Here is a 144179-nt window from a genome sequence, read left to right on the forward strand (position 1 = left end):
CACGGGGAGCGGCAGGCGCCTTCCCAGCACTTGCCCAGGTGCGACCACTCCTGGGGTCACTGGGGAGTACACACAGCCCAAGAAGCTATTACACGGCCCCCCAACCCCGATGAGCTCAGCAAGGGAGAAGTGCCCCAAAGCCAAAAGATCCCCTGGAAACAGACGGAGGCCAGGACAGACTGGGGAGATGTCTGTGGGGTGGGGGGATGGGGTAGCTTGAGAATGTAAACACCTTCTGGGGGGCCCCAATCAATATAACTTCCTATTTGCAGCAAAATAAAAGGGTATTGTTAAAACACGGAATTTACTGAGTTGCTTTTGCATCTTCTTAAGACTCATCAGGGCAATAACCACATCAGCGACAAGGCACACCACACTTCATGCCACAGGTTGGCTGGCCTTGGCCATGGGGGCATGTGGGAGCAGATGGGACAGGAGGGGCACCTCGAGGCTTCACCCCCACGCTGTAATCACCGGTGGCTTGGTGTTGCCCCCCTGGAAGCAAGTGTGAAGTGTGGGCCCTGCCCGCAAGAGGCGGGGGAAGAACAAGATGCAGCGGCCAGCACGCTGGCCACAGGCAGCCCACGGCCACAGCGGCGAGCAGCAGAAGAACCCTCTGGACACCAGGGGGCAGAGCGGAGCACGGGGCGGCGCGGGCCACAGCGACCAGTGCGACAGAGTGCAAGCCAAAAGACCCCAGGTCACCTCAGGGCTCAGGTGGCAAAAGCCGGGCTGGAGGAGCGCCAGGAATTGGCCTCAAGTCCCGTCCCGCTTCAGTTTTCCTTTTCTCTTCGCGGAGGGAAGAGAGCTGGCCGGGCAGGACCTCGGAGGCGGCTCTCAAGACCCCAGGCCCCCAAATGCCGGTCCCTGGGCCACAGTGCAGGGTGTCTGGGGGCCTCTCCACACACAGGGAAGGCACCCTGCCCCGATACCAGGGGGGCTGCAGGCGTGCTGGGGTCGTTTCCCCACCCTGGCGGGCTTCAGGGCAGAGACCTCCGGCAATCCGGCAACATGCTTCAAACCCATCAGCCCTCCCAGTCCCTTAGTTACATTAAGTACGTCCCCTCTCTCCACCATGAACCTGAGACAGTGAGGGCATGGGGGCCCAGCATCTGGTATCTAGATTGCTTCCAAAGCCATCATTCTGGAAGGTTCTGGCTTATCTCAACAGGTAACTCCTGCTACCACAGATCACAAATACTCTGTGCCTCATGCAGGGTCTCAGACAAGGCCATGCCCCTAATGGGCACTCCAAGGCACGGGAGTGGGGTTTGGTAGAACCGAGTGACTGTTCCGGAGCACTGTAAACAAAATGCATCAAAACGGAAAACAGGCAAACTGTGGCTCAGCAATTCTACCATCAGGAGCCCCTTTAAGAGGAGTCAAGAATGGCTGTGGCAACGTGACTTGTATCTACACGCTGGGCATGATCTAAATGTCTGCCAACATGGGTTTGGCTAACTCTCTGGTCAGTTAAGTCCGGTGGGATACTCACAGGATTCTTCCAGCTGATGTTCGCTAACAGACTGAGGGGCTAAGGGTGGACACCAGGAAGCAGTTCAGAGCGCGGCCAGCTGGCAGCCGACAGACCGGAAGCCCTCGGCGTGTGCTAGCATGGACTCCCGAGGCGTGGGGGCAAAGAGGGCCCCGAGGTTTGGGGCCCAGAGTTCTTAGGAAAGGAGCTGCCATTGGCTGTGACAGGGAGGGGACGCGGCAGAGCAGGTTTGGAGGGAAAGGTGGGGAGTTCAGTTGTATCAAGTCTGAGATGCCTTCAAGACACAGAATCTGAGGGCGATTTGAGTCTGGAGTTCAGGGAAGGCCGGGCAGGCAGGATGCAGCTGGGGTGCAGCCAGGATAGCAGTTGGTCCGTGGTTACGCGGTATCTGGTTCTTCCACGGACCTGGGGTCTCAGGCAAGTAGCCCCAAGGCAAAGGGAGCCCACCTTAGCGGATCCCCGAGGCGCCGAGCTGGAGGGAGAATCCGGCCATCACCTCCAGGCCTGCCACCCTCGGGGCGCGCTGAAGGCGAAGGGCTGTGGGCAGGGGGAGTGGATTAAGGGGCCTGTCTCTTCTGAGAGCCCAGAGCCTGGGGCACCAGCGATGGGGCTTTGGGGTGCACTGGGCCCCCAGGGCTGGGCTGGGTTCTTGTGGAAGGTAGGTGGGCATGCTGGGTGCATCTCCGAGCACCACAAGGCCCCAGAGAGCCTGTGGCCAGGGTCTCCAGCCTATTCCTTCCCGGCAGCAGGTGGCTGTGGGCCGGGTGCTCATGAGGTTGGGGTGCGTGAAGCTGCAGGACTGCTCCGACCACTATCGTCTGTGGCGCCCCCTGCTGACCCCAGGCCATCAGCCGCAGGCCCAAGGACAGCCCAGCAGGCACCAGCGTTAGGGCCCCTGGGGGACATGGGGGGCCCAAGGCTGCTTTCCACCCCGTGCCCCTTCCACTCCTGCCAAGGGCTCCCCGCCAACACATCTCAGTCTGAGGCCCTGTTCCCGCCCCTGCGTGCAGCCCCAACCTTTCAGGCCAGAGTCGCGAGGCTGAGCATGGGGCTTCTGTGCCCCCAAAACGCCGAGGGGCTCCCCTCCTGTTTATAGCCTCCACTGCCCTCCACACCTGCACTCCCCAACCTAATTGTGGGAGGTCTGGGAAGGTCATGACTTGCCCTCTTTCCCTTTATCCCCCAGGCACAAGTTTGGACCCAAGTAGAGACTTGGTCGATATCTTGTTGCCAACTTGGCCTGTCTGGGATTTGAGTCCCCTTCCTCCAGCAAGTCCACCAGCAGGGCTCACGGCCGGACAGTAGCATGGCTGCACCTTGCTCGTGGGCTCTGTGCCCAGGCCCGAGGGTCCCCCGCTTCCTGGGCCGTGCAGCTGATGGGACTCGCGTCTTTGTGTGGATGCCACTGAGGCAGCAGGACAGAGTTCTGCGTCTGGGGCTGTGCACAGGCACGTGCTATGAACAGGCAAAATGCTCCGAGAATGGACCTCCGTGGGCCCTGACAGGTGGCCCAGGATGGAGAGTGACAGTCACCTTCAAGAAGCAACCTTATGACTCCTAAGGGGGTAACACAGTTGGTTTTCTTTTGTCCCATAAAGCGCACAGAGACATCAAGAGAGCCTCACAGGGGCTAGTACAACTCAAGGGACAAAGATAACGCCCTTACTGAGCCAGCACGGTGGTCGTATATTTCAATACCATTTCTTAATCTTCACAAGATAAGCTCCCTTTCTACAGATAAGAAAGGTGGGTTGTAGAAGGTGAAGAGTGTAGTGGAACCAGTGAGAGTCACCCACCTGGGTCCCAGCGCAGACACCACAGGGGCCCCAGCCACGGGAGCTGGTGCTCAGGTCTGGGCGAAGGCTCCTGCCTTCAGTTCCTTCAACAATGTTTGCCGGGAAGGCGTGGGGCTACTTTAAAAACATTATCTTCAAAATAGACCATGAATTACGCACAATCTGTAGTGACACAAGAACGCCGAGGCCCGTTCATCGGGAGGTAGAGAGGGCGCTGTGCTTCCGCCTTCTCACACATGCCGCGCGCGCGGGACAAAACCCATGTCCGGAGACAGGCGGGGAAAGGTGTTATCTGCAGCTGTCTGCACGGTCAGTGTTAGGATTATAGTGCAACTGCCCAAATGTCTTTTCAAAAACTGGAAAAATTATTTGTAATGCTTTAAAAATCTTCTTAAAGAGTATTACTCCCTTCCCAAAAGAAACAAAATGCGCTGATGTATCTACAGTCATCCAGACTATGGAACAAGGCTAAAGACTAGCGGTCAATTTGACCTTCATATGTGTGACTAGACACCCACCAGAAGGCTGTCAGCTGCCCCAGAAGGGGCAAATCTGGGGGGCCTGGGGACGGCTCCCCACATGCTTTGGGGAAAAAATATTCCTGGCCCTTTAAGAGATGGCCGCGGTGCTGTCTCTGTCCACGTGGGTAAGAGTGGGAGGGACCCAATCTGAGTGGCAAGATAAAATAAAGCTACAGAACAAGAGCGGAAGCCACATGGTATTTTATTCACACATCTTTCCAATTACAATACAGTTAAGATACATCCGTCAGCATGAAATCACACAAATGATACACAACAATACATTCTTTTCCAACTAAGTCATTACTGTTCTTCACATACATTCCTGACAAAGCTGTCACAGCGATTATTGCAAAGGGAAAAACGGGGTAAAAATCAAGGCAACATCATTTTCCAACAAATTTCAGTGCAGTGTGTTTGGCAGAAAGCACGAAGCAGGTCAACCCAGAGGAAAGCAACTGAGCATCTCTCAAGTTCTGGACTCTGAACGCACTGCCAATACACACAGCTTCAGACTCCACATCGAGGCTGGCCTGGACCAGCGTGTACAGCGCATTCGCATAAGGTTAGGAAGGATCACCGTCAGCGAGAGCAGTGACAAAGGGTCAACAGGCCGTCACTTCCGAGCGGAACAACAGCGCTACTACTAACACTGAACTCATGCAAAAGAGGTCCTGCAAGAGTAGAGAAGGGTGATTAATCAATCACGCTGCGACCCTCAGGCTGCAGGGTGCTGGTAGCATCTCTGGAGCGCCACACACTCCTGTCAAACTGCAAAATAACACAAGTCAAATGTTATGCTCTCCAACCAAGACCTGGAGGAATAAACCAAGAGTAAAAACCTGTTGAAGCAAAGGTTTAGATGTGATGGGTTGTAACACATGGCAAAAGTACTCCCAGCACTTAGAACCCCCAGGGGGGCTCTGAATGTTAAAATGGGTGGAGGGGCAAGAATTCGGTGCCGACTGTCACTAAGAGCGGGTGGTGGGAGGGGCAGACATCCAGAGACAGGCAAGCAGAAGAAGAGAGGGCGGCAGCCTGGAAAGGGCTCTCACGGCGGACGGCGGATGGGTTTTGGCGAGGCAAGCAAGAGAGAATGGGAAGGACAGTGGAGCAGAGGAGGTCTGGCCACCAGGCGGCAGGGGCCAGACGAGAATGGACACCCAACCAAGAGAACCAGCTCAGAAATGGAAGAAAAAAAAATTAGATCTCAGGCTTTGATATCGCTGAACCTGAAAGTTAAACGATGGAATTAAAGACTGGAGTTAAAATCCTCCCACGGGAAAACCACTCTGGATCCCATGCCTGTGAAAAGCAAAGCTGAAGTATGAAGACAAGTCATCATCTCTTCTGTCGAGTGTGAAGTGGGTGCTGTGTGTGTGGTTTTGAAAACCCAAATTACATATTCTAAGACAATACTACCGTGCACACAAATGGGAACAGTCCTTCCTCTCTGTGTGGGCCCTAAAAATGAAAAGCGGTTTAAAAGAAAATCATTCTAAAACGATGTCTTGACATCTACTTTCTAGAGTATATTAAATTACTAAGAAACACAGGCTGCATTAAAATAGTACCTGTCTGTCCACTCTGTGCAGCAGAGTAAAATGTTAAATGCTTTTGTTTTAAAGGGCCTATATTTTTCTACATACCTTTCAAAATGAGTTAAATATACCAAACACCAACATCCAGACCTTTTTACATTTTCATTGGTTAAAAGGAAAAGGAAAAAGTAATTTCTCATGAAAAATACCTGTTCTACCTGCTCTTCTTAATTAAAACTAAGATTTTCTATCAAAACATGGCACAGAAAAGATTTTTTTAAACATTCTCTAGAAGAGGCAGGTTACAGTCTGTAAACCAATGATCCTTCCCAACCATAGCTACCAGCAGGAGGTATACATGGGATCCAATATGAATCAGTGGGCTCTGCTCTGGTTCTAGGGCACAAAACCACGGGTACTTTAAAATGATGAAAATTAAATAGGTTGCAAAAAAACCTTACACAAAATCCTTAGGATTTAATAGTAAATCAAGGCTTAAATGCCTTGGAAGACTTCATATTTACCAATGTCCAAAATTACACTTATTCACAAGCTTTAAAAATAGTTGAAAAGGATAACTGAAATGCTCACCGAACACAATAAAATATCTAAACTTGCCGCCAACTAATGTACTCTGGTGGCTTTCCTCACTGGCGGGGGGTGGGGGCCCCTCCCGGTCCCATCTCTTATCATCCACCCCCCTACCCCCCATCAGGGGATTCTCTTTAAGAAAACTGTCACTTAATCTGTAAAGACTCAACAAAAACTTTCTGGTTTTTCTCCCCTAACAACTCCCACTCCAAACTACCCCCCAGGGGGTGGGTGGGGTGGGGTGGGGGGCTCTCCCTGACTAAAGAAAAGTGAAGTAGGTCTATCAGTGAGTCTGTGAGGCCAGAAAGGAGACCTACAAGCAGGAAGGAAGGGAGAATTAAAAATGACCCCAACAAGGGTACAGTGACAGGGACTGAGCTGGAAGCCATGTGCCCGGGGGCAGCGGGCACTCACTGGGGATGCGCTTCCCAACAGCCGGCAGGGGATCTCTGCAGGACACTGAGGGGGCAACTCTAGGCATGCTGCACGCAGCACCTGCCGAATCCCCACTGTCCTCAAACAGGGTCCCTGTCAGCCCAAAGGCTACCAGCAGTGGCGCTTACCTTCAATTAAATAACAAAAAAAATAAAACACAAAATAAACGGAACAAAACAAAAACCACAAGTCAAAAATAAAAACAAAAAAGGAAAAAGAAAGGAAGTGATAGGTTCTCAAAATCAACCCTTGAAGCAGGGCTGGACCTCAGGTCTTACCAGCCCCAAGCTTGACCCGCCAGGCCTCCGCTTGCCGGCCCCTGGGGCCGAGGTAGAGGCACCCTTCCCTGCAGGGAGAGCCATCGTCCACCGAGGCCGCCGTGGGGCTCCGGCTGGCACTGACTCCCCTTAGAGTCAGGGTGTAAGAACAAAACCCCTTATTAACACAGGCCTCTACCCCCACCCCCGCCCCCACCTCTCCTCCTTCCCCTTCACCCCGGACACCTCTCCAGCCTCCTTCTAGCAACAAAGCTTGGAGAAAAGATCTACGCTCTGTCACAGCCCAGAAATGCTAGAGAACCAAGGGTAGACAGTTGTTTTTCCGGGACCTTGACAAACCATGAGAAAGACCAAATCAAAAAACCCAAATCAAAGAGTTATGAGGCCCCTTCTCTTCCACTCCCCTGGGGTGCCTACAAAGGTGTCTTGTCCAGAAGGGCAGAACCTTCCGTTTCTTTTAGGAAAAAAGAGATGAGATTTTTCCTTTAGAGGACTACCAGTATGAGGATTCAACAAACGTGGCCAGACCAATGGTAATGCAAAGGTTACGCTCAGACAGCAGCTGGGCGGACTTAATACATCACATGATCAAAACAAGGTAATGCCAGAAGAAAAGTGCCTTGGTGCCAGTCACCCCATATATTCACCTTATGAGATATATTGGTATTTACTGGCTTTAAGCTTCTTGACTTTGTGAACAAATGATACACAGGTCAGGGTGAATGTATTGACTTACTACCATCTTTATAAAAGTCGAACATAGACACAAAACATCAACACTTACGGAACTATATCCATTAAACTCTGGTAAGACAACACGAAAAGAACTAACATAGAGCTACTCAGATGTTGCTGAATTGAAAATATTTCCAATAAGGTTTTAATTTTAAAAGATCCATATTTACACAGTATGTTAAATGCTTTTGCATCTCATTTTAAATGCATGGTAAGTAAAGAACAAAGATAATGGTTGCAACAGATCTTCCAAGAGGGCTCGCTTATGGTGTCTGATTTCACTGTGAGAAGTGCCCCAAAAATGCAAACAACACTGCCTTCTAGTTCTGCTTCCCTGCTTTTCCACAGTATCCAGGAGACTAATAGCCTTTGCTACTGGACTGGGCTGGCGCTACTGAAGTCCACACCCACTGGCTGTGCGCGCTGACAGAGGCCAGTTGCACTGAGCCATTCTAACCAGTGCTTTTAGTGAAGACCCAGTTCAGCTTTGCTACTGGTCTTTCAAAAACATCGTATCAAAGGAAGTTTCCTTAGGTGTGTGTGCAGACAATTACAGACACACATGTCCCATCCCGGGGCACCCATGTCACGCTCAGACCATGCCAAAAATAGACCTTAAGTAGCCATGAGGTCCGCCTTGAACAATGGTGCCCAAACAGGGTTAGTTCATCATCACTAACTAGAAAAAAGTACACTTAAAAGCCTACTTTCCAGAGACAACATGCAGATTCTTAGTTTCAAAGCCACAGCACACTCAGACTATTTCAGAGAGTGGTAAAAATTTGTTAAATTCACTTATTGTGTCAGTAAGTTCTTGGTAATAAGATCAGTCCATCAGTTGTTAGCCTTCCCTCTAACCAGCGCAGAAGTGGTCTGGGTCTCTTACAGCCTATGGACTACGAAACTCATCATTTCAATGCAGCTCTCTGTGGAGAGGCCCGAAGAAATGACTCTGCATACACCCCCATCTGCACCTACATATGCCAAGGGGGCAGAGACACCTGTGTCCCGCAGCTGACGGCACACAGCACTGACCCCAGGACGACCCAGGGAGCGTCTCAGGGCACGGCTGGCACACAGAAGCCTCCTGCAGGGCTAGGAAGGCACTTTCTGGAACAAGGGTGGCCGGGCCCCTCAGCTGGGGGGTGTTCTGGTGTATCTACGAGTGCCTGTGGTTTCCTGGGCCTGGAACCGGCTGGCGGACAGCCACCTCTAGGAGCCCCTTGCTCTCCCACACTTGCCCTCAGCGCACAGTGCCACTTCAGAAGCAACACTACAGAAAGTCTCGCAGAGTCTGGAATGGGCTCCTCCCCTTCTGGTGAGTAATATAAAATTTCAACTGCGAGAACAAGATGCTAGGAGCTCCCGCGGCCCATGCCTTGGGCCCCCCAGGAGGCAGAGGAGCACAAGGCCGCTGTGCTGTCGGGCTTTCGTGTCCGCGGCTGCTCCTTGCTGGGCTGACCAGAGGCACAAATAGTTAACAGGCTTCTATTTCCCTTATTTCTATTAACGAACTGATGTAAAATCTTAGGTATAAAATATAGCACAAAAGTCTGAGTATGCCCTAGTATCATTTGCTCAAATAATTCACAACTACATTAGGAGAAATCCAAAATAGTGAAACTCTTTCATGAGCAGAAATACAGTAAGGCACTTTTTTCAGTGTTTGCCCAGAATGAATTTTACTAAAGATTGCTTTGTGGGAAATCAGTCTCTCACCTACAGGAGCCTGCCCAAGATCACTCTAGTAGGTTCAGGGTGACACAGACACAGTTCACTGTGGGCCCTGCTGCTCTGTAAGACAGCCGTCCCTCACACTACATACCCCAAGGAGGGACATGCCCACGTAAATGTCACCTTGATATTAGGTCCACTCAAGGACAGTACAGCCCCTGCTCAAAAGGCCTTAAAAAAATTAATCAAAGCAATGATAACCAGGTTCCCAAAGAATATTATACATCGCAGAGCCCGTAACATAAATGTGCCACTTTGGGTTACTTTAAAAAGAGGAAAAACCAAACAGATCCACTCAAGCTCCAGGCTGTTCCTCTGCCTTGTGCGGCTGTGCGACCCGCAGAAGCAGGGGCGCCATGAGGGCGAACACACTGACACCTTCTCCAAGCCCAGGGAAGCTCAGGAGGACCTACCAGCGTTTTCTCTTATTTGGCAAGAGCGTAACGAGGGGTGGCTACTTCCCTGTGGAACTAGGAATACATGGGTTGGTGCGTTAGGAATATTTGTAAGAAGCAGAATCACCTGCCACACACCTGGCACCACTCCCAACCACCCTGACACCCTGCTTTCCAGGATATGCACCTGTCAAATCAGAATCACCCAATTTTCATCTACGTTTTTACAAGAGCCTTTGAGGGCTTTCTGAGAAGACAATGAAAGTTAAGCTTGGTTGGGAAAACTTGTCTAGCCTGCACTGAAGATAAGTGCAACCATTATCAAATATTCTTTGCTGTGCAAAATACTTAGAATTGTGACGCTAATATTCTTTCCTGAATCTAAGTCACTGTGATCGATCATACGGTAAGATCATGAAGAACAACGTCCACATGCATTGTAAGCACTTTGAAAACAAAAAGGAAACAAAAATGTAGTCCTTCGTGGTGACAACAGAATTTGAAGCAATCTAACACCAAACTGCAGTCTGCCATGTCCCGTAAGTTCAGCTCTTCTGGAATCAAGGCCGGGTCATGTGGCTGTCTGGACAATAGTTACACAAGACTGTGGATGGAGACCCCAGCTCGTGGGGATTCTGTGCCGGCAGCTTCCCTGCAGAACTCCCACAGCATGTGACAGTGAAAGGTCAGCCTCTCCTGTGAGAAATCACTCAACTATCAGGGCCACGTTTATGTGGGACAAATCTATCATGTGCCTGTGGAAATGTAAAGAGACAATCACCATTAAGGGGACTCTGCACAGCAGCAACTTACTGACGTAAAAGTAAGCTAGGGTGCAGTGGTGGGTCCCGTCAAAAAGACAACCATGGACCCAGAAGATGGAGTCTCTTGTGCTGATGGTGCTGCACCAGCAAACCAAGACATAAATATAAATACCCAACCTCCGTGCAGATTCAGCCCCACCACAGGATGTGACTGACCAGGCCCGCCACGGACCTTCCTGGTCAGCTCTAGGAGGGTTACTGAGAGACCCTTCCGTTCCCCTTGGCAGGTGACCTTGCCGGAAGCAACGCGTTCTCTGCTGAGAGTTTCCTTTTCACAGCCCCTCACTACCTTTAAGACCCCTTCCTTCTCTGCAGTTCAACAGAGCATCTCGACTTGATAGAGGGGATGCTGCCAGATTCATGAAGTGCTTAGTAAAGCCGATTAGATCCTCAAACTTACTCACCTGACTTTTGTTTTATAACAGTCCTAATTAACAAAAATCTATTATATAAAAATGCAGACTGACAGAGAAGAACAATATAAACACAAGGAGGAAACGATCCACATTACAGACAGAAGCCTCCCCAGTGTCTTTAGCGGGCACAGGACATGCAAGGAGCAGCTGCTCTGGCACGGAGCAGGGCAGGCCGCAGCGGCACTCCCCCTGACGCCCACAGCAGCACTGCGCACCCCCCACCCCACCGGATACCTGTGGAACTTCTGCTGAAATGCTAAGGCATGGGCTGGCTCCTTGAACTTAGCGATGGCTTTCCGTTGCTGGGGAAGCATCTGTAAACTCTGGAGGAAGAAAACAGAGAAATGTTTTAATATCACGTACATGATAGAAATATGTATGCATTTATTTGTTTATACACTTGGTTTAATACAAAATTTAAGTCCAGGCAGATATTTGGATCCCTAAAACAAACTAAATCCTTACCTATATCCAGATAATCTAGGCAAAAGCAGTGCCTCAGTAAGTCACCCTGCGCCCCCCCGTCCCCTGGCCGCCTCGCCCAGCTCCTCACCTTCCCTCAGAACCTCGGGGGGCCATGGCAGGGACCCCTGGGGAGTCCCTTCTATGCTCACGCCTCCTGCCGGATTTTCCCGAGCCCCGAGTAAACTTCTCTGAAGGGCAATGCTTTCCTCGCGGGAGGAAGCCACAGCGAGCAGGTCTGGAGTTGGTAGCTCTGTCCTGATCGCCACTGGGGCGGACTGAGGGTTTTCACGCATCCAGCTGGTCACATCACGGGCCGCATGCCTATGACCGCCAGTCAGCACAGTCTGGTCGTGTCTGGTACTCAGAGTCTGTGCTACTAAGTGGCATCTTAAGTTCATGTTCAGGAGTTAGAACCACCACTCCAAAGACCACTCTGCAGTGAAAACTGAGTGAGTTCAAGAACATGGACCAAAAAAATGCCGCATCAAGTGAAGAGTTCATTCGCAAAGACAGCAGCAGAGAGGACTTAGACCTGTCCTCAGACTTGCCCCGAGGAGGAAGGATGGCTTTGAGTCGTTGAGGCCCTGGGATTGAGGACACTAGGATTGGGAAGGGCAGGCTGGCAGAGGAGAGCTCTGTCATCTCTCAGCCAATCCCACTCTGATCCTTCTCAAGTATTCTGGTGAGGCAGCCAGCTTGGCAGGTGTGCCTGGGGCACTGTGCAGGCCCTGCCCGGAAGAGAGGAGTAACCCTTGCTGCCAGGTGGGGCCCCAGCCCAAAGGAGCACAGGGCTTGAACACTCAGCAGCCAGGAACAGGGGGCTGTACCTGGGCTTCTCTCTGATGAAGTACAACAGCCAAAAAAAATAACTGATGGTAATGCCTAACCCTTTAGAAGTGTTCACACATGTGCCTGTTTAATTTCAAAGCATTTGTCAAAGACTGACAATGAAAGCGCACAGCTAAACATAACAATTCTCTGGGAAATGTCCGAGAAAGGTAATGAATGCTGTCTGTGAAGTAAGTACTCTCCATTTTACTAAACATACAACTTCTATCAGTAAACACAACTAGGAGAGCTCTAAAAAAAAATATCCACTCTCCAAGAAGTTCCTTCCAGGGTTTTTCTCAGAAATAACCATTCAAGCCTCCAGATTACATGGCACTAAGGTCTGCACATGGAGCACCCCTCTGAGAGGCAGTCAGATGATCTGGGGCTGCCCACTGACCAGCCCAGGCGCACAGGCAGCACGCTATGGAGCAGGGAGCTTCTTCTGCCTGCCTGATTTTCTGAGACTAGCTGAGGAAAATACCACATTTTTCCTCTTCTTTCAGATATAATAACCAGAAGTTTAGGAATTTTCTTGATGCTGGAACCTACCACTGAGTTAACAAAACAGGTAAAGCTCAGTAACTTGGTCATTAATTAATATGACCAACTAATTTTTCTCCCCCTGATACCTTCTCATCAATACAGCTTTTCTGGCCTTCAAAATTCCACTTGGATAGAGACACCTAACCAAGGAAGTGAAAGACCTATACTCTGAAAACTACAAGACACTCATGAGAGAAATTAAAGAAGATACCAGTAAATGGAAACACATCCCGTGCTCATGATTAGGAAAAATTAATATTGTCAAAAGGGCCATCCTGCCTAAAGCAATCTACAGATTCAATGCAATTCCTATCAAAATACCAGCAGCATTCTTCAATGAACTAGAGAAAATGGTTCTAAAATTCATATGGAACCACAAAAGACCCCAAATATCCAAAGCAATTCTGAGAAGGAAGAATAAAGCTGGGGGATTACGCTTCCCAACTTCAAGCTCTACTACAAAGTCACAGTAATCAACACAATTTGGTACTGGCACAAGAACAGACCCATAGACCAATGGAACAGACTAAAGAGCCCTGATATAAACCCAACCATATATGGTCAATTAATATATGATAAAGGAGCCATGGATATACATTGGGGAAATGACAGCCTGTTCAACAGCTGGTGTTGGCAAAACTGCACAGCTACATGCAAGAGAATGAACCTGGATCACTGTCTAACCCCATACACAAAAGTAAACTCGAAATGGATTAAAGACTTGAATGTAAGTCATGAAACCATAAAACTCTTAGAAGACAACACAGGCAAACATTTCCTGAATGTAAGCATGAGCAACTTCTTTCTGAATGCATCTCCTTGAGCAAGGGTAACAAAAGCAAAAATGAACTCATGGGACTACATCAAACTAAAAAGCTTCTCAACGGCAAAGGACACCATCAGCAGAACAAATAGGCATCCTACAGTATGAGAGAATATATTTGTAAACGGCATATCCGACAAGGGGTTAACATCTAAAATATATAAAGAACTTACACAACTCAACACCCAAAAAGCAAATGACCCGATTAACAAACGGGCAGAGGATATGAAGAGACAGTTCTCCAAAGAAGAAATTCAGATGGCCAACAGACACATGAAAAGATGTTCCATATCACTTATCATCAGGGAAATGCAAATTAAAACCACAATGAGATATCACCTCACAATAGTTAGGATGGCCAACATAGAAAAGACCAGGAACAACAAACATTGGCAAGGATGCGGAGAAAGGGGAACCCTCCTACACTGCTGGTGGGAATGTAAGCTAGTTCAACCATTGCAGAAAGCAATATGGAGGTTCCTCAAAAAACTAAAAATAGAAATACCATTTGACCCGGGAATCCCACTCCTTGGAATATACCCAAAGAATACAACTTATCAGACTCAAAAAGACAGATGCACCCCTATGTTTACAGCAGCACTATTTACAACAGCCAAGATATGGAAGCAACCTAAGTGTCCATCAGTAGATGAACGGATAAAGAAGATGTGGTACATATACACAATGGAATACTATTCAGCCATAAGAAAGAAACAAATCCTACCATTTGCAACAACATGGATGGACCTGGAGGACATTATGCTCAGTGAAATAAGCCAGGTGGAGAAAGACAAATGCCAAATGAGTTTCCTCATTTGTGGAGCATAACAACGAAGCAAAACTGAAGGAACAAAATGGAAGCAGACTCAGAGATTCCAAGAAGGGACTAGTCGTTACCAAAGGGAAGGGGTGGGGGAGGGCGGGTGGGGAGGGAGGGAGAAGGGGACTGAGGGGTATTATGTTTAGCACACAAGGTGTGGGGGATCACGGGGAGAACAGTGTAGCACAGAGAAGGGACATAGTGGATCTGTGGCATCTTGCTGCACTGATGGGCAGTGACTGCATTGGGGTGTGGGTGGGGACTTGATAATATGAGTAAATGTAGTAACCACATTGTTTTTTCATGTGAAACCTTCATAAGAGTATATATCAATCATACCTTAATAAAAAATTTTAAATAAATAAATAAAAATAAAATGGGCAAAAGAACAGGGGTCCTTCCTAGTTTAAACATGACTTGCTATTATGCAAAGTGAACACGAGGTGGCGCCACAGCCCAATAAGAGTGCACACACACACATACTACGAAAAAGGGGACGCTTATTAGACAAAGATTTTTTTTACCTCAAATCAGGAAAATCAAAGCGCAGGGTCACTTAGCACCATCCCTTTGAAGTACATTTACATCTTAACCATAGTAAAGTATTGTTTTAAGCATCTTAACAGTTTGTATCAGTTTTTCTTTAAGAAACTTAGCATTTTGTGAATGCACTGTTTGAAAAATCTATAAACTCCCACTGAAAAATCATCCCATAGGACCAAGAGTAACAAGACATGAGAGCTCTCTGCTTGTGCCCAGAGGTGAACAGGCCCTGGCATTAACTAGTAAGCCCATCGCCCCGGGGGAGTTTTTACAGTGGTATACGGGACCTCACCCACTTCATTTCAAGGGTAACTCATGTAGCCTAGAACACCTTATTCTAGGTTTCCTCTCTCCCTAATTAAAACAAGCCATTAAATGATCCAACATTGTCTTTGCTTAGCTTCCAGTGCCTTCAATCAAACTTTGTAACAATGATCTCTGATTCTTTTTACAAGAGTAAAGCAAAAGACAAATGGGAGGGAAAAATGGCCAGTCAAGAGATCTATAACCCCAAAATGCGAAACTCAAGCTTCAATTTTAAGATGGCTAAGACCAAGGCTGGGTGGTACAGCAATAGCTCCAAGCTCCCTGCAACAGCCTCTGCCTCACTCGGTGCTGAGAAGCCAAGAGCAGTGCCATTCAATCGTGGACGCTGAAGACCAGGCCACGTCAAAGGTGCTCCAGAGCCGGCCAGACGACTTACGAGGGAGCAGAGCCATGATGACCAGCAGGTCACGTGTGGAAAGCTGCAGTGCTGTTGCCCCCTTCCGCCCAGAGAGCCTGGGGACACCCGTCCTCAGAGCTCCCAGTCCAGGCTCTGGCTTTTAAGTCTTAACTCACCACTGACCCCAAGTTCTGTGTCTCAGACCAGGATAACTGCACCATATGCATTTGAAATGCTTCCCTGTCAGGGCTGCTCCTGCACATTAATCTGTATGATGACGAACTGTCTGGAAACAAATGCCCCTGAACATAAGCATTAGATGCTTGACAACTGACAAAGTGCCCCTGACCCCACCACTGGGGACACGATGCTACTTTCCACTACGACATACAGATAAAAACTAAAGCTAACCACCTCTCCAGGAATCCAAACATGGAGGTACAAGGGTTGGAGAAGTTGAACCCACAGGCAGTTTTGGGAAGAGCTTTCATCTCCTTCTTGCTTTTGATAACTCTCAATAGTAGATAAAGACTTCGAACATATTAAAAATGAATTACTTTTATCAATTCAGTCTCATGAAGCAAAAGACTACAGTAATCTTAAAGACACCTGACTTCACACTCAAGGTCCTGTGATTTCCATCAGTCACAGCGTCACAGTTCCCCAGTGCTCCGCCCCATGTGGGATGGGGGAGGGGAGCTGACTATGACTGCCCCTGGGGGAAACCTGGCAGGAAAGGCCAGAGATGGGCTACAGACACGCTGCTCAGGAAAACCAGTCCACCTGCTCCTTTGCTGGGTTCCCTACAGGGCTGCAAGGAGCAGAGATCAGGGATATCAATAGAAAATTTTGTTTATAACAGAACTAGAGACCCATTTACAGACAGCTCAGCAGATTTTTTAGTACTTAGAATTAGCCAGTTTTAACATTAAGAGACCAAAACACAGTCCACATTGTTTCATATTTGTAAAATCTAAACCAAGTTTCACTGTTGTTAATGTGTGAGGCTGTTTCTGAAAATTAAGGTCAAGGCTCAGTACTTTAAAATTTTTAAATCATCACAAACTAAAGTGTGTGACAGAACAATTTATATGTATAGGTGCATATGTAAACTTTAGGATAGTCTAAGGATCTCAAATAACAACTTGTTCAGTTGGAATAATTATTTCATATATTTTATAACTGAGCACCTGAAAACTTCCAAATAATCCAATTCTAAGGGAAAAAATGTGATACAAGTATGAACAGTAGGTAAAATATTTGTCTTTCTTCTCAAATGGAGTATTTTAACATGAAGTAACCAACATAAAGGGACTTGAATCATGACACAGCTGTGCTGGGACGGGACAGAGGACACAGGCGGCCCACCTGGATGGGCCCCACGGACACCAGCAGGCTCTTGAGCTGCGCGTCGGTGGTGGACGAAGACAGCCCTTCCACAGACACCACGCAGGGCTGCGGCTTGCACTCCACCACCCGCAGGTTCTGCTTGTTCGGCATCGGGCGCCCGCGGCCCATGGCCCCTGCCATTCCTCGGCCTCTCCCATGCACGACCACCTGGCAACAAGAGGAAGCGTTTGATTTTTAAGCCATGGGTGTTTTCACAGCTACTAAGATACAAAAGTGAGCATGTAATGTAAAGTGATTTTCTGTAGTTTTTATCTACTATCACTAAAGAGTTTAATGTCTAAGTAAGACAACAATACCCAGCAAATCTGGGTGAAGGAAAAGAAAACACCCAAGTCTGAATCTGGCATGGGGCCAACCATGTTCCAGGGCACTTCCTGTGTCACCACCGTTCTGCAGGTAAAGCAGCAGGGCCACTGGGGCTCCCAAACTTACTTGGGTCAGTCCTAACGGCCCCAGAGCCTGAACTTCTCCCACCGGGCGACAGGCCGATTCAGTGGGCATCAGAACTGTGGGCGGTGCCCCCCTCAGTCAGCAAAAACCACATGTCGCACACCCACCTCCTTGTAAATATGTGCACCTGTCATTCTGAGAACCTGAAAGGCAGTTTCCCTCCTGGCTGCTATACATTATAATCACCTACAGAGCTTTGAAAGCAAAACCCAAAAATGCAAACCACAACAATGGCCGAGTTCTACCATGTCCCATGGAAATTATGATGTCACTGGTCTAAGGTGAGACACAGACCTTTTTAAAGCTGTCCAGGGTTCAAAACTGCTGTTCTGAGACCCTTTGAAAAAGAAATGACAGCTGACTGTTCTGGTATTTTCTAATTATGAAATTAGATAAAGCACCAGCAACAAGTGTTTTCTGTAAAACAAAACCCCTCCAATGTACCGACCCAAATTCTGCCTGGAGTTTGGGTGCAAAGGGACACAAAGGACCTCCCATTCCATCAGAAAAAAGGGCAATAAGGCGGATGGAAACCAGAAAGGAAGCTTAGGACACAAATGGGCACCACAAAAGGGGAAACACACGAACCACAACATTTCTTAACATTCTGTAGGTTAACAAAACCACTCCTATGAAGTAAGTTTTTGGTAAGTGGAAAAGGATATTTCAGGAGAATTCACACTGGAAAACACATCAAAAGTTGCAAGTTACACTGGCTGGAAAACAGCAGTAAATAACTATTCTTGTGTTCTAACTATAACAAATTCTAATATTAGTATCTTACCAAATACTTACTTATACACAAGGCACCACACTTATCATACATCTTCTTATAAAATCCTCACAAGAGCCCAAAAAATAGGAAACACCACTGTCCTCATTTTCCAGGAGAATAACATGAGGTTTAAGCTGAAGAAATCTGAGTGCTTATTTATGCACATTGCTGTACAGAGGCAGTTTCTAAGGTCTTTCTTTCTTATCACATTTCCAGGGACACCACCAGACTGAGGACAGTTCAGACTGAACAACCTTTACTACACTTAAAGGTATGACTTAAAGTCTGCACTATCTGTCGTCTACAAAAATGGAGTAATTTTGTTTGCTCCTACATCATAAAGTACTTATGAGATAATATATACAAAGGAATTTAAATACTCCAAAGGCCCAGAATTGTCTTCAGTTAATGCTACCACTTAGTGTCAGCAGTGAAACAAGCAGCTGAGCTGAAGCAGACTGCAGAGCTTTCTAGAAGAAATTCAAAGCAGGTGCCACCCTCTTCCTCCTCTGCATAAGTTCATCAGTGAGGGGGTGTCTGGCCTCTGTGCCCAGGGGGAGATTCACTGCCAGGCAGAGAGCCGATGGCCTTGGGAAAGCCACAGAGACAGCCCTCCGTGGAGCTGTGGGGGTGCTGGTGCTCCACCAGGACACGATGGCAGGATGGCGGGGGGCCACTCCTCACCTAGGGGAGGTTTTGAATTCACAGTGTGAGAGACCAGTCCCTCCCCACCAGGCCCAGGCCCCCTGACAGACTGAGCTCAGAAGGCAAACACGCCTTCCATCCAAGGGGGCAGGAAGCAGGAAAAGCAAGGTCAGAGCCATTTTCTTGGGCAGTGAATTCAAACTCCACCCCCATGACCTCAGTTTCCCACCTGTGGACTGCAGCAATGAGGAGGAAATGGCAGCGCTAACACCTGGTTCTCCATCTGTGTCTCTGGAAAACCAGCAGGCCAGGGAGGAGAGCTCCGGGCTGGGACGTATCCAGGGCACAGGTCAGCGCTGCAGGACACAACCGCACCCTGCTCGTGGGTGACTTCGGAGCTGTTCCATTCCGTAAGTCATGAGAAGAAATGCGCTCTTGTGAACATGCTGGCTTTCAAAGCCAGAACAAAGGAAATCACAGTGCATGTATTCATTATGTGAGAGTGCTGCGTCCCCAGGCAGTCACGAAAGAGGCCTGTCTTGTCGCCTGTCCTAACAAGGCCATCTACACATTAGCTAGGATGCTAACAGGCAGTACCTTCTTGGCCGGATGAATTCCCTGGATGCTCTTGATGCCTGGAGGGCCAGCTGGGTGCATGTGGGTCCCCATGGGAGGGTGCTGGGGCTGCTGAAGGGCCCCCTTGGTCAGCGTCACCTTGCGGGCAGGCTGCTGTCTTACTTCCAGGGGCTGCGGGAGCCGCTGCGGTTGGCCCTCCGAGTGGGAAAAGCCATCACTCTCTCCTCCCTGTTGAAACCAAAAACCAGCACACTGGTCAGTTTCTGAGCAGCCCCACCCCTCCCCAGATCGGGGAGCCAGCCTCAGTTGGGGTGCAGCAGAGGACTAAACCATTTCACACAAGTGGGAAACCAAGCCTGTTATTTCACTAGAGCCATGAAGGAAATTTCTCATTTGATGGTGTTTGGATTTTGATAATAATTTCGAAATTTAATACTAATATCTTTACTTACTCTATTTACTTAAGAGGTCTGTGATTAAAGTTTAGTTGTTTAGTTCAGTGAAATACTGTTTAACTTAAAAAATACACTAACATTTCCCATTTTCATGAACATTCTAGCTAAAATCTAACAGTTTGCATAAGCAGTGACTTGAAACGTTTAACCTATTCAAAGCTAACCCAGGTGGTCACCATTCTGGCTCGCCCCCTGTGGGTTGTGGGTCGTGGCTGTAAACTGTGGGGGCAGCATGGCCCAGCCAGGCCGGCCTCCCCTGCAGGTCCAACCCTCAGCACCCTCGCCCTCTCCTCTCAACACAGTGCTCCCCGCCACCCTCCTCCTGCTGCGTCACAACTGCCGTCACCACCCACAGGGCCATTTACTCCAGAAGAGGAACTCTTGTACCATTAATCAATTGGGGAGCAAGAATACATTCCAGCTGCACTACTGATGTTCATGATACCACCAGGCAGCATAAAAAATATCTCTGGATGGTGACTGTCTTTCATTATTAAGTGCAGCACCTTTTCCAAAAAACTAACTGGTGGCCAGGAAAGAAAGAGTGAATGACAAGATGACCACATCTTGCCCTACTAAATTATATGATCTTAATAGAAATGGATGCCTGAACGTGAAAAGTTAAGATTTACTAGACTTTTTATTAGCATGAGGCTCTACTCCTTACATAAGCAGAAGTTTATGAGTCAGTAGTTAGTAGACTGCTCAGCTCTGCCAGTACTTCCAAGAGGAAATTGGTAAATTAGCTCAGAAGCAGCCCATATATTCTGTCTCTCTCTTTCCCCTTTGAACTTATCTTCTAGAGAGAGTTTAATGGAACGAAAGGAAAGAACAGGGGCTGCAGCAAGAAGACTACAGGTAATATTTTTGTAAAAGCTGCCCGAAGTAATGGGACTTATAGAAAGTGAGATTCAAAGTGTCACACGGGGTGGGATTTCTGGCCAGGCGGCATGAAGAGGACAGCAAACCTTCTCACCCAGAACAAGCGTCTGACTCAGGAGCCTCTGTTCCCGAGGACTGCTGTACCTGGCCTGGCCTCTCCTGTCAGGGCTCCACCAGGCCACACAGCAGTCTCACCAGCATGGGGAGGGACTGGAAAACCCAGAGAGCTGGCTTGGCGTGGAGACCTGAGAACAACCCCCAGCGCACTGTCAGCAGAGGTGGTGACCTCGGTGGGAAGGGAACGCGGCGCCCACAGACCGTCGGCCTCTGGTCTCAGGCCTGTGCGCAATGCCAGCACACCAGCCAGAGCTCCAAGAAGCCTGATGAGGACACGCGGACATCCAGAGATGGAAGCACTCCTGACGGCCTAGGTGAGTCCTCCCCACACGGCGGACAGGAAAGCCACACGTACGTGGGGCACCCCAGGGTGGCTGGCAGAGGTGGGCTCTGAGTGCATGCTCCCACCCAACCACACCCTCCCAGCTGAGGGCTCAAGGCACCTGGACACGATCTCCTGAATGACTGGCTGGCCGCTAAGTGATGCAGCAATGGGGTTGACCCCTAGGAAGCTGGCCTAAGAAATAAAAGTAAGAATAAAAACCTGAACAGAAAGTATTTTCAACTGAATAAAAACAAAAATGTAACATAGAAAATCTAGGGGATGCAACTAGAGCAGTTACATAAGAGAAGAAGAGATCTAAAATCAATAATCTGAGCTTTTATCTCAAGAAGCTGGGTGGGGGAATAAAAAGAAAATGAAACCCAAAACAGAAGGAAACCGTAAGATCCCAGCAAAAGACAATGACATGGTAAAGAAAAACAGTAAAATCAATGAAACCAAAAGTTGGTTTTTTGAGACCAAAAAACCTGATAACCTTTAACCTTAGAAAACAGGAGAGAAGCCACAAATGACCAAAGTCAGGAACAAAAGGGGGATCATCAAAACTGGCCCTACAGAAATGAGTAAGGATGTTATGAACGACTTTATATCAACAAATCAGACTTATCAACTTAGATAACGGACATATTCCATAAAAGATGCAAGATACAAAAACTGATTCAAGAAGAGATAATCTAAAAATCAGAGCACTGAATTGATAATTAAAAACCTCCCTCAGAGAAAACATCCAGACCCAAACAGATTCACTGGTGAATTTTATCAACTATTTAAGGAAGAAAGACTAAGAATTCTACACAATAGAGGAGGAACTTTCCCACTTGTTCTTTGAAGCTGGTAACTACCCTGACACAAAAAGCCAGACAAAGAAACCAAAAGAAAAATAAACCCATGAAAGAGTATTTCTCATAAACATACATGGAAAAAATCCCCAGCAAAATATTAGCAAACTAAATTCACCAACACAGAAAAAGGATTGTATACCATTTATCCCAGGAATGCAAAGTTGGTTTAATACTCAAAAGTCAAAGGAACAGACCACATTAATAGAGCAAAGGATCACACTATCACCTGCAATGACGCAGAAAAAGCATTCGTTAACAAACACACTCACATCACACTTAGTGGTGACAGGCTGAGTGCTTTCTCCTTAAGACCGCTTTTCAAATTACCACAGACTAGTCAAGGATTCTCTACTTACCATCAGTCACTTGGGCTTGAATCCAGAACTACCTGATTAGACACTGCAGAGCGGGGACCCACATATCGGCGTGTTCCTAGTTAGGGCTGTGAACAGCTGAACCAGGTGGGTCTCCCCTAACGTTCTACGATTCTTCCTCTATCATGGGCATTGTAAGTGCCTGAAAGGTACTGATCTTGCCGGGAGTCACTCCTACCTTACGGAGGAGTATGCCCAAACAAAAATGGAAGTACTATGGAAAGGCAGGCCATGATCCACATAAACAGGATGCTGGTTTGTGCTTCTTGAAACTTCTCCACAGGTCTTCTACCCCAAGTGTGAGCAATACCCCAGCCAGGCAGGGATGGCCTATTCTAAGTGAATAATTGTTCAGTCTTTATCTTAAAAAGCTATGTGAACTCTCTAGTTTCATATATGCTTGAAATTTTCTCCTCTAAACACTTGAAAAATTTAATGATATATACACCACATATACCCATCTTTCTTGAAAGCCAGTGATCCATCATTTGTTAATTTTATCAGAAATCCTACTGAGAATACATCAGCATAAGATTAATAAACTGTCTATGCATGTGTTAAGTCATACTGCCCTTAAAAACACTTCCCTTTTTCACATGTGCCGACACTGCACACTAGCCCCCAGGCCCACAGGTGGCACTGGCCCACTAAGATCCCCATGCAGCTTAGCCACCCAACAGTCTACTGATAACCCAACTTTCTGCTCATCACTCATGTGGAGCAATGAACTGGTTCCATCGGCAAGTCTCCCATTCACTGAACTTCAGGGATCTAAATAAACTTCCTAGCCCAACAAGGTCGAAGTCTGAGGACACCTAAAACACGTGTTTATCTTGTAAGTATCTAGAGAAGCCAGTGCTTTAGACCATAGTAAGTCTATTTTGTTCACCAAGCTGGAATTTCTTATGCATGTAGAAGATATTGAGATATTTACAGAATAAATCAATAAATAGTAGATCATACTTTTAAAAACTGAGTAGTTCTGAATGCACCACAAAAGAAGATTACAGTGTCGGGACACTAGGTTACAGCCACTGTCAATCAGGACATATGTATTTCCTCAGTGTCACTACACTAGAAAGGCTGCCATGTGGCTCAGCAGCACCACTGTGTGCATCAGAAGGTGTGACGCCATCCACACAGATGGCTAGGACACGGGGCCTGCAAGAATGACCCACTGATGACGGAAAGGGATGAATACTGCCCCAACTGTTTTCTTTAGCAATCCAAATCTAAAAACAAGATGATCTAGACAGCAAACTTTAACTTAAAATGAGGAGCTTACACCAATACAATATTATTTGCCTATTTTAAGGTATACAATATGTATACACATTTGGTGATAAATATGTAACACTGTCATGATCTGAGGATTTTTAAACTGGGAACTGAGAACATAAACATTTAGTGAATAAAAACCCCAAATAATTCTCTTCTGACAATTTTATTTAGTGAATAAAAACCACAAAAATTCTCTTCATTGTTATTTTGGGTATGAGACTGGTAATTATTATTTATGGCTGGCAATATTAATGTCAGATGAGAACCCTGAAAAACAGAGTTCTAAGCTTGTATTTTCCTTTCAAAGAAAGTTTACTTTTTAAAGTAGGCTTGATCCCCATTTAAAGTTTGGAAATACAGGTTATCACCAAAAGCCTCTCCTTTCCTCACTGGCAATGAGAAGAACTCAACTTTCCCCGTGTTGCATACAGAAAGGGCCTGTCAGGAAGCAAGGCCTTGTGCCAGGCTGAAGCCACCTGGAAAGGCACAGGAATACCGCCCGCGATCAGACAGCTTCTGTGGGTCCGACCTCACCACCTACTGCTGAGTCCAGCACACAATGTCACCGGGCATGCCCGGAGTCCTTCCCCTGCTGCCCCCCCACGTGGCGGGCCCCCAGCAACCTGGCTGGCCCACTGCGGGGAGGCCACCCAACAGCACTCTACGATCCTAACGACCTAAGGCCACATTCCTGCCATGGCCATCACCACAGTATGTCACTTCACTAGAATAGGAGCCCCACGTCCCCACAGCACCCTCAGGACTGAGAGGACAGAACCGGGTACAGGGCAAGCACATGACAAACATGTGTTGAGTTCACAATGAACACGGGAGGCGGGGAGCTCCGTGCAGGGCCCTGAAGAAGCCCCATGCAGACGAGCCATTCCTATCAGCTGCTTACTGAAAAGGGGAGAAGCCCCAGAGCAGCTCTGGAGCAGCTTATATTCAAGACAGTTCTTTATATCTTTTTTGTAGCCACAAATGACAAACTTTGTAACACAAATTTCCAAGGCACTCCTAGGATCTTAAATCACCAAGAGTGTTGGTCTCATTTCACATGGTCTGCTCACGGAACAGGAGAAGTCCCTGTTTGTTGGATATCTGGTATGACAAGAAACATACCAGGGGGGTCTAGATGCTGTTCTCCTCCAATCCTTACTCACAACAATACTGTTATCCTCATTTTGCAAATAAAAACCTGGACCCCTGGTCACACAGTTAACTACCAGGGCTGTGCCTTCATGGCCCCACACCGCCTCTAGGGGAGGGGTTTCTCTAACAACTATCTTTAGCCAGGGTTGACACAAAAGGAACTAACCATCATTCAATTAAGTAATTTTAATTAAATGAAGGGTTACTCTAATGCTGCACTTTTGCATTTTTCTGAAAACAAAGCTGAGGACTAGACTTAAATATAAGTAACAAGTTATTTTGTAAGAAAAACTGAAAGTTTTTTTTTTCAACTGGGAGAACAATTATTCTCTTTCAAATTAGCACAATGAAAAGCCAATCGTGGGAGAAATTTTAAATTCAGTTATTCCAGTTAACATCAGTTACTTACTAGGCTGTGGCCAGTAATACATTTTTATGCTCACACTTAACACACACACACAGACAAAAGGTAAATGAGAACCAAGCCAAATGGAATCCATCCATTTAGAAGTCTTTTATAATGTACACATACAGTAACAGTCCTGAAAGACATCCTAAAATTGTTAGTACATAGTTAGGTAAATTTGGAAATAGGACCAGAAACATGTTATCTTAATGTAAGGAAATAGCCAGTTATTTGGACATTCCATTCAAAAAAAGCACGTTCACTTCCCACGTGAATTTCTCTAGGGTGGCACAGTTCATTTTTAAATTCCTTACACAGCAGTGTTGAGACACAATTTTCAGAGGCTTTCACTTCCTCTAAAATAGTTGAGGAGAAAATAAGTTTAGCCTACCTTACACCAGACTGGAAATATTTTGTTGTTTTTCACAAATGATAATCTTCTAATGAATATTATAAAAATGTCTTTCTAGAGTAGTTTTTCTTAAATGTAAGACGCACTACCTTAAGCTCAGGGAATACTTATATCAGCTTGATCACTATAAAAAAATGGGGTTTACAGCCATCAACATTAGCAGGACAAATTTACTTATAACAAATGGTTTAAATGTAGATAAAAATGCCTAGTGATACTGTCGGGGCTTTTTGCAATTTGACAGATCAAATCTTATTTTCATTCTTAAACCCCAAGAAGAAGTGGTATCACTGACTTGCATTCACTAGTGAGCAAATTGATTAATCCCTCTCTATAGAAATCTCAACTCTTGATTACACCTATCAGACGTTAAGCAGCATTATTCTAGAGTGACAACACTTGACAAATTCCCCAACCATTTTTCTCAGCCTTTGTGGCCCTGCTAGCTTGTATTAACCCTGATGAAAAATTAATTTTCCTTATCTTCTTCTAAACCCCAAAATCCAAATCCGCCAAACTGGCAACTCTTTCTGTAAAGGTATTATGAAAACCTCTAAAAGATTAATTGCATGTCTTCAGGTGACATTAAATTAATTTCTGTACTCATGACAGACATTTGATACTCCGCACTGAGAGGACAGATAACATTGTCAGGACACACAGAAGGACAGTGCTTAGGGTCCCAGGGCAGCCTCTTAGGAATTCTCCTCTCGATAAGGCCCACTTCACCGTCACTGCGGTGCTGCTGATCTTACAGGCCACAGACCTCACGGCACAGGTTTCTATTAACGACAACAATGCTGGGCCTAGCCCTGTGATCCTCAGAAAGCTCACTCAGATGCTGGACAGTAAATGATTTGTATGCTACACGCAGTTTCTAAATATGGACACATTTAAGGCTCTATTTTTCTTTGAAGACTCCTGTTTTAAGGAGAAAAGGTAAATGGAAATAAATAGACTGACATTCCCATCCAGGTTCCTAGGTCAATTCCCTAATTAAACTTCTGCAGTGTGACCTATGGTGAGAACATTTCCCATCAGCAATGTTCATCTATTCTCTGCAATAAATCATCCCTACACATAGCAAGCATTAAAAAACATGTGAACAACTTGGAATGCTTCTTATAAAATTCCAGTGACGGGCCCACACAGGCTGAACGGAAGCCAAATCCATATGGTTCTAGTGCCCAGGCCTCGTAAGTGCATGGGCTTCCTGAAACAAAAGGACCTGACTGGCACCCACACGGATTCTACAGCATGGCTGGACAGGGCAATTACTACTTTCTACTTGAACATTCTGCCTTTCTGAGATTGTTAGATAGTTTGGGGAAATCTTTAAAAAGCAAAAATAATTGGTCTTTAGGGGAACAAACCAAAGCCCTGAGCCTCTGAGGGGACCTGACTCCCCAAGGCTCTCCAATGCTCCAGCACTAATCTCCAGTCTAAAAATGAGAGGCCCGTCCAAAGCGGCCCTGCCAGGGCAGCTGCATGCAGTTCGTCAAGCAGTGGGTCCTGTGAACTTGGCCTCATCCAACAAAAGCCCCCGACTTCGGGGGTGAGGCTCAGGCTCTGGAAAGAAGCTTCCAACCTGCCCTGAATAAGCAGCTCCCAAGGACCTACTCTGTAGCACTGGTGACTCCCCCAAGGAGCTGAGGAGGCCCCTAGTCTTAGAACTGTTCCAAGTTAGGAAGGGAAGTCACCCAACTAGAGAAAGCAGACTCCCTTTCTGCCAGGGAGGGTGGCTTAACAAGCCCCCATTCCTAATTACAGGTGAACTATTTCTGATTTAACCACTTAGTTCACTCCCCAACATCATACCACTGAAAGTCCTATCAATTAATGTACAGAAATTAATTCATTAAAACTGATTTCTGTCTTCCAATGAACAATTGTCTGTTTCGCCCAATTTAGAGGACACAAGATGAAGAACTTTTTTAAAGTCATTTCTCTGGAAGTTGTCAATTATAATCACAAGGCATTTCAAAGCTCTTAAAAACAAGTATTTACACACAATAGTTTCTCCTCCAAAAGGAAGATTCTAGAATATACATCTTATCAAACAAATAATTTATCCATATTCGCCACCCATTTTTCTTCCTCTCCTCTATTTGTCTTTTGGCCATTTTACTGCTCATTAGTACCTTTATGCAACAAACAAGGCCCAAATGCAATGAACCACCTGGGTGTCAGGACTGCAGGGGATCCGAAGGTGGGACCAACACTCCCCACCCCCCCACACCCCATTCCAAGGTGCACATCTCCTGTCTCCTCCACTGGGTCAAAGCAGTTTCTCTTACACTGCGTTTCCTGACCAGCTGGTCCTCCCAAACTCTTCACTCAATCACAGCAATTCTGTCCTTTACTACCTCATTTCCAGCTTACTTCCACCTGACTCATTTCTCCCTGGCCCTCTAGAGAGGGCTGAGCTCTTGGGCACTGCTTGAGAGTAAGGCACAAAGCTGGCTTCTGCCAGAAACCATGCCAGGCGGGACCATAAATTTTAGCATGAAAAGATGGCTGGAAGAATTCATAACAAGGATAATGTTGTCAGCCGAATTTTGCTTACAGGTGTCATCCACATGTCTAAAATAAACAGCTATTATTTTTATAATCAGATGTATTCAGAAAAAAACCCATCTCTTTTGACAGCTCAGTAAAAAAACTATAAACAGTGTATTTTTAAAGAGAAGAGCTATTTATTTCTCAATTATCTCAACAAATGTTTCCTAAATACAATGCACTTGAAATTGTCCTAAATCCTGAAGACATAAAACAACCAGAAGAGCAAACCCAGCCTCAGTCAGCAGCAGTGATGAGGAGACAGAGCTCTGCAAACGGGTGCCCCCTGCAGTGGGGCAGGCAGTGGGCGTGCAGGTGCCGCACACCATGGCAGCGTGGGCAGCTGTGTGTGCAGAAAGTGGTGTAGGCCCCCAGCAGCAAGCGGACCGCAGGCATGAACCAACGGGGCCGTGTGGACACCAGGAGGCAGTGAGGGTGCCTTCCTGCACAGGAGCTGGGACTCCCCTCAGACCCACATCTCCAGAGGGCAGTAGATGACTCCAAGATGGTGAACACTTCTGTCTCTAAATTCAGTGCTCAGGAGTTGTCCCTTATGTCTTTCTGGGTATCAACAGCTAAGTTAGAACCTCAGGAAAAATCTACCAATAATGCCGTTTAAAAAATGTACTCTTAAAAAAGCAAAGTTCAAATTCTATCCCCACATACCTCTGCTGAAACTTCCCAGTGGCTCCCAGGGCTCCGAAGCGACCGATGAACCCCCATACCCAGACTCACCCGCTGTTAGGAAACTGGCCGTGACTCCCCTGCCAAGGGACCTCCGCACGCACTCCCCACCCTGCACTTACCTCTTCCACCCAGTCATCTCCTCCTCTTCATTCAGAGACACTCTTCAAGGCCTCCCTGTCACACGGCTCACAGCGCTTTGTCCCTGACTGCTCTTTACCTGTGATTCTGACAAGCCAGGAGTGCACACAGAGCCTGCTTTTGTTGAGGAGTTGCTACTTTCTTAGCAGCTGAAGCAGTGGCCAATGGACAGAGCCTCTTAGCCCAAAGTCAAGTGCGTGTGACTCTCTCGATCCATGAGACCTGAGGAAGTTACACTGCCTGCCAGCTGTGGCTGTCCACAAGCCTTGCTGGAATGCACAACAAACCAACTCCAGAACGCAAATTCAAATGCCTGAATATGCCAATTCCACCTCCACCCTCGATGCCCCGCTTCGCCACCCCTCCCTACCTGTTAGTAGTTGTGCTCCTCAGTTACTGTGAAGGAATATGCCTTGGCTAGCCACCTGGTCCACAAAGACACTCACTTTAAAAATTTAAACTGATGTTTGATTTTCTTGGAATTCTCAATGATAATTCATAAAATGAACTCAATGCAGCAAAAAGTACTTTTTTTGCATGTCAATAACCTATTTCAGGAAAGGTAATACACAACAGAATTTGGCAGACTCTTTTCTGATTTAGGCAAACTCTTTCTGATTCGTTTTTCTGTCTCTGGAACTCCCTGCAGAAGGGCTGGCGACGTACTCCAAGTGCCTGAAGCAATGACACCAGTGAGCACACCCGGCACCCAGCTCTCCACCACCAGGCAGAGAGGACTGAGGACGGAACTGAGCAGAGGAACTCCAAGATGAGCCTGAACGTCTGGCACCAAAAGGAAAGATGTGCTCACTGAAGGAAGGAGGACGACAGGGCAGCGGGGAGGGCTCACTCTCACCGGTCAGTCTGGGAGAGCCCAAACATCAAAACAAATAATGCTAACAGCTCACTGGCTAGAATAAGAATTCACAGGCCCATACTGCTGCAAATAAATGAACAAACAAATAAGCAAGGGAGAAGAGGAAGCTACATAGTAGCAGCAAACAACTAATAAAGTACAGGCGTGCTGCCATTAGGAAACTATCAGTGCCTGCTAAAAACAGTGACGATCTGAAATGGGGTATTGACATAGTTTCACAGCATCTTCCCATAAATTACTTATCAATTACAAAGGGTACGACCATATAATCTACCACAGAGAGGTTTGGCAAACACATCTTCCTCAAGTGATCAAAACTGCCAATAATTGACAATCCAGCTGTGTGTGTGTGTGAGTCCCCACCAGGAGGCACTGAGGACTGTGTGAGTGTGCACACTGAGAAGTGTGTGTGTGCGTGTGTCCGCCAGGCACTGAGGACAGTTTCCTTGCCAAGTGCCTTGCCATGGTGCTCTGAAACGTATCACGAAAAAAATGCAAGACAAACCCAAATGAACGGACATTTGACAGATAATCAGCCTTTGGTTTTTTTAAAGTGCCAAGGCTGACACAAAGAAAGGCTAAGAAGCTGTTCCAGAGTAAAGGAGACTATGCATGGAACACATGATCCTGGACTGGACCCCAAACTCAGGGGGAAATAGCCATCAAGGACATTATTGGGACAACTGATAAAATCTGACGGCATACTGTGAACTGGAGTAGTACTGTATCAATGTGAAATTTTCTGATCTTTGACAATGTACAATTGTGGTTTTATATAAGAGAGTATAGCTTTCCACGGCTGCACAATGTCTCCAATCTACCTTAAGTGGTTTGGGGAAAAACGTGTTTGCGTGACTATGTGTGTAAAAGGCCAAAAAGAGACCACTGACAATCAACCACTGCAAAATGCCAACACCTAGTGTGTCTGATGGGGGTGTACAGGGGCTCCTCTACCGTTTCTGCCACTTCTCTCAAACTGAGATTCTATCAGCCTAAAATATCCTCCACCCCACAGAAAAGATGAAGTATGTACATATCCCCTCATCTACCACCTCTCTAGAGAAAATCTGATAATAACTTTTGAGTACCTGGGTAGGAAGGGAAGAAATCTACAAATACAGCCCAACTCCCAAAAGCGAGCTCACACAAAAAAATTGGGACCTTTTGCACGCAGCATTTGACAGCCTTTTAAAAATAAAATACAAGACTATCACGGTCCGGACAGCTGGCTTTCCTGCTGAGGCATTCTGTGCCTCTCCCACCTCTCTGTGTGGCCTGCAGAACAAAGGGCTGTTTACTTAATTTGCTGCCAAATTCTTAAAAATGTCATTAGTTTGATTAGAATAAAGCAGCTACATTCAGAATCTGCTTTCATTTTCTTAAAGAACACTACAAACTGCCACTACTACATAAGCCACTTTTTCTTCCTTAAACTAAAAGGAAAAGGCAGTAATATGTACTGAGCTACATCCACATGCTCAGGCACCATGCCCCGCACCTCGCACACACCATGGACAGTCAATCCTCACAACCACCCAGGAGAAAGCTGGCCTCATTTTCCTGAGGAGGAGACAAGAGTTCACTTGGGCCAGGTAACCAAGGTTACACAGACAAGCACTGAAACCGAGATATAAACTTCAAAGATTCCCTGTCTCCCCTAAACCGGAAGAAAGAGCTGCAGGCTTAATTAAATTCCTTAATAAAGGGATTTCCCGTGGCACGAGCTTGTTCTAATTCCTTTCTGTGGTGTTTAACCACAAAGGATGGCAACAGCAAATTTACACTAATAAACATTTTCTATTTTTATATTTGCTCTGTTATTACTTGAATAGTTTTACTGGACTGTGTACTGGTTTTATACAAAATTATGATTTAACAAAGGTGCTCTCCTGGTTTCTGAAAACTAAACACTTAAAAGTATCTTTCTGAGAAATGAGCAAATGGAGAATACTGCCATATTCTAAGTAATAAAAAGAACATTCCACCAAGTGAAATTCTTTAAGTAGATTACTTCTATAAATAAGCAGCGGGGAGACACATGAGATTCTATAAGAAATACTCACCAGTATCTAACTCTTCATAAGCAGCATTAATTTGCTCCTTTTGTAATCTTACCTAACAAATCCAGATAATAAAATGAGTGGGAAAGAACTAAAATCCACATACTGATTAGCCTCATAACAAAGGTCTCTTTAAATTTCAAATTCCCCTATTATTTTCACCTCCATGTTTTAAATATGAAATGTGGCCTCATTTGATTTACACAGAAAGGCTCAAAGACACATTTACAGCACACAGCACGTTACAGCTACACTCAGCCAGGGTGCACCATCCTTTGCTTACTGGACTAGTGGTCATGTGGTTACTGGGATGTTCCAGGCCATTCCACACAGGTTCTAGAATGGGAATGATGGAAATCCAGCCCCCCCCCTGGTCCTGTAAGTCGGTCAGGGCTACTCCCCAATCACTGCACTTTCTCATGCCCTCTAGATCCTCTCAACACCCTCTCTGGCCAGTCACCACCAGCTTGGGCGGGCAAGCAGAATGGAACCTAATCATCCTTATTCTAGAAGCCCACAGGTAGAACTTTTCTCAATCTGCTTGGACTGCTTTATACTCATTGCAAATGGTAAATACTATCCCTAACCAAGAAATAGGTATCACTATGGAAAAAAGCAGCAGCAAAAGTAACTTACTATATATAATGGTAAAGAGCGCAGGATTCAGAAGCCTAGCACTACCAGTTAGCAGCTGGGTGGCTCTGAGCTACCCTGAGATTCAATTCACTCACCTGGAAAATGGCACAGGAGCATCTTCCTCGTAAGAAGGCTGGGAATGCTTGCTCAACACATGACAGCAGCTACTGCTATCATACAGCATAAAATCACAGAAGTTATTTCTAAAAGGGGCCTTAGGAGCATTCTAAAAAGAACACTAGACATTACAAAGACCCTATTGCTCCTCACAGCAACACTGATAACCCCATTTACAGACTGCAGATCGAGGTTCACAGCAATGAAACAACCGTTCAGGGTCCCAAAGACAACACAGAACAGACGGTCACCCAAACACAGGTCTTCCTCCTCCAAAGCCACATTGTTTTGACCATTTCACACCATTGTGCACAAATGTAAACTCTCTGTCCTGGTAAGGGAGAGCTTGAATCTCTATAATCCATAAAAAGGAATTTCAGAATGGCCAACAAAAACATGATGCCAAAAGAAAGCCCTTGAAGAAAGTGAAGCAGCACTCTGTGAGCTTGTGAGACAGACCGCAACCCTGGGCACCACGGCCGTGAGAACCAGCAGAGAGAAAAGATTTTTGTTAAATTCGTTTTGAAAAAGCATCCTATGTCCATAAAGCATTAGCTGTAACAGAGAGGAACAATATAAAAGGATGAAAAATTCTCCCCTGATGATTAGAGGGAACAAGAACTAAGGTCCCTCTGAAGATGACATGATCAGTGAGGATGGACTTACACCTCCAGTGCGCCCAGACTCAGGTTCTTCCGCCTCTCAAACACCCAAGTCAATAAAATCCAGACATAAATTACTTGATCACAAATACTGAAATCTGGAAAATGACACACGAGAACTCTGTACTAATTCACGATCACCTCACAGGTAGACCATGCACCTACAGAAATCCAACCAAGCTGTGAGGTATTTCCAATCTGTATGAAAGAGTAAGGATGCAAGAGCACTGCCCTCGTGGCAAGCCTGTGGACACCTGTCAGAACCGCGGCTGTTGGCAGGCACACTCCGGAGGACAGCCCTGTGTGCCCGTCTGGAGACGGCCAGGAGGAGACCACCAGATACAGAGTACTTCAGGCAAGTCAGTTTAGAAAAAAGTGAAGGGAATAAAACTGACTCTCTCCAGAGTAAACCTCCTTAGGGAACCTTAATACTATAATATATATTGTATGTTTGTACTAAAAGAATGCAAAGATAAGTCCACAGGTTATAGCAAAACATAAGAAGAACATAAAACTGACACTGAAATGCTTTTACTCAACAATTAATTATAAACCTGAAATGCATAATAATATTCTGCATACGTACAATGTACAAGTGTATCTCCTCAAATGTTGAACTCCTGTCAGACCCTTTCCGGGATGCTGGTCCGGCTCACAGCATAGCACAGCCCTGGGCACTGATGCCACAGCGGATGGATGGCGAGAAGGACCAGCAAGCAGGGATAGAAATCAAAGTCAAAAGAAATGTTAGCACTTAACAGAACTGTTTCCTGTGTACACTACCTGAAATAAGCACAATTATGAATGTTCTCTACACACCAAAAAACAAAAAGGCCAATGCCCTTAGGGAAATACCATTTGTTCTAGTTCGGAGAGATGCGAACAAGAAACATTTATACTCTAAGTCAAATGTTGCCAACATGCTATTGAATTCTTGGAATAAATCCTCAAACACAGAACACATAGGTTAGTTAACTTAATACTTAAGAATTAAAAAGACAGAAAAGATGGTGGGGCCTGAGAGGGGAGACATAGGCTTCCTCCTAAAACTGCATATAATACGAAAATAAAATTAATACGACTAATCCTGAAAGAGCAACAGGAAAGAGGGCTGCACCAAACTGCATATACCTGGAGAAAAAAAATAAACCTCACGGAACAGGGTAATGTACCAAAGCCATGGCCCAGCAGCACCCAAGCCCTTCCCCCACCCCAGCTCACCAGCAGAAGGAAGAAAAACAGAGCAGGGAGGGAGTGAAGGCCCAGGACTGCTGAAAATCTAACTCTGGAGATCTGCTCTGGGAGCACAAACCTACATTTCATGGTGCTTCCATGGTACTCTCATGATAAGGGGGTTGGAAAGCTAAGACAGGCAGAATTACTGGAGAGACTGAGATTCCAGCCACTTATGGAAAGCAGGGATCCATATCCGGCTGCTCTGGGACAAAAGAAAGGCAGGCAGTCTGAGAGAATTCCTAACAGCAAGAGGGCTGCTAAAAAGGGGCAAGGATTGCACAGAGCTTTGTGCTCAGGAGAAACGACAGGTAGACAAAATTGTCCAGGTGCACTCTGCCCAGCAGGTTGGGATCTTTCTCGATTTTCAGGCGCTCCAGCTCCCTGGCTGGCTACATAGCTCAAAGGACACCCTCTGTGATACGCAGCCTACTGCAACCTTTCTCATGACCAGCTCCAGCTGGCTCACAAACCAGCAAACCCTACCTTGGCATTAGGCCAGCCAGAGGGAAGCCCCGTCTATAGCAACTAAAACACAAAGCATAGAGGCTTATACCTCTGTGCTCGGCCCACTGGTTCAGGCAGTGGAGACAGGCATAGCAGCCTGGGAGCACGAAACAGCTCTTTCCTCCCCCCAGGCACCAATACCGCTCCCCTGCGACCCCCGGCATTGCTTCAGGGGCTGAGCAGATCCAGAGAGAAGAGCTTCTGGGCACTAGAGGGCGCCATATACAAATATGTAATGCCAAACAAACCTGGTTCAAAGTAAAATTATGAATACAACACCTAAGAAAGATTCCAATTAAATTGACCTCATGAATCTTCCTGAAAGGGATTTCAAAATAAAAATCATTAACATGCTCATGGAGGTACAGAAAAATATTCAAGATCTCAGGAATGAATTCTGGTCAGAGATCCAATCGTTGTAAGGCACAATGGAGGGTATTAAAAGCAAATTAGATACGGTGGAGGAGACGATAAACAAAATAGAAATTAGAGAAAAGGAATACAAAGAAGCTGAGGCACAGAGAGAAAAAAGGATCTCTAATAATGAAAGAATATTGAGAGAATTGTGTGACCAATCCAAATGGAACAATATTCACCTTACAGGGGTACCAGAAGAAGGAGAGAGAGAAAAAGGGTTAGAAAGTGTCTTTGAGGAGGTAATTGCTGAAAACTTCCCCAATCTGGGGAAGGACATAGTCTCTCAGGCCATAAAGGTGCACAGATCTCCCAACACAAGAGACCCAAGGAAGACAACACCAAGACATACAGTAATTAAAGTGGCAAAGATCAAGAATAAGGACAGACTATTAAAAGCAGTCAGAGACAGAAATAAGATCACATACAAAGGAAAGTCCATCAGGCTATCATCAGGTTTCTTGGCAGAAACCTTACAGGCCAGTAGGGAGTGGCATGATGTATTTTATGCAATGAAGCAGAAGGGTCTCGAACCAAGAATACTCTATATGGCAAGATTATCATTTAAATTTGAAGGAGGGATTAAACAATTTCCAGATAAGCAAAAGCTGAGAGAATTTACCTCCCACGAACTGTCTCTACAGTGTATTTTGGAGGGACTCTTACAGATGGAAGTGTTCCTAAGGTTTAATAGCTGTCACCATAGGTAATAAAACCACAGTAAAGAAAGTAGAACAGTTAATTACCAAGCAAATGCAAAATTAAATCAACTATCCCCAAAGTCAATCAAGGGATAGACAAAGAGTACCACGAATCTAAAGCCTGCAATTCCAATAAGTACATATCTATCGATAATCACCCTAAATGTAAATGGACTGAATGCATCAACCAAAAGACACAGAGTCACTGAACGGATAAAAACAAGAACCATCTATATGCGGCCTACAAGAGACTCACTTTAAATCCAAAGACATACACAGACTAAAAGTGAAGGGATGGAAAAAGATGTTTCATGTAACTAATAGGGAGAAAAAAGCAGGAGTTGCAGTACTTGTATCAGACAAAATAGACTTCAAAACACAGAAAGTCACAAGAGACAAAGGACATTACATAATGATTAAAGGGTCAATCCAACAAGAAGATATAACCATTATAAATATCTATGTGCCCAACATGGGAGCACCTACATATACGAAACAAATACTAACAGAATTAAAAGGGAAAATAGAATGTGATGCATTCATCCTAGGAGACTTCAACACTCCACTCACTCTGAAGGACAGATCAACCAGACAGAAGATAAGTAAGGAGACAGAGGCACTGAACAACACAATAGAACAGATGGACCTAACAGACATCTACAGAACTCGACACACCAAACCAACAGAAATCACATTCTTCTCAAGTGCACATGGAACACTTTCAAGAATAGATGACATACTAGGCCACAAAAAGAGCCTCCGTAAATTAAAAAAGATTGAAATTGTACCAACCAGTTTCTCAGACCACAAAGGTATGAAACAAGAAATAAATTACGCAAAGAAAATAAAAACCCCACAAACACATGGAGGCTTCACAACATGCTCCTAAATAACCAATGAATCAATGATCAAATAAAAACAGAGATCAAGCAATACATGGAGACAAATGACAACAATAATTCAACACCGCAAAAATCTGTGGGACACAGTGAAGTGCTAGGAAGAAAGTATACTGCAATACAGACCTACCTCAGGGAAGAAGAACAATCCCATATGAGCAGTCTAAACTCACAATTAATGAAACAAGAAAAAGAAGAAAAAATGAGGCATAAAAAGTCAGTAGAAGGAGGGACATAATAAAGATTAGAGCAGAAATAAATAAAATTGAGAAGAATAAAACAATAGAAAGAATCAATGAGAACAAGAGCTTGTTCTTCAAGAAAATAAACAAAATAGATAAACCCCTAGTCAGCCGTATCAAGAAAAAAAAGAGAGTCTACACACATAAACAGAATCAGAAACGAGAAAGGAAAAATCACTACAGACACCACAGAAATACAAAGAATTATGAGAGAATACTATGAAAAATTATATGCTAACAAACTGATAACCTAGGAGAAATGGACAACTTTCTAGAAAAATACAACCTTCCAAGGCTGACCCAGAAAGAAACAGGAAATCTGAACAGACCAATTACCAGCAACAAAATTGAATTGGTAATCAAAAAACTACCTAAGAACAAAACTCCTGGAAAAGATGGCTTCACCACTGAATTTAATCAAACATTTAGTGAAGACCTAATATCCATCCTCCTTAAAGTTTTCCAAAGAGTAGAAGAGGGCATACTTCCAAACTAATTCTATAAGGCCAGCACCACTCTAACACCAATGGGGAAATGACAGCCTCTTCAACAGCTGGTGTTGGCAAAACTGGACAGCTACATGTAAGAGAATGAAACTGGATTATTGTCTAACCCCATACACAAAAGTAAACTCGAAATGGATCAAAGACCTGAATGTAAGTCATGAAACCATAAAACTCTTAGAAGACAACATAGGCAAAAATCTCCTGACAAAAGCAAAAATGAACATATGGGACTACATCAAACTAAAAAGTTTCTGTATGGCAAAGGACACCATCAGCAGAACAAAAAGGCACCCTACAGTATGGGAGAATATATTTGTAAATGACATATCTGACAAGGCGTTAACATCCAAAATATATAAAGAGCTCACACACCTCAACACCCAAAAAGCAAATAACCCGATTAACAAATGGGCAGAGCAGAGGGTATGAACAGATAATTCTCCAAAGAAGAAATTCAGATGGCCAACAGACATATGAAAAGATGCTCCACATCACTAATCATCAGGGAAATGCAAATTAAAACCACAATGAGATTATCACCTCACACCAGTAAGGATGGCCAGCATCAAAAAGACTAAGAACAACAAATGCTGGCGAGTATGCGGAGAAAGGCGAACCCTCCTACACTGCTGGTGGGAATGTAAGCTAGTTCAACCATTGTGGAATATGAAGGTTCCTCAAAAAACTGAAAATAGAAATACCATTTGACCCAGGAATCCCACTCCTTGGAATTTACGCAAAGAATACAACTTCTCAGACTCAAAAAGACATACGCACCCCTATGTTTATCGCAGCACTATTTACAACAGCCAAGAAATGGAAGCAACCCAAGTGTCCATCAGTAGATGAATGGATAAAGAAGATGTGGTACATACACAATGGAATACTATTCAGCCATAAGAAAGAAAGCAAATCCTACCATTTGCAACAACATGGATGGAGCTGGAGGACATTATGCTCAGTGAAATAAGCCAGGTGGAGAAAGACAAGTGTCACATAATTTCCCTCATTTGTGGAGTATAACAACGAAGCAAAACTGAAGGAACAAAATAGGAGCAGACTCAGAGACTCCAAGAAGGAACTAGTCGTTACCAAAGGGGAGGGGTGTGGAAGGGCGGGTGGGGAGGAGGGAGGGAGAAGGGGATTGAGGGGTATTATGTTTAGTACACATGGTGTGGGGGTCACAGGGAAGACAGTGTAGCTCAGAGAAGACAAATAGGGACTCTGTGGCACCTTACTACACTGATGGACAGTGACTGCATTGGGGTATTGGTGGGGACTTGATAATATCAGTAAATGTAGTAACCATATTGTTTTTTCATGTGAAACCTTCATAAGAGTATAAATAATATCTTAATTAAAAAAAAAAGACAGCTAACAAGTTATTCTAAAGTTGGGCAGTTAACTATTTTCATGTAAAAGTCCTCTTGTTTTTCTGCGTTCTGTAAAATTATACAGCATGATTTGGGAATACAGTCTGATATAGAAAATATATCTTTTCCACTGGAGAAAAAGCAAATATTTAAATAGATAAATCTTTCTGTTAAAGGAGAGGTGTTCATTAGTTTGAAAGCTGTTCTTGGACAGCAGAGCTGTGGCCCCCACATCCCCACATAGCAGCGAAATGGTGGCCATAGGCCACAGGAGACCTATTCCCAACCATTGCTCCATGGCCCCTCTTCTGTTTGTAACTCACTTAAAAAAATGAGACACTGACAAAGTATGCTTAGAACAACGTCCAAAGCAAAAGGCCACAGACACTATGGAAATTGTTAAAAGACACTTGGGTTCTCATGTAATGATAACAAATTCATACAGTATTAAAATAATCTGATGTAATACAGGCCACCTGCTTATCAACATATTGAATCACAAGGAATGATGGTGAGAAAAAAAGACTCAAATAAAACAAAATTATGGATCCTGTTGAGTATGAATTTCCAATTCATATAATTCTATGAGAGATTTTTTTATAGCATATGAAAAACTGCACATTTTAAGTCTATAAACCTAGAAATAAAATAAATAAATACAACTGAACATATTAAACACCCACCAATGAGTTGTCTTAATCCAGGACAGCAGAGGCCACCGAGCCAGATATGCTCCTTCCCATTCCTATGTGTCCTGCTTTCCTGGCAGGGACTGAGACTTCAAGGCGATTTTTTTTCTTCATTGTAAATATTTTGTGGTGTTTAAAGTAATCATCACTAGCCAGTTTGCTCTAAAAGCCTGTGTCTCAACACTTCTTCCCTTTTTATAATACAAACTGCACACCACAGGGAGCACTGTCACAGAACACGGCGTCCCCCAGACCCCACAGCACCTGCGGCAGAGCTCCGTGCCGGCAAAGCAGGGGTGAGGGCAGCCGTCCACGAGACCACAGGCAGAATGGGGAAGCAAGTCCCCCGCAGGCCACCTGCCGACAGGGGCTCTGTCGGCGGGAGTCCACCCACAGCGGCGTTGTGTGAGTGCTGACCTGGCCGAGCCGCGATGGACAACTGCCATTACTGCGCTACCGCTACCGGAGAGAAGGCTGAGCCTGGGCCCTGTTCAAGTAACAAAGGAGACGGGTGTGCTCCGCCTCCGAAGCACATGGCCCAGGCACACAGGATCCACCTCAGAATGCTGCTGATGATAACCCTTTTTCTTCCCAAAGGGGGTGTATTAGCTTTGAAAACAGAAGCCAGGAAAGTCTTTGGAACAACACACAATACACTCTGCTCCCTGCCCCGCCACAGTTGCTCACTGAGTCTGAAGCTATACACAGCAAATTAGCTGTGTGTGATAAAGGAAATTTTATTTCCAAAACAAACTTGATGGCAGTTCTATAGCAAATCACCTACAAAAAGGAACTAAAATAAGCAGCACCTGTTTTCAGGACAGTCACTGGTCTTTCATGAAGACGTAGCAAAGACAAGTGAAACAGCAGGGTCCCCAGGGAAAGCAGCATTTACACAATTCTTATACCAACTTCCAGCAGGTGGAGGCTAGTCTACATGGTTGTAACAGGAACAGCGTTTACTTCAAAACCCTTCTCTGGGAATTAGAACATTCTAAGTAAATTAAAGCACAAATTCCAAGAGGCACTGGTAACCTCGTCAACTTACCCCGCCTGACAACTTAATCACCCTGACCTTGGAGCTGACGTGTGGCACGTCTCCACCACCACTGTTTGCCCGGTGCATGACAGTCCTTTTCGTGCCGGGCTTGGCATCCGGGGGCCGGCCTTGGAGGGACGCCACTCGAGTGGTCAGCGCAGAGGGTGGCAGCCCCTCTCCATCTGCAGGCTTTACCTGCAGGACTTTGTGCTGAGCAGGACTGTGAGGTACGGGTCTGGCCTGTCTCAAGTGTTTCAGTGGTTTCATCTGTTGTCCTTGATACTGCATGTTAGCACCAGACGGCACAAAATTGGACGTTTTGGGCTGAAGGGCTGAAACAGTGACATCCTGGTTCTTCACAAGAAGTCTGTTTTTCACATTCTGTCTGATCTGTGCTCCTGGGAAGGGTAACAGTGGATTACCATTGGTGGGTGCCAGGGGCGCCGCCAGCTCTTCCTGCTCAGCCGGCACTGTGGGGGCACAGAGCTGCTGCTGAGCCAGCCTCTCCAGCAGCTCCTTCTTTCGAGCACCAGCCTGCTGCTGCCGCCGGAGCTCCTTCTGCTTCAGGATTTCTTCTCTGAGGCGCTTCTGTTCTTCTATCTTCAGGCGATACAACCTCGTTTCCTCATCTTCATCAGGAAACTGGAACAGAAAACAGGCACGGCTACTTTGGGCGTGAGGCAAGGCGACCATCCCGGGCTATTTCTACAGACTGAGAAAATGCACTTTCCAAAACCCTTTAATTCAGACCTTGAATGAAGCCATTCAAAATCTGCTTATAGACTTAAAGTGTAACCTCATCCTCTGGAGGGGGGAAAAATTACACAGCTAAAGCTAATTTGGAAAATCTTATTAGAATATGAAAAATGAAATAATGCAAATTCCACTCATTTACGAGTTTGAAACCAATTAACTATTCATCTAGGATATAAAAACATGTTTCGAATGGGACTGGCCACAGTAGAGAAGCCATGCTGTCACACAGCTTTTATCTGGCTCTTTTCTGACAAACCAACAAAAGGTGGGGTGTAAATGACCTGAAAGGGCCTGATTAGAACTATTGATTTTTCGTACAGAATTTTCAGCCCGATCTCAAACTCATTTGTCACAGAATAATTGGTTATAATGAACGGCACAAGTCAATCTCTCTGACCTTGAACTCATGTACTCTCCTCAGAATCAAAATGCTGGCAATTGCAGTGAAATATTAATGGTATATGAGGAAGAATACCCTTAATATGCCAATCCCAAACTATTCTGCAAGTCTATCAAAAAAAAATTTTTGAAAAAGTCCAGTAACTTTCATAAAAAGTACTCAGTGAGGAAAGTTTAAGTTAAGCAATTCACTAAAAATTGTAATTTTCTTCAAAAAATTTCAGATATCCTCATTCACAGAGCCTTTACAAAAGAACGTAATAGAATTTAATCTATCTAGAATTCAGCTATTAACAAACAAACCTCAAGAATCAGGAATTGACACCCCAGCACAGCTGCAGAGTCACTGGCACCACCCGAGCCCATGCGCCTGACCCATAGGCACAGACGCAGGGCTGCACCAGGGCTTCAGCCACTTTAAAGCAACTGTGACCAACATGGTTATTCAATTTCAAAGTCTAGGGTGAATCTGAAGGTAGATGAGGGCTAACACGGGTAGGCGTAGAGAGCAAGAAGGGCCACCAAGGTGAAGACAGAAAAAGTAAGACATGGGTCACAGCCGCCTGCGCATCCAGCGAGGGGCAGATGTCTGGGGGACAGTAAAAGAGTTAGAGGATCCACTGCTTCAAACTCAAGAATAATTTATATTCCTAGGATTTTCCCCCCAACAGTCAAGAAGGAGTCAAAATATGTTCAAGAATATAGAAAGAAAGGAATACTTCTTAACAGATTTGTCCTTCATTATATCATAATCAATTGGGTGAGTGCAAGAAACCACATTTACCTAAGCAGAACAAATAGAAGACTTTTTAGAAAGTAAGAATATTTTACTTCTGGTCCTATTTTATTTAAAGCAAATAAACTAGGGCATCCGACTCGAACATCAAGGCCACACCTGCACATGCATCTCACACGCAGCGCACCCCTCCGGCTCTACAGACAGCTTCTTCAGGGGCCTGCTTCAGTCCAACTGCTCTGAAATCGACAGCCAGATGTGGCTAGTGGTAGGCCTGCCAATAAGGTCCCTTTTCTCATTTTATTTAGTCAGTTATTACAAAAGTAAAGTGTATATGATTTAATTTTTCTGAACCAAAATCAGTTTACATATATGAGTTAGAAGCTGGCTATATAAAAGCGGGATAAAATTTTTAGCAAAGCTTTCTTACAAACTACCCCAATCCAGTTTGTAAATGTACTTTTTTTAATATGTGGATTTTAAAACCAAAAAAGTCAATCTTCTAGTAAGATCTTATAAAAATGTTAACTCAATATCTTGGCTTTCTGTTTACATCTCCAAATCCGGTTAACATTACATTACAACTGCCTATAATGATTTATTAAAAAATCGGATCCCCCCCCCAAATTTAACTGATTAAAAGATGAAACCATTGTTAACTGTTTTCTATGTAATTAAGAAAACATGACTTGCCCATACTCAAACAACTGTCATTATTCTTTCATTATATTAGGTTAATACATGATACTAATTCACTACATTCTATGTGAATTTTTAAAATATTAGTATAACTTCCACAAACTGATCTTTTACCACTTCTCAGGCACATAGACCCAACAGATAGGGGAATTGAGTAAGGCGAGTGAGAAGTGAAGTTGCTGGGGATCACACTGTCAGCCCTGAGGGGTCATGACAAGGTCATCTTTCTAACCTATGCTGCACTTAAGACTCCTACACTTTGTTAGAACCTGTTTTACAGGGATTTGCCAACTTTTCTATCTGCATTTCAAGGGAACAGCATGGAACTGACGCTTAATGGCACAGAGCAGAAGACAAGCACAGTCACTTCTTTTACAGGAAACCTATGGCTTCAAGGGGCTTGTCCCAGCCATAGACGTCACTTACACTTAACACAAGCTAATGAAAAAGTTCACGACTGATACTGCACTGATACTGAGTCTCCCCTAAGCAAAGAAAAACCAAGTGGCCAAACCCAAATCAAAGTGCAAAGTTCTCAACTGGAAACCATGCAAAGTACTGACTCACTTTTATTGTTTATTCTTACAACATTTACACCTATTAAAAACCAGCAACAATATTATAAAATTCAAAACAGAACAAACCCTCTCCAAATCTTATTCAAAGGCCAAAAGTAATAAAAGTGGTCCTATCTTCTAGCAGTTCACAGTGCAACCCGAGAAAAAGCCACAGAAACACTTAACAGAGCATCAGGAGTGAACCAACTACCACCCACAAGCCAAATCTAGCCCCAAATTTTATTTTATCACAAGTTTTACTGGAGCACAGCCAAACCCACCGGTGCAAGAACTGTCCATAACAGCTTTTGTGCTGAAACAGCAGAGTTGAGTAATTACAAGTGACAGCTGGGACTGTAAAGCCTAAAATACTTGCCGACCGGGACCTGTACAGAGTTTGCTGTACCCCAGTACACACAGACCCCAGAGCACACGACTGTAACCGCACAATACACAAACACAACCTATGACCGTGAACCAGTGGCAGTGAAAGCGTGTCTCCTGTAACATAGCTGCTGGGTGAAAACGACCCAGGTGAAAAAAGTGGGAAGATTTTGTGAATAACTCACTGAATGAGAGTGAACTAAGAGATGTAAGTTGATTATAAGGCTTCTTATTTGAGACCAAATATTATTTTTTGATTAAAAAAAGTCCCACCTCTGGTTCTGACTTGGCTGCTTCTTCAGGCTGAATCACAGGGCTAACTGGCTTGACTTTCACTTCAGCCTTGCCCTGCAAGTGCCTGGACCCCACCCCAGGCCTGGCGGGTGGGGACGTGCTGCTCATCATGGGTTTTACTTGAGCCGCAGGTGTGGAGGAGCAACGACTGTTACTCATGTCCATGACATGTGACGGCGCTATTGGCAATTCACGCAGATTACTGTTTCTTGGAGCAGCTGGCTGCATCTGCTGCATTGGCCGTTTGGTGACACTCTGAGAGGCTGTGCTCTATCACAAGAAGAAAAATTCTAATCAGAACTGGGAACTTGGGAGAAGGAACATAAAAAGATATGTATTAGATAAAAATACAAAATATTTATTCTAATTAGAAAGTGACTTCTCTTTTTTGGTGGAAGAGACTTTTCCCATTGGTAAACACCCTGTTTCATGCATAAATGTTTCCTGCTCTGTGTAATAGCACACCCTACTATTAAGGACTGGGGCTGGTCAAGATAGGCTCCTCTTCATGGGAATTACAGAAGGTGGCTGCAGTTGGTGCCTTAGTAGAGGGACTGGCATTTTAAGCAGAATTGAAACAAAGACTCATCTACACAAGGAGTCAGCAGGATTAATGGCACCACCACTTTTACTGGGCCCCCTAAATTTTAATGTGGAACAAGTAAAAGAATCAAGCATTGTGTCAGTGTCCCAAGAAAAACTACTCCCTGGGAAGAGAAAGTTGCCAGGAAGTTTTATCTGAGAGAACATTCTTAAATCACATTCACCCTCAGGATTTTTACAGATTCAAATACTTAGCGGAGCTCACAGATGCGTGAGACAGCGGGGGTAGGAGGTGGGGAGAGGACTGAGACCTCTCGGTGTTCAAGGGAACAAGGCAGTGGATGAAGTCTGCCACTGCTGTAACAAAATGAAACCTGGGTTACAATGACCCTTTTCCCAAATCTAGAAATCCTTCCTTGTTTCTTGTATCATTTTAGTGTCAGTGCTACTTTAAGAAAGCAAGAGGTAGGTATGAGAAAAATTGCTAAGTGACATGCTTCAAGCTCAAGGTCAAAAGGGACAGTATTGAAAGGAAAACTCAACTATCTCAACATTATAACCTAGAACTCTAACCATTAGCGTCTTTCTAGAGCTAGTTATTTAATGGAGGATAAGGCAGTAACAATGATTGTCTTTTACTTTTAAAGCAATACACTTTTCCCAGTTTGATAAATGACAAGCCACACATGTGCTGATGGTACTGATGAGCATAACCTCACAAATATTAAATGAACAATTAATCTCCCACAATTAAATATAAGCTCCACAAAAGCAGGAACCCTGTCTCTTTAGTTCAGTGCTGTTTCCAGGTACTAGCATAGGGTCCAGCAACAGAGGATATTCAGTAAGTTCCTCCTGCACTCATTTACATAATTACTCAGAGTCCAAGAAGGTACATATAATCTGAGCATCAAAAATGAAGCCAGTGGCTAAAATAGAATGACTACCATCCTAAAGTATTTTCTAAAATCATGTGTCTATTAATTATCACATCTATCACTATAATATCTAGATATACAAAAGTAAAATGCTGAAGTAATACTAAGTCTTTCAGGTACAAAAGGGCTATTATTAATTTCCGTTGTCAAAAAGATCAATTTACTAAGCAGTTTTTAAGCATGCATTCACTTCAGAAAAATGTACATTTCATTAATTAAATCAGCATTGGAAACTATTCCGACCCACAGGTTCTGCCGTAAGCTCTATGACTTAAAGGGCATCCCTTGAGCAGCTGGCTAGCGGGACACTCACATGCCTGAGCCCCTGGCGCTGGGGGCACTGCATCCGACTGCTGTTAGGCTGGGGCTGGGCCGTCTGCATGTGAGGCCTGAACGGGGGCTGGGACATGGGCATCAGCGGCGGCGGGGGCACCGACAGGTGGTGGTGGTGCTGGTGCTGGTGTGGCGGCGGCGGCTGCGGCGGCGGCTGGTGCTGTGGTGGCGGCTGCAACGGGGGCTGATGCGGCGGCGGCGGCGGCGGCTGTGGCGGGGGCTGTGGCTGGTGTGGAGGTGGCAGGGGCGGGTGCAGGGGACCCTTCCACAGAAAGAAAGAAGCCACAGGTCGTGAATGCCTATGTGTGGTACATTCCAATCCAGCCATTGCCTTACAAACCCCAACACCAGAAAGGAACATGGAGGTGGTACTAAAATTTCACTTTAGATTTGTTGATTAAGGGAATATTATCTTAAATGCACTAAGAAGTCAAAAGCTACTCTTTGACATTTTATATTTGCCCTAAGTCCTATTAATCCTGAAATTCCAGAAATCTGTCCTAAGGAAATAACTAAGGGTGCAAATCAAACAACCTCAAGAAGGCTGCCTGCCCCACTGTTTGTAATGCCCAAGTACTGAAACCAAAAACGTGCAGGAAAGTGACAGCCATAAATGTAAGCTTGTACAGCACTTTTAAAGGATGGAGTGAAAAATAATCCACTGATGTGAGAAGATCATTAAACTACGTGCACTGGGAAAAAGGCATGGGTGCTGAGGGTGCGCACACTGAGCAAGACTGGAAACCACACAACCAAATGTGAGTGGGGACCGTTTCCACACCATCGGATTGTTTCCCCTTGAAATACTTATCTATACCTGACAATTTCTGCAAATGGAAGATGTACTAAATGTATTTTTCGACCATAAAGAAAAATGAAAAAACATTTATCTTATTTTAACATCCAAAATAATCATTTTCTTCTACTTTAGATACGTAGTGTTTCTAAATAGCTGATTCAAGCATACCATCATTACATATTTTAACAGTATGGAAGTATGTAAATTATAAAAATTTTAGAATTGAAGCTAAAAATACAGGAAGAAACATACTGGGTGAGAAAGTTATCACAGATACTCAAGGCCGCCCATGATGCACAACCCATCAGCAGAGGGCGCTCAAGTCTCTCGAATGAGGGAGCAGCAACACTTCCTCCCTCTGGGCAAGGAATCCTTGCACCATGTCGGCAGGAACATAACTGGACAAAGAACTTGATTTCCACTGGTAAACCTTTTAAGAATCTTGCAATGGTGTGTAAAGGTTTTATCAAAACACGTCCCAATTGTATTGAAAGCATAACTTAAAAAAAAAATCTTACTACTGAACTTTTCATTTCCCCAAAAATGACAGTAACTTTTCCCATTTCTCCTATGACTAAGGAGATACACCATAGTCAAGACAGTTGTCTATAATAAACAACACACTTAAATCTTTTAAGTATCTCCACATTTTAGGAGGCTTGCAAAAATTGGGAAAGAAACTTCATTTTATGAAACATCCAGTCCCAAAGATGCAAGTGCAACCACCATCTGCACAGCTGGCTGGGACACATACCTGCAGGCTGGGCTGCGCGTGCGTGGGCAGGAATGGCTGTCCCGGGCCAGGCAGAAAGGGCTGACGGGGAGGAATGAAAGGCCGCGTGGCTGCTGAGCCTGGCTGGCTGAAGTGAAGGATCCCCACTGGGCCCGGCGGCTGGAGGGCTGGCCGTACAGGCCTCTCTCTCGGGAACACCGGCTGCTGTCCTTGCTGACTGAACGCTGGTCCGGGCTGAGAGAACGGTAAAGGGCTGGGAGCAGGCACGGGGTGACTACTGCTAAGAAGCGTAGGGGGAGGCGGCGGTGGAGGGGGGCTTCGTTGTTCCAAAAAGAGGTGACTCGGGAACCTTGCTTCACCTGAAACTGAACAGCAATGCAACATTACACTGGTCCCGCAGAACCCACCCCGCACAGAGGAGCTCTATGCACAGCCTTACTACACGCGAAAATTAAGTGGTGGCAGGGCTGTGAATGTTGGAAAGGAAGGCTAGTCTGCCTATTTCTAGATCACTTCTTTAGTCATCTGCTATAGATGATTCCCTCCTCTGTCGTGAGCTATTCACATTTCAGATACCAATCATGTCCGATTTTGTTACTTGAAATGACAAGCTACAGTGCCGTGGCACAAAACTCCGACACGTAACCAAATCTCCTACTGAATTCAGTTTAACACGTAAGTGGGCACGTCAGCCCATGGGACACTGTCCTGTTACTCTGCACTATCCCTTACCTCCCAAGAAGAAAGGGTCTCGCTCCTGGGGCGGGGGCGGGGCCCTCCACTGGTCCTGAAGAGGAAGTCGCGGGGGCTGGCTGAAGCTGCTGGGGACAGGCCCAGGCGCGTGCTGCGGGAACTCTGGGGGGCCCTAGGGAGCAGCAGGAAAACAGCCTGTGATTCTCAGAAATGCAAACACACGGGGCCAAGTTCTCTGGAAGCGGCCAAGTGACTGATCTGCAGCCCCCACGCCCAGAGATACAACTACATGTTACAAGACCTTCTGCCATTATGGAAAAGTCTGATACAAAGGCAGCATCCTCCATGTTACCTCCATGGTTTACTATTACTAGAGCACCACAGAAATTATTTACACTTACTGATGTCCATGCAGTTACTGACCTTGACCATTAGTCAGAAAGACCACATGTCTACTTTCTGTGTTCCTGATACTTCTCTTCTCAAACATGCTATTATTTGCTACCTTTTAAACATAACCTTAAGCTACCACTTTGAAGCTGCTTTATTTCAAAAAAAGAAACTACCTGTGTACCACAACAAAAAGGAAAAGGAAAAGATGAAGTGTTTAAGAAACCACATTATACCAAAGAAGTATGACACAGATTTCATCAGATAAAACATCTGGAACCCTAAGGGCTAGTGTTGTTCAGTGACTTCACGTTTACAGCGGAACTTTGTACACAGGCAAACTAAAATCACTGTTTTTCAGTAGGCCTTTCAAGTACTCATGGAGATTTTTTTAAAACGCTCTATTTATTTAAGCCTTACACTTTTTGTGAGGCATTTAAAGAAAGACTGTTGGCTGTATGACATTAGAGAGATTATGTTTAAACACAACTATTACATCTTTATAAAAACACAGGTTATTAGACACGTACTGAAATGTGGAACAGAAAGTCCCAAGGCTAAATTCCTATAGTTTTTATCTATTACTTTAGGTGAAACCAGGGAAATTCTCGCTTTCCCCAGTTTTTGACATCAGGGAATGCCACTTCTCACTCTTGAGAAAGGCATCAATTAAGATACAACCAAAGCACCTGTAACTGAGAGATAAGCTCTGTGAGATTACATACTACATATATTCATACTGACGGAGTATGAATTTAGAAATTTTTTATTTCTAATAAATGTATACCTTTTATCATAATGAGACTTCAATACTAGGATGTGTTGATATGGATATTCTTCATTATTTAATATTTTTACTGTGATGATAAGCTAGGAAACATATTTCTAATAGCATAGGCTGCGATACATTGTTACTCATTAAATCTGCAGGACTTTCAATAGTCTTGCCTATTTTCTTCCAATGCTACATTTCCTCCTGTTTTAAAAACATTCTCTTTTTGTTTGAAGTCAATGAAATATGTGGTGTATATCTGCATGTATATTTCAACAGGTAATGTAAATAGAACATTAATGAAGTATTTATTGATAAAATGTACCATTAGTATTCTGTCTTTAGTTTTATATATATCAACTTTTTTCTCACATATACAAACATTTCAAAAGATGCTTTAAAATCATCTTAAAAACTGTCTGGATGATAATAAATTAGCAAATCAAGGTCCTGTCATTAATTGAAAAAAAATTTTTAAACCATTTTTCTTGCACCAGCCCAGAAAATAAAAAAGAAATTGCTTGCCCCCTGGTTTGCCCAAGGTTTGACTGGGCACATGGCCACATCTATGCAATTTGACTATACAAATTACCAAATGCTCACCCCAAGTAAAACCCATTTGCAATTAAGCAGCTTGTTTCCTTAAGCTCATATATTTGACTAATACTCTTTCTTGTGAGGGGAGGGGGGGGAAGAGGAGGGGAAAGGGGAGAGGAGGGGAGGAGAGGGGAGGGGGAGGAGGTGAAGGAAGAGGAGGGGAGGGGGAGGGGAGGGGGAAAGGTGGACACCTGGAGTTTCAAACAGAAATACAGAAAAAATAAGATTCATTAAAGTAACTTACACTGAGTAATACAAATCCCACAGATCAAAACTACGTTCTGAGACACGGAGAAGGGACACCACCACAGCCTAAAACAAGCTGAAGACATCACTGAAATTTAAAATTTTCCAAAAATGAAATATATATGTATTTTTCATGAGGTTTCAGCTTACAAACAGTAAAACATTAACACCTACCTGAAGACAAAAAACCATTTTCAACATTAGAAGTGTGGAAACACACAGCAGCCATCTTCAAATACCCGAGCTGTGGTCATCTGGAAGGTATGTGCTGGTCTACACCAGGTCACGACAGGACTGTCTGGTCCGGCACTGGTGGGGTGATCCCAGAACAGCACGGCACCCTGAGCACACCAGAAGCGCTCTCTGGGGCATGAGCCGCCCCGCAGCAGGAGGCCTGCCGCCAATCGGGATGGTCTAGGGGAACTGGCCTGGAGGGCCCACAGGGTCCACGTCAACCCGAGAACACCGGGTCTGTCATGTTCTCTGAATCATGCAGCAAGTTGAAAAACCAAGTTGAGAACCTGGGCTAGGCTGAAACAACCAACGAGGGAATCTGAAAGTCTGTCTGCTGTGCTGGCATTGCGATGGACCAGGGGATTAAGTGGAATGGCCTGGCAAAATGCTGGCTCTGGGACTTGGGGGCGCTCCCTTAGTGGGTTACTTGGGTCCAGTGACAGTATTCTCATTTTCCTGCTTCAGCAGCTGGTCTTACAGCCCAGGCGAAGCCAGGTCAGAAGACAGGAGACCCAAGACAGAGCCCAGGCCAGAGTCTGGCCAGGCCCATTCTGACCAAGGGTCAGGTCTGGTCACTGGCAACAGGAGTGGGAGGTAATTCTCTCTCCTAACCCAGGATTCACAGCCCAGGGGTGTGAGCCCCCATGGCCAACACACTGCCCCCCATCCAGCGGTAATAACTATAGCCATCTGCACAGATGAAGCCACTGTGAGCCAGTCAAGCAGCAGTGCTGTGTGCAAGTACCCATTCCAGAGCAGGGACCGACGGGCACCGGGGCTGGACCCACTAGCTCCTGGGCAAGACAACAGCGGCTTTCGCCACGGCCGCTCACCTCCTGGGTGGCAGGCCCCACATGGAGCCCTTCGCTGCTGGAACTCATGAACGCCAGCAGTGACACTGGGGCTGTGGTCTCCCATTTCACAGCCAAGGAAATCTAAACTTAGTCATTAAATAATTTGCCCAAGGTGATACTATTGTTTTCTTTTTAATAAGCTTTTAATACTCACAGAAAACAACTAAAAGCTCCCACAGGGTTTGTTTTAGTAATGGTATGATGAAAATGAGGCAGGGAAAGTTCCAAACCCATATGGTAAAAATCCTATCAAAATTACTGAATTTGGGGATTTAAGAAGCATATTTTTTCTTGACTTAGGTATGAAAATGACAGTCTACAGTCAACCCAGAATTGTGGACTCTGGAAACCATCACATTACATACAAATCCACCCACCACTGATGTCTTTGGAAAATGTTCACTCTGTCCTTCTACTTTAGCCAAAATACGCAGTCTCTACAGAAAAAGGCTTCTCTTCTAAGCCCTCAGTACAGCCCTCCCGCCCTGACTCTGCAGTCTCGCTGGTGGCCTGTCTGGCTGCCTCGCCGTTTCAGGAGACCCTCTCTCACACAGGCCACACCAACAGAGCCAAGCAGCCTGCTGCTCCCATTTCCCAGCTCAACAGGAGTCACTGCACATGTGTCTCCCCTTCCCTGGCCACCAGTGTCCCTGTCTAGTTTCCACCCACTCCCGCTCCGTGCTTCTGCTGCGTGGCACTCTGCGCAGCTTCCAGTCCCTTGGCCCTGCGGTCCCACCCTCTGGAGCCCTCCCAGCAGGTAGATGCTTGTCCCCCAGACCGATAGGGATTCCCCGTCCCCTCTCCTGACAGCATATTCTGCCCCCTTTCCATGTGTTCTCTGCTTTCACTCACCTCCATCTACAGAGAATTTTCTAGCATGAATAATGTGCTTGCTGCTAATTCTTAGCAGCAGTCTATTTGTTTTTAAAAAAGATCTCATTTTATCACTGTATTCGGTCAGATTTTTCATTAAAGGACCAATATACTGAATCCTAACAGAGGTGGAAAGTCTTATGCTACTGATTTGCTGACAAGCTTTCAACCTGAACTACAGCCAGCATGCTTTAGAGCTCCCAATTTATTAGCTGTTTCAGTCACCACCGTGTAAAGAGTTGACAAAGCAGCAGACACAGGGAGACAGAATCAGAAAGGACCAGAAGAGTGACACATGCTTTCTGTGAGTCCTGTGGGGCTACTGCACCTAAGTCCTGTGCTCTATTAGCAGCCAGAGCGCAGCGGCATTCGTCCTGGGAGCTCCAGCCCCAACAAAGGGCAAAGCCCAGCCTGGCTGTGTTGCTGAGAGCCACGGAATCCACCCACAAGCAGCACAGCCCTGCTCTCTCCTGCCTGCTAGGCTCCAGTGGGCATGGCTTCAGCACACACAGTTTGCAGCACCTGAAGACAGCGGAGCTCAGTCCCAGATCTGCCAAGAATCACAACAGAATTATACTGTGGCTGGGGTTCCTTCCTCAGCTTCAAGGAAGCCAGGGGCTGGCAGGTTCTCTAAACTTTCCTTCCTTATTTTGCTTACAGCTACAAGAAGCTGAAAGAGGTTCCTGACTTTTCTGTCTTGGCTAATAAACATGGCCTTCCTCACGTTTTAACATGCACTGATACTTACTGCAGCCTTTCCTACTGGCTTGGATCATGCTGCACTTACAGACAACTGACAGATAATCAGGTTCTTATAGAATTTGCCATCAATGATGAATCCGATGACTGTGTGTCAGTGTCCCAGGTCCCACCTGCTGGTGAAGTGCCCAGCAGGCCTCGTCATGTCTCTGCTGCCACAGGGCTCTTCATAACTTCCTTCCTCCCTCCCTCCATGAGGGAGTTATTCTGAGTCCTCCAAAAGACAGTGTGCTTCCTCATTAAAGATAAGGACAACAGCGGGGGAAAGCACCCCACCTCCCCCTCCAGGGTCAGAAGATGATCTGCTAGGTCGTAGTGCTCATTTTGCCACGGGTTGACATCAGGAAAGGATTCTCTCCTTAACCCGCTTCACCTTTTTCTAAAACGAAGTAGTTACTGAATTATGAGAATGAGCTCAGAGAGCCCGATGTGGTTAGTTTTCAATAAAAATCTCAAGCTGCCTGAGAACTAGGCACATTACTTTTTGGGTCTCTAATCACATTCAGATGTCCTGGGAGATTATCTTAAATATTCATAACTTCTAAAGACATTTTTTGTATTAAATTTTGTATTAAATTGAAAATATGTTGGGATCATAAATCTTGTCGCCTTTGGAATTTTACCATTGTTATTTCATCTCTTCCGCAAACCTCTTCCCTTTTACTAATTGCCCACGTGCTGTCTGACCACATATATACACAGGCATTCAAATGTTAGCCACATACATCAAAGCCTCCGAAGTCTGTATTCATCAATAACACTTAACCAGGATTTGATTGTGACACCCAGATGCTCACTTACCTTAAAGACACAACCTACCATGCTGGCTGAGAAAGTGGCCCCAGCCGCAGACACCAGCACTGCCATGGGCAGTGACGAACCTCTCTGGACCTCAGTTTTCCCATCTGTAGAGGGGTGATGACAGTCTCTATCCCATGGGAGCAGATGACAGAGTACTTAGGACAGACCCAGCGAACAACAAAAGCTCACAGTGCTTGTCATTATTACTACTAGTTTTACAGGACATGTTTGTAGATGGCATTCCATGCTGTAAACGCAATATATATATATATGGCTACTGGCAGTTTCGTGTTTCCTCATAAGGTGACAGGCAAAGCAGCGTAGGTCCCCTTCCCGCATTCTCACTCCTGAGTTCAAACCAGGAAGTCCTCACAGATATGGTCTCCCCAGGTTCCGGTGAGGTTCCCGCCCCTCTCAAACCCACCCCGCCTCCTCTCTACCCTTTGCTTGGCAGCTCCATGAAGTTGAGACCATGTCTACCAAAGTCAGCGATGCATTTCCACGCTCAACACAGAGCCTGGCACCCAGATGCTTATACTACAGAATGGGTGAATGAAGCCCCTATTTCCAACAGCAAGGCCATCCCAGCCCTCGTTCTGCTCTTGAATACCACAGCATGTTAGACAACCGGCTGCCTGCAAAGTACAGATAATCAGTGCATGGCTAAGTGCATCAGAAGATACCGAAGGTTGGAATACAATGAACCCCAAGGCTCCAGGCTGAGCACACTTGGATACCCAGTGTGTCAGGACCAAGACCCACAGAACCCAATTCTGACCTCACTGTAGGAGAGCAATCATTCATACTTGTACTAATGACAGAATACAATGAGGGGAAGGGAGATGAACACAGACACTTCTTCACCCTGCATGAATCCCCCTATTTTTAGAGAATATAGGTATGGCTGAAGAAAGAGAATTACATGACCAGTGTGCAGGGTATACTCCAACACTGCTGGAAAGGAGCCCCGCCCAGGCCCACGTCCCCCTTCTTGGCTACAGACTGAACTGAAAAATCATACGCCTTTGAGATGCATGACTCATAAAAACCACACAGGAGGACCTGAGTAAAATGAAATACAGTTCACTGTACTCAAAAGGTGGTGCAGAGTAATAAACTGTTTACCCACACATATAATAAAAGGTGATTTTACAGGACCAATCCTAAAAGTAAATACAGATTAGTTAAGTTAGAACTGTACTCCTTTAAGCCAAAAAATGTTCAAGGAAAAGTAAAATATGGCAGAAGCGAATACATGTAAGGGCAACTTTTATCAGGCTACCCAGATAGCATGATGGAGACACAGACATCCAATAAATGAAATAAATATATAAAAACACAAGCGTTTAGAAAATATAAAAAATATTTTATTTTATAAACTAAAAAACATATAAAAATAAAAGTAATTTCTAGAACTTGGGTAGATTTGAATAGATACACGTATAGATACCTATATCCAAATTTGCCCACATTCTAGAAAATAGCTTTTGTCTTAGGATGAAAGAGGAAGGGAAGAAGTGAAAATAAGGGTCTTGTCAATGCTGTATGCTAACAAAATATAAATCCGTATTTATGATGCTATTTGGTTTTACGTAGAATTAGCTACCTTCCTCCCCAACTGGGACAGAGGCCAAGGATGCTCATGACACCTGCACTTACGTCTTCTACCTAATCAACGGCTAGGACACTTCCCAACCAGTCCAGCAGGGCAATGTGACCAGCCACACAACCGAGTCTGGCAAATGCAATGTTAAGCAGAAACGATATGGGCCAGTTCCAGACCTGGTCAGTTAAAAACCACCTCTCATGAACGCCCCTCACTCCTTCCCCCCAAGCCAATGAGAGTACAGATGCAGAGGACAGGGCCCAGAGTGCAATCTAGTGAGAAACAGACTTCATGGTGCTGAGCCGCTGAGGGTTCAGGTCAGTCGGCCCACTTAGCTGGTGCTCCTGCGCTGGGCACCTTGCACGGCCCAGCTGCTGTCCTGACAGACTGGCGCTCTGCCAAGGCAGCCTGACACAGCCCACGGGGTCCTCTGCCCCAGGGTGGACAACTCTGGTGCACGGCTTACACCCCAGGGTCTGGCCACAAGGATCAGGCCAGGACTGGAGACACTGACCTGAAACCACACCTTAACCAGTCCCTCCCTCGTCCCCGCTGGCCCCCCACTGCCCTTGCCTAATCCCGTGCACCCGAATCCCCATCTCAGGCTCTGCTCTGCTGCCTCAGGCCCCATCCACACCGCAGCTACTGCTGCAGCCTGCAGAGCTTCTCTGCCATCTCAGGCGGTCCTTACCACAGCTTACGAGGTAGGCGCGCTGCTCAGAGAAATCTTTTGAGCATTGTGTATCTTGCACACAGTACGAGGTTATGAGGCAGCAGGGCCTGGATGTGCCCCCTGCTCACCCATGTCTGGAGCAGATATACTTTACCCACTATGCTATCCATTGCTTGTTATGACAGCAAATGGCAGGGACCTACTTTCACACTCCCTTGTCTGTCTCAGTGTTTTATAACCACGTATTTGTAACTGGAATCACATGATATAATTGTGTGAGAATGTATGTGTGTGCTTTAGAGTCAAGAAAACCAGTAAGTACTAAATCAAGTCAAAAGTCAGATAGCCATGGCAAGTCCTTAGGTGGCCTGAATGGGTAAAAGAAATTAGCAGTTCCTATCTGATCAACCTTTAAGAAATTGATAAAAGAGGGAGGACAAGAGAGGCTATCGACAGTTTAGAAAGAAACAGCTGACTCAAGTTGAGTAAACAAGGAAATTTCTGGCTTTAGAAGTTGATTCAAAATAACAAGAGGGATTTTGTAGGTGTACCCTTGAAACTGTCACCACAGCCACGTGGAGGGCAGCAGGTGCCAGGTTAAGATTACGGCAGGTCACCCACAGGCCCCGAAGAAGCTGACACACAGGCTGCTCCATATAGATGAGGGAGGCCAACACTGGGAGAGCAGCAGCTTTACTGGCAAATGCATCACATCCAACCAGGGCAAGCCCACTTCCAAGATGGCCAATTTTCTAAGATGACACTTACATAAGGACCATGTGGTAGCAGAGTTAGAAGAAAGGAGAAAATAAAATGCCAGGTATTATTTAAAAAGAAAGTCAATCCAAAAGAATGATACATGAAATAAACCGGAGCCACAACGGTCGCTTCTCTGAGATGTCAGCGCACGCTGGGCACAAGGGAGAAGTCACCTGGGGAAGACACACAGGCTTGTTCTCACCTCTAGTTCTCTCGGTGGGTAACAGAACCTGAAGAGTTTGAACACTTAAACTTTAAACTTCTAAGCTTCAAGACAGATCCTAAAAGCTGCTAATCGACTATCAGTACTGCTTTTTTGAAAAAGAAAAATTTAACAAGTAATAGGTATCACTAAGCTCAGAGTGACATTTTTTCTGTTTTTTGTGTTTCGTTTTGAACAGAGATGTCACTTTGTTTTCCACTATTTACACATCTTAAGTTCTAGTCCTGAGTTTCAGGCACAAAGAAAAGATTGCCAACTGGTTACAAAGTATAAGTTTTCACTTCTTCCTAAGTAATAGGAGGGCAGCCCTGTGCCCAGCTAAGAAACTACAAATTCCGACTTGTTACAACAGCGACCCTTTGACCAGATTCTGGCCAACAAGATGTAGCTGGCTGGCACTGTGGGAAGAGGCCCCGAGTAAGGCTGACTAGGGGCTACCACAGTTGGCATGCACCTTTTGTTCCCGCCTACTCCTCTTTCAGCCTAGAATTTGGGCAGAAAAAAATAATGGTCCCTCATAACCTAACAGAACCACTATACCAATCCAGAACATTCTCATTTTATTAAAAAAGTAAGACCTTGGTTTTTTAAGTCACTGTTAACTCAGTTTTCTGTTACATCCAGCCTCACTTACAGCCTTACTGCCACAAGCCAAGTTCAGTATCATATCTTTCATAAATATAGCTCCAAGAAACAAGCAGGAAAATTACTTTTCCTTTAAGGGATGAAGAAACTCAAGTTTACAAAGTTAGAAGTGAATTATCCCAAGTCATACTACCGATAAATAACTCAAGACAGGAACCCACACTCTCAAGACTCCTGGTTCACAAAGCACCCCTCCTCCTGTCTCACACGTGTGCTGAGACCACGTGTCTTCCAGGACTGCCCAACAAAGCGTGGTGGCCGGCCTGACGTTCCTCTAAGAGGTCCTCTTGATGTGACCACTCATTTAGTAACTTGTAGCATTTTCATGGGCATAAAGGATAACAAAGTATCAATTTCCTCTTCCAAATGAACAATTATTTCAAAATTGTTAGTTGTGAATACCCCACTTAACAGAACTTCTGGTACTAATGTAATTTCCCCTTTTGAAAGAAAAGGCTACCATAATCCTTTCAAATAACTGCTCTATTTTGCTTTTCTTTATATCCCTTTAAAAGCCCAAGGTAATAAGAAATTATCATTCTCTCTCACATAATTCTTACACAAATTGTACCTTCACTTTTTTGCATCTCCTGTTAATTACATGATGTTATCTATATTAATCCTATTCAGGAAGAACTGATAACTTCAATTACCAAAGAAAAGATGAAAACTTTGCATAAATTCCTTAGTACAAAGTTAATCGTATAATGCAATGAATAGAAAGGCTCTAATGGTCTTGTGTGACTTATCAGTTTCCCTGAAAGGGTCAGTTGGTGTATTTTAATAAGACTAATTAAATAACCTTAACAATGTCATTGAAACTTCATGAATCTTTCAATAAATTAGAACCTTCCTCTACGATGTATTTTCATTTATTAATCTCACTTAAAATGCAAAGAACTATATAAGATACCAATGGACACTTAAGAATGTCTCTCAGTTAATTCTGATTAAATGGGTTAAATGCAAAGAATAAAGCTCACTAGGTGACCACTGACATAATCAAAATCACGGCCCTTTATCACAACGTTAATCCTCTTATTTCAGTATTTGCCACAGATTTTTTCTTCTTTTAGATTGTGCCTTGTTTAAATACCTACATTCATTTCCCTAGACAGCACTTTGTTATTTACAGACACACTCAACATTCTGAAGAACCCAATACCCGATGCCAAACCCCAGGTGGGGGATGGTGGTGGTGATGTTACTGGCTTAAGCCGTGAAGCTACGGCATGTACGACAAGTCGTAACATCTTTAGTACAAAATGCTGCTTTTGATGAACCTACTAAAAATACTTATTTACATCATTTTATAAAATGAAAAACCCTTTATTCCTGTGCCTCACCCCATCCCTTCTCCTCCCAAACCCCACCCGATGACCGGCCTGCCACAGCGAACTCTTTCACTTCAGCACTTCATGACAGTCACAATCTTATATAGTTATGATTCAACTTACCAGATTCGATTATTTTTATGAGTTTACCGAGGTGCATTCTAATGATCTGAGAGAAAGGGAGAAGGCACGGCATGATCAGAGACTCAGATGCCTCGGCTCTGATCCTACACCCTGTACCTACTCATGTGAGCTCACACAACTGAATCTTTCTGAGAATATTTCTCCATCTGTAAAGTGGAGAAAATGATGCCTTTATAAGGCTGCTGTACACAAGTTCTGAGCAAAAACTAGAAATACTGTTAATCACTCAATAGCATTTTTCATTTCCCATTGATCTTCAACAGTACATGCTCCAGGAAGACCTATTTCCTTATTCAAAAAAGGACTGACTAAATAAACAGCAAAGCAGCAGGACCGGTTCTACCAACTGGAAGGACAGTTTGAAGCATGACCCACAATCCCCACTCACTTCTAAGCTGTTTACTAACAACTATTTTCTCACAAAACCTTACAGTGTTTACAGCAACTTTATTCCTAACAGCCAAAGGGCATAATCCAAATGTCCATATGATAAATGGCAACTAACAGTGGTACATCTGTACAACAGAATACTACTTGGCAATAAAAAAGGACAAACCATTGACCACTAATGGGTGCAAGGGATGACTGACTCTCAGATGCACTGTCCTAAGGGGAGAAAGCCAGTCTCGCAAGGAAACATGCCACATGAGTCCATTTATGTGCAGCAATTTTAGAAACAGAAAACAGATCAGTGGTTACAGGGCTTTGGTGCACTACGAGGGGCTGACTGTGAAGCAGCAGCATGAGGACATCGTTTGTGGGGACAGAACCATTCTCTATCTTAATTACGGTGATAATACAACTGTATGCATTTGTCAAAGGTCAAGACTTATACAATGGGACTAAATTTAAGAAATAAAAAAAATTATAATATTTTGGAAGAAGTGCTTTCTTTATAAAGAAATAGGGCCTCTTTCTAAGTTTATCTTAAAAATAAATCTGAACAGAACGTGGATCCTCAAAGAGCCCTGAGAAAATGTATTTTTTTAAATCAGTATACTCTGTAGGGACACATCAGTAAAAAGAGGCCAGAGAGATTTTCTTGGCACAGACAGACTTTGAAACTTGTTATTATCAACATTTCATTAGCTGAATTATTAAATTACAGATGCGCAAGCTATACTCAAAGCTCAAGCCCTCTATATGAGACTTCATATTTGGGGAGGTTTTATGAGATGTTTTCAGTTCATTCCAATGGCTTTACTCAACAAAAAATTACAATAATCTATCACACACTTTCATAATGTAGCTTTTACAAGGTGGCTGAATGGCTCACTCACTGTACAAAAAAACCTATTTATATGGTTTCAATGAGTATTCCCTGGCCTTGGAGCCATCCACGTGTGCTCCCACCCACCCTATCTCTACCCAACACACACAGTGTCTACCAACAGACCAGCAAGTGAAGGCAGCAGGCCCTGGATTTTATAACCACCATATTCAATAGCTGTTACCACAGTGTTTAGCTGCTCCCGTTACTACTGCAGATAGGACTTCGCTGATATGATTTAATTTGATGGTATGATAATGTATGGTAATCATGATTAACCAGAAACCCACCAGCAAATGGAGGATGTTGGGTATCATGTCACCTGCACTTTAAACTGCATTCTGTTCTTGCAAGACTGACGATGTCTAACAGCTGGAAGGGTCTCCTCCCACAGCTGCCTGCTACTACTCCAAGGTCTGTCATGAGAAAATGCCCATCATTCCTTCCCTGTCTTAAGTGATAATAGTTACATGGCATTGCGGGCAAACTGTAGAAACAGTTAAAAGTTCAGAAGAAAGACTTTTTCCTAGATGGAATAAAGTCTGGATTCACATCTGCAAGGGCTACAATGAGAAAGAAACGTGATTTGGCGCAGCAGCCTCCTCAAACATGACTGGCATGAAACAGCATAGAACGCAGGTCCAGGAGGTATCGACCATCACGTGACACCAGGCATCCTGCTACACTGGGACATAACAGACTTGCCGGGAAGGTACTATGACTACACAGTAAACACAGAAATCTCATTTATTACATCTACCTATAAATAACACAATTGCCAAAAAAACTAATTTAAACTTAAAAGTGTAACAGTCTTTTTTTTAACTTAATTTTTAGTATTCATTTTAACAGAGATCAGTAAGAAATTATTCAGCAGCCATACTTCCTAGTACTTAATTGGCTACCCTGCAGTATCAGAATTTACCTGACACACCAATGCAAAATCAAGGACTGAATGGGTTTTAAAGCGCCTCAGGTGCTTCACAACCTGAGTTGCTTGGGATTTATCTGATAGGCTTAAAAACAACACACAGTTAACACCAAAAACAAATTAGGTCAGTAAAATCTCAAAGCAACACTTTAAAATATGATTAACCAACACTTCAATGTCTTTTTTAAGTCGTCAAACTTTAAACACAATAAACATCTCTTTGAGGACAAATACATAACTGGAAAATATACTTGTGGCTAGCAGGGGCTTCAAACCTTGTATTAACAACAAAAAAACATCAGGGAGATGCTTCATGGAAAGAAAAACCTATTAGACTAATTAACATGTAAAACCAAGAATACTTGGAGCTGAAAACAGTATTCAGATAAACACAAAGATAGAAGCTTACCTGCAGAAAGGTAAACTAGCCTTCCCACGCCAACAAAAAATAACATGAAAACGAAAACCATTATATTCAAGGTACGGACGTGAATGACGATGCTTCCCAAGAGGCCTGGGGGGTAACAACTGGCTACACGGCAAGACTGGACAGAATGGAAGACACTGACCTGGAGGGAGGGACAGCCACTCACAGAGTACCTCTGCCTCGAGGGCAAGGCTTACCTCCTGTGCCAGTCAGCTCCTGGAAAAGCTTTGATTTAAATAACTGAGGTATTTCACATTTGGCAGATTAATATTCTAATATGAAAAGGAGTATGAAAAAGATTTATTCTCTGATATGCTATAAACTGAAATGTTTGCATTTCCAAAAACGATTCATAACTCTGATCTGAAAAAATGCAATGGCCTTGGGAATAAAAGTCTGCATGAGAAGAAACACTTTAGAGTGTAGCACTAATGGCTGTATTGATAACTAAAAGTACACACATGCATCTCATTTTTGGACAGAAACCTAAATCACAAAGCACTTCACCGAACTGTGAGGGAACGCGGGAGGAAATCCACACAGGCACGAAGACAGCACAACCAAACAGCAGCCGCTTATGATCCGAAATAAGGGTCCTTTACTCGCCGTGTCTGCTACTTTGACATTCAAATTTTTGTTCATTCAATTCATAAAACTGTTCATTCAATTCTCTACATAAAATCCATTAACAGGAAATAAAAATATTAGTTTTGCCACATCAAACATAGCCTATAATACGATATTTTGGCCCAAGACTTTAATTTTTAAAATAATTTTGAACAATTCTATTTGAAATAGTTTGTAATGTTACGTTGTCTAGAGTCATCTGTGACTTAATTTAAAAAGCCAGAGGCATCATCACTTAACATTTTTAGGCATACTAGCTCTAAATTAAGAACTTCTCAGGTTTTCATAAAACTATCAAAGAACTTTTAGCAAAGTCAAGTGCGCCACTTTTTTGGAGAAGGGAGGGAAGACCTCAGGATTAATACTAACTATATCCTAATTCCTTTAAGTTCTGTAAACTTAATGGCACTTGGGTTTTGACTCTTTAGTCAGCTAGGTAGGACTGAATTCTTAGTTAAATGCACATGACATAATTCTGTGCAAATTCACAGATGTGTCCTTGGAAACAAGATACATACCTCTTCTCTACATCACTCATCGTGTAGTGGTAAGGAGCAAGCAGCAAGGTAAGTCAGTACCCTGGTACACATACTAAACCACTGCTCATCGGCACCTTCTGTGCACAAGGCCCAGGGTTATGTCAGCTCCACCGGGCACCGGACAGCGGAGACTATACAGAGTTTATCTGCAGGATATTCGTCAGGTACTCACATGATTCCAGCAAGCAGTATAAAGCTGTCAACAAGAACAGCACCTACCCTGGGAGCAATGGGAATTCATTAAAGGGGCTTAGGCTGAAGGAAGAGAAGACTACAATGAACCGTGCTTTGCTCAACAGGTCTCTGATTCAAATTTTTCTGAGCACCAAGGAAGCACACAATTCAAACAGACCTGTGATGGACCTGACGGCATTGGGGCTGCCTAACTTCAGTGTCTTATCCACTTACTTGTGTAGGTGGTCATCTGACAAAGCCAAATTCAGGTTAACAAATACTGACTGAAGACCCCTTCCTCTCTGGAAAGTATCAGGACGGAGTTCCCAGCGTACACTGCCATCAGTAAGGTATCTCCAGGGGGTTCTGTTAAGCCACCAAAATACTGTCTTCACTATTTTTATAATTTTGCTGAGATGAGAACTGGCTGAAGGACAAGAGCTGGGCTTCATTTAACTATGCTTGGCCCACGGTATGGCACAAGGACGAGGACCAGCACCAGCCCTCCGGACAGCACCAAGCATGCGGGCAAAACGCACTACATGTTACCAAGGCTACATTTACACCGATAGCAATCAAGTTTGATCTAGCAGTAGAAAAAGAAAAAAATGATTTTACTAAAAAATTTGGTGTAAGTAAAATAGGATGGCCTAGAGTTAGTCTCCCTTCCCCACAGTATTTTGATGGGTTTTTAAAAAGCATAATACGTCTAATGTATTTTTTAAAATAGATTCCACGTCTGATTATTTTCTCTAAGAGAGACTGACTACAGAAAGAAGTAGGGAACTGCATCTTCAAGATCTCAAGTTCACTGTAACTCCAGCTTAAGATCTAGCATTTGGGGCTTAAACAAAGACACAGTACATGTGAAACAGCAATAAATAACTGAGAAAAAAACATTTCTCCAATCATATCATACAACCAATGTCTAGCCCAACTATTTTCTATCACCCGAGCACGCTTCCCATCTCAGAAACAGGAACAAAATATTACACTTGGCAGAAAACTTTCCTAAAGCCGTTCCACAACATCTGCCATCCTCAGTACTGTGTGATTTAGAAATAAGCTCTATTTCTCACAAAGAAATTTATTATCATCTTGTAATAATCTCAAGTATTATGAGGTTTGCTTCCACTAGTATCTGATACAATTTTAATGTGCATAATTGAAAAATACAAGTAGATGAAAATTGCAAAAGATTATTCTAATTTTATATCAGTAAACACATTTTTATAAAAATATCAATTACTTAATATTGTTTTATTTTTCTTAAAGTTGCCTTTTCACATCAAATTTTACCCTAAAATGCAAAATAAAATGTGAAAGACAAATCCAATCATGACTTTAACATAGTTGTTCACAGTTAAAATGTTGGCGCTTCCATACTAGCAGTTTAACTACTACTTCAGCAGAAGAACTCTACCTACCTACGGGCTAAAACCATATACACTTATCCTTGGGTAATGCAATGAATACATCTTAGCTATTTAGACAAGTGCTCAAGTGCTTCAAATGAAGACTTGTACTCAATAAATACCACTTAATTAACAAGTAACTGGTTTTTAGATTTTGATTAATTATTCAAAGAAAAAATCAGCCAATATAAGGGAATGAAACCAGTAAGTTTTAGAAACTATATCGTAATTTATAAATAACCACAAATCAAGGAAATTTCTAAAAAACTACTCTGAACCTTAAATTCACTACTAATTTTAGTTTTCAATAATCATCTGACTATACATCTAGATCTTTCCTAAAAATCCTTTTGCTGAATGCCATATGTAAGTAAGGTATCTACTGAAGTATCAAAGCTAGAGACAGGTCACTGAGTTTAGACTAAACAAAACTACAAATGTTTTACACATAAATGTTATCAAAATGATATGTACTGGTCCATTTTCTTCTCAACATTGCTTTTAAAAAGAACATGTCCTGATTTAAAGAACCATGAACTACGAAACTAAAAACTCAAACTGAACAAAATGTATTTATTGAAACAAATACAACCATTTAATGGACATTTTTGTTCTAGTTATAAAACACGTGAGAAGAATGGATAGAGTCATGGAAAGTATGTGTGTGTGAAGCAGGGCAGTGGGGACAAAGAGGAGGATGTGTGCTTTCTTCTCAAGACGTTTCAAAGAGAAAACCTTCATTTTAAAATATAAATACCAAAGGCTCATTACAACTTTTGAGGCTTAAAAAAAAAAGTAGTGAATTTCCTTAACATGCCTAGAATTTCATACACATACCCAGGTGTATGTAAATGCACATATACACCCACATATAAACACACAAACACACACATATTAAAGCAAGTCCCTTTTTTCTCTCAACAGAAGGCAATAATAGAATCAAAATTCATATTATTTAAGAAGAAAAGCATTCTACTGATGATCCTGATTCAACAATTTTACAGTTAATTGTTCTCAAAAATCCATTGACCGTAATCTTTTAACAAACATTTTCCACTGCAAAAATTATTGTCAACATTTACAATCTTTAAGCTTGTATTTACTGTGTTTCAACTTAGTAAATGTACACTCAGCCCCAACAGGGCAAGGGGGCAGCTGCTACTCACCGGGAATCTCTGGGGTCCCACGGCAGGTCTCGGCTGGCTAGGGGCCGGCAGCAAGGGCACTGCAAGGAAGACACTGTCATCACAAACAGCCCGTTCACCCCACACACATGCCATGCACACAATGCAAGCAATGGGCGAGCTTTACACTTAGTTAAGTACCTCCTGTTTTTACAATTCCACGAGGGGAAAGGAGAGAGCAGGGAGGTAGTCTGCATTATACAACAGCATGGGCAGAAGTTAAAATTCCAATTCAAATAGTGAGCTCCTATGTAGAATCAAAATATTTTGCAAAAGATACTATTCCCCTAAAAAAACCGACTTTGTTTTCCACATCCACATCCAGGTTACCCAGACTATCAATCCCGGTCATACTGTCGGACTCAATCAAACACAAGCGTAAGTCTACATCCTGTGGGACTGTGGGAGGGCGGCAAGGAAGAGGGCAGGAGGGCAGGAGGGCAGGGAGTGGAGCGTGCCCGCAGAACATAGCTGCCATCCAGGATTCGTAGTTTTGCTTTTGTTTTTAAACAAGCAGAACTCCCCTCAATCTACCAGAAGAACAAAATATAAAAGAATTGTAAAACTGACATTTTATAGTAGAGAAGCAGCCAGATGTCAGTTTCACACCCTGGGGCTAAATCAGGTACTATCAGAAGCTATTTAAACAAATGCTTTATACAGATCTTGACTGCAGGGAAAAATCACCACCTGAGTGGTGGCTTCTGTCTAGTGACAGGCTTTACATTTTGGTAAAATGTGCTGCCAGATGCACCTAGTAAGCTCTCAGGCTGTATGCTTTTACGAGACGAACTATGGTCCCTCTCCCAAGTTCATAAGCTCAGAACAGGACTGTATTTGGAGATAAGGCCTTTAAAGAGGTGATTAACGTACAATCAGGTCACATGGATTGGGCCCTGACCCAGTCTGACTGGTGTCCTTAGAAGAAGAGGAAATGAGGACACAAACACACATAGATGAACGACCATATGAGGACACAATGAGAAAAACAATATAACAGCATATTCTGAAATTTAAGAAATTTCTGGTAAATGAGAAATGATACGATACAGCTTAAAAGTCAATCAAAATCACTTTAAAAACAGAGCGTTTAAGATAAACCACTTTTCATTTACTGTGATCACTCAAGGAATCCCACACACTAAGCCTCGTGATTAATCAACACCGTACTTCCACAGACTCGGTTCAGACTGATAGTCTGTATGGCCTATGTTGCTGCTTAACCAAACAAAAAGTGTGACTGAAAGAAATTTAACTTTGATAAGGCATAAAACCGGTGTAAGTCCATCCCTCTCTTGGGAATCTAATACACCAAGTCAAAGTTTTAAAATAAGAGTAGTTTAAACTTTAAAAAAAGTTTGCAAGGCTTTATATAAAACCAGATGTAGCCCCAATTCTATATGATTAGCTACTGGGGTATACTGATTACATATCTAAAGCAAAACACTAAAGTGTGAAGCGGAGAAGAAAACACTAGGGTATCTCTGACTCAAAAGATTATAGTCGAAGTGATAAAGGAAAAAACCTACATATTAAACAGTATAAAGATGTTTTCTAAAAACGAATCTAAAGCCTGCAATGGCAATAAGTACATATCTTTCAATAGTCACCCTAAATGTAAATGGACTGAATGCACCAATCAAAAGACACAGAGTAATAGAATGGATAGAAAAGCAAGACCCATCTATATGCTGCTTACAAGAGACTCACCTCAAACCCAGAGACATGTACAGACTAAAGATGTTTTATAATTAAGGATATTTAAAATTTCCATATCTAATATGTGCCATTTATTTTTAAACTTGGGATTTAAACATCTATTCCTATAAAGTAATTCCAAAGCAATGAAAGGATAAAAAATTTTAAGTCTCTTTAACTGGTGGAAATAAGAGCAAGGAATCTAGGTGGGATCTCTAGGAAGAAATCTAATTATAATTAATAGATTTCTGACATAGAAGCCTTCTGATCAACTGGAAAATCTTTTTTAAGTAAACTGTAAAAAGCAATGAAAGAGAGAGGAAGAGTAAAAGTTGACAGAAGAGAGCATCTAAGAATAGGTGTGATAACAACAGATCTGAAATCCAGCGCAGTCCTGCCAGGAAGACCCGCTCAGACGGCAGCCACGGCACCGATCTGCAACGTCCCTGGCCAAGCCTCGCAGTACCCAGGTGTATGAGCAGGAAGACATTTCTACCTCTCTCCTTCCCCTTCACTGTGAGCAGAAGAGAATTTAAAACATGTACTGTTAACAGACAATTCTAGTTGAACCCTGAACTCTAAATATTTGATATTTAATATTTATATCTTTCTGCTGTCCCATGTATTTAATGGATTAAACTGATTAACCTTTCATTACCTTTGCAATACTGAAAATCTGGAAAACAAATTAAATTTCCATCAAAACTAGCTAACTATATAATATGACAGAATACTCTCCACCCTCAAAAAGAAGATGCGTGCCATCAGAAAAGATGTGCATGGCAACTTTTCAGGAACAATTGTTAATGTGCCCTACAACAGCCCAAGGCTCCGAGAATCCCCAGGGCCATCTATCTCACCTGCACAGGTGGCATGCAGGTATCCAGCCTATCTCAAGAGCTGTGCCTTTCTATTTAAGCTCATTCATTTACTACTGAATAAACAGATGCTTCCAAGTGCTCTATGCGCACAGCCAGCAAGGACAGGCTGCTGCTCTCTCCTGGCCGTCAGCGGATCGCAAGTTCAAAGGTACATGAAAGAGAAAGCTCACAGGGGCACCACAGTACCCACTTCATGATGGGAACCCTTTAGCTCATTCAAAGAGTTTGAAAACTATTGTCAGAAAGCTCATCCTGTATCTACTGGATCATGCATGAGCTTTGAGGTGCATGGCTTGCATTCTACCCGTTAGGCTGCTAACTTCTGGCAGGGCACACTGTTTTGATGCCTAAAGGACATCTGGGGGTTTCTTAGAGCTTTCCCTTGGGTAGTCCTAATACTATTTATTCTTATTAGGCTAAAGAAACTCTGCACCTTACCAACTGCCAGTTTTCCATTCAATTTTATAAGACAATACACAAGAACAGATGCTGACATCAGTGAATTATTCACACAAAATCAGATTTGCTGCAGCTGCATGTCTTGAGAAGCCACTGTGGAGAGGGCTACTTTAATGAGCCATGGTTCCCCTTCACACACGTGCGTTGGCTCACTTATGCCCCAGCTCCTGAAGGAGACACAGGGAGCATGTCTGTGGCAGGGATGACATGGTTAAGTGCGGCAGCCACACTACCTTGGGGGCTCAGAGCCCTCAGCCCTGGAGAGGGTGAGGCCATCAAGTGAGTCTAGTACAGGGTGGGGACAAGCAAGGTGGTCAGGGACCCACAGGCGCTGACCCCGCTTTGCCCCTCCCTCCCAGTGGGCACAGCGAGAGCAGTCTCCGATAGTAATATGCAGCCCCCACCAGCCTGCCTGCCCCACCACCCTCTGTTCTGAGGTCACAGCACGATTTCACAGTGTCACCAGACTACTGGCCTCCTCCCACTCTCCAAGTCCCATCTTAGGCTTCTCCTAACTTCCGAGCGTGGGAATGCCAAGTTCGCTGTCTACAGAACCCACACTGGCGGCAGCCCTTCCCTTCCGGCTTTGATGGAAACCTACCTGCCCACTCTTCGCTGTTACTCTCCCAGAGAACAAAGCTGTCTTTCTCCCTCAGCCCTCAGCCCACCGCCTCTGGCAGCAGAGAGGGCCTTCGTGGATCTCCGTGCAGTTTCAGCCTGTAGTTGCGATCTCCCGCCACCAGATGACATCACCCGTTATCCCGCTGCTGTCCATCTACTGGCCAAACCCCTGCTCTGGCATCTGAGTTCAGCTCCCAGTTCGCCATCACTGCCTTAAATCTTGGCAGAGACGATGCCCCCAGTCCCCTGGCTGTCGGTCCCTGACCACCATCTCCCATTCCAGCTCAGCCACGACCCAGACCTGGTCATTATCGATGACCCGCCTTTTTGCAGTCTCTGGGCAGCCCCCTTCTTACCACCGCCTTCCAGGTTTCCACCCCATGCCCTCCAGGACCTTGACCTGACCTTCTTTCCACTATCTCCTGGCCCGTTTCCACCTTGCTCTCCACGGCCCATCATTCTAAGCACAGCTGCGCTCTACTGGCTCGTCAACACTTTAACTCTTGCAAACCCACCCCTCTGTTTATGCCACACCTAATACAAGAAGGTAAACACAGCTGGAGAAAAAACCACCACACTGACCTGTCTGCCTCTAAGACCATGACCACTACTCGAATGGGCTTCAATGGCGCCCCAAGACCCTGCCCCTTGCACTTCCACTCCTCTCCTCCCCTAGAGAGAGACATCTCGCCTTCTCTCCCTTTTTCAGACCTTCAACACCCCGTCCTAGGCGCCCACTCTTCACCGCTCGCACCCCGGCCAGGACGAGCATCAGGAAGCCGCCGCACTACCGCGCCCGCCTACCAGGGCGCCGCCATGCCGCCTCTGCCCCGCCGCACAGGGAGCCTGTGCTCCTCCAACCCCTCAGTCCTGCCGTGGGACCCCAGGTCCCAGTTGACAGGTTCCCCCCTGCACCTGCATTCATGATTTTTTCCCTTCACAACTAACTAGCTTCTAGTTTTCCCACCAAAATAAACAACCTTCTCTCAGCCCACTCCCACCGATTATCATCCAACCTGTTTCAGCAAAACACCTTCAAAAACTATCAATACTCTCCCATTTGTGTCCCATTCTCTCTCAAACCCACGTGAGTGAGGGATATCCCTCTACCAGTGAACCGAACCACCTTGCCACAATCCCCACGACTCCCTACTGCCTGGCGTAGCCCCTCAGCCTGTAGTCTGTTCCCACTGGCCACCCTCCTCCCCTGCTCCTCGTGCCTGCAGTCCCCGGGCCCCGGCCCCCCAGCCCTCCTCCTGCAGACCCGCACCCCTCAGGTCAGAGGCCTAGGCTCCAGCCTTGGTCCTGCTCCATCGATATCCCTGCTCTGGGTCTCTCACTGGGCACAGGCCCTGGACCCATCTGCGTGCCCAAAGCCCCCTAACTTGTATTTTGAGCCCAGAACTTTCACCTGAACTATTACTAGACACCTCCCCCTGCATATCTAGTTGGTGTCTCAAACTTAACACATCCAGAGTAGAACTTCTGATGTTCTCCCTCAAAACCTGCTCTCCCTCTCAGCTGACAGCAACACCCCCTCGTATGTCCAGAGCCCCGTGGCATCATTTTTGCGTCCTCTCACACTCAACTGACCCACCACCAAATGCTACTGGCTTCCTCTTGAGTTGTTTCCAGCATCTGCCCACTCCTCACTACTACCTGAGCCACTCTCATTTGTGACCTGCATCATCACACTCACCTCCCCACTTACCACATCAGTGCCTACTCCCAACATGGCAGCCAGAGCAATTCTTCAATCCTTCTAAAACATAAACCAGGTCATGTCCTTTCTCTGTTCCAATATTCAGAGTAGAAGCCAGAGCTCTCAGAATGGCTCACAGGTCTTCCATGACCCAGACCCCATACCATTTCTCTGCTGTAACCCTCCACTAATGCCACATCATCTCCCTTTGGACACGAACACACAAAGCATGATCCTACCTGAGTAAGGCCCTCTCCCTCTGCCTGGAATATTCTCCCCTGAAGCAGTCACATCACTAGCTCCTCAACCTCCTTCAACCCTTACCTATGTGGTGAGGCCTACCCTCCCCGCCCTACTGCCAACTGTGGCCTGCCCAGACCCTTGCCCGCTCCACTGCTCTCACTGGACCTCCGCCTCTCACTTACGTGTGCTGCTCTCTCCTGCCTGCCCGCTGGAAAGCAGGGTGAGCACCACAGAAAGCTTCCTGTTTTGCTCACCAAGACATCTCAAATGCCAGAGACAGATCAAGTACCTCAAAATCACCATGTGCTGAAGAAATGCACGAAGATACACACCATATAAGTGCTCAAAACTAGTTTCCTAGCTGTAAGAACACATGCCTCTAATCATGACATCAGATGTTAGTCACACAGAATTAGTGACTATAAGATGGGTTTGTGCCTCCCGAGCTACCGCTGGGGCAAAGGGAGGCACCCAAGCGGAGTCTGAGGGGCACGCTCACTACATTCCCACCAGGGACCTCATGAACACCGACTCAAGACACTTTCATTGATGCCTGTCACACAGAGTGTCTTCTCGTTACTCCGCACTCAATCATAAAACAAGAGATAACATAACGATTAGCACACATAATGTTAGGGGGTGGGGACATGGGGAAGGCAGTATATACAGAGAGGACAAGTAATGATTCTATAGCATCTTACTGCACTGGACAGTGACTGTAATGGGGTATGTGGGGGGGGGTGCTTGATAATAGGGGGAGTCTAGTAACCATAATGTTGTTCAAGTAATTGTACCAATAACAATATCAAAAAAAAAAAGAGATAAATACTTTTAGGCCAATGAGTTTGGCCCATCCAGCTGGCATGTGTGTGTGCAGGTAGGGAGGGACTCAAGAAAGCCCCGAGATCCTTAGACTCAAACCATCTGGCCACAGTGGCGTTTCAGACCCTGTGACTTCACAACAGCAAAGGAGACACCTACCTTGCACGGGCGTCACCACTGCCCCTTTGAAGTGGGGGTTTATGTGTATGTTCTTGGGCTGCTGTGGGCTCGCGGGAGGAGGGGTCATCATCACCCGTGGGGCCTCGATCTGGGGTGGCACGTGCACTCCTTGGGGGGGCGAGGGCAGGTGCGGGTGCTGTAGGGGAAGCAGGGGCTGCAGCTGCTGCTGGAACAGGCTTCGGATTGGCTGCTGCTGAGGCGGCGGGGGTGGAGGCTGAGGCTGTGGAGGAGGGATTAATCTTGGGGAGTGTGTCTGAAAACCACAAAAAAGACAAATTTACAGAAATCAACATGTAAAAGTACAAGAATGCTGATGCATTACAGACTTACACTGACTAAACTGTAAAAGTTATAATTAGGAGTAAGTTCACAGTAACAACTTATCTAAAAGGGCAGGATAAATAGACTGCTCTGCCTGTGCGGTGAGGGCTCCTGTCTCACGTGACTCAATCTCAGGGCAAGGAGGGAAAAACGGCAGCCCCAAAACAATGCACACAGATCCCAACAGAAAAAAATTCAGTTCGACCAACAACATGGCCCACAGCGAGCTAAGCATGGCACTGAAGATAAGAGCCCAGGATGCCCTCAGCCTCCCTTGCACAGCCAGCTGTGCCCCTGCCCCCAGGACACCCAGGAAGGAAGGTGGAGCAGAGCACGGCTGCGGGAGAGAGGCCTTAAGACAGGCAGCGACAGAGCTCAGAACACCCGAGGGGAGGGAGGAAGCTCAGAGAAGGTGGCACTGAACAGGCAGCAAGGCAGGAAAGAAACGTGCCACCCAGGGAGAGGGACTGAGAGCAGCAGGGCCAGAGAGGCACGCCTGCTGGGTGAGCTGGAAGACCAGGGTGGCTACAACCATACGAAGGCAGCAAAAAACACACTCAGAGCAGCCAAGGGTCTGCCGGCGGCTGCCGACTACTCGCGAAGAGGAAGGAGCCGGCAACGGCAGTGGGGTCCGAGCACTGGGCCCGGCCACGGTGTCGGCGCCTCCTGAAAGGTCAGTACGCAAGGGGACTGACTCACTCCCCACAATCCCATCTGGTGGGGCCTTGTTACTCTCCTTCCTCTCTTTACAAGGTCAGGTAGCTGCTAAGCAGAAGAGCTGCAAGTAGAGTTCAGAGAATCTAACCCCCAAGCCCTACTGTAACCCCCAATCAACAAGGCGACACTCAGCAGCTGAGGCAGTGGACCACTCCCACTCAGGCCTCCCCCAGAAACAAGCTGCCTTCCCTGGGAGGAGGCCAAGCCCTGAGGTCTTGGAACCCAAGTACAGAGTCTGTTCCTACACCATGTGCAGCACTTCTGAGGAGCAATCACTGAGGATGAGATGGTAGGAAGACTGCCACCGACTGAGATGGACGAAGGCTAGGACAATGGAAGCAGAGACCATTTAACAGACAACGGTGATGAGAGCTGAGTGGGAGGAGCAGCTGCCACCTGATGAAGAGCAATAGGAAGGAGATATTGGGGAGGCAGGATGAGAATTTTGAGACCAAACTGTGTATGGCCTTGGCTTAGCTCACCCTGCTCAGGGAGGACTTTTCTGAAGATTCCAGCCCCTTAAGCCCACGGCTCCCCATGCTCCCAGAACCCAGTGCGTTCCCCCCCAATTCATGACATCTGTAATGTGCACATCTGCACATGAGAGAAAGGACCCTGTCAGTCTTACTCCCACTGAATCCCCACCGAGAGCACATTAACCGACAGGTGGGCATCAGAGTTAAATCTGAACTGAACCAAGACCAAGCACAATGTGGGTCATTCAGTCACGAGCATAAAGGATTTCTAAGGGAATCAGGGTCTTAAAAAAGTGGAGTGTAGGGCCTGTGAGACCCCCAGGTGGTGAGGTACCAGCAACTAGGGGACACTTTGAGGAACTTAGAGCAAGAGGTTAGGGCTAAGACTCAGTATCGCGCAGAGACAGGAGATGGTGGAATGGACAATGCTGCCAAGTGGGAACTTCAACTAAAAGGAGGGCAGAGAACAAATCCCTGAGAATAATGCGGCTAAAGAAAAAGGAGAAGAGGGGCACTGCCTGTAGAGAAGCACACACACCGAATCTCAGACACACACACACACCCCCAAGAGGCGCTGGCAGAGGAGCTCCCTGGTGGGGCCCTGGCAAGGGCTGCAGAGGAGAGCCGGGACCCTGCAAGCACACTCGGGATGGGGGGCAGGCGCACAGTCCAGGCAGCAGGGGCGACGGAGGAGAAACGGGCAGAGGCGAAGGCGTGAGCAAAGATGATTCCTGCCAGAGCTTTTTGAGAAGTTGAGGACACAGACAGCTCTGGGGTGGGGAGCGATCACGATCAAGAGCATGTTTGATCTGAGGGTGGTCCCAGGTGGGAGGCAGGTTAGGTTCATCTCAGTGTCACCTTTTCAGCAAACCAGTTACCAACCAACCACCAACCAGCAACGGTGAGCACAGAGCTTACAGGCCCAAGGCCCTCATGCTGAGGTGGCCAGCCATGGGCTTCTCCCCAGTTCCCAGGGAGTGCAGACACCAGAACCCCAGGGACTCGGCTCACCGCTGGCAGGGCCCAGGCCAACCTACACTCAAGGAACATTTTGAAAGCGCTCCCAGCCTCTTAGGCCAGCCTCTCTGAAGGAGGCAGGCCAGGCACATATTACATCTTCTTGTGGACAAGACAGAAGAGGGAGTTGAGGGACTTTTCCAGGATCATGGAGTCACAACTGTGCAAAACAGCTCTCCCATGAGGCTGCTCCCCACCAGGGGACCAATATCTCTGAACTGGCTGTTGCCCCTAAGGCAAGCGGAGGCTGAGCGCAGACACGGGACGGGAAAAAAACAAGAACCCGAGGGTCCAGCCCTTCTGCTGCTGGAGATGCGTCAGAATGTAGAGGCCGATGAGCAAACGGCAATTACTCCTCGTCAATCTCTTCAGGCAGCAACCACCCGCCTTCCTGTCTTTAGGTCAAGGCTGGCATTCTCACACAGAGCAGAGGGTCGTTTTTTCTGCTTTGTTATTTCCCAAATGAATGCCCCCTAAAACATTACCTTTCTACACGGAAGCAGTGTAGTTTTCCCTACATTCAGATAAAAAGGTAGGAGGCACACATCGGGTAGACACTATGGACACATATGTGTAATTAAGTAAATGTGCCTATGAAGACTGACCCTGAAAGAAAACTCCATGAAATCCCACAGCTAAAAGGACAAAACAAATCTGTACAATTCCTGTCTTTGCTTCTGAGGTAACTCATCTTTGAAATAACAGGAAATCCAAATGTAATTATACTTGAAATTACTATTCCTAAATCATGAAAAATTTTTATGGGTAGCTTAAGACAATCCGCATTTTCACGGACAGGATATGACAGTCACTCTAAGAGAAACTGATATTAAGGAAAATCCAAGAAAAATATTTTTATAACATAAACCATGACTGCCTAGGTTTAGCTTCCCCCCCTACTGCCTATAAAATAAACCATTCTCCTGTGCAATGAATTCAGCGTTGTTTAAGTCCAGGCCCTCACGAGAAGCACCTCTCTCAGCAGCAGAGAAGAGCTCCTCTGTGGCTCTTGTCACCGGAGGACATGGGGGCTCTCTTTCTTTTCCTTTTCATAGTTATTTTTTTACTGCCCAAATACTAGAGGGCTGAACTTGTAAGACCATATATGCAGTTGTATTACAGACTATAAGGTAACTTTAGCCATTATTCCTATTACTAGACTTTAATTTAGTCAGACAAAGAGGTAACTACAAAGTACACGACCCACAAGCCTGTCGTCATCAGTGCTAATGCTTCCGGCTATCATGGTAAGACTGTGACGTTACCACCACGGGCGGCTGCGTGGCAAGCAGAGCAGGTCTGTGGTCCTTGGCTCTCCCCCTCTCACTGTTCTCTCTTCTCTGGTCTCCCATTCCGCGACACATCATGGAGCCTCCTCTCCTTCCTCCCCGCCTTGAACCATAGCGTCCCTGTTTATGCTGTCGCTCTCTTTCTTCAAATTCAAGCAAGGCGGCTTTGGCTTCTGCGGAAAGCTCTATTCGAAAAGATGCAAATGAGTTAGTTACCTTCAAGTAGCCTAGGCCAGATTTAAAGGGAAAAAACAGGAAAGGAATATGTAACAATGAACTCTGGAAAAGTGAGTGCTTCACCCACAGTAACTAAACCGCAGCAGGAGCAGGCAGGACACACTCAGTGCGCGTGCATCCGCCAGGGAGCTGTTCAAGGGACAGCGCGCTCTTCGCTGGTCATCAAATACGAGAATCTCCTGTAAATATGAAAGCATTTTCTTTTGAGACCGATAAAATGTGCTGAGGAACGCTAAACAGAAGGGGCTGAAGCCCGACTGACCCCACCCTTAAACTGCTGGGCATTCTGAGATCAGTTTCTCCTTCACTGATGGCAGACGGCACTAGTCAGGGCCTGACTCCACCAGTACAATTTTCTAGAAGTATTATTGATACACAGCGGCAAGGAGACTTAAAAAAACCCACAAAAACACAAATCATTGATTGTTCTGATTTAAAAACAAAACTATCATTGAAATCAAATGAACTCAAAGTTAATATCATAAATGTAAAATTCATTTAATACTATTATTTCAAATTTCCAGATTTATGTTTAAAAAAAACCGTGAAGAAAGACTTGTATCCATGCAGTCTGACGTGGAAGTAGCATCAAAGGAGAGCAGAGTCACAGGAGAAACCCTGCAGGTGCCTCTCAGGCCAAGGCTTCAGGAGCGCCTGCAGCAGGACGCCTGCCCTAAGAGACTTTAGCTGGCAAATTATTTTGAATTCCTAAAAGAAAAAAGCTGATTTATTCAAATATGCTTCCTTTATTTTAAAATACCTAAGTTGTAACATATAATTAATAAACATATACCGTCCTAAATTGTCCCTGAATTCTACTGGGAAGCGTTTTCATGCCTTCGTCCACAATGAAGGGTGCACTGTTCACATCACCTGTTTGCCTCCTACCTTGGATTCCATAATCATCTCCAAACCCCCAAAATCTCTAAGCCACACTTCATTTTCTTGAAATTGTGTCTATGGTATACCCCCTTCCGTTCTAATGAATCTAGACCCCATTCAAAAGAAAATTTAATCTCTTCTCAACAAGCAGGCTTTTATTCTAATCTTGACTACATGATTAGTTCACATACACACATTTTATGCAGTGAATCAGCAATTATAGTGGTTCTAAGTGTCAAGATTAATTTCAGTATCCCCAGTAATAAAATGGTTTCAAATGACATCTTTAATCAGCAAGCAAAAATGCTTTCCTCCAATTGAGACAAGCTGTCACAAAAGGTCACCAAAATATGACAGGATGGAAATTACATTTGTAACTTCAACTGAAATGTTAATTTCCCCTTTAAGTGTTCTCTGAACTATGTCCATATTCCAAAGTAAAGAGATAGAGCTCAATGTAACAAAGTCTTACACTGTATTGTCCTTTTCTAATATATCTGCATACAAATAATTTTACACAAGTTGGACTAATACATGAGTATTTATAAAATACAGTTTATTTGGCAAAATAAAAATAACAAATGACAGCCTGAGTTCTTTACAAGGTAACTGAATCAACAAACCTACAAAAACCTTGCAAACACAAGAACCACTGTGTAAACTTAGGACAGTATCCTACTGCTGGCACTAGAATATTGCCCTGTTTAGTACTAGATAGGAAAATTTTTCCCACAGATCCTTTGCCTTAACAAAATTAACTAAGACATTATTTCAGGAGAACATTAAGTGAGCATAAGAATGTTCTTAGGCTAAAGCAACAAAATAGAATGTAACATATTACATGTACCAGTGAAACAACAAATATTGTGAATTGGACACCTACTCACAGACAAAAAAGTAAAAGGCCTAACTGAAGTGACCGCAGGCCTTCATTTAGGGCCTGTACTGTTTCCATGAGAATCTTAGGCCCGCCTCCTGAGATTACCGAACAGGCAGCTCTCAACTTCCACGATGACACTTTGTAGAAATGAGACAAAAGACCCACTTTCTAGAGATGGCATTTGACATTTCCATTCAAAATAAATCACTCCCTTACACGTGCATGTCCTAGAAATCCTTCTCAACTGGGTTCCATGAGAGAACTAAGCCGTTACACCTATGGCATCCTTTGAAGGTCATCCTAAGTATGCACGTCTGTACATCTTGAGATGGGAAACTTGAAAAATAGCCGCATTTTCTGTAAGGCTTCTATAATTCCCTGGATCCCAGATGAGGAAAAAAACTCACTACTTAAGATCTCAGTCTAGATGAAAGCCCAAAATTCTACCTCAAATCTGATCAGAATTCAAACTACAAACCAACAACTGTGTGTTAGGCTCCATAACTGCCAAGACTGTCATAAATATGAACAGTGTACTTCACATTTAAGGATAACAGCACATATTAGAATGTGAAAAAGACAAAAAGCGACCAAAATACCCTCTAGATTCTGAAGAGAACTCTGTATCCCACATATAGACTAAAGGGTGGGAATGGTGAGCTGGGGGCCAGAGCATTGTTTCATTCTTCTTCTTTAAAAGTGGTGTGTTCTCAACCTTAATCAATGGTATTGCAAAATAACTGTTTTTATTTATATTCAAGATGGTAAACAACATCACTTGTCAAGACATACAGACCATGTAAGATGACGTATGGACTCTGGTGGCAAGGTGTCTTAATCCCATTCCAAAGAGTAAGTAAACAGCTTTATACAATGAAATAAATCCAAGTGTGTCTATACAGAACCTGAAACTGATATCACCAGGAGCACACAAATTGGTGAGTGAAAATGGATGGAAATTTCTAGTCTACCAAATACTGTAGCAGCTTCTCTTTCTCACTAAGTATTTTTCTTATTATAAAATTAACCTTTTGTTGGAGGGGGGCAGGGTATTAAGGTAATAGGAAGTGTTTCAGGAAACCAATCTTTAAATGGGAAAAAATATCCTTTCTGTACTGATAATAACCCTAACTTCTCAGTTACTAGAGAACTTGTTTCCAAACACTAAGCTTTCTTAATTTCTTAAATTAGGGCTCACAAATATGGAGCAGAGAAAGATAACTTTTAAGTATCATTTTCACTTATGGTATTATCTAGCAATCACTTTGCTAAATTATCTAGCAATTAATTATCTACCCTATCTAGCAATCAATCACATGTTTCAAGTCTTTTTTTTAATGTTTAAAAGACTGGTAAATGGCCAAATTGTTTAAGCTTACAGCCACTCTGCCTTTAAGGACCTCAGACCCTCCTTCCCCATATTTCAAGGTCCACCCACCTGCCCACCACTAAACCCTTGCAGCCTCTTGTCTCAGGAGGACAGGACTATAAAGCTGCCAGATGCCTTAAGAAGAAAAAAGGAGAAGTGGGAGAGACTCAGCATAAGACCTTAATAAAGGAAGCATAAATGAAAAGAATGAAATGAGGCCAATGTCCTAAAAAGAGATGTAGGAATGAGACCACACAAACCATAAACATAGGAACACTGGATGCTTGGGAACACACTGCCAGAGCTGGAGCTGCAGCAGAATGAAGAGACACAATGACCCTAGCTGAGGGCTGGGAGCAGGCAGGGGCAGACACTTTAAGGGTCAGGGAAGAGTGACCCATGAAATCCACTGTGGCATTTAAAGAGCGTCAGCTGCAGAGGGGAAAGGCTTCCACTCCCAAGCAGGACTGTCAAGCGTTTTCACATCCTCAAACTTGCAGCTATCCCACTTATTATGATTTGATACATCGGGTTCCCCAAACAGTAAAGCTGCAGCCCAGCTACAAAGAGGCAGAAAAGTGAGGTCTCACCACAGCCACCCCCATGAAGCCCCCTCCTGGGTTTGGAAGTTGCTACACTGCTGCCCCTGCCCACTGCCTTCCTTCAGCCAGGGACACTTGCGTTCCCTTGTTCGTCTGTTTCATTTTATCCCAGCCCAAGACAGATGTCTGTTTGAGCAACCTTGTTCTGTAATGTGACCAATTCCTCCTGCTGAAGGACACTTTTTTTTCTCCATCCTCCTGTTTTAAGACCTTTGATTCATCTTCTTCTCAAGCAAGGCCACCTTCAGGTCCTCTTTCTTAAAAACTGATGCTGTCCTGGTTCAGACCAAATAGCACCTTTATACTGTAACTTGAGAACAAGTCTAGGGACACCTTGGGCAAAAAGTAGAAAAGGAGGAAATTGATGGGAGACAAAGTGGAGAGGGCAAAAATCCTAACAATCTCTCCATGAATTTCACTGAGTGAAATAACCTAAGACTGAGTCACTACTGTTAACGTGTGCTTCTTGGGAGCTCAAGTGTCCTCACAAAGAATTCACATCCACCACTTAAGATAATGTTCATGTTATTGCTAAAAGTGGCTGTAAATAATGGTTTTAAGAAGTAATAATGGTAGTAACTAAGGGTTAGCTTTTTTTTTTTATTTTGACCAAGACCAGAGAGGACAGCCCTCTGAACTTCCACCTTCCTGCCCTCCTCATTAGAACACAGCACAGTATCACAGTGATTCTCAAAGCACCAACTCTGGGGCAGCATCAACTGGGAACTCATCAGAAATGCAACCTACTTGGGTCTCACCATAAACCTACCGAACTGGAAAAGCTGGGAGTGAGTCCAGAAATCTGTGTTTCAGTAAGCCTTCTAGGCAATTTTGCTGCTTAAATTTGAGGACCACTGCTTTATTCTTTGCAGTGGACACTGGAAAACAGTCACTATCAGTGATAGGGAGTCAACAGGGAGACATAGTCTCTCTGTTGATCAGCAATAGCCTGCTATAGATCCTTAATAGCAGGGTTTACACAGAATGATATTCAATTGATCATGCCTAAAAACAAGTCACTTACTTTGTCTCATTCAACACAGAGAAGAATGGCATACAGAAAAATAAAATATTAAAAAGATGGTTATAATGATACAAAAAGGTACAAAATTAAACTAGTCTAGTACAAATACAAAAAGGTACAAAATTAAACTAGTCTGGTCCAGAATTAGCCCTGGCAACCTTGTGGATCTCAGGAAGGTCAAATGGCCCCATATCACACCCACACACCTTCCCAGAGCCAGCCAGGAACCACAGGGATTGCATTAGAGTAGGTCTAGGCCATAGACTCCAACAGAAAAACTATTAAAAAAATAAACAATCAAGTATTTTATTCAAACATTTTTAATCCAGAAGACAGTCACTTTTGTAGAATGACTTACGGCACCTTAACTGAGCTCTAACCTCACACAGACCATCCACTCCTGGATGGCACACGTAACCATCTACAAAGTCAACTTTTTTTTAACCTATTTGATTAATGGTAACAGTGCTATGGAGGAAGTTGAAATGGAATGAAGGAGGATGGGAGACAGGCAAAAAAAGTTACCCAGAGTTTCTGGAATGTTTCTTCTCTCTCTCGTTACATCTGAGAGCCTAATAATTGTTCCTTCTTTCCTTTCGGTTTTGAAACGTAACCGTCCAGATTCTTCATCATCATCATCTTCTTCATCTGATTCTTCTTTTACATCCTTCTGCAGTTCCAGAGTTTCCATGCCTCCCTACATTACAGACATAAAACAAAAAGGGAGAGAAAGTGAATGCATATTCTTTTGAACTAAATATTGAAAAATGTCTATCATATATATAAATTGTTCACACTTAAGATTACAGGGCCATATGAGACACTAAACTGATTCCTGGGGAAAATAATCTCAAATATTAAAAATTAATGTTAGAAAAATTTCAAAGTCTGCTTGCAATTAATATATGAAGCCCTCTGTGTTGTTGCTACTCATACTTCTGAGAGAAAAACCCAAGTTCCAAACTCCCTGCCAGACTCAATCTAATCCAGATTCTAGCAAGGTTCCATTTACTAATTAAAGTAACCCGAGAGCTGTTGGTAGCACATAAGGCACCTTGTAACAGACTTTAGATGACAGCACCCTCCCTCCCCTTATGCAGGCTCCACACCTCCTGCAACTCTGCTGCGTCCCCTTTGCCTTCTGCTGTCAGGTAGGAGCTCCAACTCCGCGGCGAGGCTGGTCTGGTTTTTCCAGCCTCTGGGACCTTCCCTTCACCACGCTACCCCCTTTCTACTTCATCTACATCCAGCACTCACTCTTCACTACCTCCAGCTCAGAGTACTGAAACAGCCAAGACTTTTTCTTCTTCAGTCACTTCTTCATACTAAAACCAGCTTTTACCCTATATAAGAATTCCTACAAAAATTTTGCCCAGTCTAGTCCCAACCTCAAAGTAATTTCTTCATCATCAATTTTTTTTGTGCACTCACGTTCCTTTGACACTAGTCACTTTTCACCTTATATTAGGTCTCAGTGATCCACTGTCAGGTACCTATAATGCTAGGTTCATTTAAACACTCTTTGTAAACTTAAAGCAGAATTTGCCTCTTTATTCTCATGATTTGCAATTTTTAAGTGTTCTTTACTCTTAATAGCAACAAAAATGAACTACTTCATTAGAAAACACAAGAAAAAAGATAAACCAACAATAAAATCATTTTGTATTCTTTCCCCAACATTTTCTGTGTAAAAGTATCAACTACATCATATTGTATTGTTATTATCAGTATCATAAACCCTTGAGTAGAGACACACGCTCGGGATCCCCAATGCCTGAAAACAGAATGCCGAAGGCAACTCTAATTGTGTGTCTACCCGCCTTTCAGCATTCCTGTGCTCACCATACTACAGAAGTTTAAAGAACACAAATCTTGGCACTCGGTTGGTTTGATACCATTATTTGTCTTTGAATGTCTAGAACAAAACAAAGTAAGGAACACAGGAGACGGGCCCGGCTAGGCGTGTGCCGCACCACCCTTCAGTCAAAGGCGAACCCGTTTGCCAAGAGCTCTTCCCTACTTTCGCAGCACTACGGACTGGCGCTTCTCAAACTGAATGTCTGCACCCATCACAGGGAATATGTTAAAATGCAGGTTTTGATTCCACAGGGCCAAAGGGGCCTGAGATTCTGCATTTCTCACCAGCTCCACAGACCGAACTGAGCAGCAAGGCCACAGAGGAAGAAATGACATGACTACCAATAATGCAAAGATCGACTGCAACAGTCATTTCTAATTCAACCATTAACAGTAATTAAAATTCAGAGACTTTCCATACAAGTTTAATGTAAAACATGACAACACTGATACGAATATAGTTACTCTGCATCCACACCTCCATCTGAGGACTCTAAGAGAACAAAGTTAAGCTGAAAACTGCTTCCTTGAAACAAATACTACCACCCACCAGAAACAAACAAATCTAGTCTATGACCCACCGATCTCATTCCTAGATATTTACCCAAGAGGAATGGTCATTTATGTTCACATAAAAACCTGTGGGAAAATGTTTACAGCTCTCTTTCAGATCACAAAGCATAGAAATAGTGTGTGAATAGATAAACTGTCACCCATCCACCCATCCAAACCATGGAATGCTCTCTAGCAATAAAAAGGAATGAACTATCGACAGAACTAGGATAAAACCAAAGGCATCTTGCTGGAAAGGTGGCATGCTGCTGTATGATTCCATTTATGACATTCTCAAAGGAATCAGACTGTGCCGGCTGCTGGCGGTTAGGAATGGAAGGAGCTACATGAGCACGAGGCTCCAGAGGACAGCACAAGGTAGTTCTTCAGCATTGGAATGCCCCAGAAAGCAAACCTCTAGTCCAAGCCTCGGGGTCCTGTTAACTCTTCATCTTTATCAAAGATTACACAAGCCAGGGACTGAAACCAAAGAGTGGCCTGGCCCCACCAGCCTCAGCTATAGGCCACTGGGCAACATTCACTGAACTAGACTGGACTTGCTCCTTCAGCCTCTGAAAGAGTTACGACCTCTTATTCTAAACACTGGGCTAGGGAACAAAAAAATACTCCTTTGACCATAAGGTTTATAAAATTAATCTACCTGCCAAAATATTGACTTTCCTGCAGTTTTTAGGCAAATATTATCTAGTAGTCTTGTATTCACAAATAAAATTCCATTGAAGGGCATTACTGGGTAACTTTAAAAAACTGGTTATTCCAAGATTATTAGATTTGTATATAAATCTTTAATTTTATTATAGACATTGCCAAAAATAGTCAAATGTTTGATTTTTAATTATCTTGAAAACCTGAAAGATGTACTTACAATTCTTAACGGGGAGCGCATATGAAAACCATCACGAACGTTCTTTAAAAGTATCCAAGTCCACCAGCCTTATCACATATACATAAAGAGTTAGACATTCTAAGGGAGAGCAAGACCCAGGTTTGTGTATTTTTTTTAAGTTCTCCAGCTAATTCTGAAATTAACCCGTGATCAAACTATGCAAAAATTACAAGAAAAAAAAATTTAGGGACCAATATCCTTCATGAATACAGCCAGAAAACTCTCTATGAAAATAAAAGCATATGAATGAAATCTAGCAAAATGTGAAAAGGAAAATACAACCTGACCAGCTGTTTAACCAGAAATGCAAGGTCGATTCTGCAATAAAAAAGCAATTTAACACATCTTCTAGCACTCCAAAAGCTGTAGATTACCCACCCCCTTAGGTGGAATTTAAGTCCCTCACCAGGCTTAAGGGCAGACAGGACTTAGTGACTAGCTTCCAAAGAACAGAGCCAAGAAAGGGGAAAGACAGGATGTTCAGACTCCTATATATGCGGAACTGGCAAAGGCCACCTCACCACATGATCAAGGATAAGCTGCCAAGGAGCCCCAGGCTCAGCAGTATGACGGGATGACCTTCCTAACTGCTAATCTGTCACTTGTGGCACCAAACCCTTGTGGCCTTCCTTCCAAAAACCCGTAACCCCAGACTGATCTTAAGAAAATACCAGAAGAGCCTAGAATGGAAGGCATTCTATAGCATGCCTGGCCAATACTTCTTTAGACTGTCACGGTTGTCAAACAAAAGACTGACAAACTATCACAGACCAGAGGGGATACAACAATACATGCTGCTCCAGACTGGATTCTGGACAGAAAGAGGACATTAACGGAAAAACTCGAAAAATGGAAATAGCATTAACGGACAAGCTCGCAAACTGGAAATAAAGTCTGGAGTATATATTTTTAAAAAGTCAATTTAATTCACATTAATAACATGAGGGATAAAAGCCACAAGATATATCTCAACAGATGTAGAAAAAGCATTGACAAACTCAACACCCATTTCTGATGTTTAAAAAACAATCTCAGTAAACAAGACATAGAAAACTTCAATTTGATTAAAAAACCACCAGTTGGCTTATATGCCTTACTTGATGAAATACTGAACATTTTCCACACAATCAAAAACAAGGCAAAAACAAATGTGTAGGACGCCCAGAGGTTAATAGGTAAAAGAAAGAAATTAAGGGACATATTAGAAATTAGGAAGTAAACTGTTCCTCTTGTGCTGACAATGAGGCCACCAGTGCGGAGGGCTCAGTGATGTGGGCGGCTGCTGACCCACAGTGCTGTATACCTGAAACCAATCTAAGACTGCATATCAACTATACTTCAATTAAAAAAAAATTAAACTGTGTTTATTAACAGATGTGATTATTATGCTGCTGGTTTTTCCCCAATTTAATTGAAACATACAATGCAAACTTCTTCAAAATCCCAACCAGATTTTTAGTATATTAACAATTAAAGAATTCATATGAAAATTCAAAGGACCTCAAACAACCAAAACAATCCTGAAAACGGCTGGGTTTTACGCTACCTCATACCATCCCACAGCAATGCAGACAGGCTCCTGCCTGGGAACAGACCCGTGCAACCCCTGCCGCCAAGGACTATTAAAAGTCCTGAGGGCAAAGAGTGTTACAAAGAATTTTCAGTCAACACAAGAATAAACAACAACATAATGTAAACTTACACACCAGTCAAGGGCAGAAGGATAAGAAAGTAAAAATATTTTTAAGTACTAAGTTTAAAATTACAGTATGGGACATACAGCTTAAGTAAAAAGAGCAAATAATAAACCACACCAAACAGATGAAACAAAAAAGATAAACTAACCTGGATGAGAGTTTACTTTCTGCACTATGAGAAGATGCACACTGAAAACAACCCCTAGGACATTTCATGTGAGGGATGACAGCAACTAGCAGTCACAGGAGTTAAGGGCAATCTAGTTCTTTGCCTTCAAGTTGAAGGGCCAAAATTGTTAATGATCCTGTATTCCCGTTTATAAAAGCGATTTTGTTCATAGCAAAAATACTTTGTACACTAAAGTGTGAAATAATCCCACCATCTAGAGGTAATCACTATTACCATTTTTGTCTTTATCCATCCCGTCTTTTTTGAGTCATACATTATTTGGATATGCAAAATTATGGGGGAACTTACGGGGAGGAATTCTATGACCTTACTCCTTTCACTTAGCACACCATGAGCCTCTTTCCACGTCCCACAGAGCACACAGGGTGCTGAAGTACTGAAGTCCCCTGGTGAGGTTAGGCCATCACTTAGCTAACTATCCAGAACAATCTACATTGGTTCCATCTATTTTCATGGCCACAAATACCTGGTTCATTTATCTTTGAACATCTTAGATTAACACTGCTTGATAACTTTCTCAAAGTGGAAAAACTGAGCCAAAAGACTTTAAGGCTTCTGACACTGTCAAGAACAGTGAAGGGCCTGCAACCTGACCCTTCCTACAAGCAAGTGGTACATTTCAGGGAGGCTGTGGGAAGACACAAGACTCCCTATCACAGACATGGACAATGTATTACTCTGAACAACAGCAGTGGCGGTTTGTGGCCACGTGAGAAGAGGGCCCGGTGACCCTGCATACAAGGGGCAGTGTTACAGAAGGGAACGTGAGTTTGGGGCTCCCAAGTCAGTTATTACGAGCAGAAAGTGTGACTGCCCCTTCCTCCATAAAAGATACTATGTCTCTCAAAACTGTGCGCTACAGTCAGGAACAAAGATAGCACTCTGTGCACAAAAACATGCAGAGACAGACAGAACCAAGGAAAACTGTCTCCTGGCAGTTGGTATTTCCAAAACGGTCCCCCAACAAAACAAGACTATAACTGACCAATTATTTTGATTTTTGCCAATATTAAAATAAGTTAAAACTCTCAATTTTGTTTTAATGATTGTTTTATTGACAGTATTTTATATACTTGTTGGTCATCTGCTTATCTTTTGGATTGCTTTCTCACATTGCCCTTCTTTCTATAGGGGCACTCATCTGTATATACTGAACAGACTAAACATATTAATCTTACATACTGAATATATCAACTTTACTGAATATATTAACTCCTAGGCTCATATGTAAATAGTCCCAGTGCTGTCATTGGCCTGAACTTGTCTGCAGTGATTAGAGACGTGATCGCTCACTCTTCCTTTATGGCTTGAAAAGGCCCAATGCCAAGAGCAGTGGAGCAGTAATACCACAACATCACAGTGCTCACTTCACCTGACTCCCTAACACACCCTTAGTAATAAAACTCCCCATCTGGGCGGAACAGGTTGTCACCTAATAAAACACTGCATTCGCCAGTGTCTCCCTGGCTTTAGAGGTACAGCCATGTGCCTAAGGCACCCTTCATGAAATGCTTCAGGACCGCTGCCCGGGAACCCTGGGGGATGTCTTCCAAGGGTGGGCCCTTTCAGTCTTCCTGCAACCCACTGCTCTGGGTGTGGGCCATGGTAAAAGCTGCAGCCCAGGAATTGTGCCATGGGAGTCTGGAAGACGCCTGGGTACTTGATCACCTGGTGAGGCCAAAACCGGATCTGAAAATCCCTCTGGAATTTTTTGACATTACTGACAAATAAACTTACAGTGCTTGCCAAGTTACGTGTTTTGCAGGTAAGCTAAAGGCTAACACACCATTATTAAAACATCTTTATCCAATACATTTGCACTTTGGTGTGCGTATGTACGTGTGCACACTTGTATGTTTGGGGTGTTTTTTTTACATTAGAATCTTTAATCAACCTGAGATCCACACTGGTATAAGGTACAAGGGGAGGACCTAACTCCCCCCAAATGACTGACCATTTCTCAGTATGTCTGAGATGCTGTCATATTAACTCACACATGTTATAAGTTCACTTACTTCAAGGCTAGGTCTGATTATTAATGTTCCCCCAAGGATATCTCTCCTTCAATCTCTTCAGAAGACATGGAAAACGGAAGGTAAGATTACCATTGTTTTTATAGTAACCCACTTGTGATTTAATATTTTAATGAATATAGTTCAGGAACCGACATCTGAAGTCTCCAGATCTATGTGACATACTCCATCACTTTCAGAAGGCACCAGGGCAATCGTTAACGCCTGTTGGGATTTTTTTCACAGTAAAATAGTTTTTATCTCCAAAGATCATTTTGAAGATTAAAACCTATAAACCTTTTTTCTCATTCTAAAACAGGCTACAAACACAATACATTATCAAAAAGGAGATACATTATCTAAAATACTGAAAGAATAAATTATAGAAAAACATCAATGAAATTTTCCAACTTCAAAAGACCACACACTAATAAAAAGAACATGAACTAATCTAATGGGCACCGAATGCCCTGGCCTCCCTGTCAACTCATCACCTGGAATGATCCCCACAGCTACTTGTCTGCTCCCCTCCTGGGAGTTTTTTGTCACATGTCTTTTGGCCTCAGTCACCCTTTGCCAGGTCTGATCTTGGCCTGGACCACTTTGTACACAAGGCAGACTGCCACAGTGGACAGCAGGACCCACAAAAGCCTCTGGTCCCCTGGAGCCTTGGTGCAGCAGCTCACCACTCAGAACAGAGCAGTCCCCATCAGGGGAATCATGTCTCAATAACATCTTCTTCAGCTTTGTCCTGGTTCCTTGGGCTGAATGCATTCTTCTGCCACTGGAAAACCTGGGTGCAGTGTTCTTTGTACCATTTTTCTATCTTTTCTCTAAGTTTCAAATTATTTTCAAGTAGCAAGAGAGAAAGCACAAAAAGAAACATCAAATTTAGCTTGCTGGCAGGAGAAAGGACGTGTCTCAGAACGTGTCTACACAGCATATAAGTTCACATGCCCTGTCAGAGCATTACAGGAGGGAAAGGAAAGTGAGTAATGTGGTTCATATACTGAACTTCTAAAGCATTAGCATGAGATCGAAAATAAATGGCCTAAGCCAGTGAAATATCACTTTTCATGATCTTTGGGGAAGAGGGGGGTAAAAGTACTAAGGGCAATAAGTGAGAAAAAATATTAGTAAGGAAAATACGTAAGCAAGTCCTGAGGCTGTAGGCTGATTTGGTGGCTTACACATCCGGCCCAGAGGACCCAAGTTCTAAGGCTGGAAAACAGAAGCTATTAACCCCTCCACATCATACCATACTTGTCCAAATGACACACCAGTATCCCAAGCCTACCTTACCGATTACCTTGTCCATAAAGCCTCAACTCCTCCCCACCCTCAACTCTAAGCCACACACCGGACCACAGGTGTCCCCTCTGTGAGCTTCTGAGGCATGTTTATGAGCCCCTCCTGGGAGGTCTGACTTTTTAAGTTTACAGCACAGCAATCTGCCCACAGGTCTTCTTCTCGCCCCTTCAACAGACTGCACATTCCTTGAGCACAGAAATCAAGCTTCTCCATCATTCTCATTTTCTCAACAGTCAAGACAGCACCTAAATACAGGGAACCTTGTGGTATTTTTTGAATAATGGTCAAAATTAGCTAATGTTAACTAATTTAAAATAATCACAGCACTCTTTTCAAAGCACTAACACATATATCACATTTTCCAAAGATTTCTCCCCACACTCCCACAATACATTTAAAATACTCTTAACACTTCAAAAGTAAGGAGCTATGTGGAAATCACAGCTCCCAGAACACACTGCCCAAAGATTCCGGAAAGCTCAATTTTTACTACACTCATAGTTCAAAGAAGAGAGGTATCAACTTTTCACGAATGCTAAAAAGATGCTTGTTTTAAATCTGGAAGAAAAAAATAATCAACCCTGTGGACTCTTTTTAAAAGAGGAACAAATACCTCTTGGGCTTCAGAGCAAGCCAGGAATCAGTGATGTCACCTAATCCATCTTCAGCAGACATCTTCCTGCTCTTACAGCCTTTGCTGCCCACAAGCCTTTAAGTATTCTTCACTCCAACGGCCATCAAATACCAAACATGGTCTCATATAGCTTTTGGGGTGTTTAAAGCACTTTCCATCTTCGTAACTCAGGCTCAACTGTTTCAGTAAATTTTCCTTGCAGCAACTACCTGACTGAGCAGGAAGCACCAAGCACCAGAGAATGCCCCCTCCCCTACGGGGTGCTGAGCACGCACCCAGTCACTAAGGGCGTCGAACTTGAAGTACCTGATAAACAGATCTTCCTAAAACCAACACTGAGGAAAAGTAATCTCAAAAACAAAGTGTGCATGTGCTCACATCGAGCACAACAGCTCAGCAATGGCAAGGGTGCTAGAATCATGTCCAACGTGAATCATTCGTATGGCTACAGAAAACAAAATTCAAGTTCAACGTTAACTTTATTTTGAAATTCACAATACAATTAGTTTCTCCATCAGCCCTGCTCTGAAAAAGAGGAGTGCTTCGGGTTTTTAAGAAATATAAGGGGTGTTTCAGTAGGTGGGAATCCCTTTAAAAGCACATGGAAAGAAGGATGCAGGACAACTGCAAGAGAAAGAAAGGTTCCTAAAAGTATTAGTACCAAGTCACAAGACGGGACCCTACCCAGGGGAGCTGAACTTCCAGTCGCCGGCCGCTCACTGAGATGGACAGTAGGTGGTTACAAGGCACGCAACCAGAAGAAAACAGGCTACGGAACCTTAACAACTTACTCACTGTGTAGTATATGACACTCCCACTCACAGACCCATAAAAAGCCACCACAGTTAGGGTGACAAACCAGCCTAATTCTCACAAACCGCCTCAGTTCCCAACTGTGTCTCTAAGACTATCTGAACACACTGCACTTTACTTCTAGAAGAAAGTGCTAGCATCCTGTCAGTAAGAGCAACTGTCACTACCCACGTTTTGCTGATGGCAGAACGTCAGGTTTCAGATTCGGCCAGATGAAGCTGATCAGACTTCTTGGCCAGTATGGAGCGATGGAGAACAGCATACAGTACTGAATCCTCACTGGGAAACAGTGTTACCTTTACATAAATATCACTCTGGAAACTCTTTACAGGAAAATGTTTTATGAAATCGCAATCCATGCTAATTTTAAAGGTCCTAAGTAAACTATGATTGAAAGTATAAATCACCTGACAATTTTCTAGTATTTTGAATATTAATACACCACTCTTCCTAATACAAGTGTACACGTTTTTAGGTCACATCTCAATTGATTCTCAAGAACATAACCAAAATTCCCAAGGATCTGCTACTTCCAACTGACAGAGCTGCACTACCAGCTTTTTCATGTGGCCCTGTTTCTTCCTGTTTAAAAAAGTGGCCCTTCCAATTGTACATTTCTGCAGTTTTATGATTTCATTCCCAGTTATACCCAAAATCCCTCCATGCGGTTTTCAGAGAATTCAAACAGACGACACATGCTCACAATAGCATCTCCCAGTGTTCCATTCCAGCTGTAGAGTACCAGTTAACAAACCTTAACTAGAACACAAACCAGCTAAATAAATCATTTAATAAACTGAAAAACCATTGGGACACAAAGGGGTGCAATCGACTCACGTGTTGGTTAGTCCGATAATGAATAATTAATTTGTGCTCACTGACAGCCTAAGTCAGCGAGAGGCCCCCACTGCAGAGCAGAGGAGCATTTCCGCTTCAGCCTATCACTCTCTGCCCGGCCAAAGGAGAACTAACACCGGTCTGCCACCGTGGTAACTATAAAGAAACCAGTCATTTAAATAGGGGCGAAACAAAGAAAAGAATGACCATGGCTATGAAGCTAGATGTACTGAGGTGAGCTGATACTGCCTACAGAAAGACGCTTAACTACTTCACCTCACTTTTAAAGTTTCTAAGTCTTTGTGAAAATACTAGGACATTTACAGAATTCCTAAGCAAAACATTTTTACTTATTAAGATTTTTTTAATTCTGAAAAACATTAATTAATTTTAATGTGGAAAAATACTGAGTATACTGAATTGCCACATTTTTTTCTTTTTAATATCTCAATCTTAGGCCACAAGACATTAGATAATTAAGTTGGCTTTTATACAGCCAGGGGCCTCAATGTGACCTCAAGTTTGACAATGAAACTCAAGAGGGAAATTCTTCATTTTAACTAGAAATTCTTTTTCCAACAAACTCTGGAAGAATACCACAGTGAGAAAAGCCTCCAATGTGGCCATGCCCACTGGCACTGTCAAGCACTTTGCACACTGTGGTGCGTCCCACTAGCTTTCGAGTCCGCAGAAGGCAGGGCCAGCTTCAGGCTTCCCATTCAGCAGCATCTCTGTCCTCAGTGCTGAGGCATCACTGAAGATTTGCTGAACTGCTATACTTACAAGGGAAAAGGACCCAGATACGATTAACCAATCACCGTATCTTACTGACAGGCAGTAAAAACAACTAGGGAATAACTGGGCACATTTTTTAAATATCTTGGCTTAATTTTTAAGAAGCACTTTAAAACATAGCATCCCACTGTAAGATAGTAAACCAGAGCACTTGTCCACACCAGTGAAGGACTTATTACCAAAATTACTGTAGTTAGCAGAAAGCAGCTATGATGCCTTTCACATGACTTATCTACCAAAACTATTTTTTTCATTACTCTATCTACTTAAGAGAAGGTACTCAGAAGAATCATAAAAATAACTACTGAGCAAGGATGCGGAGAAAGGGAAACCCTCCTACACTGCTGGTGGGAATGTAAACTAGTTCAACCATTGTGGAAAGCAGTATGGAGGTTCCTCAAAAAGCTCAAAATAGACATACCATTTGACCCCGAAATTCCACTTCTAGGAATTTATCCTAAGAATGCAGGATCTCAGATTCAAAAAAGATATATGCACCCCTATGTTTACAGCAGCACTATTTACAATAGCCAAGAAATGGAAGCAACCTAAGTGTCCATCAGTAGATGAATGGATAAAGAAGATGTGGTACATACACACAACAGAATATTACTCAGCCATAAGAAGAAAACAAATCCTACCATTTGCAACAACATGGATGGAGCTGGAGGACATTATGCTCAGTGAAATAAGCCAGGCAGAGAAAGACAAATACCAAATGATTTTACTCATCTGTGGAGTATAAGAACAAAACAAAAACTGAAGGAACAAAACAGCAGCAGACTCACAGAACCCAAGAATGCACTAACAGTTACCAAAGGGAAAGGGACTGTGGAGGACGGAGGGACAAGGGAGGGATAAGGGGATTAAGAGGCAATATGACTAGCACACATAATGTAGGGAGGGGCCACAGGGAAAGCAGTACAGCACAGAGAGGACATGTAGTGGCTCTATAGCATCTTGCTATGCTGATGGACAGTGACTGTAATGGGGACTTGACAATGGGGGGAGAATCTAGTAACGAAAATGTTGCTCATGTGATTGTATATTAATGATACCATAATAATAAAAAAACTAACTACTGAGATACATGAAAATCAGGACTGGAACCAAATATTCTGGAGTTTCATGTACACAATTTCTTTCAAAATTACACCTATACATCAATGACCGAAATTAAGCAAATTTTGAACTTTCCCTCAAACACAAGCTTCCTCTGAACATAGACACAGAGATAAAGGCAGACCTATTACCCCTACCTCTGTGCACGCCCAAACCCAAAGCCCCGCTGACACTGCCCATCAGTGTGACCCAGTGTCCTGAAACCCTAACATTCCACTACAACACAGAGGTTACATCCTCCCCACATACTTTTCATTAACTGCTTGTGTTAAGATCTCTTTTAATGATGAATCAACACGACAGCTGAGCAACTGTTCACTAGTACCTTTTTCTTTCTTGACCTACCTACCAAAATCACTTTCTGAAATAAAAATCAGCACAATCGTTGCTTCCTGATTACAGATAACAAGTTATGTGTGACATTTCCAAAACTAACCTCCAATCTCTTTATTCATATTTAGACAGTTCTCAGCTACAAAAAAAGGGTGAATGAACAGGACATCGATCGCTGTGGAATACCAGCACCTAGCAAGATGTCTTCAGCAGGTCGATAATCTTTTCACCTTGGAAGGACTTTATCAGATCTTGTCTAAAGCCTGGATAAAAGCTCTGCATTAAGTACTTCTAACAATTGACAGTGTGTCTCCACCACACAAAGCTGCTCCCTTCCTCAGGGTGCGATCCTCAAGGTCACGATTCTGTGAAGCCTTCCAGATGACAAAGGAGCATTACCTTCAGCCAAACAAGCTGTCAACACAAACTTTGTCATAGCTCAGATAAAGGAACTGGCAGACAGTGATAATAAGGTCTAATTTCCCTCCCTCCCAAGGGAGGGAAATAGATTTCAAATCAGTCTAGAAGCCTATGCCCAGGCAGCCATGTTATCTTTGGCCATACAAAGAAGAAAGACTCACTGTGAATTCATCCAGAGGCTCATTGATCTCGATGTCTAACACCTCGTCACTGTACAGCTGCCCCTCCTCGGGCTCGTCCACATACTCAATGTGCTCTCCTGCCAGCTCCGCATCATGGCCTTCATACTGTCCTTCTTCTGGGTACTCGTGCGCATATAATTCAGAGCCATCGGACTTGTGATAAACAAGTTCATCCTCTCCTTGTTCATACTCGGATTCCTGTTCTCCAGACTGGTCATTAGTGTTGTCAGACAGCTCGAATGATGTCACCATGCCAGATGTGGTATTCAGACTAATTGTGACACCCTGAGAACTAAAGAGAAAAAAATACAAACAAAACTGCCCAATTACAGTACAGCTCACAACCAAATCCTCACATACATTAACTGTTACAAAGACCTGAGCCAGGGCCGGTGAAACGTCCCAGTGACTGACAAATGCTTACTGACTCCGACAGTGACTGCAGACAGAGCTCAGTGTGCCCTACGGAGCCAGCCCGCAGCCTCCTCGCGCACCCAGCAGACCCACTACCATCACATGCAGGTTATGTGACCAAGCGCATGAGATCAGCCAGATGGGGGACTGGCCAAAATCCAGGACCAAAAGCAAACTACTTTTTAATTCCAGAATGAAAACGATGGTTGGTATCTGTTTCCTCAGGTTTCAAACTAAAAATAGTAGTATTACTCTATTAATGGAAAATCATAAATGGAATTTTAAGAACAATTTGCTCTTTTTAAAATCTATGATGCAAATCATAAACTCCTATTTGAAAAATCAAAATACTAAAAATCTGTATGAAAATACATTTCAATGTTCAAATAAATAAAATTTATACCAGTCACAAATTCTAAAATGTTAGTTCATAATTTGAGTAAAATGACATTTTAAAACTACAAATTAAATCACAATGCTAATAAACAAGATACCAACAGTTAAAATCACAATTTTACAGATAAATCTAAGTTCACACTAAGTTACACAACCCTAACAGAAACTTAAATATGCCACATAAACTTGAAGACATTACATGGCTAAAAAATCTCTACGATATTTCAAGGGCAACTTAACTAACTTAAAAGATCAAAATACAATGATATCATAGAATGGAATTTGGAAATCTACAATAACTGGCAGCATACATTAATTTAAAGCACCCATAAAAATTACTGTTATGTTACAAAACTGTTACAACTCTATAGCTCAATAATAAATGGTACATATTTGTTAAATGCATTTATAACCAAGAAGTGTCTATATTTTCACAATAAATGTTTCCTCATAAAACTGAAATTACACCACCTACCAGAGAATACTGAGTACACCTCTCCCTCTTCTTATAATAGAGCTGACTCTATCAGCAACAGATACTGACTATTGCTATGAACTGATCATTTGTGTCACCTCCGAATTCATGTGTTGAATCCTGGCTCGCGATGGGATGGTGTCTGGAGATGAAGCCTTTGCGAGGTATTTAAGCCACGAGGGTGAAGCCTCATACATGGGAGTAGTGCCCGTATAAAAGGGACCCAAGACAGCTAGCTCCCTCACTTCCACCATGTGAGGACAAAGCAAAAGGTGCCATCTAGGAACCACAAAGCTGGCCCTCACTAGAACCTGGCCATGCTGGCACCTTCACTTTGGACTTCCCAGCCTTCAAAACTGTGAGAAGTAAATTTCTTTTATTTGTAAGTTTATGGCACTTTGTTATAGCAGCCCAAACTATCACAATTATATTCAGATAATCAAGTAGAGTCTAAAGTACAATCCAAAGGATATTCCAAAATGACAATTCGGTAAGCACACATATTTAAATGAAACTGTCTAAAATAAAAAAAGAAGCATCAACTGCAACCAACAGGATTACAAGTCTGAGGCCACTTCCAACCCCCTCAACCAGTAAAGAGATTTGTGAAAAAATACATAGCTGCTCTGTGTTTTCATAACCTGCACTCAGCACGAGACAACAGAGGTCATTAAATGTCAAGACCAACACTGAGTTTAGATCTATTTACAGAAAAATGTATATGGCTTCTACAAAGAGTTCTATGAATACCCTGTTTCAAGTATAATTATATGTTAAAGATGTAATACATTATCAATGATATTCCATTATAATTATAAATTATATTTACTAACAATTCAGTTAAAAAACATTTTTACTGCACTAATATTGAGTACCTGAAATTTTCTTCATCTTCATTATCGCTCTGTAAAAGATCATCATTTAGTTCTTCATCTGACAAATCAGACTGATTCTAATAAAAATAAGAACTCTAATTAATGCACATCACTTCCATAAAAAGACTTGTTCCAAAAGTGCAATACCTCATTGACCTTATGTTACATCTGCCATCAGAAAGTTTCCGCGGTTTGCTATGACCAGTTAACAACTGAGAGATCCCACAGATCTGGGTAACTACTACAGATTAGATATTTATTTATATTTTATTCAGCAAACTGGGTAACTACCCCAGATTAAGTTTTAGATGCAGAGTCAAATATCATATTTATTCTAACAAAAAAGGAAAAAGGGAAGAGTGCCTTGGTGATGTCCTATAACAAATAAGTTTTTCTTATCATACTCAAAAAAAGAATGGTATCCTTGAGATTTGACTGAGTTTAATACTGGTAGCATCTAAAATCTAAAGACTTTAAACAAAAGAAAGAGTGGAATTTTAGAAACAAACAGGCTTCGGATAAATGGATCACCAAATGGAAATGGTAGCAGGCTAAAGTAAAACTTGGGTTTGTCCATTACAGATGACACACGAAAACAAACATGGCCACCCAGGGGGTCACTCCTGTCCCGGACAGGCCTGTGCACCCACCACCATCACCGAGGAGAGGCAGCAGCTCAAACTCCTGCAGTTCCAGGCTTTAAGTTAATTACATATCAGGATCTTACATTTAAAGGCGGAAAAGGGTGGGTATTTCCTCCCCTATGAGAATTATTTTCATGGTACATGTAATTACCAGAGAATTTACTAATAAAGAGTCAGCTCTTTGAGCATTCAATGGATAATTTGATTCACAAAATTTTAATCTATGCAACTTTCCAGTAACACATCCCATTGCATGAGATGTATTCCTATATTTTAAGTGCAATTAAATGACTCTTGTTTAGTTTCAAGACCTATATTTCTTACCTTTTTGCCAGAGAGCAAATCTTCTCCAAGTAAGTCATCTTCAAGTTCACTGGGGAGAAAAGGACATGCCAGTGTATTACTCCTACTACCCGCACAGTTCATACAGCACTGGAAAACCAACCTAGGACTTCAGGGTTGTGGGTACTTCCACGTCGTTTGCTGTACTTTCCTTTTTCTTTATTAATAATGAAAAGGTATTTTTAAATATATAGGGAACATTTGGTCTTCTAAATATTGGAGCCTCTGTTATCAGAGGTGGCTCTCACTGAACTCCTCATCTTAGTCTGTCACGTCAATATGAGACTAACTTCTTTGGACCTGCTCAGTAATCAGTATAAAGAATCCCTAAATTCAGTAAGGAGCAAACAACCCAAAAGAAAAATAGACACAAATATGAACAAACTGACAGAAGAGAAAGATGCAAATGATGAGTAACTACTAAAATACACTTGATATTTTATTTACTATACATATTTATTTTATACATATTTTATTTATATTTATTTATATTTTATTCAACTCCCCACCACAGTTTTTTATAAAAAACAAGTTATCAATATTTCTTGATAGTTTCATTTTTTTATAGAGGATTTTGTTCTAAAGGTCTAAATAGCTTTTTAATAGAGTAAGAGTCATTGATGAGTTACCAACTTTCTATAAAAACTTCTGGGACATGACAGTTCTCAGACAGCAACCAGGTGCTCTTTTACAGCAATGTATCATTGTTGTTCTTTATCTGGATCTACTTGCCTTTATTATTAAACCTCCTACCCACAAATCTGAGGTAAGTTTTACATTTCAACACAGTGTTTAAGATGGTAAGAAATGCGTAGAGTCATGATCATTTGAGAACTTCACACATACTGTACCCAATACACATCCCTCTAACCTCTACTTAGATCTCCTCACCAGAAGGAACCACTACACTGAATTAACACCTACGTGTGTGTGTGCAAGCGCGTGTGTGTGTTCCTCGACAGATATCATCACCTTCACTGGTAATCAAAGACAAATGTACATTACAGTGAGATACCCTTTACACATATTAAAATGGCAAAAATATTTACAGTCTAGCCAAATAGTGGGTAGGATGTGCAGCAAAAAGAACCCTGACATGCAATTACCCCAGTAATAGCTCTGGGTGTCCACGAGGTCAATACCATCACTGTATAAAAACAGAGAGAGAACACAACCAGATTTCTGCTGGCAGCCACACAGACAAGACGGGCCTACAACAGGAGCCCACCAGAAAGGCCCTGGGCCTGGAGTGCCGGCCTCGCCCTCACTTGACCGCATGTAATGGCCCACCCAGAAAGAGCATCAAGTAGACAACACATTGTTTTCAGTGACGACCTCTGCATAGCCAAGTAGTAGAATAAACTAAACCAGCACAGACTCTGGCATGTTACACGTGCCTCCCATACCTGTCCCAGTCTTCATCTGCAGCTCTTCTTCTCCAGGACCGCTCTGCACCAGGCTTATCAAACTGGTCAAAGTCATCGTCTGTAAGGGAGAGGCCGTGAAAGTCAGTCTTACTGAATTACAAGAGACACACACAGATGTTCAAATATAGACAGTCCCCAGCTTATGACAGTTCAACTTAACGTGTTTTGACTTCACGATAATGCCAAAGCAATGCACATTTAGTAGAAACCATACTTGGACCTTCTAATCTGCATCCTTCCCTCCTTCCCTCAACTACTGACACAAAGACGACCGTTCTGTACCCACGACCATTCTGTGTTTCACCTTCAGCACAGTCTCTGGAAAATCACGTGACACGTTTGGCACTCTACTATAAAACAGCCTTTGTTGTCAGGTGATCAACTCCAACATAGGCTGATGTAAGTGTCTGAGCATGGTGAAGGTGGGCTTGGCTGAGCTGTGACGTACCATAGGCAAGGGGTACTGAGCTGAGCTGTGACGTGCCGTAGGCAAGGGGTACCAGCACATCTCCACTTATATTTTCAACTTACAATGCGTTCACTGGGACATACCCCTATCTATCCTAAGTTAAGGAAGATCTGTACTGAAGCAACTTAAGGATTTCCAACATATTTTAAAACACAAAAGTTCCTTATGTAACTATTATAAATGCTTTAGCCATTTTTAAATACTGAAAAATTTTAAGTACAAAGTGCCCTAGAGAAAATCAATTTACTGAACATTATTAGGCATGAAGAAAATCACTAATAGGAACTGAGTTTTTTTTTAAATCATAAATGTTACTATAATATTTTCCTTATAAAATAATAGCTTTTGAAGAAAACTGAAGGGAACAAAACAGCAGCAGAAGCACAGAACCCAAGAATGGACTAATAGTTACCAAAGGGAAAGGGATTGGGGAGGACGGGTGGGGAAAAAAGAAAGGGGGCATTAGGATTAGCATGTATAGTGTTGGGGGGGCACGGGGAGGGCTGTGCAACACAGAGAAGACAGGTAGTGATTTTACAGCATCTTACTACGCAGATGGACAGTGACTGTGAACGGGGATATGGGGGACTTGGTGAAGGGGGGAGCCTAGTAAACATAATGTCCTTCATGTAATTGTAGATTAATGATACCAAAATAAAATTTAAAAAATAAATAAATAATAGCTTTTGAGAATATATTGTTACTACAACCACATGAAAGGAAATAATTGATTTGCTAAAAGTTAATAAAATTTTTATAATACTTTTGGCCATCTTTACATTTTTCCAAATTAATCATGGAAAACAAAGCCCCAATTTAAGAGAAGTAGGGTTAGTGTACAGAATTGCTGAATAGCAAATACAATGAAAGCCACATACAGAATTTTAAATTTTCTAATCGTCACTGTTAAAAATATAAAATGAAACAGATAAAACTTACAACAGGTAAAATTTTAACAATGTTTTATTTAACCCAGTATATCTAAAATATTATCATTATAGCATGTGAATCAACCCTGAAAATATTATTTCAAATTTTCTCCATATTTTGCACATAGCACATCTCATATCTCATTTTTTAATTTATTTTCATTATTAGAGACATCAAAGAACTGGAATTAAAAGCTTTTCATCTTAGATACACGTGTAAGCAAAGAGGCTTGAGAAGCAGCAGTCCACAGACACTCCCCCCCCAGATGCCCGAGAATCTCCTGTAGGGCAGGAGATAGAAGCCCAGACAAAGCCCCAGGAATTTTTCCAGACTAGGGCTAAAAATTAACCAATCAACTCCTAACATGTAATACATCAATTCCAACCATACACTACCAAATAGAACAGGTGCTTCAAAACAAAGCACCCCAAAGCGAAAAGTTTATCAAAGAATCAGGACCCTTGAAGGATCCCACCTCTAGCCTAACGGCACGAGGAGCTCCAACAGGCCATTTCCTGGGAAACCGTTGAGAATTATTTTTAATGAAACAACTACTCTAAGTCTCTGAAACTGATCCTAAGGCATACATCAAATGAAAGACACTTCACTCAAGAAACCTAGTCAAATTTGGTAAGAACGGCTCCAAGAACCCGTGGGTTTGGAATCAGGACCTGCTCCCTCGTCTCTGCTTCCAGCTCGGTGGGGAATGGACTCCACTCCAGACCGCTGCAGCCAAGAGCACAGGCCCCTTGCACGCCCCAGCCGGCCCCACGGGCCTGGTGCTGAGACTAAGTTGACTGAGTGCCCGTGAGAGGTGGGGGCTCTCTTTTCCCACCCAAGCAGCCCCATTTATGGGAGAAACTTCTGGGCAACAGGGGCCCAGATTGCCCCTACCCAGCTAATGGGGTGGCAGATTTGCCCCAAGAGGTAAACCAAGGAGACCTAGACCTACTACACACTGCCACCCCTCTTCCCTCACGAGGCGCTCCACTCCTAAAGGAGGTGACACTCAAAGACAAGTTCACCACTGCCCCCCGACGGCACAGGTGCTTTTTCTCAGAGAGCTTGCCCAAGGAGGAAAGCAAGCCTTAGAACAGAGCACGTGAAAACTCCCAGAGGGACTGACCTCCTATGGGACAATGTGAAAAGCCCTTGCCAGAAGGTGTGCTCCAAGCAGTGGGGGCTAAGGAGAAAGGCAAGCGCAAGGAGAGCCAGAGCCCCTGGAAGTACAGATGGGCAGGCGGCCACCCACGCCTACTGCCAATCTCATCAGAACGTCTTCAAGCACTGGGATGTTCTCACGGTCACCGCAGCAAGAACAACTTTTCCGAAATTCTAATTTTTGCTTCAAAGTTTGGAGTTTACCACTGGCAACAAATACTGTCAGTTGTTTTCCCTGGAGACACACTCTCATTCATTTTCAAGAAAACATCTGACAAATACTAAACTCCAAATAATCAGTTTGTCAGTTATCCTTTCAAGAAAAATGCATTATATGAAAAAACCCAGCTAGTTCAGTTCACAACTCAACTGGGCAAGTACTTTTCCTGGAGGCAACTGCTGGTATTCAGTACAAAACTTAAGTCCTTTATGCATTCTTCCCATTTTATCACAAAGAATATTTTTTTAAAACATACTCCAGGGTCAAAATTTAATGAAATTAATGCCTTTCACTGTTTCCTCAAAGATCTTCTTAAACAAAACTGGCATTCTGCTTAGGTATGACTGACTTCTAAGAGTTTGTGGCCAGGTTCAAGCTAAGACAGGGAAGACTGACTTGCCAAAACTTCTCCAACACAGGTGCAGATGTCAGCACAGTGAAAAATGTGAAAACAGGCCTCACAGACACTGTGGGACAGACTTGGGGACTCCCAAGACTTTGAAAGCCGCTGTCCACCACTCAATGAACCAAGACAGTACAGAGCAGGATTATCACCAAGAAGTGTTCTAACAACAGGAAAAAAGGGGAGATCAACCAAACGCCCAACAAAAGGTGACAAAGCAGAGAAGTAAAATGACACTCATGCAATCATATGGTAGGCAGCAATAAGAATGATAATCAGTATTGTTATATTTCCTGACATAGAAAAATGGCCACAATAATATATGTGGGGGGGACCTCACAATATCATGCAATATAGTATGACTATTTTATATATAAAATACATGTGTACATGTGTGTCTGGAAGGATTTAGCCCAACTGCTAATGATAGTTATCTTTGTGTTTGGAATTAAGGATTGTCTTCTGCATTTTACCTTTAATTTTTACATCACCTATTTCCTGTTTTAGAATAACAACTTGATTGTCCTCACAAAATACACACTCGCATAAAAACTTACTGCGATGCCTGAAAGTACAAAGACATTAAAATCACCTCAACTTCTCTGATCAGAAATAACAATCGTAACACTGAGTGAACATCATTTCAAATGTTTGTCTACACACATATTTAAACATATAATCTGTAGACAAATAAAACAGGACAGTACAGGATGTTTTTAAGGAAATATTAAACTTCATAATTAATAGCCAGAAAAAGCAACTGAAGATAAATCAATGGAATGACTAAAATTCAAGTAAAAATTTCTTCAACTCAGAAGATATTTTGAAGGTAACTTCCAAGCAAAAATAAACATACATATGGGGCTGGGGAAAGGGAAGTTTGGTTTTACAGACTAGGTAATAACTGAGCTGAAGGCTGAGCAATGACTCAACTGCTGACAAGCAGATGGGCATGACAGGGAAAGCACAGCACAAGGCTGAAGGGGTGCTAGGCAAGCCCGGGGAACAGGAAAGAGTGGGGCAGGTTTGACACAGCCTTTCACAGAGAAAAGGAGCAGAAAAGAAAACGCTAGAAAGGTAGATTTGGGGCATCACTGAACATTCAACCTGAGAAATCTATACACAGTACTTAGCATGACTTAAGTTTAGAAAGACTCCTCTAGCAGCAACAGAATTAATGACTGAATTGATAAAGGATAAACAATGGTAAACTACAAACCAAGCAATAAGGAGAAAAAAAATCTTGATTAACATCACAGTGAGTAAGAGAGGGGAGAAGACGACGATGGATAAACCAGGAACTGTCCATTTAGAAGCTCCAGGGCGTGTCAACTAACTGACCACAGGAAAGAAGAAAGAGAAGTCAAAGAAAACACTGGTATTCTCAAACCAGAATATCAGCAGGATGGGAACTGACTGCTCTATGTGCTAGTTTATTTGCAGAGTGAGGGTGGGTAGAAGGGAGTAAGTCTGGTTTGTAAAATGCTGCATCTGTCTTATTACACTTCAGTCATCTTTCCTAATTCTAAAAGAAAGTCTGACATGTTGGCTGTAGGGGATTGGACAGTCTCTGTTTCTCAGACACCAACCACGTGTTGAACAATTCTATTCAATTCTCACCCTAATAACTGGAGTTAGCACACAGATTAAGGACTCAGTCCCACAATTCTGTCCCCACTTCAGATGCCAGCTGCATGGGGGGGGGGGGTGCCCAGGCTACCCACACTTCTACCAGCTGAATACAAATTCAGGGGTTCCTAAAATCCCCCCACCCAAAGTTCAGCAATTCACTTGAACAACTTACAGAACCCAGGAAAACACTATACTTACTAGAGCAATTTTTTTTATTAATGTATGATTGATATACACTCTTATGAATGTTTGACATGAAAAAACAATGTGGTTACTACATTTACCCATATTATCAAGTCCCCACCCATACCCCAATGCAGTCACTGTCCATCAGTGCAGCAAGATGCCACAGTCACTACTTGTCTTCTCTGTGCTACACTGTTCTACCTGTGACCCCCACACCATGTGTACTAAACATAATACCCCTCAGTCCCCTTCTCTCTCCCTCCCCACCTGCCCTCCCACACCCTTCCCCTTTGGTAACCACTAGTTAATTCTTGGAATCTCTGAGTCTGCTACCATTTTGTTCCTTCAGTTTTGCTTCATTGTTATACTCCACAAATGAGGAAAATAATTTTGGCATTTGTCTTTCTCTGCCTGGCTTATTTCACTGAGCATAATGTCCTCCAGCGCCATCCATGTTGTTGCAAATGGTAGGATTTGTTTCTTTCTTATGGCTGAATAGTATTCCATTGTGTATATGTACCACATCTTTTATCCGTTCATCTACTGATGGACACTTAGGTTGCTTCCATATCTTGGCTATTGTAATAAGTGCTGCGACAAACATAGGGGTGCATTTGTCTTTTTGAATCTGAGAAGTTGTATTCTTTGGGTATATTCCAAGGAGTGGGATTCCCGGGTCAAATGGTATTTCTATTTTTAGTTTTTTGAGAAACCTCCATATTGCTTTCCACAATGGTTGAACTAGCTTACATTCCCACCAGCCGTGTAGGAGGGCTCCCCTTTCTCCACATCCTTGTCAGCATTTGTTGTTCCTTGTCTTTTTGATGCTGGCAATCCTTACTGGTGTGAGGTGATATCTCACTGTGGTTTTAATTTGCATTTCCCTGACTATTAGTGATGTGGAGCATCTTTTCATGTGCCTGTTGGCCATCTGAATTTCTCCTTTGGAGAATTGTCTGTTCATATCCTCTGCCCATTTGTTAATCGGGTTATTTCCTTTTTGGGTGTTGAGATGTGTGAGTTCTTTATATATTTTGGATGTTAACCCCTTGTCGGATATGTTATTTATAAATATATTCTCCCATACTGTAGGATGCCTTTTTGTTCTGCTGATGGTGTCCTTTGCTTACTATGGCAATTTATTATAAATGATAACAAGGAGCAGCCAGATGAAGATGGTGAGGCTGGGAAGGGTCCCAAGCAGGGAAGTCTCTGTCCCCACGGTCAGGGTGTGCCACCCTCTCAGCACAGGGATGTGGGAAGCTGTCAGAATCCTTCCACTGAGGGGTTTTACAGAAGTCTCATTACACAGGCATGACTGTTAAACCACTAAGCAACGCTGACAATGTCCAGCCTCTCTCCTACCTCCCAGGAGGCAAGAGGTTGAGGCTGAAAATCTGAACCTTTAATCATATGGCTGGTTTTTCTGGCAACCAGCCCCCATTCTGAAGCTGTCCAGGTTCCTCTCCATGAGCCATCTCATGAGCATACAAAAGACAATAAATTCATGGGTTTTAGGAGCTCTCTGGAAGCAACCAGAAACAAAGATCGAGTATTTATTTTTTTTCAAAACCACATGTTTCTCAAAAAGTCATGCCCACCAGGACCTCAGAATGTGACCTCATTTAGGTCTCTGCAGATACATACAATTAAAATGAGGCCATACTGGACTAGGATGGGCCCTAAATCCAATGACTGGCGTAGCAATTCCCCTTCTGGGGATATACCCCAAAAAAAGAAAACTGGATTGAAGAGTATCCGCACACCCATGTTGATGGCAGCGTGATGCACAATCACCAGAAGGCTGAAGCGACCTAAGTGTCCACAAATAGGTAAATAAAATATGGTCTACCCACACAACAGAATATGAGTCATCCTTAAAAAGGAAGGAAATCCCAACACCTGCTATTACACAGATGAGTCTTGCGGACACTTTGCTGTGAATTACACCAGTCACCAAAGGACAAATGCTGTGACTCCCCTTAGATGAGGTACCCAGGGTGGTCAAATTCATAGGGACCAAAAGTAGAATGGTGGGTGTCTTGGGACAGGGGAAGGGGAGTGGGGAGTCAGTGTTTAATGGGGACAGTTTCTACATGATGAAAGGCTGTGGCGGGGGATGGAGGTGAGAGCTGCACAAGGGTGGATGTACTTAATGATACCACCCTACGCACTTCAGCATGGTTAAGATGGTAAATCCTATCTCTGTGTATTTTACCCTACGCAATAAGAATAAATTTTAAAAAGTAACACCACCAAGGGGATACAATCAACAAACTCTAGACTGTGGGAAACTCTCCAAAACAAACAGTTCAACCAATAAACCACAAAGAAAAAGAGAAAGAGTGACGGAAAATAGAAAAACTAATCTCCACGTGCAAGTTTCACTTAGACTCTAATTCAAATCGAGTGCACTTTTAAACTTTTATGACATAAAATCTAATGAAAACTTGAGCACTGGCTGAATATCTGACATTAAGAAATGGTTCTTTTTTCAGTTCTACTAAGACTATTGTACTCTTTAAGCATTTACCTCTTGGAGATCATACAAAAATATTTACAGAGAAAATGATATCTACAATATTCTTATTTTCTTCAAAAAATAAAAGGAATTAAGGAGGTGCAGGAAGATGAAATACGACTGACCATCATTTAATACTGCTGTAGCTGGACGATGGACATACAAGAACCATGCAATTACTTTAAAGTGAATATTTTTTCCATAACAAATCTTTTTTAAAATATGGACTATTTTAAAATAAACTGCAAACAATTTTCCACTTCTAACAAGATTCCAACATTTGACAATCTCGCTGCTGATGAGCACGGCAGAGCAGAAGGGTAGACCCCACACAAAACATCCTCGGCACTATCTGGCAAAAACACATGCATCCATCTTTTATTCCTCTTTTGCTCAAAGTGAGTAGCCTCACTAAAAATACAAAATAACACAGGCACAGGCTAACCTCTGCAGCATGAAATACCATAGACTGGTTACAAATGCACATATGTAGATACATTCATTAATTTAAGATCATGTTACAATGATATGTAACAGAAGAAATACAAGTTGGAAACACAGCAGATTCCTGACAGCGTGACTCTAGAGAAGAGTCATCAGACAGAGCCAAAATATAATCGGGACCTATCTGTATGATTTTCCTTCACTTAAAAAATAATCTAATGCAAAGATGACAAAATAGTAGATTCTAATTCCAGTTATGAGGTGCATGGGTTTGTCATGTCATTCTTTTATTTTATTAAATTGTTTCTCCCTGCAAAAATGTTAATAGAAAGTGAGAGAGCCCAAGATACATGGTTGCTTTATACTGGTCAGACTACCCTCTCAAGCAGTTTTGGCCATGAATGTACAGCAACGGAACAGATTAGTGAAGAGGGTGATTTAAAGCAGAAAAAAGTTGGCTGGTTGTTTTTAATGTGGGACAAGCTGATCATGTGTAGGTGTGTGTCCTGAAGGGGATAAGCGATCAAATATGAGAGTGCAGCAAAGGGGGAGTAATTACTGGGCGTGAGGGACCCCTTCAAAGGGAAGGGGCTGGGAATCCTCTCAGGCATGAATTCATGGGAGTAAGGGGTAAAGAGGTTTGTGGCGGAAAAGGCAAGGAATAGAAGCTTCTACTTCCTCAGGAAGAAAAGGAATCTTTCTCCTAACACCAAGGAAACGGGGGAAAATCTGTAGGTAATGCAGTGAGATACAGGCATGCTTCACTTTGCTGTGCTTTGCAGATTTTGTGTTTTTTACAAATTGAAGGTTTGTGTCAAGCAAGTCGAGCATGTCTTTTGGTGCCATTTTCACATTATTTGCTCACTTTGTGTCTGTGTCATACTTTGACAATTTTCACAGTATTTCAAACTTTTTCATTACTACTATATTTGTTATGGTGATCAGTGATTGATTCACTGAAAGCTCAATTGATGGTCAGCATTTTTTAGCAATAAATTATTTTTTAATTAAGGTAGGTACTAGTTTTTTTACCTCATGCTCTTGCACACTTAATAGACCACAGTACAACATGAACACAACTTTTATATACACTAGGAAACGAAAACATTTACTCGACTCACTTTATTGCAGTATTTGCTTTACTGCAGTGGTCTGGAACCAAACCCACAAATACGTGAGGTCTGCATATACAGCTACAGCATCACATGGAAGTGGAAAATATCTTAAATTCCCAAAATGAAATAAAAGTGGTTGTAAATACAGGCAACCTTATGCTTAGAAAAAGGCACGTGAGGCAAAGGAAAGACGACACCCAATGAAGCAGAAACCAAGCACACACTTTCTCCCTGGAATAAAGAATGTAGAAATGGGTATATAAAGAACATGACTCAAAATCCTAAGAAACAAGCTAAGACAAGAACCCTGTATGCCTGTTTTTATTGTTCTTACATTTTCTGCAATTCTTTCCCTTCTGTTCTTCCTTTAGAATACAGACAAATCCCTTTTTTTAAATTCCACTTTACATCTGTCTTCCTGAGTGGAAAAGAGAACAAAACTAGTCCACAGTTTTAAAGGATGAAACGTGCATCCCTGAAGACCAAAGAGGCGGGACAAGAGCGGCCAATGCCTTGGTCTGCAGACTCTCTTTCAAGGCTAGACCTTGTATCGGACACCCTATTTTAAAAAGAGAGTCAATTTTCCTTATCAGCAAGACCAAAGATAATATAATCTTTTTACTTAGCATTTCACTATTTCCTCTCTTCCAGGAAGCTGGAACTTGGATTAAAAATAGAGTATTAGCTTGCAACAGTGTTCTAGACAATTGTCTAGTCCAAGAGTCAGCAAACTACCAATTCATAGGCCAAGTAGGGTCTGCCCCAGTTTTCTGTCCAAATTTGGCTATTACACATTTATGTAAATAAACTAATGTGGGAACACTGTATGACAATTCAATTACTTACTGTCTAGAGCTACTGTGAGGCTACAAGGGTGGAGCATAGTAATCGCCAAGAGAAGCCATGTGATCTACAAGGCTGAAAATATTTATGATCTGGCCCTACAAAGACACTGTGCTAGTCGCTGCTCTGATCCGAAGGCTCTCAGCCTTCCTTCTGCTTCGACCCCACTCTCATGTACGATATGCTGGTATTCTGAATCACTCACAAGTCAAAATTCCACATTTTACAGGTGAGTAAACCTGGGCCCTTTATTTAAACAGTAACTAGAAAGAAAGAATAATCTGGATAATGTTCAAGAACTTTCAAAGTGGGCTATTAGCCCTACAGTGTAAAACTATCACACTGAGTAACCAAGTAAAATGTTCAGAAAGAGTCCTACATCATGTTGCTTGAAAAATAATTTGTAGTCATTGTGAAAAATCTCTTACTTAAGTGGCCCCCTGGGTGAGTCCTGCCCCAAACGAGCCTTGCCTCTGCCGATGAAGCCGACTGGCCATCTGTCTGCCTGTCCTGCAAGTGAATTTCCTCTTCCTATCTTGGAAATCCATCACCATAGCATGAGTCCTAATGGAAGGCAGAGCTTGGCCTCCCAACATGAGGCTCTAAAGCTAGATCCTTGAGTTCTCTACCATTCTGGGCAGCTCAGAAGGGGACACATGGTCTGAGCTCAGCCAAACAGATGTGCCCATAGTGACTTAGAATCTAGAGAAAACGATACCCCATACCTTTTCCAAGGAATCTAGACTTTATTTTTAAAAAGTGAAACCTGCTAAATTGCTGAAGATCAGTTGCTAAATCGAAGTTTAAGGGAAGAAATGTCAAAGAAAGGGAGAAAATCCATTCACCAGTCTCACTTTTCCTTCCAAACATAAGTGATGGTTGTGCTAACGGTGGTCATCCTGCAGAGGGAAATGTAGGGAATGCACTTCCCAGAGCCTCCTTCCCTCTGTGCTGCTGAGTCAGAATCTGCAGGGCAAGGTAGTCACAGGACGTCTGCGTCACAGTTCTCAGTTATCTCAAGGGGTAGAGGCAGGACATGGACACACAAAAGGCAGATGTGAGGTTCTCAGAGAAGCCAGAGTGAACTAGGAAGCCATGCACTGCACCTGGGCTTGCAGGAGCTCTGACAGTGGCAGCTTCTTGAGAATTGGCACCATGAAAAAGGCAACACCCTCAGTGCTGCAAATGGACACGGCCCATGGGAGCTTCCAGAGAGTCTGCAGAGTCACAGGGGCTTCCAGGCAAGCTCCTGACCACCAGGCTGAGATTATCAGACAAAGTTTTCCTGACCTCCAGACTTTCCAAGGGTTGTATAAGCCTCTAGTGCCTGTATGAAAACCATTCATACTTGAAATGCATGGCACAGCTTCTGTTCTGACTGAAACAAGACAGACAGAACTCAAGTTATCCTAGCACTACTAAAGAGCTGAACAGGGGCTTCATTAACTTCATCAAGTTACCATTTTTCCATTCATTTTCTCATTTAATCCAACCCCAAATCCTCCTTTTATAGCTGTGAAAGCTAATTAAAAAACTACCCAAAGTTAGTAAACAGCAAACCCAGATTTAAACTCAGGTCTCGCAAACACCAAGTACAGTGCTCTTGGGTTTATTTAGGAAGCAAGTGTACTAACATACCCTCTGATTTCCTATATAGAAACATTAAAAAGGACAACCATGACTTCCTGCATGTTTAGGTAGAAGTTCACTTATTCATGGAAGCTACCAAATCACGCAACAGAATCATTTTAACATTTTAACCAGCTGGTGGCCTACAAGACACGTGCTTTCTTTTGAATTCTGTTGTTTTTCCTTAATTGACTCAGTCATCAGAATTCATCTTCTCTCCAAAAGGAAGGGATAATATCAAAAAATCTAGAACAATGGACCCACATTTAGCCACAGATAAAAAACAGCTAACATAAACAGAATCTGGCCCAACAGGAACAAAATTCCCATGCTTGTAAGAAAGTACCTACAGGAGTGGTAGCCACAGAGCCTCAGCAGAGGAAAGTTTCAGGAGCAGCTGCACGCCTGCCGGAGGCCCCAGAACCACCCTGATTTCTGCTCTTCTCTCATCTTCGTAGTCAAGTCCTTGAATCTACTCATTACCAGATACCTATCTTTCCAAAAGAATCTTAATAAACTGTCTCACTATTCTTATGTTTTGTATATAAATGCAGCACCAAAATCCAATATTAAATTTCAGGTAAGAACAGAGGAAATGAAAGGGAGAAAAAAATGTAAGAAAATTCCCAAAACTGAAGGATGCATATTTCCAGACTAAGGTGTCCCCCAAACACACAGCACAACAATATAAAGACCTATGTTAATGGAATTTTAGAACACTGGGAAGATGTTATAACGTCCCAGGGAGAGAAAAAGGTTTACATAAAAATAAAGAATCAGGATGTCATCAGAATTATCAGAGCAGAAGTGGAAGCCAGAAAAACAACACAGCAATACCACCAAAAGTCTAAGGAAAATGAATCCAAATCTAGAATTTTTGACCTAACCAAATCAAGTATGAAAATAAAGAATTTATTCAGACATGCATGGGTCTCCAAAAATTTACCCTCAACATGTCCATTCTTAGGAAGCTATAACATTTAACATTAATATTAACTAATTGGAAAATATAAACATAAATAATTTTTCCAGAAAAGTTTATCAAAATTGACCCATGGATTTAAAAAAGCTAAACAGACTAACAATACAAAAAACTGAAAAATAAAGAAGCACCAGATTAAAATGGCTTAGCAGAGAAGAGTTCTCCCAACATTCAATACACCGTTTCAGAAAACTTCCCAATTCGTTGTAGGGAGCCAGCCTATCACAAGAACAACAGGGTAGCACATATGCACACACAGATACAAAGGAAGAAAACCATACGCCAACCTCTCATGATCACACTAAATCCTACACCAAAACCCAACAATAAATTTTCAAGTATGAAACATGCAGTTAACGAGGTCTGGAGCCCAAGAACACATGGTTGGTTCAGCACTGAAAATTTCTCCATATGACCACACTATGTTAAGAGATTAAAGAAGGAGCCCCATGTATGACCTCAGTAAATGAAGAAAAAGCATTTGATGAAATTAAAAACCCAGCTCAAAAAAAACAAAACTTTCTTAGCTAAACAAACAGTAACTATCAGAAACCTACAGCAAACACCATACTCAATGGTACAGCATTAGAAGAACTCTCATTAAAAATCAGAACAAGATGAAGATGTCTGTCATCACCCAACACTATCCAACATTTTTGTGGAGGACTTGGTAAAAAATGTTCTAGGACAAGAAGAAATAAGGGATATAAATATTAGAATAAGACATTACAGATTACTGTCAACTAGAAAATCTAAAGCACCAAACTATTAAAACAAGCTCCCAATAACCCAGTCACATCTGATTCAATGATTAAAAAAAAAAAAACTTTTCTATAGTAGATAAGTAACAAATTTGAAAATGTAATAGGATAAAATATATCATTCACCATGACAAACACAAAATATCTAGCATAAAACTAACAAGAAATGAGAAAGAACTACATACAAAGAAAATTTTACTAATGTGGGTTCCATAAGCCCAGGGATCTCTGTCTGCTTTGTTCACTATGTATCCCAACCTCCCAGCTGAGCCCCCAGGACCCAGTAGGTATTCAATAAACATCATGACTGAGGGACAGAAACAGTTTTGTTGCTGGATGTAAGAACCCGTATCATAAAAATACCAATCACTCCCAAATTATGTTAATGAACTCAATGCAATCCCAATAAGAATTCCAGCAGAATTCTTTATAGAACATATTGATGATTCTGAAGTTCATTAAAAAATGCAGAGCCAATCAAGAAATGTCTGAAAAAGCATACATACACACACACACACACACACACACACAAAATGAAGCAATATTTAAAAACTATGAATGGGAATTGAATATATTATGTAAATGGAAAGATGGAGAATCCAATAAATCGTATTAGAATACAATACCCAAAATAAAATTCCATATGAAGTAAAAGCTAAATATAAAAAGGCACAAAAGCATAAAATTTTAAAGCATAGAGGAACTCTTGGCATGGAGACACCATTACAAAAAAAACTTATAAAAACTGATATATTTCATAAGGTAAAAATGTTAAACTCCCATACAATGAAAAGTTTAAAACAAGGCTATAGGGCAAACATGATAAAAAAGGGTTAATAATCCTAACATAATATACAAAGAATGAAAAAGGGATGAACTGCCCAATAAAAGACAACAAGTGATATGAACAGGCAAGTCACAAAAATAAATAATATATGAAAATATGTTTAACTTCACTAGAGATCAGGAAAATATAAATTACAATAATGAGGCTGTTTTTCTGTCTCAAGATTATCAAAGATTTAAAAGATTCTTAGAAAGGACACAGGAAATGGGGTACTTTCCAACATCACTGATGGGAGGATAAGGTGACACCAACTTTTTTGAGGACAACTTGACAATAGCTATTAAAATTTTAAACATGTAGTTTACAACAACACAATATTTCCACTTCTAGAGAAATATTTGTTTAAGCACACCAAGATGTGTCTACAGAGGTCTAGTGCACTATTTTGTGGTAGAGAAAAAGTAAAAATAAATGTTCATCAACAGAAAAAAGGTTAAATAGTCTACGATGGATACATACAACTCTCAGCTACTGATGTGGGAGGATCCCCAGGACCTACTCTTAAATGAACAAAGCGAACTGCGGAACACTACATGATTCTGTTCATACCATAAATGGCCACACAGCTGTAAATATGCAACTTACATATGCACAGAAAAGGGTGTGAGGGAATTCATAAAGAAAACATTTCATTCTTTGATTTATTGGTTAAATATTTGTAAAACATACACAATATGCCAGACTTGGAATACATGGCAGGTAAAACAGGCCGCATTCCTGTCCTCATGGGTGCTTTCAGACTACTGTCCAAGAGAGGTTTAAAAAGGTTGGTAAATAACACTACAAACTGGGATAAATGTTCTGAAGAAAACAGGGGTGCCAAAGAATAATAAGGAGATGGGGATACCTAAGGTAGAAATGAACCTCCCCAGAGGCTGGGACCTGGGGGTGAGGAGCCAGCCCAGCCACAGGGAGGGCAGGGGCAGTCCTGGGAGGGGAGCAGGCCCAAGCTCACACGTGTTGGTGAGGACGCAGCTGACAGGCCCTGTGGAACTCACACCTTGGTAAGGAGTTTGGCTTTAGTCTAAGAGCAACTGGAAACCAAACCAGGCACCTGTGGCAAAATGGAAGGACACTCTCACTCCAAAGCGGGGAGGTAAGGCCTACCTAATCCTCCAGTGCTGCAATTCTCAAACTTTCTGAACTCAAATTTATTGAAGACACCAAAAAGCTTCTATGTGGATTATATTCATTGACATTTACTGTTTTAGAAACTAAAAATGAAAAACTTGAAAAAAATGTGCAAACACACATGCTATTAGCCACTGGTGTAATGTCTTCACAAGTCATGCAGCCTCTGGAAAATTCCCCGGTAGGTGAGTGAAACATGCCAATAAACGTGTTTGTGTTCTCAATGAAAACAATTTTGACCCAGGAGTTCCCAGACTACACTTTGAGAATGATAAATAATACATGATCTTAACACCTAGAAAGTAACCATATACTAAATATAAAACCATAATATTCAAATGTAACCAGAAAAACCTAACCAAAAAAGATCTCACACACACACAAATCATCTGACAGAAAAGTTGCATACACCAAATCATATTGCAGGAAACGACATTTCTGCATTCAGTCTCCGTTTTTTCTGTTTTGCCATCAAACGTTTTGATATTTAGGCCAAAATTCCTAAGGATTATTGCAATGTGGTTATAAGTAAACACTACTAAAGACACTCTGGAGTAGACACGAAAATGGTTTAATATGAGAATTAATCTCAAGTGCTTTTATTGTTCATACTTTGCCATCTAAAGATCTCCTTTAACGAAGTTTAAAAATCATTTTAAAAAGCCAGTGTTAAGTATTTCTCTATATTCAAAAAAACAAGAAACCTTCAATCCACAAAATGTGATAGGGGCCCTATCAAAATCATTTATACTTGCAAAATAAGAGAAGCTACCCGAAGTAACTCGGTGTGCAAACCTTTCTTGCCCCCTTTCCTTCTTCGCAGGATGCTGATGAAACAGTAACAGATTTTTATTGGACAACTAAGGAATTTGTGTAAAAATAGGGGCATGAGTTTGTGGATAAAATTGTAATATTTCCAGAATACCCCACCTCGCTTTAGTACATCTGCATATCAACAGGAGCTCAAGGGTGGAGAGAAGTATGGCTTCAGTGCACTTGCATCATTCCTCGGGGGGTGGAGAGTTCATCTCCTTATCAGCGGGTAATTACCTGGGCAACGCAGGGCCTATGGACACCTGAGCGGGGAGGGGGACCGGTTTTCTGCAGGGGCAGGAAAGAGAGAAGGGCCCGGACTGCAGTTTGTGGGCAATAAAAGGATTTAAAACTTTATTTCTCCCTTTGACTAATGTCGGGTTTTGGAGGTATTTTGCCCCGGGATTTCCTCTCCCCGGACTCAGAGCTGAAGCACTTTTTAAGAAACCTAACTTCCCGAAACGCCGCACTGTTACGTACACCCCTTCGGCCCTGAGCTGCGTGGCCGTCCTGGGCCTGAGCCCGCGCCCCTTAAGGCCCTCGGCGCGGGCGCGCTGTCCTCCGCCACGCAGCGGGCCCACTGGGGCTCGCGGCCTCGCCGGCTGGGGGCGGCCGCGCTACCTGCGCGGGCGCACGGCCGGGCCCAACCCGGCCCGGCCCGACCGGCCAGCGCAGGGCGGCCTCTCTTACCTCCGGCGCCGGCTCCTCCGCCCGCTCCCAGGGCGGCCGCCATGGCGCTCGCGGAGCCCGGCCTTCAGCCTCGCCCTCCCAGCCAGACGGTGGGCCGCTGGGCCAGCCGCGGCCCGGGGATGCCCGGAGGCGGGGTGGGGGCCGCGGGCCAGGAACCGCGGCCGGCGAGCGAGCGGTGGCGGCCGCTCTGGAGGCTCCTCCGCAGGAAGAAAACAACAGACTATCGCAACATGGCCGCCGCTGCACCGGCCGCCGCCGCGGTGCACGCCGGGATGATGGCGGCCGGGAGGCGCCGGCGACCGCACGCCCAGTCCGCAGCAGCTCCGAGCCGCCCCGACACGCAGGACGGGCACGGACGGCCGCCACGCAGCAGACGGCCCCGCTGGGCTCCAAAAACCTGGACGTCAGGGGAGACGGCGGCGGCCGTTGTCGGCCGTAGTGCGGCACCGGGCCCTGCCTGTCGTAAGCGCTTTGCGGCAGGCGGCGCCGAGCTTTGCGGCCGCAGCGGCCGCCGGCGTTGGGGCAAGAGCAGGCCCGCGCCCGGCCGCGAGTCGACGGGGACCGGGGGCGCGGGGACGCGGTCCGGGGGCGCGGCCGCAGGTGCCGCGCGCCGGCGCCGGAAGCGAGCTGGCCCTCGCCGCAGCAGCCCGAAGGAGCGGGCACCGGGCGCCGAGGCCGGGCTGCCGCGGGCGCGTGCCGCCGGGACCGGAGCCCCCTGGAGGCGCGGGCGTCGGTGCATGCAGGGCCGTCGTTGAGTACACGCCGCCGGCAAACGTTGATTTCGTAACAGCGGCCGTGGGGTCGAAAGAGAAGGCTGAGCAAAGGCTCAGTACTGCCCGTGACCTCGCCTGATTCGAGAGCTGCGAGCGGTACGCGGCCGCTGGCCTGTTAGAGGGGGAAGCGGTAAGCTGGGAGGCGGGCGAGGGCCAGGGCGGCGGAGGCCCCTGGGGCACGTTTCTGCAGCCCGGGGAGGACCGAAAGGGTTTAAGAACAAAGGTTACTTGGTAAGATCTGCGTTTTAGGAGGATGACGACCGTGTAGGCCGCCGTGGAGCCGTGGAAGTGGAGGTACTGACACCAGCCGGGAAGCAGTGCCGCAGTCCACGCGGGGCCTGGATTCCCGGACAGACGAATGTGACGACAGCAAGTACGATGAAGTGAAAACGGCAAAATCTTGGTGGTGAAAACAATGTTTACATTCTTTCGACTTTTAAGTTTGAAATTTTTCGCAATGAAATGTTTGAAAAGTAAGTGTTCCTGGACTCATAACTAATGCAAATAATACTCATCCAAAAAAGAAAAACCCCAAAACGGTTTTTAAAAAACATTGTCAATTGAGCTGTGTGTAATCACTGCAAAAACAGCAACAGTAAGTTTTATGAGCAACCTCAAATAACTAAGTCTCCATCAGAAAGCACATCCACACATCCAGATTAAAAATGACTCGAAATCCTCGTCACTTTTTTGTATTCTTTGAGCTCTGGAGGATTCCTGACTCAGATGTTTTTAAGGGTGGTTTCTGTGGTGATCTTAAAAAGGATGCTTCAAGAAAATCAATTTCAAAAAGATGAGACAATCTCATAGGTACTTTGGTGATGATGTAGTCAGGGAAAGACGTCTCAGTTGTGGACCACTGAAAACTTAATTTCTTTAGAATCTAAACTTTTTTCACCAAACACCCACTGGAAAAACTTTTGAGCATGAACACCAAACACTCAAAGATCTTGATGAATTACTGGGAGTAAAGGTTTAAAACAAACTCCTTTTTCTTCCACTTAGGGTTTTGCCTTTGTAACTTGTCCTAGAAACCTGATGAAAGTGGAATGTCAACTGTTACAAAACTGCACTGCTTGTGTTGGAATGCCCTCTGACTCACACCGCCTCTGGCTCGAGAGGACTGAGTCAGCATTAAACACCTGTCGGGAAGCCAGAGCTTCAGGCTGTCTTTTAATTGGACCTAGGGTTCTAGAAGACACACTCAAGTACTATGGGCGAGTTCAGCCCCCATGATCTGGGGCCTCGAAGACAGGACAGCTCCCACACCTTTGCCTTACGTGTGCGTTGCATTTGGGGAGCTGAAGAGCAGCTCTGGGGAGCTCACGCATGCCTGTAAGGACTGAGGGGGGAGCCCCGAGGTCGCCCTGCCAGCATCGTGTGTTTCTTCTCCGTCCTACATGAAGCTACGGCCAGGTGTGGCATTACAGGAATAAATAGTTAGACCTAAGAAGACCTGATGAGCACTTAAAATTTCATACATATTCTACTGAAAATCTTAAAAGCTTAGTTTGTTTATTGTTAAAAGTGAATATAGAAGTTTTCCTCTTTTGTCAATATGATGGACTGAAAGTTCTAGAGCCCCCATCATAAAACATTCTGCAGAAAACATTTGTCATTGTTGAACTGCTGTATTTTAGTATTTAAACTCACAAGAGATGAAGAAAGAAGAGGAAAAGGAGAAAAAAAAAGCCTGAGCTGTAAATAGTGAGCGCAGGAGAGGGGCAGTTTCCCTGAGGGAAGGTCCCCATCAGCTCTGCTAATAGGAACTGAATCCATGGGATGAGAGGGTATGGACCTGAGGCCCCCAGATTAAGCCAGAGACCTGGAAGGGCTTCTTCAAATTATGCCCCCACCTTTTTCATAGTTTAAGATCAACCGACTATGAACTTAAAAAGATCACAAAATGCACAAGGGAATAAACCACTATAATTGAGACTAGGAAAATACAAACGATAGGTTGACCTCCCAAGGACAACCGGACAAACCCACCCTTCCTCAAGTGTGTGCCTGTACAACCACCCGGCTCCCCGCCCTTGGCCTACACGCACACAAGCAGCTTTCACAATGGTGTTTGTTTGCCATGGGACCCTTTTGAGGGATACTGCTGCTCGTGAAGAGAGAGACATCGCGTTCATCCTTTCATCCTGTTCCTTACTTCTCAGTTATTCATTTCAGTCTTAATTCTCTTTTTATGGTATTTTTTTCCTTAGCCTATTTCTTTCATTATTGAGAACATTTTCTTTATATTAAAAGGATGTCATCCTAATGCATACTGGTAAGACTAAAATATCCCAAACTGGGTAATTTTTAGATCTAAAGATGTCAATTAAACAATGCATTTAGTAATGGCAATAGGAACATGCAGAGGTGTCAGACACAGCTGGACAAATAGTGGAATCGTCTGCAAAGCCAAGGTCCTGAGTTGCATTGTTTGAGTTTCAGTTGCATCTAAGTGTAAGCATAAAATGGTAACCAGTCAGTTGATTAGAGAGTATGGTTAGTCTGACTCTCATTTCTAACCTAAGATCAGACTCCCACCAAAGTCCCACTTCATAAGTATAAACATGCAAAGGAAGCCCAGTCGCACTAGGATGGTTTCTGAAGCAAGAATTCACTCCTTTCCTTAATGGCAACACTGTAATCCAGAACGTCTCATTATTTCGGTAACATAATGTCTTTGTGTTTCAGGAGCATGTTTAGCACGTTGATTATGGACAGTGCCCACGAGAATCACAAATGTCACTGGCTGGTCTCCCAAACTTGCCATGTTGTTTTATAAATTGGAAGTGGGGTCGGGACATGTCTCATGGTGTGAAAGGACAGAAAATGAGGTGGAACCCCCACAGCCTCCTCACTTCATGTACAGTCCACCCAGGAGAAAACTCCTGTCTATAATCACTTACATGTTGTGGGCAGCCGTATGATGTCACTGCATAGTATTTATAGCAACACTGGGGATACTCCCCGGGGCAGGACTGTTAACTTACTGAAAGAAGCTGGAGATCCTCCAGAAAAAATACTCCATGCCCAAAAGCTGGCACTGTCATTCCAGCAACCACAAATTTAATTCCTCAAGTATTGACTGCTGATTTGGTAAAGAAATCTGGCCATTTACTATTGCAATTAAAACATTAAATTGTCATTTATCATTTTGACTAACTACAAATCTCGTGAGGCCATGCCTTGGTGGGAACCCTGAACATGTCTTGTGAGCCTTTTTATGGTGTTAACTTCACAGCGGTCATTTACACATCTAGACCCTAGTTTCCTTGTTAAGGCATGAAGAGCAGACACTAATGTTTCCTAGGGCATAGTAACTACACTATGGAGGCCCTATAGCTTAGAAACCTTGAGGAAGGATCAAAGTCCTGCAACAGTATTTCAAAAGGAGAAACCCTTTGCCCATTCCTTCTAGAATAATCGGATTGTGGAACAGATGGCACCTGGTAGGCTGTAATGGAACAGAGGCCCTGTGAGAATCAAAGACTTGGCAAGGTCACACACCTAGAAAGATCTGAGCCAAGACTGACACCCCATGTGCTAGACATTCATTGTTCTAACGAGTTGGGGAATCGCCCTACACTTTGGGGAAGTGCCCTCTCCCCACCTCCCACCCGAATATGTGGCCCAGGGGGGCTGATGAGATGGCGCCTCCCCAGGCTCGGTGTTTGGCCCGGGAGTGGGCTGAGCCCAAGGCAGGATACAGTCACCACCACTCTGTCCCCACCACCCACCATCATCCTGTGAGACTACCTGTAGGGATGGGCATGTCACCCAAGCCAGGGGCCCTCTTCAGGACCCTGTGCACTCCTGGGATGAGGATGGGGACTCCTTTCAGGCTGAGAGGTTGGGAAAGTGGGGCCTGAATAGTGCCATTGGCTGTGTCCTTCTTGTGGGCAAATCCTGGACTCAGAAGACAGGGGTGAAGAGGCAGGGATGAGAGACAGAGTCCGAAGATGGCTCCTTGCAGCTTCAAAGTTGTGCAACCCAAACAGTGGAATTTTCACCAGCAGAATGTTTACCAGATATGTAAGATTTGAACAATCCTGCCAAAAGGCATTCACCAAATGCTTGTTCAATTTTTCATTTAACCACCTGCCATTTATAACATGCCACACCAAATGCTGAGAGTGGTGATAGTGACTTAAGCCATCTCTGGTCTGAGGAGTTTTTAATGTGGCTAAAGAGATGAGTGAGAGATGGACAGGGAGCAAGAGCGGACAGCAGAGGTCCCTGGGGGAGGGCAGGCATTCAGGGGGCGATGCACGGAGGGAGGGAGGGCGGCAGGTCCGGGTTTACGGCAGAATCCATGTCAAACAGACAACATACAGCTAAGCCACCACTAATTTTCAAGTCCTCACTTGAACTACGTGACTCCATAGTTCTAACATCTCCTTTTTCTAAAAGATCATGTATAAGATATTTTATTGGACCTGAAAATCACTTCTAAAAGCTTTTGCCGCTAGAAAGAGTCAGTAGTAACATTCTAGACAATCAGAGATTGACAGGCCGAGAACCGAGACTCCCACGTTACGAGACCCACTAATAAATCTCTCATCGATCTACACTGGAACATGAGAGGGAAAAAAATCAATATTTTGATAACATTTGCCTAATTGAATTATTTCAATTCAGTGGGTAAGAAAAAGATTTTTTAAATATGTTTTTTTAAAAAAAAAACAGCATAGGAGCAGAATCGATAAATTGGAGCTCCTTAAAATTTGTAACTGCTCTGTATCTAAAGATACCATTTAAATTTGGAAAGACAAGCCACAAAGTAGAAAAAGATGTTTGCAACTCGTGGTGGTACCCAAAATATATACACATATCTCTTACTAATCAATAATAATAATAAAAGCAACAGTAGCCCAACAGAAAAATGGGCAAAGGATATAAACACACAGATCACATGCAAAAGGTTAATCACAATATGAGAAGCTGCTAACCTCACTGTATAAGGGGTATACAAATTGAAATTGACATGTATCAGATTAACATTTAGAAGCTGGACAATACCAAGGGCTGGTGAGAATGTGGGTGTTTGTAGAGGCATAAGGCAGAAAATCATATTGGAGACTAATTTAATAATATCTAGTGAAGATGAACTGGAAAAATCTTTTCTACCCAATAATTTTACTGCTGCATACCTAAAAAAATGTCACGTACACATACCATTACATACTCTGAAGAAATTCTTGTCCTGGGCAATAAGATGTGAACCACAGTGCCCTTGCAGTATTGTTGACAGTAACAAAAACAAAACCCCCAGACATATAAAAACATAAAACAAACACACAGTAACTAATGTTATCAAAAAAATAAAAGAATGGATGAATAGATGGTGATACACTCACAAAGTGTAAATGGTGAAGTATACCTAAGCATACCAAAACAGAAAGATCTCAGAACAGTGTTGAACAAAAAATTAGAGATGAAAATGTTATTATATCAAACTAAAAAGCTGTTGCACAGCAAAAAAAACCCAACAAAATGAAAAGGCAACCTACTGAATGGGGAAATATTATTGCAAATCATATATCTGATAAGCTGATACCCAAAATATATAAAGAACTCACAACTCAACAGCAAAAAAAACCAGGTAATCCGATTAAAAAATGAGTGGAAAATCTGAATAGACAAGAAGACATCAGATGGCCAATAGGTACATGAAAAAACGCTCAGTATCATTAGTCATCAGGGAAATGCAAATAAAAACCACAATGAGATTCCGCCTCATACTTGTTAGAATGTTACCAAAAAGACAAGAAGTAGTAAGTGTTGGCGAGGATGTGGAGAAAAGAGAGCTCTTGGGCACTGTTGGTGGGAAGGTCAACTGGTGCAGCCACTATGAAAAACAGTTCGGAGGTTCCTCAAAATGTTAAAAACAGAAATGCCAGTAATCCAAAAACAGATCCAGTAATTCAACTTCTGGGTATTTATCCAAAGCAAACGCAAACACTAATGTGAAAAGATACATGCACTCCCATATTTACTGCAGCATTAGTTACAATAACCAAGACATGGAAACAACCTAAGTATCTATCAATGGATACAGTACACATGGTACATATATACAATGGAATAATACTTGGCCATAAAAAAAATACAATCTTGCCATTTGGAGAAACATGAATAGACCTCAAGGAAATTATGCTAAGTGAAATAAGACAGAAATACAAATACTATATGATTTCTCTTATATGTGGAATCCAAACTAAAAGCAAAAAATAAAACCAAGCTTAGAGAAACAGAGAACAGGTTGGTGGTTGCAATAGGTGGAGGGGGGATAAGAGAATGGGTGAACTGGTTTTTTTACTTTAAGTAAGTTGGATAAATTTTTTTTATAAGATTGAAAAATGTGTATAGAGTAAATTTTCACATAAAGCCACAATATGACGGTGTGCACAAGCACAAGTGCCCTGGGTAGGGTTCATCGTGTGGAGGGCTGCATGGCGGAGCATGAGGGAATTCCATGTTTCATGCCAGCATTGTCACTAAAACAAACTTACTGTATGTTTGGAAGACTACATCATAATAAATCAGGCTTTTTTGTTCTACATCTGTATAGTAGTGGAATCCTCTGAATTATGTTGATTTCTTCCTATCACAGTATCTGATTTTCCATTGAGCAGTTTTATTTGAAAACATTTGTCATTATAAGTATTAAAAAGCTTTGGATTTATGAGGTGGCCGGTTAGCTTAGTTGGTTAGAGCGTGGTGCTAAAAAGCTTCGGGTTTATTAGTCTGCAATTCTTCATACTTGAAAAGTCAAAGAGTAATATTCTATAAGAAGTTGTTTTTTGAGTTAAATATGAGGATAGGATGGAGACAACCCATCCCACTGTTGATTTACCAGCAGGATGCTGATTTTAATGCTAATCTGAGATACAACTGATCAAAAAGGAGATGCCATTGAATTAAAACTATTGAAGATTATTCTTTATTCAAATTTTCAAATTTGATTTGAGTTTTGCAGGAACATTGTATTGTTCTAGCTTACTTCTTAAACTAAAGGTCTGCGATGTCTCCTTCCAAATCAAGAGTAACCTCCAAATAGGACGCTAAGGTTTTCTCTGGGGAAAACTGATCCCAAAAAATTGACATCCAAATTTTGTCCATAAAAAAAAAAAATCAAGCCCCTGCACCCTCTGCTGAGCAAGTGTTTATGCGCCAATCACCCAGATAGGTGTGAAGATGGGAAGTCATATCAGAACTTGCCCCGCTGTTTAGAAGCACCAGGTTCACGTGGAGACAAACAAATAGAAGACAGAGGAAAGAATGAAGGTCGGTCGGAGGTGGAACAGATATGGGCAACTCAGTGGCAGCACAAGCAGTCGTCATCCCAGCTGGGGCTGTGGGGGAAGCCTTCCAAAGGAGGCAGCCAGGAAAGTGAGCTTTGCAGAAATTTGTAAGCAACTGGGCAGAGGAAAGGGCACCCACAGCTTCGCTATAGGTACTGTGAACCAAGACATCATTTCTCTTCTCTGTGGCCCAGTATTGTTTTTAAGGCTTAAAAATAATGTACTGAAAGAAGGAACTGAGGTCTGCGTGCGGAGATGTAGGCAAGCACTGCCTCCCGTCCAGCGTTTTGAGCAACACGCTGCCAAGCGTTCAAGCCCCTTACATGAACCAGAGTGCAAGGTCTGCCCTCCACCGGCGTCAGGGCTGGGGAGGGAGTGGCTTGGAGGATTTTTCTACTCATAAGTAGTGTCTTCTGGAGTAGCCTTCTAGTAAACATAATTTTTGCCATCCCTCCACATTTCTAGTGATTTTTGTGCATCCCATAGAGATTGGCACCTGAGGAAACTGCCCAGCTGGCCCGCCCCCAGAGGCAGTGTCTAGCAGGCTTCTCCACTGTAGCTATTTTTCCCTTTGTCATTAACAAGTATCTTGTGGGGAAATACTTTCAGACTAAGTAAGTATGTGTCTGATCAAATATTGCCCATTAGTTTAGCATCCCTTGATGATTCTTACCTAAATTGTTATTATGTTGGGTGCAAATGATGCTTTTATAACTTTGTAATTCTACATTTATTACTTGGAAGAGATTCCACTCTTCGCTATTTATTTATTTAGTCAGTATGGACTCATTAATTCTTATTTTATTCTATGAATTACAACTGATTATCATTGCTTTTTACATTCCAATTATCACTGATTTAACCACTGGAAAACCCTTCCAGGTGGATCCAGTTTCGTTTTGCCTTTAATTTCAGAGTATGTTATGGAGCAAATGTCTGTGTCCCCCACCCCCAAAATCATGTGTTGAAGCCTACCCCACAGTGGGATAGTATTAGGAGACGGGGCCTTTAGGAGGTGACTCCAGTTGGAGGAGGTCATGAGGTGGGGGCCCCGAGGTGGAATTAGTGCCCCTACAAGCAGAGACACCGGAGCTCGCTCTCCCTGCCTTCTGAGCCCAAAACAAGAAGACGGCCGTCTGCCGGCCAGAAGAGGGTCCTGGCCAAGAACCGCTCCTTAATCGGTTGGACTTCCGTAATCTTGGACTTCCAGCCTCCAGACCTGTGAGAAATAAATGTTCGTTGTTTAAGCTGTCCAGGTTATGGTATTTTGTTACAGCAGCCTGAGCTGAGGCAGAGTATATAGTCAAATGGCTGTTCTCGGAAGTGACTTGGGCCAGCTTTTTTCTTGCCCACCCCTTCCCATGATGTTTTGTTATTTATTCGTGACACAGTTCAGTTCGTTTGTTTCTGCTTATATGTCACTGGAGTTCTTCCTCCATCCTTACTGACTGATCGCCTACTGTGACATTAATGTGGTTCTAAAGTCACATTCTACGCAGAGTGGCTGCCCAGAGAGGTCTGTTCCCCACCCTGACACCCCATCCACCCTCCCCTACACATGGCCGATCTAATCCATCCCTGAGTCCTCCTCTGAGTTTCTTTTTCACACAAATGAACAGGTAACTCATGTTTTCCTATTTTCCTTATTTCGGACATGATAGGGCCTCTGACCCGTAGGACACACCCAGGGTTGTGTGGTTCGCTCTCTTCTGCTGACACCCTGTGTTATTTGGCATGTGGACCTGTCAGCAGCTCCGCCCTCCTCCTGGTGATGGCCCGTGGGTCTGCTCCTTCCCCCTTTCCCTCGAAGCTCCCTTCCACCCTAGCGGCTGTCAGTCACATTGGGAGCACAGACATAGCTCGGAGACTGGACAGCTGTCAGGGCGATTCTCTGGCTGGGCTCCTTTGCACATTACAGTTCTGAACAGCAGATAAATACTGCAGAATAGATCCCTTATCTCTGAAGCTCTCCTGCAGAATGATAGAAACCAATGGGATGGTTATTAGGCACTGCCAGGCATGCCCTCAACCTCAGCCCAATGCGGACATGTTTCCACAACTCCATGCTGGGCCTGCTTGGATACAAATCCATGGGTGAAGACGACGCTGGCAGGGTCTGTTTCCAGACTTGAAGCCCAGGAGCCAGCTCACCTGGTGGTAGAAGCGGAGGTGATCTGCAGTCTCCCTGGAAAGGCACAGCTGGCCTGGCCGCAGGGCCCCTGCAGACCCTGGAGGCCGGGTGCACTGGAGAGAGTGTGGGATTCATTCCTGCCGCAACTGGGAAGAAGGGGGAAGGGACAGCAGCCCCCAGGCCACTCTGTTGGGTTAAGTGGGAATTGATAAAAACCAATTCTCTTTGAATAATTCTTACTTGATTTTATTTGACTTAATTGTAGATTTTTTTGGGTCCACTAGATGAGAAAAATAAGATTATTTTTATTTTAAAGATTTAGCACTTTGAGTCACACTGCAGGCAGTGAAATAATACAGCAAGCAAATCAGACCTGCTCGGCCTGCTTTCCTTCACCAGCGTGGCCTTAACCGTCCCTCCCCGGAGTGCTTAGTGCGACTCCAAGCCGCATGCCTCCCTGCTGCCTGGCTCTCTTCAGGCAGAGTGGAGGGCCAGTGCAAAGACCCTGGGGCAGGCTGGGGCCAGCGAGGCTGCCCTTGGGCTGGGAGCAACTGTGGTGTGCGTCACAGGAGTGGGAAGTGAGGCCTGAAGGTAAAGACTCTCTTCGATCAGTTTAATTTTTTAAAAATATTCCGTTCCTTAATCACTGAACAACAATTTGTGTATCCTTGAGTCTTTCCCCACAGAAGTTGTTAATCAGACACTAAAATTTTATGTGGCCAGGCTCTCCAGAGGTGCCTTGTGAGTCATGGGCCACTGCTTATCAGTAAGTGATAAAGTCAGCTTAGCGGGGGGGTCATGACCATCTTGAAGAAAACAAAACAGTGTAGGATGCAGAAAAGCTACCAGAGTGCGTTACACCTGGCTAACGTGTCATCTCATGGAGACGTTTGTTTCCTCCGTGTTAACAGAAAATGTAAAGAGAGGCATTTTTGTTAAAAGTGACTTTTGAATCTTACTGAGCTAAGTCTGTGCTTAGGCTGCTGAATGTAATTAATTAGTGACTGAATTGGATTTGTTTCCAAAAATCCACACATGGCTTCAGGCAGCACCTGCTGTCACTCAGCCCAGGGCAAGAAGGGCACCTTCCCCCTTCCGGGTGAGAGATGGACAGTGGGTGCTGATGGGGTGGAGGGGAAGGGCGCTGCCCGCAGGTTGCATGGCAGGTCACCGGGCCACCTGTACCTGTTTCCTGACATTTACAAAGGGCCCATTTGAAGGCCAGTGGGCTCCACCGGGATGGTGGAAGGACCAGCGGTGTGACAGAGATCAATGTGCTTTAAAATAAATTGCTGCCCAAAGGTGAAATAAGATATTTAAAAAAAAATCAATGGCCAGCAAAATTATGAGACGTTGCTTTTATTATATTTATTTTGTTTTGTAAAATATACAAAACATAAGTTTTCCCATTTTAACCATTTTTAAAGGTACAGCTCAGTGACATTGAGCACATTCACAGTGTTGTGCAGCCGTCACCACCATCCGTCTCCAGAACCTTTTCATCTTCCCAACAATTATGCAACTTTACTCATAAAATCAAAGAGTAAAATTCACTGCTTTCAGTGTACAATTCTGTGAGTTCTGGCAGATGCATAGGGTTATATATAATCACCACCTCAATCAAGATATAAAATAGTTCCAAATTTCTCTGATTCCTTCTTGTTTCTTTGCAGTCAACCCTCTCCCAACCCCAGTCCTTGGCAACCACTGATCTGTTTTTTTGCCCTTATTTTGCCTTTTCTAGAATGTTATGTAGGTGAAATCACATACATGGAATCATACAATATGTGGTCTCAAGTCTGGCTTTTTTAGGTAGCATAGTGCATTTAGATTCACCCACGTTGTGGAGCAGACCAGTGTTGAGTCGAGTTCCATTGTAAAAATGGACCCCCATTCCTTAAACATCCGCTAGCTGATTTGAGTGGTTTCCAGTTGTTGGTGATCAGGAATAAAACATTCTCAACACCTGCATACAGATTTTTGAGTGAACCTAAGTTTTCCTTCCTTGGATATGAGTGAAGTTGCTGGGTAATGCAGGGTGTGCGTGTCTGACTATAAGGAACTGCCAGGGTGGATTCCAAGGTGGCTGTACTGTTTTGCATTTGGGCAGCAGGATACAAGAGGTACAATTGCTCTGGATCCTTGTCAGCACTGGGCATTGTCAGGTTGTTAGGATTTTTTTTGTTTTTTGTTTTTGTTTAATTTTAACCTTCCAATAGATTATGGCATCATTTTGTCATGGTTGTATTTCCATTTCCCTAATATGGCTAAAGATATTAAGCATCTTTTTATGTGCTTATTTGCCACCCATATATCTTCTTTCAAACCTTTTGCCTATTTTTAAGTTGGGTCATTGTTTCTTGTTATCAAGTTTTGAGAACTCTTTGTATATGATGGATGCCAGTCTTTATTACATATGTGGTTTGAAAATATTTTCTCCCAGTCAGTGTCTTTGTCATTTCCTATTCATTAGTATCTTTCAAAGTGCAGAAGTTTTTAATTCCTATGAAGTCTGATTTCTCAACTTTTTCTTTAATGGGTTATAGTTTTGGTGTCCTGTGTAATCTTTACTAACCCAAAGTCACAAAAATTTTCTTCTAGATGCTTTATGATTTTAGGTTTTGCATTTAAATCTCTGATCCATTTTGAGTTAATTTTCATTATGGTACAAATTATGGGTCAAGATTTTTTTTCAATAAAAACTATTTTTCTGATACTGAAAGTAATGCATGCTTATTGTAGAAAGCCTGAAATAAAAAGAAAATAGTTATCTATAACCCAGCCATATGCTATTACCACTTTCAACTTATCAGTGTATTTCCTTCCTTTATATATATTAATTTACATAGTTTGGCTCATACCATAAGATTTAGATCTTCCCTGTCCACTTAGTATGTTATTATAAGTGCTTGCTTATCTACTCTTAGTAAATGTTTCTTAAATGAAATCTCTTTTAAGAGTTTTCCTTATTTCTGAAACAAACATGCTTAGTGCATATATAAAACTAAAAATATATAGGTAAACAAAAGAACAGCATGAAAAAAATCTTCTTAATCATACTACTCGGAGACAGCTTGCCCATGTCCCTTCAGATGCTTAGCTCAGAAAGTACGTGTAGGCATTATTTTACTGACTAAATATATGTAATTGATGCCGGGGTTCTTGTTCACGGAGTTGAAGAATGAACTTCGCAAACACTCAGGGTAGGAGAGCCAGGCAGAGGCTTCTATTTAGAGATAAAGTGAGAGGACAGAGCTTCTGGCTCAGGCCAGGAGAGGACAAGGGAGCCCTGGGGTGGTGCGTCATCTAGGGGTTTTATAGGCAGTTAAGAGACAAAGGGCTAGGGATATTCACCTGCTAAGTGGTCCCGAAATGTTTACCTTTGAAGAAACACTAAGTTTCTTATTAGTCTTCCTGGTTATTTATAATAAATTTACTGCTCTGATTTCCTCCGGGAATAGCAGCTTCCTGGTCTGGAAGCATATTGCTCAAGACTGCACACTTTGCTCCCAAGGTGGGCTGAGTTTTTGTCTGTTTGTTAAGAAACTTACTTTTTAACTAACTGGGTTTTAAGATGCAGTCTTATTTTCAAGAAGGAATCCTCGCTGTTTTCACTACGTTGTTTTGGGCTTTCTTGCTGCATTGCCCAGGTTGCAAATCATTTGTTTAGGGCTGGAGGAAGCAAAGCAGCACCTGGAAGTCAGAAAAACAAGCCGGGACAGAGCAAATCCCACAATGGATCATCTTGCTTTGATTTTTCCAGAGGCTCTCACCCTGCTCTGTCTAAGCCCATGGTCCCTGTCTCATAACCACATGATTCCTTTATAATTTAGTTGATTAGTCTGTTGGCAATATTTAGAATGTATCTTCTGTTTTGCTATTATATGTACCTCTGGAATAACAACTTCATTCATATATGTTTGGATTTGAGATATTTTTCTTGGATTAGATTCCCAAGAGGGTCATTAATGGCTATGAACATTTTTAGTCCCTCTGAATCCCTGGCTACATCACCCCCACCCAAAAAGTTTGGACCAGTTCATTCTCTCTCATACAGTACTTGTGATTAATATATTTTTTGTGATAATTTGGTGAATCATAACGTCTCTGGGCTTTCATTCATATTTGATGGCTTGTGAGGTTAAACACGTCTTGCAATGTTCAGTGTTCTTTGTAATAACCTCTTTCATGATTTGTCTGTTAGTTCTTTACCTATTAGGCAGTGTCTCTATTAGTAGGTGTACTAAGGCATATTCGCCTTTACATAGAAAACATCACAAAGTGCTGTCAACCTGACATCTTTTCTCTCTTAGTATAATGTGCAGAAGAGACAGAGAAAATGTATTTCTATCAATCTTACTGTTGTTGGCCTCTTGATTTCTTGAACAATAAGAAAAACAAAGTAGAAATTTTGACCTTTGAATTTTCAATTACCATGCCAAGCTTTTGAGACAATTAAGATATAAATATTCTCTCTGTGGGATCATGTCCTTCCTAATCCATGATTGATATCCTGTGCTGAAGTAGTGATGTACCAAAGAATGGTCTCAGAGAGCACAAATGTTAATAAAAGATGGTTCGTCAAGTATGTTTACGGAGAAAACAATGAAGAGAGAGCATAACTTGGCTTTCTTAGATGTCCTAACTACCTGACGGTAGTCACCTACCACCACCCAGATGTCCCACCTGATGGCCATCAGGTGTGAGCCACGGGGGTGGCACCCGTGAGTGAACAAACCTGTGTTGGAATGTGGGCTGAAATCATGTTTGAGGATCTAAGCCTGTTTCACATTTCTGGGTAATGTGTAATCCTTTTTATAAACATATGTGTTAAAGATAAAAAGCGTTAACAGTTGACTACGGGCAGACCCCAACTTTTAATGGTTCTAAGGTTTTTCCACTTCACGATGATGCCAAAGCGATACATGTTTAGGAGAAACCATACTTGGACCTTCAAATCTGCATCTTTCCCCCGACTATCGACACAATGACAAATCCCCCTCGTGATGCTGGGCGGCCGCAAGTATGGCACCATCAGCCAGGTGAGCACGAGGGTCCACAGCTGGTACAATGATGACCGTTCTGTACCTACAACTATTCTGTGTTTCACCTTCAGCACAGTCTCCGTAAAATCATGTGAGACCTTTGGCACTCCACTATAGAACAGACTTTGTGCCAGGTGATTCTGTCCAATGTAGGCTAATGTAAGTGTCTGAACATGGTGAAGGTGGGCTTGGCTGAGCTGTGACGTGCCATAGGCGAGGGGTACCAGCGCATCTCCATTTACAGTATTTTCAACTTACAAGGCGTTTATCAGGATGTAACCCCATTACAAGTTGAGGAAGATCTGTAAATGCTCCAAAACCAGCCTGATCCACAGTTTGATTCTCTAATCTTGTTTCTAAACGTTGCAACCACTCTGATAAAGATGTTGACGATTATGAGGAGGAAAACCTCTAGAGATCTTACCGATGTGGCAGAAATGGCAACAGTATCATAATGGGTCAGAGGACGCCAAGGAAGTTGAACTCCTAAGAGGCCCTCTTGAAGTGAATGTCACGTGCGCTCTGTTTGATTTCGTTCGGAGGGCAGACCGTGGGGATGGGGTTGCTGAGGCGAGTTCAGATCATGCTGTGTAACATATTCTGCTTTAGTTGAACAAGATTTCCAAACTCCAAATTCATGAGGTGTATGATTTGAATGATTGCATTTCAAAGGAATTTTTCATTTTGGAAAAATATACATCATATTTCTTTTAAATGTCAGCTCTTTTTGATCATTTGAAATAACTGAGTTGACGCATTTTTCTTAAATCATTCATTTCCGGTGCACCCACACTAGGATCTTAAAACCGTCTGAAGTGCAAAATCTTCCTAGTACTGTGTTTTCTTTTATTCTCACACACAGATTTTGCATGAATCTCATAGTGAGGCAGTAGGGACGCACATTGTAAGTCACTTTTGAGCTAAAATATGACTCATCAGATGTTTGCATTTCAGTATTTGGTAAAAGATATGCATTTTTCTTTTCCAATCCAGGCAAAATGAGTTTTTTTCCGCAATAGATTTCCTGCTGGGAGAGCATTAGGACTGATCTTCGGGAGCAGAACAAACCCATTTAGGTCACTTAAACAATGCAATATGCTTGTCACGGCCAACGTCTGTGAACCAGCTAATAATTTGCAATTTAGAAAGACATGCCTGTTTGGACACCCAGGTTCTCAACTTAATGGTTTATTTCATCTAGGACTGCTATTCTCATTAAGAGCTCCCAGTCCATCAAATGGGTGTTAAAATAAAACAGCAATGAGCTTTGGGAACCAAAGAGTCAACCTACCACTGCGTGTTGCAAAGTTTATATGTTTTCAGCCCACAAGGAGCCCTTCTCCTAGGACCCAGCTGCCAGGTTTCATTGGCAGGACCCTAGACCTGGGGTGTTCAGCTAAGATACGCCCCAGCTGCCCAGTGTGATGGGCATTCCTGGGCTCACGTTTGTGGTTCTGAAGAAACCACAGACTAGGCGCCCTGCTTCTGGGACATTGTGCGATACGACTAAGTGGACAGGACAGAGAGACCACGGTGAAGCAGGCAGCCTTGAAGGGACAGTTTTGTGATGAAGGAGCATTCAGGACAGCCAAGCCCATCTCAGGGATCCTGTCTGCTTCATGCAGTTAAAAGAGCCCCTCTTGCCTTCCGGAGAGATGTTGTGACATCCTAAACAAAAGGAAAAGCCGTGATCCCCTCAGAAGCGTCATTTCAGGGATTCGAAGGTAAATGAGGATGTACGTATGTCTACCTGCAAATTTGTCTGAATCATTTTGGGAGAGTTTTGCCTCTCCTTTGCTTTGTGAAGCTCCCACAGATACAAAATGCAGTCATTTTCCTGGGCGCCTGGTTAGGTTATTGATCTAGTTGAATAAAAAGAGCAGAACTATGAAAAATTACTCTGACAAACACACCTTTCATCTTCAGGCAGTAAAGCCTCTCTAACATCTGATCAAAGCACTTTGAAACAAACAAAATCACTTTCGGTTTTAACAGCAGTAGTGGGTGTGGGAATCCCACAGGAAAGACCCTCCCAGGATTTCCCATGTTTCTCAGTTCCAAGAACGCATGTTCAGCAGTCAGATATCTGTGGTTTTAAATATTAAGCCTGAATTCTTGACTGTTTTCCTTCATTGCCCTTTTGCAACCACTGTTTTATTGTATATAGTGTATTTTTGGTAACTAAATGCTCCTCCTAGGGTCTAAGTGATTTGGGATCCAGACACAGGTTGCCTGGAGGGTCCAGCCTCCCCCCCAATCAAGGAAGTGGGCTGAGATGCGTGAGTGACAGGGCTGGGGCAGGGCCCACTGACGGGGAGGCAGTGAGGTGGGGAAGGGCAGGTGGCTCAGCACAGATGGCCGGAGCTGAGGAGGTGGGGCCAGGCAAACCCAGCTGCCCACTGCTCTCCCCCTCGGCTCCCTCCTCCCCTTCTGAGGCCATCCCAGATGTTAAGTTTAACCAGACGGCACAGATTTAGCTTGTTTTAAGACTTCTTATGCAGGGGCATGCCATGTGACCTGTTTCAGTGCTTTGAAGGTAGAGAAACAGCCAGCAAGCCTGTTCATCGCTGATGGGAAATGAGTCTGAATATTTCTGAAGAACTCTTTACTCAAATTGTCTGGCTCACCCCCTCCTGGGTGGGGTGGGGAGTCCAAGCTTCCACACTCCACAAAGACTCCCAACAGTGAACCCACCTTCTGTCCCCAGGCCAGTGGCCCTGGGAACCAGTGATGTTCTTTGAATCTATAAAGCTGCTTGCAGACGTCTGTACTCATTAGCCGTTCTAGCACTGTAAAGAAGGGGCGCATGCCAGTTACCAGTTTAGAAATGCAAGTTCATGGGGGAGGTCCTGTGCTCAAACTCACAGGTGGAGAATCCTGTACAGCTGGAGAAATACACACGTGCTCAGCTTCCCCAGGGTAAGGGCAATAAATGTGCTAGGAAAGATCATTTATGGGGGCCAAAGAATTGGTCATAATAAAAATAGTCGTGTCTTTTATTTCTCATTGTTAAGATTATGGAGTGTAAATACTGAAGTGACATATCCCCAATCAGGAGAACTCTCTCACAGATCAGTGTAATTTGTTCCTGCAAAATTAACACTTTTCTTATTAGATGTTGGGATTTTGTACATTTCCCTCTGAGTTTGTTCACTGAAATACTTGTTTTCAGGTTGTAAAAAATGTCATGCTTAAAACTTTTTCCATTGGAATGCATTGTGGATTTAGTGAGCTTTTGCTAAAAATGATGTGCCAGGTTTCTAAGTCAATCTGACCTAATACACGAATGCACTGTTAATTGTTGAAAGAATATTCACACAGGGTAAGGCCTCCCTGAGAAGTTAAAGCTCACACCTGAGGGCACCCAACCATGGCACAAAAACACGCTCCAGACATCAGAGCCTCCGCTGGGAACTGGGCAACACCCACATAATCTAGGGGGTGGGGAAGGAATGGGCACCAGCTTTAGAGAACTGCAAAGTAAAATGTGTGCAAATGACAAGGGAGGGGTATGACCTCCACTATAAACATGTGTTGATATGGCTTACCTGCAGCCAGGAAGTGCCAGGTTTGAAAATAAATTCTCAAAAGGTTTAGTTAGAAACTGACTGTTTGGAGCTTAGCATGAATGTTACAAAAGAAAAGCCCAAGTGCTGGGCAGGCCCCCAGCAGCCCTGGGAGGCCTGTGGCCCTCCTGTGGCTGGCAACAAGCCGCCATGATTTAATTGGGAAAAAACACCCATTTTTGCTGTGGACCAGGAGAAGCACCTCTGGCTTCTTCCAGGCCTGGGACCTGTCGAGAGAGCTGCTCGGCCCCGCTTCACTGCCGTGGAAGGAAAAGCAGGCCTCCAGTGGGAGCCAGCAGAGGCTGCTGACCCGGGCATGCTCCCGCAGGGCTGCCGGCCACCGTCACTTGTGCCTGGCAGGTTCTCAGAGGCAGGCAGAGGGGCAGGACAGCCTCATGGTGGGGAGGGGGTGCTGTGAGGAGACTGAATGGGCAAAACTGGGGCAGCTACCTAGAAGGGGGCATCTCTTAGGGGAGTGTATTTGGCTCTCTCCAGTTGGTCCAAAGTAGGAAGTAGGGGCAGAAATTAGGGACAGCGGCAGGTACTGACCAAGCCCTGGCCATCTAGGGCCGACTGTTCCAGGGATTCCTGAGATGGGTGCTCACAGTGCAGGTCCTCCTCCTGCAGCAGGCTGGCTTCTGGGCTCGGCTTCCAGGCTGCGGCCTGAGCTCTGCTTCTGCGTGGCTCTGGCTGTGGGCTGTGGGCACATCCAGGCTCTCATCACTGACCACTTCTTTGGCCTGTGACATGGCTGACGTGGCCTTCTGGTTTCTCATATATAAAAATCAAGTGTTTAGAGTGCATGACCCTGAGATATTTGCCAGTTCTCAAATTCTACAAAAAATTAAACCACAAGAATGATGACTTTGTGTCTGTTTGGGCCCAGATTGGCTACTGACAGAGCAAATCCTCATGGCCTCTCTCTGCCTGGTGGCAGCCTCCTTCAGCTGGCCACAGACTGCCAGGGGGCTAGGAGGGTAGCTCAGAGGACATCCAGCCCAGGCAGTTTCCCAAGGTTTTCCCAAGGCAGGAAGCCAGGGTCCAGAGCAGCGAGGGCCCAGGAGGCTCCAAGTGATGCTGAGGCTGCGCCAGGCCCACAGCGGCAGAGGCTGGACGGAGCTCACGGCAACAGGGGGCCTGCAAGGAGCAGGCGGCCTCTTTGTGGAGACCAACATGCCAGGAGGCCTGACACGACCCTGCTGGAGGCCTGCGGGCCAGGCTGGTCTCCCGGCCGCCACCCTTGTGGTGTCTTTGGGGTCTGGGTGGCACGCTAGCCGCTCCGGCTCAGGCCCTGGCGCGCCATGACCTCGTCCCGCAGCCCCATCCCCAACATCTCCCATTCCCTTCCCTCTTGGCGGCCCCTTGTGTCCCCTCACTAGGCAAACTGTGTGCATGGGGTTGACTAATGCTGAGAAACTGTGTTGGGCTTCTGGTAAACAGAGGAGATTGAACAGGATTTATCTCTGCTCCTACTCCAAACAGACACATAAAGATACGGAGAGGAGCAGGAGGAATGAGGGTGACCACAGAGAGCAGTGGCGTGCAGCCAGCTCGCCCCAGAGATGAGGCCTCAAAGGCCAGTGCGCAGGGGCGGTTCCGGGGTCTCGGTCCAACCCCCACTCAGCCAGGTGCTGCCCCCTCACCCAACAGACCACAGGAGGTTTGCTCTCTGCAGTCACTGAATCAGAGGAGACTGAGACCTAAGGCCTTGAGTCCCCCAAAGGTGCCATCATCAGCTCAGCATTGAGGGAAAGACCGCACCCCGAATGATGAGACGCGTCCCCCTGCCCCCTCTTCAGTGCCTTCTGCCATGCCCAGAAGGCGTCCATGCCCAACGATAGACGGGCTGTTTAGTCTGGGGACTGATGGGCCCAGGAGAAAAGTCTGACACTTGGGCCCCTCTGGGAGTAAGCCCCACCGGACACTCCAACTTCCCATCAGCCTTTTGGTGTAAATAGGAACAGCTAGCCAGTGTTCTCCTAACAGCCGAGTGACACCCCTCCATGGAAGGCAGGGGCCCACAGAAGACAAAAATAAACAGAGCTGAACAACAGCCAGCAGGGAGAGTATGGGGAAACAGCGCCAGAAGCAGCGGTGTCCACGGCACACGGCGCCCCGGTGTAAGCACATGTGATGTCATGAGCGGGAGCCGCTGCTGTATCAGTAATAGGCATGGTGGCAGAATTTTAAATGTCAGCAGATTACAAGACAAAGTTATTTTCTAAAAATAAAAAGAAGACAGACATTAGAAAATATGTGAATAAAGATAAGAAAATGAGAAGATCATTCAGCAGCAGGCGTACAACCAATGGGAGTTTCTGAAAGAAGGGAGCTCAGAGTCCAGGACCCCATGGTCCACTGGCGAGGCCTGCCCCCCGCCATCCCACGCCCCTATAGATCCCCCAGGGCTAGGCTGGGGGTGGGGGTTTGGGAGTGGAGAGGAACTCCAGCTTCTGTCAGAAAATCTGGGTATGAGCTTAAGATGGATACAGACAAATGGGAAGACACGTCAACTATTAACAGGATGCAAAAAAAATAATACAAGGAAGGAAATGAGATGCAGCTCACTGGGGCCTGGCTGCCAGGAGCTCCATGGTCATAAGGTAACAAAAAATGCCATAAACCTGAGAAATGGAACCTGGAAGAACCAGGAGGGAGCCTGAGGCTGTGGGGGTGCTGCAGGGCTAGTCCCTTATCCTCAAAATAGCAAGACCGGAGAATGTCTAACTGCAGCATGTCAAGAAATAGTTGTACACGTTGTTTGTTCACAGACAAGGAGCTCAAAAGCACAGGCAGCACTTTGCTAAGGTGGGGACGCTGGCCTGGGGTCAGTGCGGGCGGGCGGGTGACTGCTGGGGCTCTGTGTTGCAGGAGCCTTTGGCTTTTTAAACCCTCTACATATGCTACTTTGATGGACATTAGGAGCATGTGGATTATCCCCTTCTAGTAATAACGCAGGATGAACGCACACCCACCCCTGAGTGCAGCCTGAGAAGTCAAATCATCAACCGGAGAAGGCAGGAGGCTGCGGTGGCCTCTGGCAGACCTGACCGCCCGCCACGCAGCACAGGGTTCCTTCCCCAGGTGCTCAGGGCACATGGGGCAGGATGTGTTTCTGCAAGGACGATCCCAACACATACCACTTTGATTATTTCCAGAGGAAACAGGGAAAACATGCAAAATGCAAATACAATATTGTTTATGATGTGTTCACACGTTATTTCCCCCGTGTGAGCCTGTTAAACACAGCCCTGCAGTGCCTCAGGCAGCGGAGCACATATGGTTCCGAACTCCGGTTCCAGCTGAGACCGCAGCCGAGGCTGAGCTGCTGCCTGCTGCGGGGAAGCTGACGAGGGCTGGGGATGCCAGCGGCTCCTTGGTGGGTCAGAACCGCGTCCCCAGGTCGCAGACACTGGGTACTTAACACACATGTGGCAGATGACAAGGGCAGCTAACACTGTGTTCAAAAGAGACTGATATGCCACATTTTGTTTTCTTTGGCTTTTAATTCAAGACCAACTGATGCAAGACCTGGGGAGGGTCTTGGAGTTCTTTGAATATTTCCCCTCTTTGCTGGAAAGCTCAGGTCCCACAGACCTTGTGAACTGCTCAGGTCAATCTGCTGGGCATGTGTTCAGAAACTTTCCTACCAGAGTTCAGTGCCTGGCTGGGAGCAGACAGGTGCAGCCCCAGGGCCCCCTCTAGGAGGGCACAGCAGATAGATGAGCACGGGGGCGGGGGCCCTGATGGAGTCACTGGATGCTGCCTGGTGGCACCAAAGCTGGACTCAGCCTCTGGCCAGGGGCAGGCTAGTGCTCAGAGAGGGCTTCCTGGAGGAGGTGACAATCGAATCAAGTCTCAAAAGACCAGGAACAGTTGGATGAATGAGGAATGGTCTGGAAAGGGAGGCCCAGCCTCTCTGGGGCCTGTGCAGAGGGGAAAGGGTCTGAGATGATGCCCCTGGGGACTCAAAGTGAGGCACCTAGACAAGCTGACAAATGAGGCAGGTGGGTCTTCATGTAGGACTCGACCCAATGCCCAGGAGTCAGGGGCTCCTCAGGGACATGTGGGCACTGCCGGAGGACTTTGGGTATACATCAGGGCAGTATCTTTAGCACAAAGCACCTTGTAGATGGATGGGAGACCACGCAGCAGAAGCTGCGGGCCCCAGAGGGGGGACAGGACAGGACACTGGGGAAAGAGGGCTCGAGGGGCATTCAGAGAAGGGTGGGTGAGGGTGGCCGGAAGGGTGTGGCCTCGGGGCCACCCCATGCACCCCTATCCACCGCCCCCGAGCCCGTGGTGGGCGGTGTCCTGGGCTCCACATACTCCAGGCCAGGGAGGGCACCGGGTCAGGGGGCCCACAGGGGTGTTTGTGCCCCGCCCGCTCCCGGGGCGCCATGGCCGGTGCGCCAGCACTGGGGTCACGTTCCTGAAGTGAAGCGTCCAACTGTCTTCACCAAGCTCCCGCTGTCCTGATGAGCTGAGGGCTGACCAGCGCCCCCGGGACCGCCCGCTCCTTAATAAACTCTCCTTAACCGACCCGTTGGCGCCCACTGCGTGCCTTCTGCAGCGCCCAGGGGCCCGGGCTCCACAGCAGCGCCTTCGCTCCCGCCCCCCGCCCCGCCCCTCCCAGGGCGCTGTCCCCAGGGAGGCCCGCACCCCGGCGGTGCCCACAGTGGGGTGGGGGTTCCGCAGCCCTCGGGCCCAGGTCTCGAGAGGCTCCACGCCCGCGCGCTTTCTCCCACCGGCTTCCACCCGGCCTCCCAGGCCGGTGCCCTTAAGAAGGGACGCGCGTAGGGGCAGCAGGGCCAGGTACTGTCTCAGCTGCTTCTTTCTCCTTCTGGAGCTTCTTTGCGGCAGGGGAGGAAGAGCCCTTTCCCAGCCCGCCTGTCCCTGCCCCCCAGGGAGAGCGTGGGCCCCGTCGCTTCTCTCCAAGTACCCGCAGCCCTGGCCCGTGGGCCCGGCAGGAACAGAGGACGGGGCTCTTCAGAAGCAGAGCCTGTGCACGTGCGGGGGACAGAGGCGAGCCCGAGCCGCCTCTGGGCTTGGCGCCCACCTGCTGCGGACGCCCCTCTGGTCTGCACCAGCAAGGACGCCCGGAGGAAGCCAGGCCTGAGCTCAGCCTCTCCCTCTCGGATGTTTGCATCTATTCTGATACACGGGCCATGACACACGCGCTGTCTTTAAAGAAAGGTTATTGCTGGTCACGCTTGGGGGCAGAGGGTCCCGCCACCCTGCCCAAGAGGTTCCCAGTCTAAGAAAATGAGAAAAAAACCTTTCAGTGAAAGAAGAACACCTACCTCAGTGAGCGGGACGGGCCTTAGCCCCCAGAGTGGGGAGGCTGTTGGCTTTTTCCCTTCTTCTATTCCTGTAGGGTCGACTCCCAACACTACCTTGCCACAAAAAACCTTTAAATGTGAAATGCTATGTTAATACAGGTTGATGGTGGCCAGTTAAACGGAATATACTGATTTTAAATGGCGATGGCCCTGGGCACTGACGCTGGTTTTGACTCAGAATCTCAGGCCCACGGGGGCCTCGGGGGCAGTGAGGAGGGGTGCAGGGCAGCTGCGGGCTCCTCCCGCCATCTCCCCAGCCTCGCACCGCTGGGAGCAGGCAGCACACACACTACGCCTCGCGAAATTCCGACCCTCCCTCTGTGCGGCCTCTTTCTGGCCGTTGCACACACAGGGTAACCCAACACGGGCTCCTCCCAGCGGTTCCTTACAGCCGTGGGGGCGGGGGGGGCACCATGTTCCACTTCCAGCAAACACGACACCCAGGAGGCCTTTGTCCACTCACTACAGTGACACCCACAGGGCAGCGCGAGGGGCCCCCTTCCACGCAGCCTGGTGCGCCTGCAGGGCGGCGCTAACAGCCCCGTTAGAGCCCCAGTGTTACCGGAGTACACGGGTATCTCTCATGTTTCCGAAGTTGGAGTCAGGCTGCTGTGCTTTTATGAAGGACCCACATCAGTACGGTTTCCTCCCACTACCCCAAAGTTGAGCATCCCTATGAAATCTTTTTTAATCGGCAATGGTGTAAAGCAATTACCATTAATTTAAATGGAAGAAATTGTGAGCACTCCCAGACCTCAAAAATCCTCTTAGGCTTTTCTGGAACCTTAGGGACACAGCTTGCTAGCGGATGCTCCTAACAAAGGGAGACGGAGCGCAGATGCTCACAGACCCCTCCGAGCCCCCGGGGCGGGACGCTGCGATGCTGGGCGTGGTTCCGGGGAAGGAGCGTGTGGGGTCACCTCGCTGCTCGCGTGCGCGCTGCAAAGCAAATGCTGAGCGCCCTTCCCGTGTTCACCTTTTTCTGTAAAAGTGAAAGGCCTGTTTGGTTTTCTTTCGGTTAGTGAAAACACGTTCTAACATAGGTTTTTAATGGAAGTGACGTGGTGTACTGTGAACTTTTGAAAAGCAGCGGCACCTGCTCCTTGCATACGTGTGACTCCCACGTGTGGGAGGATGCTGCAGAGAGAGCAGTCTTTCCTGAAAGGGATTCTTAGCATGCACGAGGCCTGATGACTCCCTGGGGTCTGCTTGATGCCAGACAGAAGTGGAAGAAAGCCACCCCCCAAGGCACCCTGTGGAGCACCACCCCAAGGCGAAGGGGGGAAGCCTGTCCCTCTTCCCTTCTAGGTTCTGTGGTCCATCTAACATTGCACTGAGATGAGACAAACTAACAGGACAAAACCAAATTCCATACGTGTATGAGCCCCACAAACATGAGACCCAAAGGGCAGCCAGGGAATAGAAAGGTACATGCTATCCTGAGCTCAGGAGAGGTAGGGGTCGGGATGCAAAGGTGAGCAGGCCCTGCTCAGGAAGGCAGAGGAGGTACTCGGGAAACAGAGGCTGTCCTGTTCTGCAGACAGGTTTCTTTGGTGGAAAGAACTGTTGTCCCCGCACAGCCCCTTTCCACATTAATTTAGTTGAGGGGTAGGGGGAGCTTTTCCTAAATCTGCGGCTTCTTAAAGATAAGCAGTCACAACCTTTTCAAACAATATGGCTTCTCTCTCACTTACCAACCTTACATTTCCCTGTTTGGCCCCGGAAGATGACTGGTTAGCCAGAGACGGGTAAGATTCCTCAAGGGAGGAACAACCTAAGACAGGCACAGTCGCAGGGGGGCCATCAGGTGAGAATTCGGGGATCAACAGAGGTGAGGCTCAGAACTTCACCCCCCTGCTTTGAGAGAAATCTTCTGCATTCGTGGATGTCTTGCTGCCCTTGTCTAGCCTGGATTAATACTTGGTCCATAGGCACAGACCTGATCATCTGATCATCTACATTTGCCTTCTTTTCTACCTTTTCTATGTTTTCTACCTTTATCTTGCATCTACCTACCACTTTAGCATTTTATTAAAAATAAAAATAAAAATAATAATAGAGGGAGAAATGTGGGATCAACATATAAATCAAGTACAAAAATCAAAGGAATATTCATATTTGACCTGATTGTTTATAGGTCATAATGCGTGATCAAAACCGAAAGTTTCTGTGATGAATGCCCTTGCACTGTTCACCATGTAAGAATTTATTCACTATGTAAGAATTCGTTCACCATGTAAGAACTTGTTCGTTATGCTTCAGAAGATTGGAGACTGACGAGAATTAGACTTGAGATGGATTAATGATTGTACATTGAGCATTGACCCCCCTATACTGAATTTTATTGTTGTTAACAACCATTTGATCAATAAATATGAGAGATGCCCTCTCAAAAAAAAAAAAAGATAAGCAGTCAAAAATAATCTTTCTGCCAGAGAGGCAATTTTTGGAGTGACAAATTCTCCCCTTGATGAGCGACACACTATTTGGAACATTTATTTTAACTTATAAATAAATTTTGGAGGCTCTCCCACAGCAGTACCAGAGGAAATTCCCTCTTTTTCCTGACATAGTTGTTGATTGCACCCCACTGTGACCGGTTCACTACTGATGGAGAGATTATTTCCAGTCAGGCTGTTACAGTGAGGCTCCCTGCCGTGAATGACTTCGCCCACGAATCGCTTTGCACCTGGGCAAGTGTGCACGTGGCACAGAGTCCTAGAAGTGGGAACTTTGGTTCACCCCACCTGTGTGTTCGTCATCTCAGGGACCGTTTGGGTCACACCAGGTCGCCCTCAGTTGAGATCCACCCATTTTCACCCCCACTGTGTTTCATCAGAACATTACAGACTTTGCTGTCTCACCAACTTTCTGATTGTGCTGGTCTTTTTGCTCAAATCCTTACTAGTTTTCAATTAGGCTGTTAAATTTTCTTTATTTTGTTTTGTTTTGAATGGACTTTACTTTTTAGAGCAGGTATAGACTCACAGCAACATTGAGCAGAATTGCAGGCTTCCCATGTATTGCCTACGCCTACAGGCAGCGCCTCCCCGATTACCAACATCCCACATCTGTTACGTTTGTACTTTGATACGTGTGCTACAATTGACAAGCCTACATCGACCCGTAAAATCACCCAAAGTCCACAGTTGATATTAAGGTCACTGCCAGTGCTGTACCTTCTGCGGGTTTGGACAGACATATGCAGATATGTACCCACCATCGTAATATGCAGACTATTTCCACTGCCCTAAAAATCCTCTGTGCTCTATTGGTTTTATTTTTTAAATGATTATGGGATGCTCTCTCTCTTATTTTATGGATTTTTTTTTTTTT

The 144179-nt window shown here is 44.2% G+C and overlaps 1 protein-coding gene and 1 long non-coding RNA gene across 5 annotated transcripts; one reads left to right on the forward strand and one right to left on the reverse strand.

Annotated features, from left to right (window-relative positions):
- Positions 1-3991: 3991 nt before the first annotated feature.
- Positions 3992-116889, reverse strand: RBM33 (RNA binding motif protein 33). Of its 3 annotated transcripts, none has more exons than XM_073238147.1 (18): positions 116683-116889; positions 99885-99963; positions 98461-98509; positions 97493-97569; positions 95312-95624; positions 82196-82367; positions 76653-76861; positions 72836-73109; positions 66233-66291; positions 48813-48945; positions 48102-48445; positions 46529-46774; positions 44714-45004; positions 40919-41551; positions 19328-19534; positions 16819-17007; positions 10996-11084; positions 3992-10276 (listed from the first exon to the last, which is right to left on the reverse strand). In XM_073238147.1, exons 1-18 carry the CDS (start codon positions 116723-116725, stop codon positions 10228-10230), a joined length of 3456 nt encoding a protein of 1151 aa, XP_073094248.1. In that variant the 5' UTR covers positions 116726-116889; the 3' UTR covers positions 3992-10227. The 3 variants fall into 3 exon arrangements, with proteins under 3 accessions (XP_073094248.1, XP_073094247.1, XP_073094246.1); XM_073238146.1 differs by having other exon boundaries at positions 40946-41551; positions 46529-46810; XM_073238145.1 differs by having other exon boundaries at positions 46529-46810.
- Positions 116890-117331: 442 nt separating this feature from the next.
- LOC140849820 (uncharacterized) lies at positions 117332-119066 on the forward strand. Of its 2 annotated transcripts, XR_012132026.1 has the most exons (3): positions 117332-117585; positions 117705-117928; positions 118461-119066. It is a non-coding gene; the product is annotated as an uncharacterized lncRNA (long non-coding RNA). The 2 variants fall into 2 exon arrangements; XR_012132025.1 differs by having other exon boundaries at positions 117705-119066.
- The last annotated feature ends 25113 nt before the right edge of the window (positions 119067-144179 follow it).

Source organism: Manis javanica, chromosome 6 (assembly GCF_040802235.1).
Source record: "Manis javanica isolate MJ-LG chromosome 6, MJ_LKY, whole genome shotgun sequence".
NCBI lineage: Eukaryota > Metazoa > Chordata > Mammalia > Pholidota > Manidae > Manis > Manis javanica.

What these genes read in the sequence shown, in the direction of transcription:
- RBM33 (XM_073238145.1), bottom strand. Translation starts at nt 116,725, where the DNA reads ATGGCGGCCGCCCTGGGAGCGGGCGGAGGAGCCGGCGCCGGAG. An exon ending in ATTTGCTCTCTGGCAAAAAG is followed by an intron (nt 97,570 to 98,460) that starts GTAAGAAATATA and finishes TATTTTTATTAG; the next exon opens with AATCAGTCTGATTTGTCAGA. An exon ending in GAAGATGAAGAAAATTTCAG is followed by an intron (nt 95,625 to 97,492) that starts GTACTCAATATT and finishes TTTTCTCTTTAG; the next exon opens with TTCTCAGGGTGTCACAATTA.